This window comes from Erinaceus europaeus, chromosome 7, assembly GCF_950295315.1.
Source record: "Erinaceus europaeus chromosome 7, mEriEur2.1, whole genome shotgun sequence".
NCBI lineage: Eukaryota > Metazoa > Chordata > Mammalia > Eulipotyphla > Erinaceidae > Erinaceus > Erinaceus europaeus.
Window position 1 is genome coordinate 9,782,690 of NC_080168.1, and position 144,179 is coordinate 9,926,868.

Below are 144,179 nucleotides of genomic sequence, written 5' to 3' on the forward strand. Positions count from 1 at the left end.
AGGTTCCTGACAACCCAGGTTCACTCCCTTGCAATGGGGTGCTGGAGGCAGGGTCAAGGGCCACTGTCTCTGGGCTGGAGACAGTTTGGGGGCTTGGAGAAGAAATAAAGGAAGTGCGGTCTAAAGGCTATGTGTCCATGACTTCAGGTACATTAAAATATGGGGCGACAACAATGGTGGCATATTAACAATCTTTATATTTATTTTTAAGGGCTGTTTAATTATCTTCATGGTGAGAGGGAGAGAGAGAGAGAAAGAGAGAGGAGGGAGAGAGAGAGAGAGAAGCACTGCTCAGCTCTGGCATATATATGGTCGTGCAGGGGGATATAGTGTAGGGCTTCAGCCACGCACAGGTCCTGTGCTTTGATGCTCAGTGATCACTCCTGTCCCCAGAGTAATTGGTCTTAGTAGGTTAGCCTGTGGAATATACGAGTAAACAGAGAACACAGCAACGGTGCTATCCACCAAGTGATAGCAGGGCATATTAAATAGTGTGAGCTGAGGTAGCTTGGTAATAGAATATAGGACTTGTATGCCTGAGCATTCAGGCTTCACCTCCACCACTGCATATTCCAGAGCACAATATTCTGCTTTCCTCTCTCTCATGAAATAGGAGAGGCGAAGAGAAGAGAGGCAGGAGAGGAGAAAAGAGGACGGGGGAGAGAAAGGGGAGGGGAGGTGGGGGAGGAGAGTAAAAGAGAGAATGGGGGAGGAGAGGAGAAAAGGAAGGGGAGGGGAAAGAAGGGGAGCAGAGGGGAGGGGAAAGGAGAAAACAGGAAAGGAAAAAGAAAAGAAAGAGAAAAGAAAAAAAGTAATTCAGGGTGCTGTGCAGGTGGTGAAGATGGCCCAGGAATATGCATTAAGTATCCAGAAATGTCTTTCTTTATACAAAATATTCACTTTATGAGAAAGAGAAGGTCTGACAGAGAATGGCACACACAAATTCACACAGAGAGACCGGAGAACTGCTCTGTTCTGGCTTTTGGTGTTTCTGGGGATTAAACCTGGGACCTCTGGAGCCCAGGCACGAGAGTTCACTGCATTTCCACTGCACTATCTCCCATGCCCACAACTTCTTTCTATTCTCAGTGAATCTCTTTGACACCAAAGGCAACTCAGGATCATCTGTGTTCTTCATAAGTGGAGGACCCTCCCCGTCTCCTTCAGACACAGTTGCTTGCAAGGACACCACCATAAGTCACCCCATTTGTCGGTCCACCCTCTTCCTGCAAGGCGCCCCAGGAGATACAGCCTTTTGGGCCTCACCTCCAGGCATGGAGGGTGGGGTGGCCCAGGATGAGTCAGCAGCTCCAATGTGGCTCCCCAGGGCCTCTCCCAACACCCGGATTTGCTCAGGACATTTTCTCTGAGTCATTCCTAGTGATAAGAGGAGCCTAGCTGGCCTAGAGGCTCAGCCAGCTGGGGTTTGGATTTTGAGCCTTGGAGGTTGGATTGCAGAATCTGCAAGTTTGTTCAACAAACCCGTGTTGCTTTGAAAGCAGTGGAGTTATTCTGGGACCCCAGTGGTAAAGACAACAATAAGCAGAACACACACACACACACACACCATGCAACACCAAAGGCAGCTTTATTCTGGTTTCCTCATTGCTGCTTTATTTATTCATCAACCAATATCCATGGAGCCCCTTCATGGGTGGCAGACACCATGCTGGGTACTGGGGGTAGACTAATGGTGAGACCTGGTTCTTCCCAGCTGATCCCGGGTGTGGGGATGAACTGAGGGACTAAACATTTTTTAGTAGATCAATTTATTGGGGGAGAAATAGTGATTCACAGTTGTTGACACACTGATATAGTCTCTTAACTCCCTGGGACAATGTCTTCACACCACTTCCACCACCAGCCCAAGTCCTTTTTGACCACTGTGCACTAAATGTCTGTGCACTGTATTATATACACCCTCTCCCCATCTCTCCCTCGTCTAGCCTTGCTTTGTTGGAATGCATTGCACCCAGCTCAAGTTTCACCCTGCCTTTCCCCCTTTTTTTCCCTTGAGTCTCAACTGCCACCACAAACTAGATTACCTAGTATTTTTCCTTCCACTCCGACTTATCTCACTTAACATGATTCCTTCAAATTCCACTCAAGACACGGACAAGGAGAACTCGTCACTGCTCACAGCTGAGTAGTATTCCATTGTGATACTGACCACAACATTGCTAGCTACTCCTCCATCCCTGCACATCTGGGTTGCTTCTAGGTTTGGGTAGTTGCAAACTATGTTGCTATGAACCCAGTATCACACTTCCTGGCCTCAAATTGTAGTATAGGGCTACTACAATCAAAACCACTTTGGGGAGTTGGGTGGTAGCACAGTAGGTTAAGCGTACATGGCGTGAAGAGCAAGGACCGGCAGTCGCTACACAAGTGGTGAAGCAGGTCTGCAGGTGTCTGTCTTTCTCTCCTCTGTCTTCCCCTCCTCCATTTCTCTCTGTCCTATCCAACAATGACGACATCAATAACAACAACAATAATAACTACAACAATAAAACAACAAGGGCAACAAAAGGGAATAAATAAATATTAAAAAAGGAAACTTTATATATATATATATATATATATATATATATATATATATATATTTAAAGAAAAACCACTTTGTACTGCAATCAAAATAGATTGACTCAGAGAGTGGAACTGGGAGGCTAAAAATAAATCCCCACAGCCATGGACATCTAACTTTTGCCAAGGGGCCCCAAAACATTAGGTGGGGGAAAGGAAAGTGTTTTCAACAGATGGTGACAGGGGAAATTGGGTACGAATATGCAAAGAATCCAGTGGGACCACCATATTTCAACACACAAAAGAGTTTTGTTTGTTTTGTTTTGTTTTGTTATCACTGTGGCTTCATCGCTTTGGGTAGACTTTACAGACCTGGGTCACAAGCGCGACAAAGCAGGCATCCTCCCTGTGACCTCAGCAGCCTGAGTGGCCCCAAGTGGAAAATCACAAAGCAGCAGTGACCAGCCACAGCAAGAGCAGGACAGTCCAGGAGAGGCACGTGCTCCAGTCAGCACCTGTTACGGAGTCTGCCTTAGCTATTCAGGACAAGAAAGCATTTCAAAACCCAAATTTGGGGGATGAATTTAAGGCATGAGTAGAAGAAGAACAGAGGATAGACTGGCCTGGGAAGCAACACCAGAAAAGACATGGGAAGTTAATCTTAATATATATATATATATAGTTTGTGTTGTTATATGGCAAACTGGAAAATGTGATGCATGTACAGACTATTGTATTTACTGTCAAATGTAAAACATTAATTCCCCAATAAAGAAATTTATATATATATATATATATATATATATATATATATATATATATATATATATATATCCATCCCCCAGAGAAGGAAATAGAGCTGGGATGGTGACTGATTGAGATAACTGGTGTCAGGGAACTGGGGCACAGATGGGCAGGACCGGGGTGGGGGAAACCCAGAGTGTGGTGTAGAAACAAAACCATTTGCACGAGACTTCTGAGCTTCCTAGACTTACTCTGTTTATCCTCTTCTGAGTATGAAGGGTTGATTTCCTATCACGTTGCAATGGTGATGAGTATTTTTTCAGTGTGCCTATTAACTCAAGAATTTGAATATGCTGGATCAGCTTCACATTCTTGGCACTCATGTCATCCCGTGCTTGGCCCAGGGGGAGTCTCTTGAAGTTGACTCTTGAATCTTTTTTTGACAAGACCTTTGACCTAAATGGTTAAATGAGGTGCCGTTGCAGCAGGGCCCTGGAATGTTCCAGAGATGACATCCTATCCTGGACTCATCAAAACAAAGTTTACATACTCACCTCACTTGGGTCGAACATGTGATACCTCAATAGCTCCATAGTCATTGCTGACAAGTGCAGGATACGGTGGCCAAGGCTGACTTATTTATTTCCCTGTTTATGATGCTTACTTGTCATGGCTGTGTTCATCTTCCTGGGGTGCATCATCTGGTAAACTCCGGAATCAAATGTAGGACTGTAGCCCCTTGTACAGAGAGTTGAATAAGTGGCTGTGTTATTTATTTATTTATTTATTTATTTATCTGCCTCCAGTGTTATTGCTGGGGCTCAGTGCCTGCACTATGAATCCACTGCCCCTGGAGGCCCTTTCCCCCATTTTGTCCCCCTTGTTGTAATTGTTATTGTTGTTATAGTTGTTGTTTTTGGATAGGACAGAGAGAAATTGAGAGAGGAGGGGAAGACAGAGAGGAGAGAAAGATAGACACCTGCAGACCTGCTTCACTGCCTGCGAAGTGACCCCCCTGCAGTGGCTGTGTTATTATTGTGCTGTTGTTTAAAGAGGTAGAAGACATTTGCAGAGCTGGGGAGATAGTATAATTGTTATGCAAAGTTATTTTCAGAGGCCAGGTGATGGCGTACCTGGTTGAGCGCACGTTACAATGCACAAGGACCCAGGTTTGAGCCCCCAGTCCCCACCTGTAAAGGAAAGCTGTGCAAGTGGTGAAGCAATGCTGCAGATGTCTCTCTGTCTCTCTTCCTCTCTATCCCCCCCCTCATTCCTCTTGATTTCTTACTGTCTCTATCCAATAAATAAAAGTAATTTAAAAAAAGTCACTTTTGGGGAGTTAGGTGGTAGCGTAGCAGCTTTAGCGCAGGTGGAACAAAGCAAGGACCGGCTTAAGGATTCTGGTTTGAGCCCCCGGCTCCCCACCTGCAGGGGAGTCGCTTCACAAGCAGTGATTCAGGTCTGCAGGTGTCTATCTTTCTCTCCCCCTCTCTGTCTTCCCCATCTCTCTCCATTTCTCTCTGTTCTATCCAACAACAACGACATCAGTAATAACTACAACAATAAAACAACAAGGGCAACAAAAGGGAATAAATAAATAAATAAACAAATAAATATTTTTTTAAAAAGTCACTTTCATGCCTGAGGCACCATAGGTCCCAAGTTCAATCCCCTGCACCACCCCCATAAGCTAATGCTGAACAAAGTACTGGAAGAAATTTTTAAACAGACAGAAGGCATTTGCAATGTATCAATCTATAAGAAGGTGAAGTTCAGATACAGTCTCAAATGTCTTCTAGTGAAGCTGAAAATCCACACAACCTGCCAAATTTGGGCTCTTTTGAGTCATACGTAATGTCCGTGTATAATACCCAAGCATGGGATCATATACCAAAACAAATAGCTTTCTACTGGGAACAATCTCCAGGACAGCAGGTGGCATGTCCAGCTCAGCTGTTTACTTACTTTAACCTCCAAAGCCTCACAACAAGGCACGGGGAGCTATCATTATCCTATTTGATAGAAGAGGAAACTGAGGCCAGGGGAGGCTGACCTTGGCTGACACCACGCCGGAAGTGAAGCACAAAGCGGTTTCAACCTAGGTCTGGTGGCAAGGCTTCCACTTGCCGTAACTGAGGACGGAGCCTGCATTTACAGAGCGCACACACACAGTCTCCGTGAGACAGACACCAGCACTGCAGCCCGGGTGAGCTTCTAGAATGCAAATGTGTTTGGAGTGCCCTTGGGGATTTTTGTTTGTTTGTTTGTTTAACTGATTTATTGATGAAAAATAGAGAGCACAGTCCTTCTGTGCCAGGGATCCAACCCAGCATCTCATGCACACAAGTCCTGTCCTCGATTCCTCAACCATTCTCTCTGATGTCTGTCCTCCATGTTAGAACCTTCCCATGGTTTTGAACATTTATGAATAAAGGAAAGGAATCAAGCATTCATACTGTCATGCTGATATAAACTTCACTAAATAGTAGATGAGGATAAATTTCTTTTCTTTATAGGAATATTTCAGTCGATAGATGAAAGAGGAATGGCAAAAGACAGAACACCACCACTTTAAACGGAACAAAATACCTTTAGACCTTTAATAAATTGATGAATCTAGACATTAATTATCAGCGACTGCTCATGTCACAGAAAGACAAACTCTCAGCCCACCAAGATTATTTATCCCCTGATGGAAGAAGACAAAGTCTCTCCACCCCTATTGGACTGGCTATAAATGAACTATGAAATGCCGTACTGGTTTTCAAGAAATAGTATAGAGGAACAGTGCTGACACAGAACACAGGGAGTCGCGTGATAAAGGGCTCAGTTCCTAAAAGAAGTGAGGGAATTCCAAGGAGAAAAAAAAAAGAGAGAGAAGATAAATGTCCAGGGAGGTGTTTCCACAGTAGAGCACAGGCTTCCCATGAGTGAGGTCCAAGGTTTGATGCCCAGAACCACCAAGGACCAAGACATGGATTTCATGGATGGTTGAATAGGTCTTCGGTGTCTCTTTCTCACTTTCTTTCCTTGTCTCTCTTTATTTCATAAAGTTGAGCCAGGAAAGGTTCATTCCCTGACACCACATTAAAAAAAAAAAAAAAGCAAGATAGGGAATAAACCTAGAGACTAAAAGACTCTATGGGACAGGTACTTCGTTGCAGAGAATGGATTTAAACAGTGAAAATCTTCCTTCCTTCCCCCTTCCTTCCTTCCTTCCCCTCTTTCTCTCTTTATTATTATTGTTTTTAGGTGCTTATTATTTTTTTTTAGATTCATTAAGAGCTGAATTTATGGGGCCAGGTGGTGATACTTCTGGTTGAGCACACGTTACAATGCTCAAGGACCCAGGTTCAAGCCCCCAGTCCTCACCTGCAGGGGGAAAGCTTCCCAAGTGGTAAAGCAAGACTGTAGGTGTCTGTCCGTCTCTCTCCCTCTCAATCTCCCCCTCTCCCTCAATTTCTGGCTGTCTCTATCCAATACATAAATAAAGAGAATAAAAATATTTTTATATCGCACCAAAGTAAAAGACTTTGGGGTGGGGGTGGGGGTGGGGGTGGGGGTGGGTGGGTGGGGAGAATACAGGTCCAAGAAGGATGACAGAGGACCTAGTGGGGGTTGTATTGTTATATGGGAAACTGGGGAATGTTATGCATGTACAAACTATTATATTTACTGTTGAATGTAAAACATTAATTCCCCAATAAAGAAATAAAAAAAAGATGAAAAACATTTTTTAAAAGAGCTGAATTTATCCCATGTCAGTTGCAGTGTTTTCTCTCTCCTAGATCTGAAACTAATGTGTTGAAATGTACAGTAATATAGTGTTAAAAGCTGTCTTCCATGGCTGGGCTAGCCATGAGTCTTTTAAATTTCATTAGTTTAAAAAATTTCCACTGAAACAACAGAACTCACTTTACAAAAGTAAAAGCTGCTTAGCAGAGAAACAGCGAACACCTGTAACAGAACACTTCATTTTAGGACAGAGGTGTTTTGTTTATTTGTTTCCATTTTTTTACATATGCAAAACTTCCACAAATTTAATGTACAGCAATGTCCACACAGTTAATACATTTTTTTTTTTTTTTGGTAGAAGGGAAAGTAAAACCTTTCTTTTAAACACTGATCAGATAATTGAAACCTTGGAAACTGATACTGGATGTTAAGGGATCATTAGATTTTAATGTGCTAATGCCTCTTTGGCTCAATTTTTTTTTAAAAAAGAAGGATGTTGCAAAACATTTTAGCTAAACTACTCTGTTAAACTAAACTTTATGTAGATAAATGACAGGATGGTATCTAGGATTCATTTCAAAATAAAGGGAGTGGAGGGAACACTGACACGTCCCTGATCATCACTTGAGAATCGCAGAACGTAGACTCTTGTAAGATGTTTTCCACAACAAAAAAGTGAAAATAAAATTCATTGACCAACCTACTGCCAACCTTTTAATTTTAGTATTAAAATCACTAACTCCAGGGCTGGGGAGATAGCTCAGGAGGTAGGTTGTATGCGTTGGTCTGTGTGTGGGCCCCAATGAAAAAGTTGGCTGAGATTGCTAAAATTATGCATGGATTAGGTCCTGGTGCCCTCCTCCCACAAGCAAAACAAAACAAGACAAAACAAAACAAAGCAAACAAAACAAAGCAAAAACAAAACGGATGTTCCACACTGACCTATAACATAAGTCCCCTTGGCTCATTCATCCAGTTACTTCCATGAGTGAGCTGGAGGCTGGCCCTTGCAATTCGGGAGCTTGGATTCGAATCCTGCTGCCTCATCTTCTGGATGAGCAATGGGAAGTTCAGTTCTTGAGGTCTCTTTGCACCCCTTTAGGAAACCAGGGGCAGGGCTGACTTCTGTCATCCTGAGGGCTGGGCTCCTGGCAGTGATGAAGAACTTTGGGCCTTGCAGTCTGACTGTCTGGTGTGGAATCCTAGCCTTCCTGGATGTCTCCTTGGGCAAATACACTTAATCCCCCCAGAGCTTAAGCTTCTAGGTTTGGGAAGTGGAAATAACAGTAATGTTCAACACCAGGGGTTCTTGTGAAGATTAAATGGGATACACAGTAGATTTAATTCATGAAAAGGGAGCAGCTGGCCTCCAGCTAGGGACCTGGGGAGGGGGGAGGTGAGCAGAGGATGGAACACAGCACACAAAGACTAGGTTGCTTGGGGCCTAGAGGGAGAATCCAGGCAGCAGGCAGAAAACACTGAGGCAGGTTTCAAATAGCTAGAACAATCAAGAGAACACAGGGTAGTGATTTCATAGAGAATGTCTTGACTGGGGACAGTGGAGGAGGTCAGAGCAAACACCCCCTGCGCCCCCACCCCCACCCCCATGAAAGAGAAGTTGCCTGGCACCAGTGCATGAACAACATGGACTTCCAGCGGCAGTAGGTTAAGACCAAGAGCGCTGCTCACTGTAATGTAGAAGACAATCCCCCTAACAAAAGTTTATCCAGTGCAGGTTGTCAATGGTGGCAAGGCTGAAGCCCTGAGAGAACCAAGTTAGCAGGGGCCATACAGTGTTGCGGGAACAAACAGCATATCTGAATACGGCTGAACAAGTGGAGATTACAAGAAGGACGCAGGCTGGTGGTTTGACGAGGCATAGGGAGGGCTCTGGGGTTATTCCTCAACGCCATGGGCAGCCCTTCAAGAGGTTTATTTGAAAAGTGATGCATGCATTACTAAAGGAGGAGAGAGAGAGAGAGAGAGAGAGAGAGAGAGAGAGATTGATTGATTTCAGAGCACCGTTAAGTCAGAGCTAGATTTGAAATCTGGGGCTTTAGGTCTGCAAGTCCTGTGCTCTGCTGCTGTACCCACCTTTCAGGTTGCATTCGAGAACAACTATAGATGCATTTATTTTTTCCTATAGAGAGACACCAGAGCACCACTCATCTCCGGCTCAGGGCGGTGCTGGGGACCGAACCTGAGCTTCTAGGCTTGTCCGGTGCTCAAACGCCTTGCAGAAGTTTCAAGGCAGAAAGGAGAGCAATCCGTGCCCCGCACTTGGCGCGTCCACCGCGGCTCCCTGCGCCTGCCTCCTCGGTACTACCAGCCTCGCGGCGCGGCCGCGGTGACTCCTCCCGGCCAGCAGGGGGCGCCTGCCAGCACTTGGCCTGCGGCCGCCCGGGGCGAGCCTCCTCTTGCCGTCCCCCTAGCTCGTCTTTTCCCCTCGGGAGCAGTCGGGAAGGTGGCGGCGGCGGCAGCGGCGGTAGCGACGGCAGCGGCGGCAGCGGTTGTCCCGGTTGGTGTGGCCCGTCCGCCCGCGCCCCGCAGAGTCCGCGCCGCGCCCAGGCCCCCGGGGGATCCGCGTCGCGTCGCGGCGGCCAGGCGGCTCGGGGCGGGCGGCGCGCGCGGCCGGAGGGCGGCGGCCAGGGCGGCCCGTGGGGGCGCGGGCCCCGGCGCAGCGCCGCCCGGCTCCCGGCTCCCGGCTCCCGGCCCGGTGGGTCGGCGCCGCGGCCATGGCGGCCAGCGCCAAGCGCAAGCAGGAGGAGAAGCACCTCAAGATGCTGCGGGACATGACGGGCCTGCCGCACAACCGAAAGTGCTTCGACTGCGACCAGCGCGGCCCCACCTACGTGAACATGACGGTGGGCTCGTTCGTGTGCACCTCCTGCTCCGGCAGCCTGTGAGTGCGGCGGCCGGCCGGCGGCGGCGGTTGGGTGCGGGCGGGGCGCCGCCGCCGGGATGCGCTTTCGGTTTCGCGGCGGCCGGGCCCGCAGGGGCCCCGGGACTCGGGGTGGGCGGGGGGGGGGGGCTGCCCCGGGGCTGCGGCCTTTGTGCGCCCGGCTGTCGGCACCTGCCGGGCCGCGGGCTGCGCTGCGGGAGGGGGCGCCCAGGAGGGTCCCCGCCTGCTCCCAGTCGCTCCATCCCGGGTCTGGGGGGGCACTGGGGGGGCCGGGCTTTCACAGTCCCTCCAGTCCGGGGACCCAGGAGGGTCTCCACCTGCTTTCACACTCCCCCCATCCCGGGTTCTGGGGGGGGCAGGAGGGTCTCCATCTGCTTTCACACTCCCCCCATCCCGGGTTCTGGGGGGCGTAGGTGGGGGGGTGTAGGTGGGAGGGAGTGTCAGGGCTTTCACACTCTCTCCATCTCGAGGGCCAGGGAGGTTCCTTATCTGTTTTCAACTCACTCCATCCCGGTGCCAAGGGGCAGGGTGTGTAGTCAGGCTTTCACACTCCCCGCGTCCGGGGTTTGGGGGCCCAAGGAGGGTCTCCATCTGCTTTCACACTCCCTCCATCCCGGGTTCAGGGGGGCTGTGGGAGGGGTCTCCATCTGCTTTCACACTCCCCCCATCCCGGGTCCGAGGGGGAGGGAGGCGCCGCGCGGCGGTGGCCCGGACAGTCCCGGGGGGAGTTGCGCAGGGGAGGCGGGAAGCCGGCGGGGGGGGGGGTGGCGGCTTTTCTCGCCCCTTGGAGGAGTTTGGGGGGCGGTTTGTCGGGGAGATGCGGGCTGTACGGGAGCCCGGCATGGCCTCTGTGTGGGGCCAGCCTGGCAGATGCGGGGTGGTCGCGGTGCTGGCAGCTGGAACTGCTGATCGCATCATGGTTGCTCTTATGTTGTTCCCTTCGTTCAGCTTTATTTTGCTGAATTTTTTTTTTCGAGGGGGGGTTTGCTGTGAAATTCCCTTTGGGGAGCTCTCAGATGGTTGGGGAGCTGCTGTGGAGTAAAACAACTCAGCTGCTCTCTTGGGTTCAAAGTAGGGTATTAAGGGGGAGGTAGCTACTAAATACTCTTTTTTAGAATTTTATTTATTTACTTCAGTGAAGGAGAAAGAGACTAGAGTACCGCACTGCTCAGCTCCGGCTTATGGTGGTGCCAGGGACCGAACCCGGGACATTGAGGCCTCAGGCACACTAACACTGTGTGTGCACTGACACACTTAGCTGTTTCTCCTGTCGGGATCCTCAGTATTCTTCAAAGCTGTTGTGTCTGAACCTCGAAGTCATTGACCATTCCTTCAGATGTTTCATTGTACCCTCCCAGTCTGCCCCACCACTCCTTTGTTAATTCTGAGACCAGATATGCAATATGCAAAGATGCTTTGAAAGTGCAGGTGACACGCCCGCCAACACACGTCTCCCCTTTTAAGATCGGAGGTTGCACAAAGGGCATTATTGGTCTTCTGTGGTTACTGTTTCTTCAGCAAACCCTTCTTGGGTCCCCATTGGGTTTTGTGTCTGAATGTGTTGAGAAATTGAGCAAAATTCTCCTCCAAGTGGTTACAGAGATGGCAGTGCATAGGAAATTGAATGTGAATAATCTGATGTGAGAGACCCTACCAGCTGAGAAGGTGCATTCAGGCTGTGTGATGAGGGAAGCATTCTAGGAAGCTGACGACTTGTGAAATTGTTGAGTTAAAGTAGGATCACAGAAGCAGGCGGTCAGCTAGGGACTAGATAAGCTCGTGGTCATGGTCCCCAAATAATTTATTGTAATACCGGTGTCTGACTTTGATTATGTGCACAGTATATCCTGCTCTACTAAACCCAGGTCCACTGGCGCTTTTAAAGTGCACAGGAATGTATTTATTGCTCTGGATTTCTGACCTGTGTCGTCCTTTCAAAAGTGTAACATGGCAATGCTAGTTTTGTGTGACAAAGTGTGATGTAGGGTGTTTACACATTTACTCCTTAAGCCCCTCTCTGTATGAAAGAATAACTCAGTGTGATTGAATAAGAACCAATTACTTTCATGGGATTTGCTCTGTAATGGGAGTCGGTACCTCTGTTTAGTGGTGATCCCATGGCTATTGCTCAATTGATGGACAGCGTCTTCAGTGGGTGGCACTGTCCTTATTGCACCAGGTATGTGAACACAGTTACAATACTTCGGGGTACTTCTCTGGTCTGAAGGAACTCTCCCTGAGTTATGTAAACGAGAGCAGAAGCAGCACAGATGATCTGATGCCCCACCACTCCCGCAGGCAGCAGCTTGGAGTTGAGAGAACAAGCACCAGTGAGCTAGATGAGCTGCTTTTGCATCCTGACTCCACTTAGCTGTGTGGCCTTGAGAAGGCTGCTCAGCCTCCTTGAAATGGTGAGGCTGAGGCTGTAGATGTTGGATGTAGATTCACTTTCATTATCAGAACGAGTGAAAGTAAACACCTGGATAGAAATCTATCCATTTGAATCTTCCACATGTAAGTTTAAAACCTTCCTTCAGTTGACTTGAAGATAGGCAGAGAATAGATTCCATGGAAGCCTTTAGTTACCCAGTTGCTTAATGATAGGTTTATTGCCTAGAGCTCCCTCTCTTATAGCCCCAGTTCTGTGGCTGTACGTTGCCTTCATTTCTATTGTCTTCTCACTCTGAGCCAGCTGGGGTCAGTGGCTGCCTAATCAACGTCCTGATGGGTCACATGCTCTACTGTGACTTCCTTGGGACAAAGAATTCCCAACTCAGAAACCTGGGATTCTTTTAGGGAGGGAATGGATGTTAGCGTAAAAGTCTACACTAGACATATTGAAAGGACACTAGTTCTTAATAATTTGTTTCTTTCAAGTGCAATAATTCAGGAAAATATTAATATGACTTTTGACTTCAATATCAGTTTTGTTGGCTGTTTAAAGGACATGGTATACTTGAGAGAATATGAATTTTTGAAGTGAGACTTGGGCTTTGCCTGGCTTCATGATTGAGGGCAAGTTATTAAGTCAGTGCAGGATGGCCTGGCTCTATCCCTAAGCCTCAGTTTTCTGGAGGATGATAGTGTATAACTCAGGCTGTTAGGGTCACTTGGTAGCACTGAGTATTGGCATGTGGGTTGCATGTGAGGGTAGTCAGGCAGTGAGTGGACAGACAGATCCGGAGTAAGGTGTGCCAGCTGCCATCCCCAAACCTTGATGTGACTGGAAAATGCTGACAGACCATAAATCTTCACTACTTTCATGAATTCTGAATTCAAGGATTAATCACATGCCTGTTAGTATATACTTAGCAATGTCATTATTTACATATACTGGGTTGGTGGCGAAGTCATGGTATATTTTTGTGTAAATACACAAAATATACAGAGAGATATGTCAGTATGTTGAACAAAAAGCATCTCAGGGTTCATATCACTGGCTTCAGAGCTGACTAACTGCCTTATATGCTTGTGTGATGTTCACTTAGAGTCTGTAATTCAGTTCAGATGGTGAAACTTCAAAGTAGATTTTAGATTTAGGTACAGGTAAAGTATCCAGTGTTTGCTATTAAGGCAGATTGGGACAGCTCTTACATTCTTTTCTCTAGATCTGTGCAGTTGTTATTCAGACATTACTTATATCTATTCTGTGTTGGGCCCTCCACATCCCAGCCTCCTGATTATTGATTAATGGAAGGCCATTTTTTAAAAATCTTTGATTTTACTGAAGGATTGTTAATGCTTTACAGTACAGTCATTGGCACATGAGTAGTTTCATTATGCACCAGGACCCCAACGTTCTCTTCCTCCTCCTCTTCCTCCTTCCCAGAGTCCCATTCTTTGATGCAATGCACCCTGCCAAGTCCACATTACATTTTGTGTTCTCCCTCCCTGTCCGTATTTATCTCCCTTGGATACAAAGGAGATGACTTCACCATTCTTAGTATTCTACCACATTCATACCACCGTTTTTCTTTCTTTTTAAAAATTTTATTTATTCCCTTTTGTTGCTCTTTTTTTATTATTGTAGTTATTGTTGTTGCTATTGATGTTGTTGTTGTTGGATAGGACAGAGAAATGGACAGAGGAGGGGAAGACAGAGAAGAGTTGGGAAAGATAAAGATAGACACCTGCAGACCTGCTTCACCGCTTATGAAGCGACTCCCCTGTGGGTGGGGAGCCGGGGGCTCGAACTGGGATCCTTAAGCCGGTCCTTGCACTTTGCGCCACCTGCGCTTAACCCGCTGCGCTATCCTCTGACTCCCCATTTTTCTTTCTTTTAAAGCCACTTACCTATTGTTGGACATTAGGGTTGAGAAGACATTTTTGATAAGCACATGACTGAAAATGTCTGTTTGTTTATTTATTGCCAGAGCATTGCTCAGCTCTGGTTTATAGTGGTGCTGGTGATTGAACCAGAGAACTCAGAACTTCAGGCTTAAAAGTCACTTAAACCTGCTACTCTCATTTTTAAATTTCCACCACTTTCATAAGTGGCAAAAATGCTTTACAAACTTTGGGATTAAGATACTGCTTGGTTGTTTTCAGACCTTCAGAGCTGCATTGAGAAGTCTGATGCTAGTTGTGCCCTGTTTTCCCCTCTCTCTTGGAGCCTGTACTTGTTTTATCTCTGCTGCTCTAAACATTGTTCATATATTTGGTGTAAATCCCTTGTGTAGAATTCTGGACATGGTTTGGACTCAGACTTGAAAACTCATCCTTTAGTTTAATATAGAGATACTATATTCAATTTGGGGGGGAGTGATAAAATTTGGTTGCTCACTGTTGAGGATAGGGCCAAGTACATAGAATCAATGAGTCTCAGCCAGTTTTTAGTATAACATCTTGGATGGGAAGTTGACCCTCAACTTGTGCCTGCTTCCATGAATGGTTCTCTCAGAACTTACGTGGTAGAAATCAGTTTCTAGTTGACTTCTTTTCCTGGACAGGGGCTTCTGTTTAGATTTTCATGATTCTGCATAGGGAGTTCTAGCTGTTTTACACACTTTTTGCATTCTGACTTTTGTTACTATAGAACTGTGGTATGCTTTAGGACTCTTCTCTTTATTGACTTTGCTATCATGTCAGTAGTTTGAAAGGATAGTAAAGGCATCCTTGGGTTTTGCCCAGTGCCATAATGAAGTTTTGCTCTTATTTATTTATCATCACCAGGGCCCACTGCTCAAGTCAGACTTTTTCAGTTAGGGAAACAGGCAGAGGCAGGGAGAGTGCATAGCACTGAAGCTGCCTCAGCAGGTTGGAGGCTGGGCTTGAGCTTGACTTGCACATATGACAAAGTAGTTCCACCGTCCAATTTTGCTGACTCAGGTTTGAATTATTAATATGAATTTTTTTTTTTTAGATGCTTGCCTTAAGTGTTAAGTTACACGGGATTTATGGCTTCAATAAACACACAGAGACGACAGTTATGGTTGGCACTGTGGTGTATAGGTTTCAGTGTTTTAAAGTTGGGTTCTAGTTAGACTAGTATTTTGGATGTTCTAGTATATTTATCATCTTGACATCAACAGTTTGGCAGCTTCCATCCATTGTAGGGTTTATTTATTTGTTGGGGAGGGGGCTCTACTAAACTCTCTAAGCTGACTTTTTGTTTTTTTCAGAGATAGAGAGATAGAAAAATACCAAAATACTGAAGCTTCCTCCAATGTGGTGGGGTCAGACCCAAACTTGGGTCACATGCATGGAAAAACGGGTTCACTGTTCAGGTCTGCTATTTTGCTAACTCCTGTTAACAGGTTTTAAATGTATACATTTTCATTATATGAAGCATTATATATAATACTTTTACTAAATAACAAGATTGAGGTAGGACTAAATGGCAAGGTAACTTTATTACTTTCTGTCAACACGACTGGCAGCCATATAATTTTCCATAGCTTACTAAAATATTTTAGCCAGCTTCTCCAGCAGAAGAAAAACAATAAAAGTAAATAAGCTTTCTTACTTATTCATCCAGCACACACTGTGATTTGAGTCGAACAAACGGCTGCTTGCAGATTTGTTTGAGCAACATGCTGATGGACATATGGAATGCGTCACAGCGTATGGTTACAGTCATACCTGGGTGGTGGTCCTTAAAAGGGAAACTCCCGGGGATCTGCCTGTGACTTGATTAGACTGCAAAAAGCATAGTGGGCTCCACCAGTAGGTGATTTTGAACTCGTTGTAACCAATTAATGGGTAGACACACTTTCCAAATATCAGTACTGTTATTAAATGAGTCATCACTTAATTTTTTTGGAGGGGGATAAAACTGGAGACTTAAGGATCTGTATTTTATTAATGGGATCCAGTATTGGCAGCATACAGCGATGTGCTTTACTTTCCCAGCACTACTCAATAGTTATGACTAATATCATTACAGTAAAGTGTTTTTATAGACACTGAATTCTCATGTCAGAACAACTAGGCTTGACAAAAAAGATGGCACCAGCTTCCAGGAATACAGCCTTAAAAATAATTAGTTCAGTAATAACTGTTTTGATCAGTTAGGGACTCAGTAGGTGGAGAAGATGGCTGGCTTGCTAACGAGAAAAAAAGTAGTTAATTGCAGGGCTCAGCAGTAGTACATATATGCCTTGTGTCTATGAGGCCCTGGGTTCCACCACAGCACCATGTAAGCACAAGACAGGGACAAATAGCACATCATACTAGATGGTTGAGGCTAACACAGAGTTTACTGTAGCTAGCCTCACAGTCATCATCCTTCAGGACCCCTCGACGTCCTTGCCTTTCTGTAATCCTTGTCAGCTACCGACTATTTTCCCACATTATAGTACTTCTTCTGAGGATTTTATTAAACGAAACCAGACAGTGTATAACCTTTTCAGATTGCTTCATACTCAACATAGTGTGTTTAAGGTTAATCAAGGTTAGTTGTGTATTCAGTAGCTTGTTTATCCTCGTGATGGGAATCCATGATGTGTGTGTCTGTCTGCTTGCTGAAGGACAATTGTGGCATTTCTAGTTTTTGATGCATATGCATAAAGAGTCCAAAATACGTACAGGTTTTTGTATGAAGATACATTTTCGTCTTACTTGCATAAATACCATGAATGGTTTGATTTGTCAAGATGTTAAAATTTGTCATCCTCTCTAAAAACAGGACATTCATTATTTCAGTCAGGGTGTTTGCTTACATTTGCCCATGTTGCTTTGTTGAATATCTAATTTCTGTATTTATAGTTTTTCTTAATGTTCTGTTTTTAGATTTGCCTTGCTATTCTGATAATTACATGTTGTTGACTTTTTTTTTAAAAAAAGTTTTCTACATACTGTATTATTTTGTACTTCTGTGTGATGACGCTGATATCCACAGCCTTTGGGAAAGATGGTGCTAATGTGTTGTTTCTTCTGACTCAGGCTTGGTGATTTATTTTGTTGCGCAATGATGTTGTTGCAGCTTTATCTGACTTCATATTTACAAGTCCTCTTAAGGATTTGTGTATTTTTCTCTGGGGGTGGGGGGTTGGGCACACAAACCGAGACTGTAGTATTCCCTGGACCAGGGTCTTAAGTTCAGCAGGAATCTCACTGGCTCACCTCTCTCCTTGTCTCAGTTGTTGGTTTTTGCCTTGTAGGGGACTCTATGTATGTGTCTAACATGGGCTACTCTTATTTCAGCTGTGTTTTTCTTTTTTTGTTGTTGTTCCTTTTGGGGGGGAGACGAGGAAGCCTTTAGTGGTTTGTCTTTCTAGAAAAACTAATGCTAATTTTGACAATTAGTATTACTATTTTTTATTATTTATGGAATATATCATATTTAGCAGAAGACTATTTTCAGATTTTTCCAGCCTAGAAATTTAATTATGGAAAGTGCCAGTCTGGGTACTTTGAATTTTATTCTTCTTCTTTATATTTTATGTTGCATAAGTGTGTTTGATATCACATGACTCAGCCCCAGTTACTTTTTGTGGGCATTTTTCTTAATTTTTTTTCCAATGTAAATTTGAATATATTGTTTGTATGTTTATTACTTCATAGAAGCCATGCATATCTATTTTCTGTTAATTCTGAAACAGTAAAATCAGAAAAATTAAAAAGCACGTGGGTGTATTTGTATATAGGTGAAAGTATGTATGACATTTTATAGAAGATTGAGTAGAGGTAGGATTTGTGCCTCAGTAGAGAGCCAAAGGCATTTTGCTACTTGTGCTTAGTAGTTAACATTTTGGTATATTGAAAACAGTGGCTCTCAATTAGGATTCTGTTCCCCCTGTTGGGGTGGATTGGCATAAAACATTGATTGGCATAACTGCAAACATTGATTGATTCTACTGAATTGGGGATGCCATTAATGAGTGACCAGAGGCCAGGCATGCTGTTCTACTTGTACGCTACTCAGGACAGATCCACCCATCCTATACCATACAGAATTACCTATCCCAAAAGGTCAGTACTGCCAGCACTAGAAATTTCTGATTTATGGAAGTGAAGATAAGGTGTTGATACTGGTGAGTATATTTGGGAGGAAAGATTTTTAGAAAAACTGAAAGAAAAATCTTTTTAGGAAAGGAAAGTGTTCGTATTACATTCACATTCTCATAAAATCAAAACTATAAGTCCTTTTTTTTTTTACTAGTACTATTAGTCAGTTGGACTTTTTATTATTTCTTGTTATGTTTTTTTCTACTGCTGAATAATATATATTCACTGTGGAAAACCCAGGGAGAATAAAAATTATGAATAGAAAAACATTAATCCCATCAACTATATACAATGACTTCCAGTTAATACTATGAATTATCTGGTTTTTCTGCTTCCTTGTAGATATTTTTATGTAGTTCTGAGAGTCCTGTGTAATTTTTAACTTAAAATTAAAATATAGGCCCAAAGACTTTTTCTTATTGATTAAATTATGATCGACAGGTTCATTGGATAAGAAGGGCACAATGCCACACAGTTCCCACCACCAGATTTCCGCATCCCATCCATCCCCTCCATTGGAGGCTTCCCTATTCTTTCTCCTTCTGGGAGCATGGACCCAGGGTCATTGTGGGGTGCAGAAGGTGGAAAGTCTGGCTTCTGTAATTGCTTCCCTGCGGGACATGGGCGTTGACAGGTGGATCCATATCCCTAGCCTGTTTCTGTCTTTCCTTAGCAGAGGAGGGCTCTGAAGAGGTGGGGGTCCAGGGTACATGGTGAGGTCTTCTGCTCAGGGAAGTCATGTTGGCATCATGGTAGCATCTGCAACTTGGTGGGTGAAAAAACATTAAGATATAAAGCAGAACAAATTGTGTAATAATCAGGAGCCTTAAGGCAAGTGAAGATTTGGGGTCTCTATTATGGAAAAAGTGAGTAGGTCTATTTTAGGTATATTCCAAGGGACCCATGACTTTATTAATTTTTGCCTGAGCCTGACAGCTAACATGTAGGTGGGCCAAAGGTATTGTCTGGGGACATGGTGTCAGAGTTGGAAATTAGACTACAAAGCTGGATCAGGGAAGAGTGTAGCTCCCAAATGCAGGAAAAGTATATAAACCCCATCGATCTGACCTGGGACCCATATTAAGCACAGGAGCCTGTGTAACCTGCATCCCTGCAGGTCTGACCTCGCATCCCATGATTACTGCTAGAAGCATACTAGGCTGCTCTCATTTCAGGACCAGTCTTCCTCGAGTGGCAGAGCATGTTGACCCAAGCTCCCTTTGTAAAGTGGGGCAATCCCTACCACTGTTGATCCACATTGAGGGCAAGGTCCTGTAGAGGCTCACAAGAGGCTCCAATTAGCATTAAATGACATAAAATTTGGTGAGGTCTTGTATGATACAGCATGGACTTAAATATATTATTTGGTGTGAATCTTACCACTTTTGACATATCTGTTGTGGAGATTAAACTATATTAAATGTTTTTCATTCACAGACCAAAGACATTGTGTCAAGCTTATAATGTGTTATGCATAAATGTTTTCCTTTAATGTATAACTTTTTAATATAGGATATAATAGTGAATTTATAAAATTTTTATTTTATAGGCGAGGGCTAAATCCGCCACACAGGGTGAAATCTATCTCTATGACAACATTCACACAACAGGAAATTGAATTTCTGCAAAAGCATGGAAATGAAGTAAGTGTTTTTATAGCTTTAATTTTTTTGGCAGCCATTTTAGTAAAATATAATAAGGTGTTTAAAATGGTAGAGTTCACTGTCAACAAATAATTTTTGTATTCTAAAATTTTTAGAATGTGCATATTTAATAATGTATTTGGAATTAATGTCTATTACATACTTGTCTTAAAACTCATGTGAGACGGGTATTTAATGGAACAGGCATTTTTTTTTGCAGGTTATCTAGTATTGAAATAACCATCTTTTATGAGATACAAAGAAAAAAATGAGAGTTACTTTGTGGTACTAGAGTTGACTGACTTTAGGTTATAACTTGTGGTTCTCTTCTGTCTTTAAATCCATTTTATTATTATTCTAAGGTTTACTTAGGTATTTTTGGATAGAGACAAAAATGGAGAGGTAAGGGAGAGGGCGAGAGAAAGAGACACCCCTGCAGCACTGCTCCACCACTTGTGAAGCTTTCCCCCTGCAGGTGAGGGCCAGGCCCTGAGTTAGGTCCTTGCTCATGGCAGCGTGTATGCTCAGCCCGGGGTACTGCCAACCGCTCCCTCCTTCTGTCTGTTTAAATACACTTGAACTCTGGATCTACATGTGACGTTTGATGTTGATCAGGTGGGAGGAGCTTAGTAGTTAAGCGGGTAGGTAGCATAAGGTCTTGGAAAGCCTGATGTAGTAAACACTTGGAAGGAGAGCTTTTGTCCCTTGTACTCTGCTTTCATGGATTTCTAGTAGTTCCAGTCCAGCTGTTGGCTTGCTTAAAATTTATTTCCATGTTTTATTATTAGAATGATGATCTCATATATTAAAAAGACTACAAAATTAATAAGGAAAGGTAGACATGTTTTATAATCTTCGAATCAGATTAGGCAACCAACACTATAGGTTAATAATAGCCATTATTATTTCCTAGGAAAGTCTTCCTACTTCCTGAGGGAGAAAATACTACTTGAGCTGTACTCTCCTGGCTGCATACTTTTGGCTTAAGGGATAGAAACATTGTCAAGCTTTTATTATTTCAGTTTCCTCTCTCACTCTCAAAAGCATTTGTACTCTTAGCTTTGTTTCTCCTGATACTTTGGTAGTAATAGTTTTAGCATGCTTGTCTGTTTGTAATATACATGTGATTTTAGTTTAAAATAGTGAAGACTGGTAAATTCAGCATATAAAATATTTCCTTATACATGATTTAGCAGTTTGATTACATTTTAGTTTCCATACTTCACCGATAAAAGATATTTGGGTAATCAAGTTCCAGACTAATACGAGTACATTACAGGAAAATGTGAAGTTCAGTGAGAAACTGGTGAAATAACTTGATTGGATGGTGTACTGCTTCCCATGTGTATGACTCATGCTTGAGCACAGCCCCCACCACCTTGAAGCAAACTCCAGTGCTGTGTTCTCTTTGAGACCCCCTCCCTCTTTCTCTCTCTGCCTCTCTGACTATCTGGCAAAGCAAAAACTAAAGTTAGATGAAAGTGCAGAAGTTTTTTAGGACAGTAAGTATAGACCAATAGTTTTATGAGTTAATACACAGTTTAAATTATTTACCTAAAGTTTGGGAGTTAATCTGTCTGTACAGACTTTAAATTACTAGAATGTTGACTTAGTATGCAGAACTTTATACGTGTGAATGGAGTTATTAGGACAACATTTTTTAAAACAGTTTTTAAAGATTTATTTATTTTTATGGGAGAGAGACCAGAACACCATTCATTTCTTAGTTGTGCTAATGCTGAGTGTTGAGCTTGGAACCTCTGTGGCCTCAGGCATATAAATCCTGTGCATTTGTTTACCGTGTATTTGCATCTAGGGAAGATTTCCCTTTTTATTCAGAGATATAGTGAGATTTGCTCACTGTCTGGAGACACACAGACCAGTGGCACTGCTCATTGTTAAAATACTTAAAATACTTCTGTACTGGTCTGCATTGGTAGCTGTGGTAAGCAAATAATGTTAGTACTATTTGTTAATCTGTATCAAGGACAGATTAAATATTTGTATCAGTATATGTTTCTGCAATACTTTGATTTATAGATTACTTGAATATTTCTTTAGTATTTCTAGACTCTACATTGTGTTTGGTGGAGCAGATAAGTTTGTTCTTAGGTTGTAGGCCACAGTATGCCATGTGTTAGTAAAATCGTGTGCAGCAAAACATTTACCACTGCTGAAATGAATTTTGAGTTTTTTTCTTTACATAAGTAAAATATTTCAGTTATTTTTTATCTATTTATTTTGTATTGCTTTCTTTCCTTTTTAAAGATATTTTATTTACTATTGGGTAGAGACAGAGAAATTTAGAGGAGGAGAGATAGAAGAGACAGATACCTGCTGACCTGCTTCGCCACTCGTGAAGCTTTCCCCCTGCAGGTAGGCTCCAGGGGGTTGAACCCGGGTCTTTGTGCACTGTAATGTGTATGCTTAACCAGATGCACCACCTCCTGGCCTCTGCACTGCTTTCTTTTGTACCACAAAATTACTTTTTTTTTTTAAAAAAAAATCTTTAATGGTTTCTTCTGTCTCTCTTCTTGTGATAATACATGTAAATCATGGTGCTCTACTTAAAGGAATTTTAATTGTCTTGGGTTAACATTGATTATCAAAGTTAATGGGAGGAGTGCTGGTAAATAGAGCTATGCATAATTGAATAAGAAGAAAATGTACAAGTAGTTTTATTTGAAACATAGTCTTTCTTTCTTAATAGCAAATTAACCTTCTGCTTTAGGGCAGAGAGCAAAAGGGCTCCTACTTATACAATAAGTATAAGTTCCACAGCCATACAATATACAGTCTGTATGTGGACGTGAAGCACACATTTGGACAATATTTCACCATTTTATGATAAATTATAAACATAATCCCAAACCCATAAATTGTTGCTTTTTAAATCTAAAATACAGGCCCATAAGAGTAGGTGTACTATTCATACCCTGTTAGCAATTATGATTGGTTCATTCTTCAAGCAGGGATTTTAGTCATCTACTGTGTGTCAGAAATTGGTGTTGCTAGGATGCAGCGTTGAGAGTAAAAACAGACGTGACTCCTGCCCCCAAGTTAAGCTTACATTTTAGTTGGGGAGAGGGCAGTTAAGTATGATCCCCCCCATCCCATCCTGGTTTAAGAGTGAAAAATGATTTTAGCTTGGAGTTGCAGATACTTGGAAGTGTGGAGACATTATTTTTCAGAGAGTTTACTTTCAATTAGATTTTATTTATGAGATAGTTACTTAGGCCTCTTGGAAAGTTAAGCTGCATTTTTGTGAAAGGTTGTAATTCAGAAACAAATATTGCACAATCATATATATATATTTTTTGTCTCTGAAAAATGTAACATTTCAATGTAACAGGTTTTCTGGAATATCTAGGCATCTTCTTTTTAATATGTTATCCTCAGTCTATTTATGAAATTGAATAGGATGCTAGTGGTTGATTCTTAATGTTTTTTTAATTTTTTAAGTATTTATCTATATATATTTATTTTTGAGATAGGTACAGAGAGAAAAAGACAGAGAGAAACACCAGAGCACTGCTTAGCTCTGGTTTATGGTGGTGCCAGGGGATTGAACCTGGGACTTCAGAGCCTCAGGCATGAGAGTCTCTTTGCATAACCATTATGCTGTCTACCCCCGCTGGTTGATTCTTAATGTATCCTATCCTATCAACTATAATAAGTGATGGTCATTCTTAAAACAAAATAGCGAACCCTGCAAAGTGTTTGGCCAGCATGAGAAACTTGAGACATAAAGATACTGAAACTTTGAATCAGTAGATCCTCAATTGGCATGTGGAACCAACATGTAACTTCAGAGTATCTTTTAGACTTGATTAAAAATCAGACATTCTATATTCTATATTCTATATTCAGACTATATCGTTGTAAGGAAATTGCTAAAATTTCAGTTTAGTTTTTCACCTTTGTGTGAAGTACAGTGGTGTTGTGCAGCAAAGACAGCTATTTCTGGTCCTCTTGTTTCTGCAGCTGTACAGTTGGAGCAGTATCACTATGTAGGTTAACCAGGCCCACCACCACCCAGCCCTGTAATGCAGGGACCCTGCCACTCTTAAGTCCCTAGGAGAGAGGAGCTCCAGTGACTTCTAGACCTGCAGTGACAACTTGTAGCCCAAGTGCTTCACAGTGTACATCTGGCTTGCAGTCCTCCTTCCCCACTGCAGAACAGGAAGCCTGTTTGGTTGCTAGGACAGCCACTGGCAACAGAGGATAGCATCTGGCTGTGAGGTGCTTTATGAGCTGATGAGAGGAAGCCTGAAACAGCCTTTGGGCTCAGATTTTTGAGGAATTAGTCATGACATCTTTTCTGTTTCATGAAATTCAAGTCATATCGCACAGGCAAGATCACCTTTGGATAGGATTAGCCGAAGGTCATGTCCAGCAGGAACTTCTTGAAGATTGACATGTTCTTGTCACTTGTTTTCTTATTTTTGTTTGTTTTTGTTTTGTTTGACGTTCTGTGAGACTGAGTCCAGACACATACAAGGCATGCCATCTACCGCTGGCCCACTTCTCTTGCTTTTGACCCACCTCTCTTGCCCAGTTTGTTTGTTTGTTTGTTTTTACTTTACTACTTTCATATAGTAAAATTTTGCCTAAGTTAGTACTTTTTCTTATTTTAAGAAATGACTACATATTTTATTTTGGAAGTTTTGAAGACTAGCTTTCAAATTTGTGTCTGTTACCTATCTCAAATTAGTCCTGTGCATAATGTGATAAAAATCAAGGTTCACTTTTTTATTTATAAAATAAAAATATCGACAATACCATAAGATAAGAGGGTACAGTTCCCACCAGTAGAGTTCTGTATCCCATCACCTCCATTGAAAGTTTTTTTTTTTTAAATATTTTTTACTTTACTTTGTATAGAAACAGAAAGAAGAGGTGATAGAGAGAGACCTGCAGCATGGCTTTGTTGCTCACAAAGCTTCCTTCCTGCAGGTGGGGACCAGGGAACTGGGGTCCTTGTACATTATAACATGTGCCCTCTATTGGATGCACCCCCTCCCAGCCCCCAAGGTTCACATATTTCCCGTGGGTATATACACTTAGTCCAGCTCCACTTGTTAAAAAACACTTTCCTCTGTATTACTTCAGAGCCTTTGTCAAGAATGAATTTCCTTTATTAATACATGTATGTTACTAGACTTCCTATATTCAGTTTCATTTAGTTAAGCATGGCTATTTATTGGATAGAGGCAGAGAAATCTAGAGGAGAGAGGGAGGGAGACATAAGCTCCACTGCCTGTGAAGCTCTCCCTCCCCTGCTGTCCCCTGGAGACTGGCTTGAACCCAGGCCTGTGCATATTGTAACGTGTGTGCTCTGCAGGCTGTGTCCCCACCCAGCCCTCTGTTTTTAGCTTTTTAATTTTTTTTTAATTTCTTTATTGGGGAATTAATGTTTTTACATTCGACAGTAAATACAATAGTTTGTACATGCATAACATCCCCCAGTTTTCCATATAACAGTACAACCCCCACTAGATCCTCTGTCATCCTTCTTGGATCTGTATTCTCCTCAGCCACCCACCCCAGAGTCTTACTTTGGTGCAATACGCCAATGCCTGTAACACCGTCTTTCAGTCAGATAGTGTAGGCCCTTCAGTTTTCACTTTTTTAAGGATTGGTTTATAATTCTTAAGGTCAGGGGTTAGCAGACCATTAGTTGTGTTCTGTCTGTGTGTCTCCCCCCCCCCCCCCCAGCCAGATTTGGCCTGGTGCCTGTTTTTATATGGCCCTCTTGTGTCTTCTAATGTTGAGATGGACCAGGCCTTGCTGACCCCCTGTGCTCCCCTGTTGGCAGCTGCTGGCATCATGTGGTGGACTCTTGGGAGTTGAAGATACAGTCATCTTTGGCCAGCTGCCCAAATAGAGATTACTGACCTCTGCAGAGGGAGAGAAGTAGCGCTGGGATCTGAGTGTCACTGGGACAGAACATAAAAGTGACCGTAGGTGGTGATCACTCCGTTTCTTCTGAGTTTTGATGAGCTGTATTTTAGTAGTCTTATATATTGGTAGACTTGTTCATAATAGTATCTGCTCTTTAATGTGTGTAGGTGCTGTAATAATTCTGTCCATATTCTGTTTTATTTGGGTTACTTGTTAGCTTACAAGGAAACACTTAAGGTTATTGACGTGAGGATTTGCTGATACGAGTACAGCCAGAAGATGATTTTTTGCCTTTTTCCAGATAGAGGCTGAGAGGTTGGGGGGAGGGGCAGCAGACACTATAGCACCACTCCACTCGTGGGAAGCTGCACCCTTAGCATGGAGCTCCTAAGGGGTGACCAGGGACTTCCAGGGCCCTCACACATGGTAAAATGTGTACTGGGTATGTTATCCCTTGGTCCCAGCTTTACCATTGTTGGTCAGTTAATCTGTCAGCCAATGGTAGGACAGTTGGGCATTGGATTGTGAATTTGTGCATTTTTTTCTATAAATATGTCATTGTACTTGATGCCATTTGAAACTCTTGTCATTGGGTTGTCATTGTAATAGGCTAATTGTAGTAGGTTCTCTCTGTGAAATTGGAGTACAAATTTCTTGATACGAGATTAAGAAATATTAATTAAGAAATATTAATTAGAAGGGTGGAATAGGAGAACAGTGGCTGTCTGTCCCCTTGGTAAGAAGCAAGTAGACTCAAATCAGACTTTGAAATAGCTGAGTCCCTTTGACTCCTTTTCTCCCCGACTATCACATCAATGTAGGCCGATTACATGGGTGTAAAAATCTACTTGGGGGAAGGATACCTAGATTTTCTAGTTCCACAAACGAGTTGCAAAAGTATTTGCCACTTTATTTTGTGTTTGGAGAAAACAAGGTGTTTATGAGGTGGATCTTCCCTGTTCCCTGCTGCCTTTGGCTCTGTTATGGGCTGTCAGAGAGCTGAGCGGTGAAGGGCAGGAGGTAAGATTCCATATACAGGATTTTCTCTGTTGCTTGGAAAAAATGTCATGTGTCTGTGTATGTTGACTAACATACCCCTCCCAGGTTCTTCATCTGCTTAGGTGTCCTGTCTCACCAGTGCGTTCATTACTGTGCTGTGTCTTCTTGGTGGAGGTGTCATTTGACCAGTGTATGTGTTTTTTCTGTGCTTTAGTAATTTACCTTATCTGATATTTGTAGGGATAGGCCATTTGGAAGCTCTTCGTCATTGTTTTCCAGGGTTTTAACTGTGGTGTACCTATATGTGTTATGTGCGTTTACCCTTCTTGAGGTTTGCTTAGTTTCTTGAATCTCTAAAACTGTCAGCAAGTTGGAAAAATTTTAGCCACCTTTTTCTTCAAATAGTTCTTTTCTGCCTAATTTTCTCTTAACTCTTTGTGTAAGATTTCAGCTTTGTGTCTGCTGAGCATTTAGATAGTGTTCCACAAATACCTGGGCCTAGTGCTTTCAAGCTTTCTAGTCTTCAGATATCTGTTAATCTCGGTTCAATTTTACTACTTTTAAAGAATCTCTAATCTCTGGTTATCAGATTGAATAGTTTCTCTGTATCCCAGAAACTGACAGTTAACTCTGTTAACTCCACATTTTAAATTTTTTTATTGGAATTAGTTTGATACTGTCTTTTCTAGTTCTAAGGTTTATGTTCAGTTCTATAGTTTCTATTTCTCTGCTAATGTTTCAGTCATTATAAGCACATTTTCTTTCATGTTTCTAAGTGTATTTAGCTAGAGTAACTTCTTTAAATTGTTGTCTGATTAGTTCCAAATTGTTACTTAAATCTATCTCCACTGATTATCTTTTCTTTTAATTGTGTTTCATGTTTTCTTGTTTGTATATTCAGTGAATTTGTATTATATCCAGAACATTGGAAATCTAGACTGTATATAGCCTTTGAATTCTTAGTTGTTTGATTTACTCATTTTCACTTAATAAACTCTGCTCTTGGGTGCCAACTGCTATCTCTACTCACTTCTGGTCAAACTTAACTCCTTGGAATCAACTTGCATATGCATAGAACGGGGTAAACCAGAAATGGACAAGTTTTGTGACTCCTGCTTGACTTTTTCTCTTGGTTCTACACTCTAAATTGCCGTGTTTTTAGCTTGCGTTTAAGCTTGACCAGTTTCTCTTGAGTTTCAGCAACTGTGCTTGGCAGCTTGGCTGAGGCCCACCTTAAAGTGATGGATGATCTGTAACTGTATGATAAGTACCTAGTGCTCCTCCTCCTCCTCCTCCTTTTTTTTTTTTTTTTACCAAATCTACAATTTATTTATTTTTTATTTATCAAAAGAAAACATTGACAAAACCATAGGATAAGAGGAGTACAACTCACACAGTTCCCACCACCAGTGCTGTTTCTTCTAAGTGTTGACACTTTTCCAGTTTTTATTTGCTTGTGGTTGCTGTCTGGTGCCGCCTACTAGATTTTGCAGTGTGGTCAGACTGCTGAAGAGTTTGCTTTTAATGTGAGCTACTCTGGAAGTGGAATCTGCTTGTTTTTTGAGTGTTTTGCATCCTATAGGTTTGCCTGCCATTTTTCTGCTTCTCTCTCTTGCCTTCTTCTGTTTCCTTTCTCCCTTCCCTCTTTTCTCCACTTCCAGCCCAGTCATTTGTTTGGTAGTTTCCCACTGAGTCTGTCCATGTTACGTCATCGTTCTTTCGTCATTTAAATTATAAGTTGCTATAAGTACACATTTATTTGGAAAAAGGGGATACCCATCATTTCCTAGCTTAGATGGCAGACTCTTTAATTGAGAGACACATTTTGGGGTGCAGGTGGTTATATCTCTCTGCTAGTTCGAAATCCCTTCCAAATATAGTCTGAGAACCTGTAGGGATCCGTGAAACGTCCTCGGTGGTTTTGTAGGGCCGAGAAAGGCTTCCAAACAACTCTACAGCTTGGTTTTTCTAGTACAGTGGATTTTTCAAAAAAAAAAAAAAAAATCTATAATATCAAGATTCAGGAGAGCAGAAATAAGCTGTCTTCTCTGTAACAAAAAGTTAGGAAGGTAGTATGCAGACATACAAAAGAGTGCCGCTGTTTTCACCAGGATTTAATGTTGTTATTATTTTTTTAAAGTACACTAAAATGGGCCTGGGTAGTGGTGTACCTGGTTGAGCACACATGTTACAGTGCACAAGGACCTAGGTTCAAGCCCCCAGTCCCCACCTGCAGGGGAAAGCTTTGAGAGTGGTGAAACAGGGCTGCAGGTGTCTCTCTCCCTCTCTCCCACCCCCTTCCCTTTTGATTTCTGACTGTCTATCCAATAAATAAAGATAATAAAAAAAATTTAAAAAAATAAAGTACACTAAAACTTCATGAATATATCAACAGACTCAGATCACCTAAACAAAGCTATTTCTTGACCCCAGTGTTTTGTTTTCAGAATAACGTTTAGGTCCTTAGCATCTTGCAGCGACCCGTTAGCATGTTTTTTGTTTTTCACTTGATTATGACATGAAGTTATTTGATATATTGTAGCCATTTCAGTAATTCTGACTGATGATCAAATTGTCCCTTTTGGACCATGATATAATCTGTTTTGGAAACTTATTTTAAACCCAACCTTTTCTACAAATTTTAGTCTTGCCTAGAACTTTGCTTAGATATTTATTTTCCTTATTGTTATTTTCCTCAAAATTACTGTGAACCACCTGTGCATCTGCAGATGTTCAGAGAAAATTCAGCGTTTCTCCTCCTCACAGTTGCTTTATGTAGAGTTTGATACAGACGAGGCTTTTCTTTTGAGGCTTGTTTTGTATTTGGGCCAGCTAGTCACTTTTTGTGTTCCTTGGCCAAAGGCTGCATTCCTTACCTTAGCCAGCTGCCTGGTAAACACATGGCTTTAGTCACCAGGACAACCAGACAATAGTGTCAGCACAAATCAATCACTATCTCTGAGCATTGGATTGAACTAACAATGAACGGGTAGTGTTGAAGTTAGAGGTGGGGCTCTGGTTTTGATGCTGTTCCTAAACCGTGGGTCACCCACAAATGATTCTCCATCCATAACAAAACAAGTACATACTACTGTTTATACTCACTTGTAAAGGAAATGAGATCAGACCAGTCTGCACATTCTGCTCTCCTTTTTATCCTTTTTCTAGTTATAGTCTGAGGCATATAAAGTGCATAACACTTTATTACACTATATAGAGAGGAATATAAGTGACAGCTTATTTTTTTCTTTCTTATCAAACTTATCACATCATACTATTGATACCATTGAGAAAGCGTCTTTTGCTTTAAAATACTTCACAAATTGCATTTATAGCAATTGGCACCAAAGCATTGGTCGGGATTTTTCTTTTTCCACTTGAGAAAATGATCCTAAAGTTCATCCAAAAGAACAAAGATGTGAACAGGCCCAGGTGTTGTCTCACCTAGTGAATTACACACAGTTGCTGTGGGGAAGCTTCGAAATCGCCGGAGCAGGGCTGCAGGTGTTTCTCCTTTTCTGTGCCCTCCCCTTTCACTTCTATAAAAAAAGTAGATGGGGGAGTGGCCCTGGAAGTGGTAGTTGTGGTGCAGGTTTGAGCTTCAGTGATAATCTTGGTGGCTAAAAAAAGAAAGAAAAAATAAAGAAGTGAAATATACTGAGAAGAGTTTGTAAATCACACAGCAATTAGGATTGACTCTGGTAGATACTGAATGAGCCTCTATATCTATACACAATAATTTGCAACATAAATTTGGAGCTTTTACCTGGTAGACCCAAGATATACTGCAATCTTTATGCAGATTAAGTCTGTGTATGAACTGAATAATGATAATTAAGTCCCACAGTCCAGTCTGGAAGAAAATGACTGTTCAGTAAATGGACAGCCATCGACTATCGACTAACATTATATGCCAAGTATAATTTGTAAATCATAAAGTTAAAAAACAAATTTTAACTCCATAATTTAAATAAATAAATTTCAGTTAAATTTTAGAAGCTATAAAAGTTAGAAAATTGTTGGGAAATATTTCCCTACAAGATACTTTAACCCCAGTGGAGAAGTAATGACTTCACTATAGAAAAGTCTGCTGTTTGTCATTGTGACCAAGTGTCCAAAGCTGACATCATCAGGAATGGAGGCTTGACTTCGCTCACCCAGCAGACATGCCTTGCTGTGCACAGAGCCTGGTTTGAGCCCCAGCAACCCATGAGAACACTATGGACAGCACTGACAAAACTCCATGGATGGAGTGCTCATTCTCTCTCTCTCCCTCTAACTCTTTCTGAATAAAACTGGGGGGGGACGGTGAACGAGCCCAGAAGGCCTTTGAATGTGGCATGTAGTCATGATCCTGTGTTCATAGTACTGTATGAAAGAAAAGCATTGCCAGGATGAGACAGGAGTAGCGAGTGAGTGCCTCCTGGTACAGTGCAGTGGGAAGGAAACAGCATCACTGATTTGTTTACTGAAAACAGGTTGAAGCATGAGGAAGCCTACATTAAGGGATAGACTGCAACAACTGGCCTGCTCTTCAGCGACACCAACGTCATAAAAGACTGGGCCAACGGTGGTTATGGATTCGCTACCAGGAGAATTTCTTCCTTTGTTATAGAGGACATTACAATAGTTGGTTAGCCTGTGGATTAGATAATAGTGTAAAATAGTACTTTCCAGTTTCTTGATGTTAATAATTGTAATAGTTATGTCATGAATAAGCATATTTTCAGGACACACAAATTTGTAGGTGGCTCATGTCTCTCCCCTCGAACACTGCTCATCTCTGGTTTATGGTGGTACAGGGCATTGAACCTGGGACCTTGGCCTTATGAATGAAAGTCTGTTGCATAACCACTAAGTTATATCCCCACCCTTAAGTCTTTTTTCTTTCTTTTTTATAAGTGCATGATTTAAAAGTTTTGGAATTTTTTTCTTGCCCAGATGACTTTACTGGGAAATAATGATTTACTAAGTCAGTTGTTGTTTCATGAATACACTTCAGACAAATTTACTACTAGTTTTTTTTTTTTTTTTATGTGATAGGATAGAGAGAAACTGAGAGGGAAGGGGATGATAGAGGGAGAGAGATTCCTACAGAACTGCTTCACCACTTATGAAGCTTCCACCATGCCTTGAAGGTGGAGACAGAGGGCTTGAACCAAGAACCTTGTACATGGTAATGTGTATACTCTACCAGATGTGCCACTGCCTGGGCTGGCTTCTGTTTTTGAGTTAACTTTGGTTTACAAACCTGTAAGTGTTTCAGAAATACAACTTTGAGTGCAGTTTCATGTCTCCCAGCCATAGGTGTCTGCACACCAGTGCCAGCATCAGCTGTAGTCTTCCTCTGGGTCCGTATGTGCTATTACCTATCACCCTACCACCCTCCTGAGCCCTCCCCCCTTTAGAGTTCTTGGCTATTCTCCAGTAGGTCACACACAAGGTGACACTTAGAGTTAGTTGTGGGCAGTTTTTATGTCAGGAGAATGATAAAGCTAATGTTAAAAGTAGAGCCTGAGAATAAAAGTGAGTCTTCCTACTAGTTCTCTATAAAGCAAATCATTTCATAATAAAGAAGCAAACCTAAATTTTGGTGTTTAAAAAGTTTATACACTAAGAATAGACAATACAAATGTAATTATATTAGTAGAAAATATAACTGACTATATATTTAACATTTAAATTAATATGGACTCTAACAACAGTAAAGAAAGAAAGTAAAACTTTCAACTAACTGAATTTAAAAAGGTAAGTTTAATTAGACAAAATAGGGAAACGTATTCCAGACTGGCCTAAAGGGTAGAACGATTGTTGTGTTACCTATTCCAGATGATTTACATATGTTGTCCCAGGTTGAGAAAATAGGGCGACTGAGAATCTTTAAACTGTGTCCTTACTTGAATGGTTAACTTCGATTTATAAGGCACTTTGTCATGCACACAGTACATTCATGAATAAACATGTCTGGGGGGGGGTTCAGCTACTTACAAGTGCATATTTGTAATATGAAACAAGAAATAATGGGGGAAGCATCTCTGCTCAGGGAGAATCACAGTGCAGGAAGTGTGGCTAATTGCAACAGGAATGGACACTGGACCCCAGGGACCAGTGACTGATCAGATTCTCTCTCTCCCAACCCCCAAGAAACTGAATTAAGGTTCTCAGAGGTTGGATTGAGGTAACAGTAGCATATATGGAAAGGCAGTACATAGTTAAAATGTGCACCATAGCAAGTAAACAGAAAATACATTTTATTATGATAAACAGGAGCAGACATTAGACATAATATGTGAAGAAAAAGTGATCAGCTCTGTGTTTGGTGACATGGAGAAAGGAAGGGGACATAGGGAACAACCCTGAGTCTTTCTAGGCCTTAGACGGCTTCCTGTATACTGACTGCCGAGGGCCCCATTGTTTTGTTTTCCTACTGATAGCTGTAGACTTGTTGTACCTGAGTTAGTGTAACTGCTTTTGGTTCTGTGTAACTTGAGACATAATTGTCTCTGACAGAGCCATCAATTAAGACCTGGGAATGCACTGTTAGTCGTGTGTACAGCTTTTTGCTCGGTCTCCGCGCAGGTGTCACAATGAGAACCACTAGCTTTTTTCACAACTCACAGACAATTAATTGTCTAATGAGCCAGCACATTTAATTTCTCCCTAGTGTCCTCAATATTTGCTGCTGCTGCTTCTTTTTTAAAAAATTCTTTCTGTCTCTTCATTTATAGAAATCAAACATACTCTTTCCCTGAAACTTATTCTGGTACTTTTCCTCATTCTGAAATGAATGGAGAGGTATAATTGGTCCTCAGATAATCCTCACTCTTGATAAGTTTTTCCACTTGCTTCTCATTGTATGCTCAATCTTTCTGTTTTTCCTCATGCATATTATAACATCTGCCCCTGAAACAGAGCAGGACACATAGTCTGTTTAAAGGGATATTGTTCCTGAGGGCTCCTGTGTATCAGAGCCAGTACTTAGTTGCAGTTAAGTCAGAGTTGGCAAACTCTTTCTGTAAAGGATCAGATAGTAAATATTTGGCTTTGTGAACCATGCAATCTGTTGGCAACTACCCGACAAAACTCCCTTAGAGAATCGACAAACAGGTGGGTGTGGCTGTGTTCCCATTAAACATTAGCTACAAACTGGAGACCAGATTTAACCTATGAGACGTAATTTGCCAGCCTCTGGCCTACATATGATAGAATTGAGATCAGCGAATTTATTATTCCATGTGAATAAGTTAATAAGCTAAGTGATCTGGGTCAGCAGGAATGATGCTGTCAATTGGACAGGTATTTCAGGGCTATAAGAAGTTGCTTTCACTCATGCACAGCATATTTGTTTAAGGACTGATTGATTTAATGAGAGAGAAGCAGAGCATCGTTCCTGCATATGCAGTGCTGGGAATGAAGCCAGGGCCTCACTCATGCAAGTCCTGAGGTCTCCCACTGAGCTGCCAGCTGTCTGTTACAGGCTGGACATTCAGAATACAAATAGTGGAGAATCAGAGAGTAGCGGAGGCAGCTGCTTTATGCAACCCACATTAGGAATTGTGGGGTGAAGGGTGGGAAGGTAACGTGGCAATGTCTGTCTGACTTTGGTGTGTAGGGTCCCCTTTCAGCTTGGGTTGGGCAGGGAGGATGTTTAAGGAAAGGCCTTGTGTGATTGGAAAGAGTGAGTGATACAGGATGAGTTTGAAGGGCTAACCAGGGGTTAGGTTCTGTGGTGTTTTGTGGCGCCACAGAACCTAACCCCTGGTTAGCCCTTCAAACTCATCCTGTATCACTCACTCTTTCCAATCACACAAGGCTGTGATGCAGAATTTGATTTTTTAAAAAAATTTTTTACTTTCCCTTTTGTTGCCCTTTTTTTTATTGTTGTAGTTATTATTGCTGTTGTTGTCATCAATTTTGGATAGGACAGAGAGAAATGGAGAGAGACGGGGAAGACAGAGAGGGGGAGAGAAAGACAGACACCTACAGACCTGCTTCACCACTTGTGAAGCAGCTTCCCTGCAGGTGGGGATTTGGGGGCTTGAACCCAGGTACTTAGGCCAGTCTTTGCGGTTTACGCCATGTACGCTTAACCCACTGCGCTACTGCTTGACCCCCCAGATTTTGATTCTTATGGATCATTAGTTTGTGCCCAAATTAAAAAACAGCTGGTGTTAGCTTAATTGAATTTGATGTAAGTTTGATTTTCCCTCACTTCCTGCTCTTGCCTGGGTCACAGAGGCTTCCGTGTGTCAGTGGGCTGCACATGTCACTTGTATGTGCTTAATTTCCGTGACTCAGCTGCACATGTTCTGTCCCTTACTGCCGCATTTTATAAAGCCAGACTTGGAAATGGAATGTATCATACAGCCCTAAAAAGAATGTCTACAAATGCAGAGCTGTCTGTTTCTCTTGTGTATGGCAGATGGATAGTGTTTTGTTTCAGTGAGCACTGTTGATGAGGAAGGACCTTTTGGGTAAGTTGTTATTGAGAAGAGCCTGTCAGCCCATGGCCTGGATTAGCACGGGCTTGCTTTTAGTGCAGACGCTAAATGTAGGGAATGTTAGCAGTGTACTTTCCCCCCAATATTTTAACTTGAGTCATGGCCTGTGTCTGAGATATTTTTCTTATTATGGGTTTGTTGGGCAGAGTAGTTGAGGCAAAACTGGATTGTGTCCTCCTTTTAGGGCAGAGTAATATATTGATGAGATTTTTGTACAGATGTATGGTAGCTCTAGAGAGCTAGTGATATTTTCTGTTTATTACTTTTTCTTTTTGTTAATCTGTTCTTTCTTCCAAAAGGTAGCTGTTACCTGTTTGTGGGATTTTTAAAAAATATTTTATTTATTTATTTTCTCTTTTGTTGTCCTTGTTGTTTTTCGTTGTTGTAGTTATTATTGTTATTGATGTTGTTGTTGTTAAATAGGACAGAAATGGAGAGAGGAGGGGAAGACAGAGAGGGGCAGAGAAAGATAGACACCTGCAGACCTGCTTCACCGCTTGTGAAGCAACTCCCCTGCAGGTGGGGAGCCGGGGGCTCGAACCAGGATCCTTATGCCGACCTTGTGCTTTGCGCCACCTGCGTTTAACCCGCTGAGCTACAGCCCGACTCCTCCCTTTTTTTTTTTTTATGATCTAACTTTTCTGTTACTTGTTTCTATAGCTTGGTGGCAGTAAAATGCTATAATTTTACATACAGAAGGAAGGAGTAATCTTCCATCTCTCCATTAAGGGGTAAAGGGACAAAAATGAATCTGAAATCTAGTTGAAAATATATAGATTGGCCTAATAAATGAAGAAAGATACTATAATTCCAGAGCATCTTTCTTTCCTGTTTTTCCCCCAATGGCAAAAGCATTGTTTGTATTTTTTCAATAAAAATAAGGGTTTTTGGAATAGAGATGAATATCCACCAGGTTTCTGCTCAGTTCTGCTGTGTCTGAGAGCAGGTAACAAAGCCAGTGTGTCATCTCTGTTCTCGTCCACTTCCCTTCTCAAGCCTGTAATAACACTGTTTTCTTGCCCTTCTTTAAGTATCAGTAATTGAAATTTAGTTTGTATGTTCCCTATTTAGGGTGTTCATAACTGAATTCGTTAAATCACTTGCCCTGTTCATATTAGCATGATTGGTGTGGTGCTGGATAGCTTCCACCTGCCCTCCTAGCTCTAGTCTTTAACCTGCTCCAGCTCCAGCTCCAGCCAGCTGGTTTTGATACACAGAACTCCCCCCCACACACACACACACACACTTTAAAGTGGATTAGCACTGAAGTAAGGAAAAATTGTTCTGACAGTTTTATGAGTTTATTCTGTGGCTGGTGTGTGATTTGTTGGTGGTGTCCTAGCTGGGCCTTTGACTGTTCCGTACTGACTTTTTCAGGTAGATAGATACCAGCCAGGCAGCCACAGTACCAGTGCTTCCTTCAGCACATGGAAGCCTGAACTTGGGTCATGCACAGGACAAAGCGGGCGCATTATCCCAGTGAACTATTTTACTGGCCCACTGTGATTTTTATTTTTTTTTATTCTTTCGTAAGATCTAGTTTGAGTATTAGCCTAATTACTAAAATGTATATGGCACAGGGCATTGTTTACTCTGTGATTCTAAAATTAAGCAGTGTGTAGTAAGTTTCATGCATATCTCTTCTGAGTACAAAACAGAAGAGCTCACCTAACCCTTCAGACGTCCCTATGAAACAGTTTCTACTATCTGCAGAATGGGAGCTCAGACTCAGGCGATCTAGCCACTTAGTCCAGATTCAGAACTAACTACAGTGTTACAATGGAAGTGACCATAAGGTTTTTCCAAAGAGGTCATCTGAACTGACTCCATCTGGTTTGTAATCCTGTCAAATGATGAGTTACAGGTATCTTTTTCACAGCTTAGCACCTCTGGTTCTCCAGCCAAACACCTCATGGTGTTAAGTTTTATCACTTGTTATATCTTTTCTGTTGCAGTCTTAAGAGAAATCCCCCTTATTCATTTATGGATTTTTTAATAATTTATGTAATGTCGTTTTTGCTGTTAATCATTTTGCAAATCTCAACTTCAACAAAGGTAATCCACATGGCTATTACAGTATTAGGTAATTCAGCCTCACAAATTGTCCTAATTCAGACTTTTTCTTTACTGCTGACTGTCGCCTCTCATATTTCCAGTTCCGGCATTCTTGTCCCTAACAGACGTTTGTTTCACTCTCCCTAACTCATTCTGTCTGGTTTCTAACACCTTCAACTGAGGAGCAAGGTTATCAGGACATCCAGTTGATGCAAACCACACTTGTGCACAGTTTTCAGTCCCCCCCCCCCCCCCGTGTGTGTGTGTGTTCGTGTTCGTTCCACCATGTTTATTTAGGACTGGGTGCCTCCACCTCTCCTAGTGGCTATTAAGCTTTTTTTTTTTTTTTTCCTTTGATAGAGAGTGAAAGAGAGAGTGAGCAGGAGAAAGACAGAAGGAGTGAGTAGTAGGTGGAGGAAGCAGAGGACAAGGAGAGAGGGCAAGACACCTGCAGCACTACTCTATCACTTGTAAAGATTTTTCTCTGCTATTGGGGACCAGGGACTTGAGCCAGAATCTTTGCACATGGTAACATGTGCTATACTGGGCATGCTACCACCCAGCCACATCTTTTTTTCTTACTCCATTTTAGATTCATTCCATGGTCAGTTGTTATATTACACTCCACTAAACTCTTACTGGATGAAGTTGTAGTCAAATGGTCAGTTGTTCTGACTACTTTTACTTTTGACTGCTGGGATCAAAGCCCTTAGTGATGCTTAGCTGTGTGTTGATTTGCTTCCCTGTTTTCCTTCAATCTTGAAATGCCTTTCTTTTCAGTTGATAGTGATTTTGTTTTGTTTTTACTAAAAAAAAAAAAAAAAAAAGCAAACTCCAGGAAACAAGCAAACAGAAAAGAAGCCTGTGCTTTGATTATCAGCAGAATACAAACCTAAAAGACTACAGCGTTAGGAATAGCAGCAGTTTCAGAGATTAAAATGTGAGTGCTTCACAAGGAGCTAGGTGCTGTGCCATTTCCCAGTAGTGTCCCTGGAACACTGGCTCTGGTAAATGAGCCTTGCCTAGTAACAGGCTTTGTGACTAAGTAAATTTGACAGATGCTGAAACTATATATGGTAATGGTATATATGAAGTTTCTCTCTGCTGCTGGCCTAGATTTTACTAAAATGTTGGTTTTCAAACTTTGTCCTATTTCACAATCACCCAGAAGGCTTGCTAAAGCAGACTGCTGGTTACCACCCCCACAGGTCCTGATTTCATAGATCTTGAGTAGCTGGAAAATGTTTCATTTACAAGTTCTTGGAGGTTAACCTTTGCTGGTGGTTCAGGGAAATGGGGAATCAGCTTTTGAGCCATTTCACTGGAATAAGGATTTGACTAACAATTCTTCTTCTTCTAGCGTTTGCCCTTCTTCCGTAGCCAGTCAACAGCGTCAGGTTGAGCCTGATGTCTGCTTATTGCTGGCTTTGAAAGTGACTGGGATCCATGTGGATTCAGTCAGCTAGGAAGGATCTTCAGTTTCCCCAATAAATAGGTACTCACGGGATGCACCACGAGAAGGTCGATCCAATGCATCCCTGACTAACAATAATAACCAGGTATATTAGGACATTGAGCAATCTACAAAATAGCTTTGGATGGGGTTTAATCGTCAAGAAATAAGTTGACAACAAAACTAAGGAACTTTGGATAATGAGATAGCATGAATTTGTAGCAGACACAGGCAGCTAGTGATTTTCTAAGCTCAGCCTTTTGATGTGTTAGAGTGGGGGGTAAAACTAGCAGGTCTTAGCACAGAATGTGAGCTCAGATCTACAGGGATGCAGAGGTCACACAGGCTCGCTCCTAAGCTGAATATGGGCCCCAGATCACATCAAATCGATGGGGTTTACAATCAACAATATTTATACACCTTTCCCATATTTCCCATACACCTTTCTCTGCCCTGATCCAGGTTTCTGGTCTTTCTGCCAGCCATGGCATCATCTCCCCAGACAATAATTAGGATCCACCTGCATATCAGATTTCAGGCTCAGGCAAAACAAAACAAAGCAAAAAACCTAGTATAGCTACAGGCCCTTTGGAATATAATTAAAATATGCCTACTAGCTATCTACAAAACAGAGAGACACCACCCCCCCCCAACTCTTCATCTGCCCTATTCCAACCTTTAGGTCCATGATTGTTCAACAATTTGTTTGGCTTTGTATGTTAACTCTCTTTTCAACCACCAGGTTCCAGATGCTAGCAGGATGCCTACCAGACTTTACTGAACAGACAACCCCACCAATGTGCTGGAGCTCTGCTTCCCTCGATCCCTTCCCTGATAGGGAAAGAGAAAGGCAGGCTGGGAGTATGGATAGGCCTGTGAACGCCCATGTTCAGCAGGGAAGCAATTACAGAAGCCAGACCTTCCACCTTCTGCATCCCACAAGGACCTTGGGTCCGTACTCCCAGAGGGTTAAAGAATAGGAAAGCTATCAGGGGAGGGGATGGGATACAGAGTTCCGGTGATAGGAATTATGTGAAGTTGTATCCCTCTTATCCTATCGTTTAGTCAGTGTTTTCTTTTTATAAATAAAAAATTTAAAAGAAAAACAGACAAACAAAAAAAACTACCAGGTCTTAGTACAGAATTGCAAGTGACCCTACAGGCTGCTAATTGTAGGTGTGTGTGAGCCTGGCACCAGGCACTCTGTCTTTGCTTTGCTACTGTGAGGAGTGACATCATGACTGTTGGCGTTTTCAACCCATGCCATGCTTATTTGTCTTGATTATTTGTTAATTATGCTCACTAATTATTTTATTTAAAATGATTGTACATTATTATGCTAAAAGGAGCCTGGAATTACAGAGAAAAAGTGTCATAAAGTGCCCTGAACTAATTTTGTCAATTACAGTTAATAATTCTTTGATTTTGCGCAAACTGCTTCCTGTCTTATGTTTGGAAAAATTTAAATTAGGAATTTAAAAATTCCCCTCTCTCTAGGAATGTCATTGTAAAGCTATAGACTGTGTGTGTGTGTGTGTGTGTGTGTGTGCGCGCGCGCGCACACACACACACACACACACACACACATATATAATTGCCACCAGGGTTACCGTTGGGGGTTCAGTGTTGGCACTGTGAATCCACCACTCCCTGCAGACATTTTTTTCCTATTTTTCTATTTTTATTTGATAGGATAAAAAGAATTTGAGAGGGGAGGGAAAGATAGATAAGGCGAGAAAGATAGACACCTGCAGACCTGCTTCATGGCTCGGCAAGCTACCACCTGCAGGTGAGGAGTGCAGACTCTAGCCCTGTGCATGGTAAGCTGTGTGCCACCACACAGATTGGCTCCCAAGCCAGATTCTAATCTTTTACAATCACATTTTGACAGAATCAGTAGTTGGATTCCTACTTAAGGAGAGTCCTATATGTTTCTCTGTAGCTGTCTGTCTGTCTCTCCCCCTCTTTCTCTTCAAGATTTATTTATTTATTTAGAGAGGAGACAGATCAGAGCACTATCCTTTGGCCTGTGTCCTGTGGAGATTGAGCCTGGGGCCTCAAGCATGCACTTCCTGTGTTCAGCCCATTGAGTCACCTTCTTGGATGTTCATGTGGTTCCTTCTAATTAGCTAAGCATTTACTAGGAAGCTGGATCAGTGTAGAGAAATAGTGTAATTCTTTCTAAAACTAAATTGGCAGTGAGTTGCTCTGCCATTCCTGGGTGTCTACACTTGCTGTGCTTTTCTGCTGGAATATTTTTTTGATGAGATCGTGTAGGCAAGGCCTCTCATTTGTCAGCTGTTACTGCCTGAGTTTATAGTATCTGTACAGAGCCTAGAGTAGGAGGGGACCACAAGGGCTGCTGTTTTGACACGTGCTTGGCCTGAGTGGTAGAAGAGAGAGAATTCTTTCTCCTGCCTTCCTGACCTTCCTTTGACCCACTCTGATGTGAGGGTGAGATGTAGGATGCTGCTTTTCCTATTCTGGTTTCTTAAGTTGGTTTTAGACAGGTTGAAGCTAGTGTTGTGATTGTGCTTTAGCGTCATTTTGGAAATGGATAGACTTGTTTTATAGCTTTTCTGAGAAATCATTAACTTCAGTTTCTTTTGCATATTTAAACCATAATTTGAGCTTTGACATGTGCAATAAACATACAGTAACAAAATAATGACCAGTCTCACCCTCAGGAATTTTCTCTTAGTCCTTGTAAGGTACTCACAGATCTACTTTCCATGACTATAGATAAACTTATATTTCCTAGAATTTTAAATGATTAGAAGCATACAGTATGCATTGGGGGGGGTGTCTAGCAGTATAATTAGGTTTATACGTATAGGTGCTTATATAAATTCCTTTGTTTTTTATTACTGAGTAGTACTGCTACGTGGGCATTGGGCAGAGCATATCCACTGATGAACTTTTGGATTGTTTCCATTTGGAGTTACCACCAAAGCTTCTGTGAATATTTATGTATGTAAAACTAAGTGTTGGCATATGCTTTTATATTTCTTGGGTACATGCTTAAAAGCAGGATAACTGGGTCTCATGGTCGTGTTTAAACTTTTTAAGAAACTGCCATTCTCCCAAAGTTACTGTATCATTTTGTATTCTTGAGAGTTTCATTTGCTCTACATTCTCATCAACACATAATATCTTCAGTCTATTTTCAACCATTTCTGAGTAGCATCTATGGGTGTCTCTGCAGTGGGGTCTCTGGTGTTGAACTATTTATTTTCCATCTGCATAGCTGCTTTGGTAAAGTGTCTTCAGAATTCTCATCCCACTTTCTAATAATGGGTTTGTGCCTCAGGAGTACATATCTTTCATGAGTTTGATCCTCAAACAAAAGGTGGAATGGTCTCTGTTTTCTCATTAAAATATATGTGTGTGTGTGTGTGTGTGTGTGTGTGTATCATTACTTTGTGATTATTTTGTTTTGAAAATACTTAATTTTTTTCTTTTTTTGTAACTTTGTTTTATTTGATAGAATAGAGAGAGATTGAGAGGTGGGGAGACAGAGAGAGAGAGACATTTATAGTCCTGCTTCACCACTTATGAAGCATTCCCCCTGCAGGTAGGGATCGGGCTTGAACCTGGGTCCTTGTGCATGGTAACAACTGCACTTAATCAGGTGCACCACCATCTGGCCCTGTGAAAATACTTTTTATCTTGCCTCTTCATTGCATTTTTTGAAGAGCAGCTTTTAAATTTGATGAATCCACTCATCAATTTTTTTATTGCTTTCTTGATGTTTGTATTCTACTGTAGAATCTATTAATTTGATTTTTCTGAAAAGTTCAGAGTATCGGATTCTCACTTTTTAGTTAGAAAAACAAAGCATAGGAGGCAGCTTTAAAGCTAGTCTGCCTGATGCTTTTAGAACACATTTTTGATTATTCCAGTACTTTGTTATTTCTGGTTGACTTTTAACTGTTAGAATCTGAAATTGTTGCTCCACTAGCTTCTCTGTTTTATCAAACTAGTGTATTGAGGGCCATAATGTTTATATGACTTCACTCTTGGCTTACAGTTTATGAGCTTTCTAAAACCCAGAAATCCCAGGTACACTTTAATCTTATTTCAGTATTCATTTTCCTATGAGGTGCTATTTTTTTTAATGATAGTTGCTAAGATTCTACTGCATACTATAGCATTAAAATAAATTAGTTCCTTCATTTCTGATTGTGATAAATACCCTCATTAAAGAAGTATAATCAGCGTTAAGTAGATTAGCTTTCTAAAGAAATTATAATTTTTCCTTAAAATTTTATTACGTGAGGATGTTGAATTTAACACTTTTTTTTTAAAATTCTTTCCAAAGGTCTGTAAACAGATTTGGCTAGGATTATTTGATGATAGATCTTCAGCAATTCCAGACTTCAGGGATCCACAAAAAGTGAAAGAGTTCCTACAAGAAAAATATGAAAAGAAAAGATGGTGAGTGAATAGTTTATATTTAGAACTAAGATTCCCCTGAATTATATTAGTTGTGGATAAGATTAGTCTGATATAAGAAAGGGTAAAAGAATGAGAAGAAAGAAAAGAAATAGAAGACAGGTGGATAGGAAATGGGTAGGTAGATATTCATTAGGCTTGAATTTTACTTGGCTTGGCTTTCAAAACTTTTCTTCCTTGTCTTCACTCATCAGTATCCCTTAATTTCCAGACTCCAAACTCACTTTTTAAATTAGAGAATCTTCCTTCTACTCCTGACCCAATCCTGACAGTTTCTCTAGACTTTTTTTTTTTTTTGTCCTGTCAAGCTTTCTTTCTTAAAAATCTACATTCCTTCTATAAGGATTTATCTTCTGTATAATAGGCGTTATGTTGAACCTCTCATGTGGTGATCCTGGCACTGAATCCACTCAAAATGTCCCTCAAAATAGTACCATTAATTTCACGACTTGATTAAGCAGGGAGCACTTATACTCCCGTAACTAAATCCATCAGATGTTAATTTAAAAAATATATTAAAATAGGTTGGACATATGGCTTGTAAGCCCTTTAAAGCAGAGTAGGGAATATATCCTTAGCATTAGTTCAGCTGCTTGGAGCTCTTTAGTTTTAGCAACTGGAACACAGTTTTAGTCATTTAACTAAGACTCAGTAAGCAATGAGCTCTTGGTTGTTTCTTTTATTTTATTGTAGGCTAGGCCAGCTTTTTCCTTTTTTTTTTGTTTGTTTGTTTCAAACAGAGAAAGGGAGAGATAAACCAACAGCGCAGGAGGCAGGTACAGTGGGGGTGTTCTCCTGAATGGTGTGCCCTAGCCGGCAAGCTGTCTCCCAGCCTCTGCATGTTTCATTATCAAGTTAGTAGCATATGTTTCCTTTCTAAGAAGAGAGTTGCAAGGACAGGGAGTAGATAATGAGGAAGTAAATGGCCTCGTATTTCCCTGAGGAGCTGTATTTAAGCCGAGAATGGTATATTCCAGAGCCTGCTTTGACCCTCAGGGAATGCTTGCTGTGTTTTGTAGGGAGAAATCTCCACTCTCACTAGGCACATTAGAAAGAAGTAGCTGTGATTTGGTTACTTTGCAAACTTAGTATACATACAGTGCTCTAGAGGAAAAGATTTTAGCCAGAGCTAAATTTAAGGATAATAGATACTTGAGATATGAATACAGATAAAGATTTCCCAGTAAAGTTTTAGATTAAGAAAGGTGAAAACCCTAGAAGGTAGAATGGCAGTAAAAATATGGTGGCATAAATCATCCTTTTAAAAAGAAGTGTATAATTGTCCTGTATCATTTTAGTTGTAAAATTTCCTAGACTATGCTTGAGATCTTTCTCCTTGGATAGAGATAGCCTAAGTTTTGTTTTTTTCCCTTGATTCAGAAAGTTAGTTTGAATGGGACTTTCCTGGGATTTTAGTTAACACAGCTTTAACTAGCAGGAGAAAAGTGTATAAATAGGAGTTGATAGAATTAAAGCCATAGATAGTGTGCTCTGCCTTTATAGTAATTATTATTCTTAAATGAATAACCCAAATAACTGTAAACTTTAGATGGTTTTTAATATGCCAAGAAACAGGAAATTATTTTAATAATAAAAGTGGTGCATGCCTTAATTGGTAGGTGGGGAGAGGGAGGGACTAGCTTTCAGGAGACCTAGAACTGGGGTTTTGTTTCGGTTGGCTTTTTTCCTCTCTCATTTTTTGAAAGGATTAATGGTTTGTAGTAAATCGTCATTGATACATGTGTAGAATTTCTCAATTCTCTGCAAAACACTCTCACCCTAGCCTAGGACCTCTAAACTCATGCTCCTGCACATCTGTGACATGTAAATAAAAAACACTGCCGTGAATGTTTAGTATTGCATATGCATTATCTAAAAAATGCATTCTCATTGAGACAAACTATTCTTAGGAACCTGAGCTAAGGGGATTATGACAAATTTCAAAACTCACTCCCTGTGTTCTACAATTTCTTTACCGTCTTACTATTTATCAGTCATGGACTTTTGAACCAGGTGCTGTTACCTGGTTTTATCCTTTGATAATGTCATTAGTGACATGCCAGATTATAGGGAAGTTTAACTTCATGTAGTCATTTTTATAGTCCATCATCTCTCCCATTTACAGGGGTGGAGTGAGCTGGGGGCTGGGGCACAGCAAAGCAGCTTTACTGTTTGCAATTAGTATATCATTTAGTGGTAGTAAATACCTTACAGATGTTGCATCAGTCACACCTCATCACAAACATATCTTCATTTTAAACATGAAAAATTAGAGGTACAAGCTGTTGAAGTAGTTCATTCTAAGTTTCCTAGCTATTGTGAATAGTAGGGATTTTCAACTTTCTCTAGAGATAGATGCTGTTCATCACTGTTTTTCAATTCCTTTCGTCTGCTTGTTATGTTGGGCATGGTCAGGCATATAGGGTAGGACAAGACCCAGACGTACTGACACCTTCCCACTCAGTGCCGGACCTAGACAGAGCAGCACCGCCAGTAGTGGTGCGTCACATTCTAACTGCCTGCCTTGCCCTTGCTCCCCCCACCCCTCAGTGCTATCTTCTAATGACTGGGATCAAACCTGTGAAATCGTAGGGGCTTCTCTCCACGTGGAAAGGGTAGTTGTAGTAGTATACTGCACTACTTTAGCATCCTCTCTTGAAAATGTTTCTAGCAGTTGGTACTTGCCCAGTTGTCTGAAGTCATGAATGAAGAGTACAGTGGTAGTATGTTGAGTATGAGAATCTGTGTACACGTGTCCAGTTAGTTTCCAGGACAAGCTTCTCTAAAGATAGGTTTCAGAAGACACCAGGAAGTAGTAGTACTTTTATAGAGATTTACAAAATATGTGAAATAGCATTCATTCTACCCTAGTAAAATGCAAATGATGCTGCAATGAACATTTTTGCTATGTTGCAGATATTTTTATTTCTACATCTTCATTGGTAAATTACTTCTTTCCGTTTTAGAATGGAAATGTTCATGCTATTCTTTAAGTCTTATAATTTGTCTTTCTAGTTTAAACTGTTAACTGTAGTTAAATAAGTGTTTTTTCTTCCGCCATTTCTAAATGTTATTTAGAAAATTATGGTACTTTAGTTTTTTTAAAAATTAAGATATAATATGATTAGCTATATGTCCTCTGTCATTTAAAGACCAATTATAATTATTATCTTAGAAGAACTAATAAATAATTGAGAGAAGTTTTTGTGGTTAGTCTTATTTTGCCGTGAGTGTTTCAATTAAGTATCATTTTAAACTCTTGATTCATTTTGAAATTCTTGGTTCACGATTGAAATGGTTTTGGACAAAATTTGAACTAATCTTATCATTTCTGCATGTAGTATTTCCTGCATTTCTCGCAGTTAACTGTTTGTCTGACTTCTCATGTATCTTAGGTATGTCCCACCAGAACAAGCCAAAGTGGTCGCCTCAGTTCATGCATCTATTTCAGGGTCCTCTGCCAGTAGCACAAGTAGCACACCTGAGGTCAAACCACTGAAAGCTCTCTTAGGAGATTCAGCACCAGCATTGCACTTAAATAAAGGCACACCTAGTCAGGTGAGTAACCACTACATCTTTGTGGGAGGACTTTGTCTTGGAGTACCATGAATTTGAAACAGCTGCGTAACCTTGTTTGCCAAATAGCATTATGGCCTAGAGGTTTACAGTACATTAAGATTTCTGGTTAAGCGGTAGTGTGTATACTTTCGTTCTCTTGCTATTGCTGTTAGGAGTTTCTTTGAACTCCCCACAACTTTCAGAAGGTATACAGGGACAATTCTGTAGCTGTCTGTCATATCATAAACGGTTGGCAAGACATGAACCTATCTATGATGACCACAAGAATTAGAAAAATATAGCTTCTGTGATAAACTTCTATAGATAATGGCTTTTCAAGCAGTTGAACATACGTGGCTTTGCATTACATTTCTTTTCTGTTTGTTTTTTAAATGTTCTATTATTGTTTGAAGATTATTATAAGATTATAGTGGTGTAGTTTCACACCCCACCCACCGCCTAAGTTCCTAATGATGGCCACCGTAGTTCTTATTTCGTGTCTTATTCTGTAACACTTGACTAGAAGAGAGTCTTCATAGCTGGGCACCCAAAGTCTGTGCTTTGTGTGTATTCAGTTACAAAGGACCAGGCTTTGACAAATCTGTTACTGTATGTGACTACGACGTCTATCCTACCAAGATCTCTCTGACCCAAGAAAAGTTCTAAGGCATGCTGTTATATTGAATTATAATTCACCTATTTAAAAAAAAATCTTATTTCAGTAATGTATATCTGGATTTTGCTGATTTGTTTAAAAAATTGAAGAGAAGGGTTGTCAGTGTATTAAGTCTCCTATAAAGTTTTTTTTAAAGCACCATAAGTGGTAATCATTGCAGTCAAATTTCTTTGATTTTGAGTCTGTTTAAGGTGGATAGACCTTGGGGGGGGGGTATCTTGGTGAAAGTTTGTGCTATTCAAAAAGTATTAGAGTTCTCCAAAAAGTGACTATTAGACAATATCAGACATTTAAAAGATTGCTATGGTGGAAATAGTGTAATAAAAGCCTAACAGATGCGACTAAAATCTCTATAGTTAGAGTTAATATGTGGTTTAGTCCCCTGTTGTAGGTCGCTCTCAAGGACAACCGCAGGAAAAGAAGCAGTTTGACCTTTTAAGTGATCTTGGCTCGGACATCTTTGCCGCTCCAGCTCCTCAGTCTACAGCTACAGCCAATTTTGCTAACTTTGCACATTTCAATAGTCATGCAGGTGAGTGTTTTTTTCCCTCATTAGCAATGGCCAGAGATGTGTGTGATGCATCGAGATACACATCTCCCCTTTTAAAATACTTATTTGCTTGCTGCTCATCAACTCTAAAGGTAAGCACTTGTAAATGTGGTCTGTTGAGAGTCACTCCACTGCTGTTTTTTAATCACAGGAGAGGTTATGCTCACTGACATAACCATAAGGAAAGAACTTAAAAGACTTCATTTTCTTCCTCTTTTATTATGGAAAATTGCAGATATTAAAAAGTGACCAGATAGTATGAACTTGCGTACTTATTCGTCCCCCGTAGTTAATGTGGTTGAACTTATCATTTTACAAATCTCCTCGTTTCATATTATTTTGAAGCAAAACTTAGGGGTATTTTATCTTTAAGTATTGTATCTGTCTGTTATCAAAGGGATTTTCTTTGTTAATGACTACTGTAACAGTAATAATACTCTGTTCAGTAGAGGCCGTTGGTGGCACATCCAGTTCACCACACATGTTACCATGCTCAAGGGGCTAGGCTCAGGTCTGTGGTCCCCACCTGCAGGGGAATCTTCTCAAATGGTGAAGCCATGCTGCAGGTGTCTTTTTCTCTTCCTTTCTCCTTCCCCTCTCGATTTCTCTCCTATAAAAGAAAAGAACAGAAGGGGGAGGAGTCACTGCCAGGAGTGGTGGGCTAGTCAGTCCTGCAGGCACCAAGCTCCAGGGATAACCCTGCTGGCAATAAAATGAATGCATAAGTAAATAGATTTTCAACAAGTATTCAGATGTCTAGTCCATTTCAAATATAGTTTATCAAATCATGCTCCCCAAATAATCACAATTGTGAGATATATTTCTTAGTTTGTAACTCTTCAGTTACTCCTTTTTTTTTGGCCTCTTCTATGACTTACTACTTATTTAAAAAATGTTACTTGTCCTGGAGAACTTTCACCAATATTAATTTGTTCCTTCCTCACTGTATTTTCTGTCAATTGTTAGTTGGAAAAATTGATTAGTTGCTAGTATCTGTATCATCTTGTCCCTCTCTCCCTCTCTCCCTCCTTCCCTCCCTTCCTTTCTTCCTTCCTTCCTGTGATGATAGGAGCTGGCCCGTCACTTGGGGTTTAATAGGCATAATAGTAGAACTGGGGAGACAGCATAATGATTTTGAGAAAGACTTTTCGTTGCCTGAGGCTCTGAGGTCCTAGATTTGATCCCCAGCGCCACCATGACCCAGAGCAGAGTAGTGCTGTTTTCTCTGTCTGTATCTATCTTGCATTAAAATAAGTAAGTAAGTAAATAAATAAATAAATAAAATATATTTTAAAAAATAGTAACATGTAAAAAAACCAAAAAAGGACCATAATAGCAGTGCTTCTCTTTTTATAGTGTTAGCTATTGGTGGGTTCACCAAATGCTGGCACTTCATTGAAACTTTGATCAGCCCGTTGTGTAATTCATAGGGGAAAGTAGAATATAGAGATCAAACACCAGCAGATGAGTCCATTCTGTAGCAATTCCTAGCAGAGACTTGCTTTTTCTTGAGTGTCATAAACCCAGATTCAAACACCAAGCTATACCTCAGCTCTGTTAATTGCCACCGTCTTTATTGATGCTCACACTCTGCTGACATACACACACACACACGCACACACACACACACACACACCAAGTATGTGAAGCTTTTGTTTTCCCCATATGATTTAGATTCATTTTTTTCTTCTTCTTCATCTTTACAGTTATTTTTTCATATGTTTTAGAATGTGTGCTATATCAGTGTCTAAAAGCATACATTGTATGTAAAGTTTTTGCATGTATTTATGGAGCGTAGTCCAAAACTTTGTCAGTGATTTACATTATTCTTTTTTGTTTTTAATGAAAGCCTTAAAAAAAAAAACTTTCCTTTCTAAAACAAATGTATCACTATTTTATGAGCATAGCCAGTGCTTATAGGATCACTTGCTTGTATTTTGAATTTTGTGTTCTTCTACTCACCTGTGAAATATTGATACCATGTCTTTTGTCCTTTAAATTCGATGATCTTTCAACTGATCTGTGATGGTTTGTGTGGATGCATGTCAGGGGATCTTTACCAGGCTCAGGAACAGCAGTTATAGAAATATGCTTACAGCTGGAAAAAATGGAATTAGCCTGGTAACAAACATACTACACAACCTACAGACTATAAACGGTAGCGGATTTTTTTGTTTGGGGTCTGGTGACGGGCTGGCCAGCTATGCACACTTAGTCTAAGGCATCATCAGCAGGTTATTTAAAACTCTGACTTCATGTTAAATGCCTTATAGCGAAGGCAATTTTACCGTCAGTTAACTGACATACAATCACCATCATAACTCCAAACAAATGCAGTCAAATTACCCACATATACCGTTCATTCCCCCTAAGTCTTAAGTTACTGCTAGCCTGTGTTGTCCAGAAACTTTGCAGAGAAGAGAAAGTTGACTAACATGTTTTGTGAGATATATTATTGTATACTTTCTTTTTACAGTGCAGTAAGCCAGTAAGCTAGAGAAAAGGAAATTGTTTGGAGGAGAAAGTATTTTTAAAATGGTGCTGTTAGGATGACAACAGCTGTTTATCAAAATGTCTGTGTGTTAATGAATCTGCAGTTAAACCTGTGTTCAAGGGTTAGCTGTAAATTGCAATTAGGTTCTCACAGGAAACATCACTAGTGACTGGAAGGCAGCTCCCCTGGTAGATGCACATGGCCTGACTTCAGGCTTCAGCACCATGCGGGAGGGAGTGCCATTGGGGTACCAGGCTGAGCTCTGCTGCTACCCAGTGTCTCCCCCCCCACGCCTTTGCCTCTCTGAAGTAGAGTGGAAAAGTAAAACCATGCGTGTTCGACATCTTAGTGCCATCACCACCACCCCCAAAAGGCAAGAAAGCTATGTCGCCAACCTTCTAGATAGACTCAAAACTCTAATGTGAAATAATAATTTATTTTCCAGCTTCAGTGTTTGAGGCAGATTGGAGCATCTCCTGGTAACATAGAAAGGCAGGCGGGAGCTCACCAGGGCAGGCGGCCACTCCTTTGCAGGGAAGAGTGACACCCACTCAGATGTGGTTCAGTTCAGATACACTAATCAGTGTGCCAGTCTCACTGGATGTGAGAGGAAAATCTAGATACAGTTGGTGAGAAGACATGCAGACACTCCACATGCATGGTGCTCCTGGCTAGAGATTTATCTTTTTCCCTCAAGTTGTTACAATGAAATGCCATTGTTTATTATGCTAAGTGTCTCAAACTCAGTTGCCATGCCACTCAGTTAACACCAGTGAGTAAATGAACTGTAGATGTCATGTGGAGCAGAAGGGGTCACAGAGCAGATCTTACCTGCTGTTTCATGGAATATAGACTCAGAATTCCTAGACACGCTGGTTTTAAACACTACATCAAAAAACATACTTATTTGATGTGAAATTTGAATTGTTGACTAATGTTGACAAATTGTTGACTAATCATGAACCTAAATTTGAGAATTTCCTGTGCCACATTCCCTATCCACTTGTCTTGTAATTGTATTATCATCATAGTGCATATTTTGGTTTTAAATGTTTTTATTTATTTGTTTGTTTATTTATTTATTGCTTTTTAGTAAGATCTTTTTAGCTCAGTATTTTAGACATCCTAAAATATTTACTCTTAGTGTGTCTAGTAAGCTTACCATAGAATCAGAGACAGTGAGTGAGTACATAGAGTTCATCTAGTCCAGCCTCCCATTTTTGCTGCTGAGTAAACTGATAGAACCAGAACATTGGAAGGACTTGTCTAATGCTGCGTGGTTACTTAGAATGGAATTCTGACTCCTGTGTTCCCTTTCACTAAATTGTACTGGCCTATTAGTGTTCTCAGCAGTTTTAAATACATGCTTACTGTTTATAAACTTGTGTAGATATTTCCTCCAAAGTATTTTTCCAGAATTGTTTCCTTTATAATTTATTACTTTTCTCTAAGTCATAGATTAAAAGTATTCCTGCCATTATATGTGTTTTGGGAAAAGTGAGATTTCTGTTTATAAAAAAATGAAATTTTCATGTACAAATAGTGACAAAAGATTGCCGTGGGTATGGAAAGAATTTGTTGTTTGCACTGAGCCAACTTTTAATGTAGGTACTTCCTGTAGTGTTTGGGGATAGGGTATATGTATTGTTCAGAAGCTCCTATGAGAGTATGGATTGACCTTTCAACACCCATGTCCAGCGGGGAAGCAATTACAGAAGCCAGACCTTCCACGTTCTGCACCCCACAATGACTTTGGGTCCATACTCCCAGCAGGTTAAAGAATAGAAGGGGATGGGATGGGATGCGGAGTTCTGGTGGTGGGAATTGTGTGGAGTTGTACCCCTCTTATCCTATGGTTTTGTCAGTGTTTCCAAATAATCAAAAAATAAAAATTAAAAAAAATTTTTTTTTTTTTTTAAAAAAAGCTCCTACGTACACATTCTGAGCAGTGATATACAGGACAGCACTCTGTTTCAGAAGCGCTAGTGTAATAACTCAAGAAGGGAGGTGGGCGCTGAAGAGACAGCACGTGGGTAGGACAGACGCCTTGCCATGTGTGTCTCCCAGATTCACACCCAGACATCACGTGAGAGTGTCAGGACGGGGGGAAGCACTTCACTGTGATGTCTTTCCCTCTGTCTGAATGAAAATATTAGCCCAGGAACAGTAAGTGTGTATGAGGGGGCTTGGGTTCAGATGTCTGGTAATAGAGGCCTGCTTTAGTCACATGTCCCCCAACTGTCATACCCTTTCAGGTGTAAACCAGTAGTCACATAAAATGCTGTTAATTTCCTGACTTACTTTCTAGAATAACATTTAATGTTACTTTGTTGATAGGAAAATTAGTAGCTTTGGGGGGGTTGTTTATAAGCTTGAATATCATTACAAAATCCTCACAAAACGTGTTATACAAAGTTGATAGTAATGCCTGTGAGAAATCTTTCTACTACTTAAACATTGATTTTCCCTATTGTATAATACCATATTCAACTTATTCGATGTGTGAATGAAAATGTATCAGGAATGACTAACCTTTTTCTTGACATATTTTGTCATAAGCATTTTTTGTGTTGGACTAAAATGATATTTTTTTTGCCACCAGGGTTATTGCTTGTTGAGGCTACATGCCCCTACACGATACCTCTATTTCCAGTAGTCATTTTTTTTAATTATTATTTTCTATTTAATAGAAGGTGAGAGAGACAGACAGACAAAGGGAGCAGGAGAGGTGCCTGTGGCACTGCTGAAACCTGCCCCTACAGTTGGGTACCAGGGACTTGAACCCCATTTGTCAGCATGGGCTCTACTGCTGCACCACCACCTGGTCCCTGGCCTCTTGCTCTCTTTCCTGTGTCCTATTTCTTGCTTTCAACTTAAAATTGTTCTTTAGCTTATGTTAATTTTTAAATATTTATTTATTCCCTTTTGTTGCCCTTTTTTATTGTTGTAGTTGTTGTTGTTATTGATGTAGTTGTTGTTGGATAGGACAGAGAGAGGTGGAGAGAGGAGGGGAAGACAGAGGGGGAGAGAGAGAAAGATAGACACCTGCAGACCTACTTCACCGCTTGTGAAGCGACTCCCCTGCAGGTGGAGCCCAGGGCTCGAACTGGGATCCTTATGCGGTCCTTGCATTTTGCACCAACTGCGCTTAACCCGCTGCGCTACCGCCCGACTCCCTTATTTTAATTTTTTGGAAGACTTAGGATTTTGCTCTTAGGTTGATGCAAATGCCAGTTGGTCTTTTTCATTGAGTATGAGGTGCGGTTACATAATATTCTCACTGGCTCTCATTGATTGTTAAATCGTGTGGTATGCTTAGAATTGCAGGTTTCTAACAGAGTATCAGCACCTTCCATTGGTCTGGCTATCTTTGTTGTGCATTCAAGCTTTTTATGATTCATATGTTATGATGCTATAATGTGACATTTGCGAACATTTTAAAAAGCTGAAGAGATGCTTAATACAGTTAAACCATCTTATTATTTTGGATTCATATAGTTGATGAATCACTCATAGCCACTTAAAATTTGAATATTTCATTACTGTATTCATTTGATCTTCTGTTGTGTGCCCTTAATTGAGACACTTTTTCTTAAGAATGTCATTTTCTACAGTGTGATTCCTAGGGCTAGCCAGAGAGTATTGTGTATAAGGTTATCATGGCATGAAATATTTTTAGAAATTTCTTGATCCCTTTTATAAATTGCTAAAAATGGATTAAACCTTTTTGGATTTAAAATCTGATTTATAAATGAATTCTTCTATGAGTTGTAAAACAAATTTTCCATAAAGTTCATTTGTCATATTTTTGTTTCTGTCTTTCATACTCATTAACATATATTGTTCCTTACCATTTACAGCTCACAGTTCTGCAAATGCAGACTTTGCAAACTTTGATGCATTTGGACAGTCTAGTGGTTCGAGTAATTTTGGAGCTTTCCCCACAGCAAGTCATTCTCCTTTTCAGCCCCAAACTACAGGTAGAGCTTCTCCAGCATTGTGCTTAAGTGTTTACTTCCAGAAACCAAGTAAAATTCTCTAGATGTAGTTGTGAAAAACCACTCTAAACTTAACATTCTGTAGTGATCTGATTTTAAAATAGTTCTTACAAAGCTCTGGGGAAACCTGACATTTGTGTGTTTGTGTGTATGTGTGCGTGTGTGTGTGTGTGTGTATGTGTGTGTGTGTGTATATATATATATATATATATACACACATATATACATGCATATGTATTGTATGTATGTTCATTTCCTTTTCTCAATTCTCTGATAAGTTATTTAGTTCATAACATCCAGTCTCCTTTTCCTGCACATGAATTTTGCACAGTGGCGTTAAAATACTAGGAAATATTGATTTGGGATAGACATAAAGTAAGCTAATTGATTGTTTCCATTGAGCAGAAAGAAAAATTTCCATAGCAATATGCTGGAGAAAATTAATGCTGTAATTCAGAGTAGATGATTTAACAGGCACTGTAATCAAATTCAGAAGTAGTTTTCTGTGCAGGAATTGCTTTTGAAATTTCAAATACTCTCCTGTTAAACAGCATTGTTTCCACAAAGCTCTTTTAACCCTTGTTTAAATCTTTGATTACTTTTCTTTCAACTTTTAACTCTGTGTATTGTCTTAAAACCTTTCAATTTTGTTTCTTTAATTTTGTCATTTGTATAATTTCTGGCTGTGCAGCATTTAGAATGCTTTCATCTAGCTGCAGTTTTGGTGAATTTACTTCAGCCTTTCCTCTTCATGCTTCCAACAGTAAGTTCTGTTGTCAAGTAGGACTCTTGCTAGTTTGTATGTCTTATGTTATCTTCCATGGGTTTTTCCAGTTACAGTATGTTGTTAAAGACCTTGTAATAAGCCCTTAATAAAATCTCAGTTTTACTTTCTATACACTATTACTAAACTCAGTCCTACAAACATAAATAGTACAATACTGTAAGAGTTAGTTGATTTAACAGTTTGATTTTAGTAGCTAGAGATTTTTGTATGCAAATATTAAAGGATTTGTGTATACCTTTTCATCAGTTAGTTGCAATAGATCATAACCTTAAATAAACACATTTCTTAGATTTTTGTTAGCAGTAGTTTCATTCCTAAAGGTATTTTATTAGTGTACATTTGTTTTTAGGTCCAAAAACTCATAGAAAATGTATGCTTGTGTCTCTCATAGAGGTTTATACATTATTTTTAAAAGACACATACTTTACTGTCTCTTGAAGATACCATGTGTATATGCCATTTTATAACTAATATTTATGAGTAAAGAAACAACATCAAAAATGTAAGATCAGAAGTATAGAATGAAATATGTTGACATTAGTTTTTTGGTAGACATTAGTTTTTTGGTAGTACTTTAGTGAAATCAGTATGGAGGATGTGTCAGTAGTAACTGTACTCTTTACAGTAAAAAAAAACACTACTATAATACTTAAGTTATTTATAATTTGTGTATTACATATTATTGTCCTTGAAGTAGTATATAATGACATGATTTTACTGAAAACATGGTGTTGTATATAGTTCAGTTATTGTGTGTAATTAAATGATAGTTCTTCAAGTGAAAAAAAAAATTGAAGCTCTAAATACAACATTTAAGTGACTCTGTTTCAAAGCTGTACATGTAGTTTAGGAGAACTAATAAAGAGCATATAGCCAAGTAGTCTATAAAGTAGCCAGATCTTAAATCAGGCAGCATGGAGTCATGGTGTCACATAAAGCTATGTGAGTTATATTTGTCACTCCCAGTGAAAGCTTTATGTGTCATCCTACGTGGTACCCAGAATCATTATAAGTCTAATTTTGGAAATTGTATATATAAAAAAAATCATACATAGATGTTTAAAATTGATTGATTTACCAGTCATTTTTAAAATGCACAGTTGCTTGTAAAACACTGAATGTAGGAAGAGATGGTCATATAATCTACCAGAGGACATTAGGAAAAATCTAGAAATTTTAAGTGTTCTGTTTATTTCTGTTACAGGTGGAAATGCTGGATCAGTAAATGCTAATTTTGCTCATTTTGATAACTTCCCCAAATCCTCCAGTGCTGATTTTGGAACCTTCAGTACTTCCCAGAGTCATCAAACAGCATCAGCTGTTAGTAAAGTTTCAACAAATAAAGCTGGTCTACAGACTGCAGATAAATATGCGGCACTCGCTAATTTAGACAACATCTTCAGTGCTGGGCAAGGTACTAGCCTTTCAGTGTCATACTAAATGTATATATTAAAGAATCCTCTGATATTGATGGTATGCTTTTCTTAGTTGCTATGTAGGTATTTTACACTGCTGTTCATGATTATTTTGTACATTTTGAATTTGAAATATCAATTGCAACACTCAAGGCTTGAGAGTTAATTGGTAAACTAGTTTTAATGAAGAATGCTTGACAAAATAAATTTTGACTAGAAATCATTCTTAATGTTAGATATTACCAGGGATAAATCCTACTAATGGAGGCTGTTGGAAGGTTATTGGATAGTTTTTATAAGTGCTCATTTTAAACTGCCTTCTATTAATACTTTATTTTTTAAGTATGATTTTTGTAGTAATTTTCATACCCATTTTTTACCTTAAGGCAGATATTTTGCCTCTCAGAAATGTATAGTGCAGTGGAGAACAGCAAGCATCTGCTTTTAGCCTGATTCTGTGTCTTGATCTGTGGACCTTCTGTCTCATCTCCAAAATGATGGAAGTAGCAGCATTGAAGTGATAGTCCCATTTATATGTGTTTTTGCATATAAGGTATTTAGAACAGTGCCTCTTACATAGTAAATGCACGGTAAATATTTCTTCATAGTTGCATCTTTGACTTTTTTCATGGAAAATTCTGGAGAGAAATATTATTAATGGGCTGTTCATATTAGACCCAGTACTGTATGAATATATGTGTTCACTTGAATTAACCGTACCTTTCTTGGAGATGTTAATTTAGCATTTTGAGTTTCATTATTGTGTGTAATCTAAACATTGTCAGTACAATCTTTGATTAAGTTATGTGGGGTTTTTTTTGTTTTTTGTGGCAGATGTGACATGAAACTCTTTCTTATATGGTGCCAGGGAAGGAACAAACCCAGGGCCCCACACATGCCACTTATGCACTCTGCCACTGAGCTGCACCCCCACCTGGAAAGTCAAACTTAAAATTTGGTATAATTGGTTTTTGTTTGTTGGCAGGTGGTGATCAGGGGAGTGGCTTTGGGGCCACAGGTAAACCTCCTGTTGGTTCTGTGGTTTCAGTTCCCAGTCAGTCAAGTGCATCTTCAGACAAGTACGCAGCCCTGGCAGAACTAGACAGTGTTTTCAGCTCTGCAGCCACCTCTAGTAACGCATATACTTCCACGAGTAATGCCAGCAGGTAGGTATCTTGTCTCAGTTAGTGCTCCTACTGCATATTTTTCCAATCCTGTATATATATAGTAATGATGTTAATAATGAGTATCGGGGGATATGTTTTTAAGATTGGTATTTTTGTAAATTTGAGGAACTTGGGTTTTGTTTGTATGCACACTTCTTATTGTGTTACAGTTACACACAGATTTAATTGTACTCTACAGAGAAGCCATTTAGCAGCCAAATCGCATTATTTTAAATGAAAACTAAAATCTAACTTGTAGCATTATTTGTAGGTATTTTTAGAAATGATTGCACCAAAATCCAACACTATTATCCTGTCTCTGCAGTGTCATACTGCTGCTTATAAATAGACATCTGTTACTGTGTAACACACAAACCCACCCCTAGGATAAAGTAATATTTGGTAGCAGGAAGTGACGTATACATTAACATCAAATCTTTAAAACTTGTAGTTTTGGCATCTCTGCTTTAGATAGAAGTCTCCTGACCAAAAAGTACAGTTGACTTAACCTGTACGGTGCTTTCTCTGCTTTTTGGTCTCCATTCCTATGGATTTCCTCCTTGCTATTCTAGTAGCTTATTATTCCATCAGCATCTTCTCTAGATAGAAATAGAAAATAACTGATAAGTTTCACATTTTAAGCAAATGGTAGACTTTTGGAAAATTTAAGCCTGAACAGTTTGCCATTACTTTTTAAAAATTTCTTTATTAGGGAATTAATGTTTTACATTCAACAGTAAATACAATGGTTTGTTCATGCATAACATTCCCCAGTTTCCCATATAATAATACAACCCCCACTATGTCATCTATCATCCTTCATGGACCTGTATTCTCCCCACCCACCCACCCCAGAGTCTTTTACTTTGGTGCGATACGCCAATTCCATTTCAGATTCTACTTGTGTTTTCCTTTCTGATCTTGTTTTTCAACTTCTGCCTGAGAGTGAAATCATCCCATATTCATCCTTCTGTTTCTGACTTATTTCACTTAACATGAATTTTTCAAGGTCCATCCAAGATCGGCTGAAAACGGTGAAGTCACCATTTCTTACAGCTGAGTAGTATTCCACTGTGTATATAGACCACAACTTGCTCAGCCACTCATCTGTTGTTGGATACCTGGATTGCTTCCAGGTTTTGGCTATTACAAATTGTGGTGCCAAGAACATATGTGTACACAGATCTTTTTGGATGGGTGTGTTGGGTTCCTTAGGATATATCCCCAGGAGAGGAATTGCAGGGTCATAGGGTGGGTCCATTTCTAGCCTTCTTAGAGTTCTCCAGACTGGAGAACAAAATATTCTTTGATGCAATTTCAAAATCCTACATTGCAACTCACCTTTAGGAAGCTATTACTCTTGTTTTTTGGTATGATATAAAAAAAAAAATACCCACAAATCTGTAGAAAAACAAAAAAAAAAAATAAACCCTCTTAAAATACACCTGTTCTTTTACAAATGTTTGATCAGTTTTTCTTCATATACTTTAACCGTAGCAATATTAACACAATACCTTGATCTTCAGTACATATACCACAGCACATTAAGGCAGCCATTAAAGAGATTTGCAGGGGTTGGGCAGTAGCGCAGTGGGTTAAGCACAATGGCGTGAAGCACAAGGACCAGTGTAAGGATTCCGGTTTGAGCCCCTGGCTCCCCCCACCACCAACACCACCACAAGGGGGTTGTTTCACAAGCGGTGAAGCAGGTCTGCAGGTGTCTTGTCTTTCTCTCCCCCCTCTGTCTTCCCTTCCTCTCTCCATTTTTCTCTGTCCTACCTAACAACAATGACATCAATAACAACAACAGTAATAACCACAACAATGATAAAACAACAACAGCAACAAAAGGAAAAAAATAGTCTCCGGGAACAGTGGATTCATGGTGCAGGCACCCAGCCCCAGCAATAACCCTGGAGGAGAGAGAGAGAGAGAGAGAGAGAGAGAGACAGAGAGATATGCAGAATTCAAGTGCAAGTTTTCCCCTTAAGTTCCTCTTGTTTTGGAAAACCCAGTTATTTATCATGAAAATGATACTTAATGCTAGCATGTATTGGTTTTATTGTTTTTTAATGAATACTTGTTTTTCTAGCTAACATGTATTTTATTTAAAATCTTTAATGTGGTAATGTTGGTTTAGTATATTGCATGTTCTAGGAGTTAAGGTTCAAACTTCTTCTAATGTGTGTCATAACAGGCTCCCCTCCAGCACAATCTGCTGGGCCCATCCCACCTTGTGTCCTCCCTCCTCTTTGTCTTAAATAAAGAAGATTGCTAAAAATTCTCCTAAGTGTTAATAGCACAATAAAAGACTCTGGTATTCTCAAGAATTTATCTACCTTAATACATGATACATAAATGTTCCTACACTTCATCCTTTTTAAAGCAAGGAAATATATAACTTATTTCAATATTTGTTTTCAGCAGTGTGTTTGGAACAGTGCCTGTGGGCGCTTCTGCACCTACACAGCCTGCTTCTTCGAGTGTGCCTGCTCCATTTGGAGGTATGTGTTCCTGGCTTACATGCTGTTTTTGTTTATTTTTAAACTTCACAATTACATTACATAACACTTTCTTAGGAGTCACGGAAATCAATCAGAGCAATGATTTGTTATCTGAAGGCTCTAGTTTTTTATTTTTTAATATTTTTCTTCAATTGCTATTGATTAGAGACAGAAACTGAAGAGGACAGAGGAGGTAGAAAGAGGGAAGGAGACAGAGAAGATACCTGCCACTCTGCTTGACCCTCCTGCAGGTGGAGACCAGGGGCTTGAACCTGAGTCCTTGTACACTTTAATGTGTGCACTTAACCAGGTGCACCACAGCCTGGCCCCCTGAGGGTTCTCATTTTTTTTGTTTTAAAGTGCACGGGTCAGTGTTTTTAACATTATGTTAAATTACCCAAATGCAGTAGAATCATAATGTGCTTTGTAAATTTTTTTTTTAAGCTACGCCTTCCACAAATCCATTTGTTGCTGCTGGCCCTTCTGTGGCATCTTCTACAAATCCGTTTCAGACCCATGCCAGAGGAGCAACAGGTAAGAAAGAAGAATGGTGCTCTTGGGGTTAAGTAGTGATTACGAAGAGCACAATGGTGGTGAACACAGGAAAATATGGTTTCTTTCTTGCTGTGTGGGACATATATAGAAGTGTTTGTCCCAGCCAATGCTAGCTGAAAGTTGATAAAGTGAAGGATTTACTATTTGGGAGGACCTTTAGAAGGCCTTTAGTACCCACATTCCTCAGTCATAGACTTCATTTTTCATATGAAGAGTCTCAAGTAGAGAAATAACCAATTTTTGATAGAGATAGGACTTGAACATAGTAATTGTGACTTATTTGGGGGGGTCTGTAGTATTGCCGGCTCTGACAGGCTTCATAGAAAAGATTTTGTCTCTTAAGATTGCAAAGGATGGCTCAGCGGGTTAAGCGCAGGTGGCGCAAAGCACAAGGACCGGCATAAGGATCCCGGTTCGAGCCCCCGGCTCCCCACCTGCAGGGGAGTCACTTCACAGGCGGTGAAGCAGGTCTGCAGGTGTCTGTCTCTCTCTCCTCCTCTCTGTCTTCCCCTCCTCTCTCCATTTCTCTCTGTCCTATCCAACAATGACGACGACAACAACAATAATAACTACAACAATAAGACAACAAAGGCAACAAAAGGGAATAAATAAAATAAAATAAAAAAAATTAAAAAAAAAAAAAAAAAAAAGATTGCAAAGGATGAACAAGCTTTGTTACAGGAAGTCTAAAGAATTAGACCTTTTCCAGTGCATATCTCTTAGGGCTTTGATTATTTTTAAATTGAGGGAACCTGATTTAATTGGGGCTTAATAGCTGAATTCCTTTTCTTTTGTTAATTTTTTTTCCTTCTCTATACCCCTCCTAATTCTTTTTGGCCCATGCTACAAAACCAGTAGTCTTCATCTTTCCTTTCTTTCTTTTCTTTTCTTTCTTTCTTTCTTTCTTTCTTTCTTTCTTTCTTTCTTTCTTTCTTTTTTAAAAATTTCTTTATTGGGGGATTAATGTTTTACATCCTACAGTGAATACAATAGTTTGTACAACATCTTCCTTAGTATTGTGGGATGACTACATTTTTCTGATTTAATCCTTTGAACTCTCATCAGATAAATATTGTGATTCTTCTTGCAGCTAGAGGAACAGAGACTCAGAAAAATCAAGTGACTGTTTTGGGGTATAGCCAAATTTGTGTTCAAATTAGTACTTATTTTCAAGGTGATCCCAGGAAAATAGTCTATATAATTTTAATTCTCACGAGTGTAGTAAAATTAATAAGGAGATGTACTAACATTTGTTGTGTGCTTAAAATTATCTGGAAGATACAGTTGAGATGCTTACAGCTAATGATAATCCTGTTTAACAACTGGAGAATAGGAGCTCAAAATGACCTCAGCTGAAGTTGTATTGATATGACTTCCATTTTCTGTAGAGTGTGAAAAATATTCTTAGACTTAAAATTATTTGATCCTGGGACCTGTGGTGGTGCACCTTGCTGAGCACACAGATTACTATCTCAAGGACTCAGGTTCAAGCCCCAGGCCCTACCTGCAGGGGGGAACTTCCACAAGCAGTGAAGCAAGTCTGTAGATGCCTTTCTTTATCTTTCCCTCTCTGTCTCCTTCCTCCCCTTTCAGTTTCTGTTTCAAATAAATAAAATAATTAACTTATATTAATTCAATAATCACATTGTGTGATCTTTGCATTATCATACGTACTCATGAAATCTCTTCTATTTTCATAACTGTACTTCTGAGCTGTTTCTGTCATTATGGTCAAGATCTTCTTTGTTTCTCTTTTTGTTTGTTTTTGCATATTTAGAGTATGAGAGTTCTTAAGTTAAAGTTCTTACATTTAGGGGAATTTTTTTTTTTAAAGTCTACATAGCTACATGGACTATGTTTCTAGAAGATCTGGTTTACCTGCTTTCACACCCTGTTTATGCTTAATATTTGGAAAGTTTCCAAAATTAATACAAAAAACTGAGCCTTAAATTATCTGAGAGAATATTTACAAATTATTTATCCAATTTGGGGCTTATATCCAGTATAGATATAAAATTCTTACAACTTAACAGCAGCTCAGTTAAAACAATGAGCAAAGTCTTTGAGTAGAACTTATTCCACAGAAAGTATGTAGCTTATGAAGAAATGTTAAACATCTACTATCATTAGGGAAATGGAAATGAAGGCCACTGTGAGGTTATTAATTACTTCAGGCCCATTAGAGTGGCTGTCATCAAAAAAGGAAATAGTAACAAAGATTGAGATCACTTTGAAAACTGATGTGTTGCTGATAGAAATGTTAGTTTCTTTGAAAAAAAAATTTTTTTGGTAGTTCCTCAAAAATTTAATCACACAGCCACTATATGGCCTAACAGTTCCACTCATAGGAAATGAGAAAATACACTTTACCAGTCTCTGAATCTTTTGGTTTACCCAAATGGAGCTGGAGATATAGATAGGATTTTATAAAGCATGGGCATGGCATATAGCTTAGAAACTCTCACTCCAAATGATAAACACTAAAATATTCTAATGCTTAGCAACCTGAATTTGTTTCTGATAATTATATCTACTTAAATGTAATTTCTCTGACTTTAATCATGCCAGGTAAGATCTATTGAAGATACTTTTGCTTTTCACCGACTATATTTTAAGCTGAAAATGCTGTTCACTATACTGAGTCCTTCTTATAATGTCTAACAGTTCACAGGAGTTATCTTTATGTATTTCTAATTAATGAATGGAATTATAAGTAAGACACCCCAGAATTCAGGTGTTCATGTACATCCTGTAGGTGCTAGATGATTTTATGAAAAGCACTTTTGGGTATAATTCATAAGAACTCCAAACCTTTTATGATTACAGTGGTATTCTTCACATAAAAAAATGTTCATTTTAGTAATGGAATTTGTAAACATTTCTTCATTTGGTAATCTGGTATTTTGATATCATTTCAAACTATAGTATTATAACATCATGAATATCATAAAGAGGGTTCTTTATGGATGTGTTATATATATGCTTAAACTACCCACTTTGTGACAGCATGTTCTAATCTGAAGAGCCTTTTTATAAAAATGAAGTTACTTTTAATGCTGACGGTAGTTATCCATAAGTTAATTGACACTGGTCTCTTTATGGCTTTCCTTTCTGGAGCAATGCATTCTCAAGTGTTTCCTCATGCACATTTTGGTAGGTGGCCACAGCTACTAGCTAGATTTGTGTGGCAATTTGTCTACCTGCTTGTGGAAGCTTCTGCTAGTCTTCTGGATCTCCCTGCATGTGGAATTAAGTTTTTTCCATGTTTGAAACTGGAGTGGGCATGGATGTGTGGCATTGGAGTTAAATTGAAATTTAAAGTTAACCTAAAAATCTTCTGTTGTGATTTATGTCTTAATGCTGAAAAAGCATTATTGCTTACCTCCATGGTCACATTAGTAGCTTTTTAAAATTATTTTCTTGAATTTGAAAATTCATAGTACTTATGATAATACTTTTTGATACACCAAACCATTTACCGTGGATTTTGGCTTTGCTTAACTGTATCCACGTTTTGCTTTCTAGTGCTTTCTGGAAAAGTGATTGTGTCAAAAGCTATGTTGGTGCTTTGTTGTCTGTTATGAAACCCTCCTGTTACCCTTGTAGTATGCTGATTATTTTAATTCACTTGCTTCCCAGTGTCCTGGCTTCCCTTCTTTCCTTCCTTCCTTCCTTCTTAACAACAATAAAGTAATTTGAAACTTAACTTTGGGCACTATAACTTTTAATTTTTGAAATGAAAGACTAATTCTAGCAACTTTTTAGTAATAGTCCTTTCTATAAAGTGGACTACTTCACAAGTAATAATTCATAAATGAAGTAGTGGTGCCCACGTACCGCACAGGTAGCAATGTTTGCAGTACGTACACTCACAGTTCCCCAATATGAGAACGCTCAGTTTCACCAAGTTAGAGTAGCTAGACATGAAAGCCATGGAGGCACAGTCTTGAACACCGTGCTCACTTTCCCCACACTCTTCATTTCTTCTAAGAACCCTGACTTGTTTCCTTTGCAGTCTTTGTGCATTTTGCTATTTTACTGTGTTTTCTATTGCTCAGCAACTCTGATGTTTCTTATATCCTTTATTATGCAACTTCAAAAACTGGGAGTATGTATTTCTTTTAGAACATAACATGCCTTTTAAGCAAATTAATGTGTTTATTAGAACAGTGACCTACACTCCCTTTTTTGGCTTCAGTTACAAAGCTGCATAGGCGTTGAGTTATTAGCCTTCCTCTAACCCTGTTTCTCCTTTTTGCCTTACTACTTTTAGCGAGCTGTTGTGCAATAATTTAAAACTTGTTTCCAAGAATGCACATGTTATGTCATAGCAGACAATCCCTTATTAAATTTTGACTGTTTTACTATGTGTAGCAGAACAAAATGTAAAACTATTTACTCTAGTATACATGTGAACTGCATGGAAACTGGTCTTTAAAATTCTAAACCACTGTTTAGACTTAAACTTTATATGATTAATGACTGACTGAGTGAGTGAGTGAGTGAATGAGTGTGTGTGTGTGTGTGTGTGTGAGAGAGAGGGGGGGGGGGAGATCCAGTAGTAGCTTTATGAATTTTGCTTTGGTTATTAAGTTTCAGGAGAACAAAGTTCACAGACTGTGTTAAACTGTGTATAGCACTGAAGCTTACTACTCTCTCTGTTGGAGCTTGGGGGTTTAAATGGCTTCACTGTCCGCCTGACTGCGCTGCTCAGCACTGTGGTGTGAAAGCTACACAGCCCCCTTTGTGTGTAAGTAACCAGCCCTCCTCTTCTCCCGCCAGCGGCGACCTTTGGCACGGCATCCATGAGCATGCCTGCGGGCTTTGGCGCCCCTGCTCCCTATAGTCTTCCCACCAGCTTTAGTGGCAGCTTCCAGCAGCCTGCGTTCCCAGCCCAAGCAGCGTTCCCTCAACAGACAGCTTTTCCTCAGCAACCCAATGGTAAGATGTAACAACTGGCTAGCTGGGAGTCCACTTTAGTTGTCCTTTAAACTTTAAAAAAAAAAAAAAATTATTTATTTATTTATTTATTTATTTATTTATTTTGCCTCCAGGGTTATTACTGGGGCTTGGTGCCTGCACTACGAATCTACTGCTCCTGGAGGCCATTTTTCCCACTTTGTTGCCCTTGTTGTTGTCCTTGCTGTAGTTCCTATTATTATAGCTGTTGTTGTTGTTGGATAGGACAGAGAAATGGAGAGAGGAGGGGAAGACAGAGGAGGAGAGAAAGATAGACACCTGCAGACCTGCTTCACCGCCTGTGAAGCAGCTCCCCTGCAGGTGGGGAGCCGGGGCTTGAACCTGGATCCTTATGCCGGTTCTTGCACTTTGCACCATGTGTGCGTAACCCTTTGCGCTACCGCCCAGCCCCCTAGTTAACCTTTATAATACTAGGATGTGTGTTGAGATCGAAAAGGCCTCTTGTCTCAAGATCGTTGTAGCATTATCTGCTAAATGTTTACTCTGTACTCAGACACGTTATCCATTGCACTCACTACTGGCCCAGAGACACGTTTACTTTACAAATAGAAATGCTGCTGGTAATTTGGGCATCAGAAGGATGTGTACATGATTTAGTAAGTTTTTGTGACCAGTTTATAGATTTAGAGAAAATGATTCTCAACATATATGTATATGTATATGTATATGTATATGTATATGTATAAATAATATTTTTAAAGAATTACTGATGTTCATGTAGAGACTGTTGTGTTGGAAAACCCTCCTAACATGTTCAAAGTTCGTCTGTGAGTTAAATACTTTGACCGTCAAGAAATTATAGAGTGTATTAGCCATACTTGGGGAGCTGTACAAAAGATCTTTTTTATGACATGCCACAAAGGTCTTGTTCCTGCTATTTGAAGGAGCATGAAACCTAACAACTTATGACTGTTTTTTATTGTTACTGTGGTAGAAATTTTTATGAAGCTTTGTGAGCATCTGATTATCACTCTTAAAGGACAGATTATAATTGCTGGTTCTGTTTTAACAAGGTGCAGGTTTTGCAGCATTTGGACAAACAAAGCCAGTGGTCACAACCCCTTTTGGTCAAGTTGCAGCTGCTGGAGTGTCTAGTAATCCTTTTATGGTAAGTGAGATACAATTTTAAATAACTTCCAACTTCTTGATTTTTTTTTTTTTTTTTTTTGTATTTTCAACTGGAAGGGAAGGAAAGATTTGGTTCTAAATGCTGTCTGGCATACCACAGCTATGTGTAAGATTGTTTAAATTTGTGTAGGTATTTTGCAGCATTTTTTTTTTTTACTTGTTCAAAATGGATAGTTTGTAAATCTATTGACAGTAAATAAGCAAGCAAGCTCTTTTATAACATGAAGTGTCTGCTAGTTTGTCAAAATAACATTTTATGAGAGGCTGTAGATTTAGTTGGCAGTCATTGTAAAGGGGTTCTTGAAATCAGATTTGGTAAATACATAAATACATTGTATTTTACAGCCTACTCTAGTCTTTGGGACAAAAATGAGATGTGATAATGAATATAAGAAGTATAACAGAGCATGTCACCCTAGAATTTTAGAAGTACGTTGCTAATATAAGTAATGAATAACAGTGATTACCAGTAATGATGAAATGACTCTTACTGTAAATTCTGTTGAGATTGATTTGATGAAATGAAATGAAATGGAATATGTTTATATTTTCCACAGATGTCACACATTTTTGTTTGTTTTCTTGTCTCGTGTTTTTCTTCAGAGTGGTGCACCAACAGGACAATTTCCAACGGGAAGTTCATCCACCAACCCTTTCTTATAGCCTTATATAGACACTTGACTGGAACGAACTTTGACATGGTCATATTACATCTCTCCACCTCTTGCACTGTTGTCTTGTTTCACTGATCTTAGCTTTAAACACAAGAGAAGTCTTTAAAAGCCTGCATTGTGTATTAAACACCAGGTAATATGTGCAAAACAGAGGGCTCCAGTAACAACTTTTAACCAGTGAATTGGCAGAAAAAAGGTAGTGGTATCATGTATATTAAAGATTGGCTCATATTAAGTTATTGCAGATACCACATTCATTATGCTGCAGTACTGTACATATTTTCTTAGAAATTAGCTACTTGTGCATATCAGTATTTGTAACTTTAACACATTGTTATGTGAGAAATGTTACTGGGGAAATAGATCAGCCACTTTTAAGGTGCTGTCATATATCTTGAAATGAATGACCTAAAATCATTTTAACCATTGCTACTGGAAAGTTACAAAGTCAAAATTGGGAGGTTTTATTCATTCTTGAATTTTCCTTTCTAAAGAGCTCTTCTATTTATACAAGCCTAAAGTCTTTAAAAATGTAGAGGGGTACCTGTCTGCATAATAAAGCTGATCATGTTTTGCTACAGTTTGCAGGTGAAAAAAATAAATATTAGAAAATATGCTGTTGTTTTTGTGTTTTGCTGCAATGCCTTTACCAAAGTGGCCTTAAATGTAAGAAGTGAACTGAGAACATCTCGAATTCTTAAATTAGACTTTCAGGAGACTTCTAGTGACTAATGTCTAAAAGAGAAAATTTTATTAAAAGGCCATGTAGAAAAGTTACTAAAACTACTGTGACTGCTATATTCAGGAACATGTCAGTGGTAAAGCATTTAAATGTAGCGTGTCAGATTTACCGTAATCCTCCTAACTTCTTTGCAACTTCTTAATATTGTGAAAATTTGTATATATGAATTTGCATGTATGTGTATTTACAGATTTTTTAAGTATCTTGAATTCTCAGACTGCAAAAGGCCTATTTTAACTATTGATTTTTTTTTAATTGTCTTTGAATGTATCGGAAGCAGACATGCACTGACTGTGACAGAATCACACCTCACTTTTTCTTTTCCTTTTTCCTTTTTTTTTTCCCTGATAAACTGTTAATAGGACCATTGTTCATGTTCATTTCTGAACATAAAGAAGCCGGAACCCAGTTATATATTACTCTGCTTAAAAGGGCATCGGTATACTCACGTTTAATTATACCTTTTATTAATATTCAAATGAACTTTCTTCAATATTTATGTACAGTAATGCCTCACTCATCCAGAGATCTGATAGTCTCATCACAACGAAACACACCTGAGGACTTGGATTTTTTTTTTTTAATGCCTTGGTAGAAACCTATATAAGCCACAAGGTTTACATGTTTAAGAGCTCATATATTTGGGATTTTTTGGTGACATTTTTACAATTTCATCTCGGCTCTTCACATACTAGCAGTTCAGAAGTAATGGAGAGCTGTGGAGAAAGAAGATAGACTCTCAAAGACCATGCAGTGCACAGACGACTAACCCAGCCTACAGGAAATCACTAGAATCCATCATCTTCTAATAATTGTCAGTCACTGTGACTCTGTATCATCAGGAAGAGGTGAAGTTACATATGCAGATATATAATACACTCATCTTTGAAAAGTCTTATCTTACAGTGATTGAATTTTGAAAACTTTTGTTATTAAAAAGAGGTGAGCACAAGTTTCCTCAAACATTTCATTCATGTTGAGTATCTTTTCCAGTGATGGTTCCATGAGTTGCTGTCATACTGTGTTCATGTTGGACTTAGACAAATTTGCTGTCCATTGCCTATTGCTGAATATGGTTTCTCTGAACCATTGTTATAGCCAGAAGACTAGGAAGTGCCTGCCACTTTGCTGAGCAGTGCACCTCTTCTTTCAAAAGTAAATGAATGCTGCAAAGGTCCAGGCTGTGTTGGTGTATACTTGAAATGTGTCTGCATTTGACGACCCCTCCAGGCAATTGTTCATGGGGGGACTACTTAAAGAATTGTCTTTGAATTTCTGTTTTAGATTGTATTAGGTCCCAACCAATTCATATGTACAAAGTTATAGTATTTAATTGTAGGCCATCACCAAGTAATTTACCGGGCTTTTCATCTAAAAAATAAGTAAATTAAACAGTTGTTATTAAAATAGCTTTAAAGACTTTTTTTTTTCCCCTGGGTAAACTATTTAAAATGGGAGCTCTGATGATTTACATGGGGTGCATAGAAAGTGAAAATATTTGGTTTAAGAAGTGACCCAGGCTTGATGTGCATCTGTCAGACTTTTCACAGTGAATGCAGACTTGCTACTAGATTTACAAATTGTGTTGGGAGTGTTCAAGAGGACAACCTTGAAGGTGACAAGACTGAAGAATCTTCAAGCTTCCTGACTTACTGGGTGAATCAGACCTGCTCTCCTGTCCTGCCCAAGAAGGAACATTTTATTGCTCATCTAGCTCAGATGTTCCTTTTTTGTTCATTTGAAGAAGCATATCATGTCTCTACCTGTGAGCTGTACCACTGTTGATAGCAGTTTCTGTAAATTTGTAAAATGTTATCACTGGCTGCTCTCATACTTGATTATCAGCAGTTCTCAAGCTTTCTGGTCTCAGGGTAGTTAACTCTTAAAAATCACTGTTGACCCCCCCCCCCCCCCAGCCCCAGAGAGCTTCGGTTTATGTACCTTGTGTCTGTCAACACTTCCCATATTAGAACCTAATACTAAGACATTTAAAAGAACTGCTTATTTGTTTAAATATAGCAATAATAAACATTATATATTAATGTAAATACCATTTTTGATGAAAATAATTGTTTTCCAAGAAATTTAATTAATATGGGGAACATTGTTTTACATTTTGTCTATCATCTTAATACAGACACTGAAATTCTTCTTTTTTTAAAAAAAAGATTTTATTTATTTTAATGAGAAAGATAAGAGAGAAAAAGAACCAGACATCACTCTGGTGCATGTGCTGTGGGGGATTGAACTCAGGACCTCATACTTGAGAGTCCAGTGCTTTATCCACTGCACCACCTCCCAGACCACCAGATACTGAAATTCTCTTACTACTTTAACATTGCAATTCTTTATATATCACATGGTGTGTGGGCTGTGGGAAATGACACTGTACACTTTGGAAACCATGAGTGAAACAGGCATATAAGTAACACCGTAGTGTTGTTTTAGAAAATAGCTTTAAACACGGATTTGCGGCACCATCAGTCGTCCTCCCCATTGTTTGAGAGCCATTCACTCTATTCCTGGCACAGAAAGAAATGTGTAGCTGTATGATGAACATGGTGCTCTCTGCACTTCTAAGTTGTTCTATTTGCTTGGGAGAAAAATTGAAATTGTAAAAAATTTTACCAGTGTTTTCTGGACTTTACCCTTTTTTGATTTGAAAGTATTTCCGTGATGAACTTGTGAATATTTCTTTTTATCACTAATTCTCATTCTTTATTATTGATGTTTTTTCTTAATTATGTTGAGATTATGTAATTGTGGGAACTGTCAAAACTTATTGCTGCAAAGTTCAGAATGAACAGCTTCTTGTCTCATGCTTATAGGTAACAAGGATTTGTACACCCTGTTGAGCACACATGTCACCAAGCGCAAGGACCCAGGTTTGAGCCCCTGCTCTCCACCTGCAGGGGCAATGTGTTTGTTTTTGTTTTTAATTATAAAAAGGAAATGCTGACAAAACCATAGGATAAGAGGGGTACAACTCCACACACTTCCCACCACCAGAACTCTGTATCCCCTCCCCTCCCCTGATAGCTTTCCTATTCTTTGACCCTCTGGGAGTTTGGACCCAAAGTCATTGTGGGATGCAGAAGGTGGAAGGTCTGGCTTCTGTAATCACTTCCCTGCTGAACATGGGCATTGACAGGTCAATCCACACTCCCAGCCTGTCTCTTTCCCTAGTACTGTGGGGCTCTGGGGAAGCGGAGCTCCAGGACACATTGGTGGGGTTGTCTGCCCAGGGAAGTCTGGTTGGCATCATGCTAGCGTCTGGAACCTGATGGCTGAAAAGAGACAATAACTTGGGATCCACCTGCATATCAGATTTCAGGCTGGGGGGGGGTGGGGACTAAACTAGTATAGCCACAGGCCCTTTGGAATATAAAATATGCCTATTTAGCTATCTACAAAACGGGGACCCCCCCCACTCTTCATCTGCACTATTCCGGCCTTAGGTTCATGATTAGTCAACAATGTGTTTGGCTTTATATGTTGACTCTCTTTTCAGCCACCAGGTTCCAGATGCAGGGCTAATGTTTTTATGAGCATCGAGCAGGCCTGCATGTGTCTATTCCTCCTTCCTCTCTTCCAGTCCCCCCTCCCATTTCTCTTTCCGTCCTGTCAAATAAAATAGAGAAGGAAAAAAAAAAGTTTTGCTATGGTTTCCTCCCAATAAATTTTCATACTGCGCGCTGTTTCCTTGAAGTCACTTAAAAGGTATGTACACCCAAGGAGTGGAGACACGGAAAGGGTAGTCGTGGGATGTGGCGTGATGGGCATGCTCTCCCTCACCAGACAACAGGCCTTGGCCCTTGCCCCTTCTCTGTACCTGTTTGTCTCCTGAGTCAGCCACTCCCTTCACCTGTGGCCTCCAGTAGGCATCTCAGAGTTAACGTTTGTAAGGAGTCTAGTGAACAGTTACTAAGCTTTTTTAAAGTAAGGTAGCATTATGGGGTGTGGTTTAGTAAGCCCTTTGAATGTGTTAGAAATATGCTAACTACTTTTCCTACATTATATAGCAGACTCAGATTTAAATAGCAAAAACAGGCCATGGAGGGAGGTTCAGCTAGTCATGAAACTTGATTTGGGGCTGGGAGTAGATAGCACAATGTTTATGCAAGCAGGCTGTCATGCCTGAGGATCCAAAGTCCCAGGTTCAGTCCCCTGCAGCACCATTAAGCCAGAGTTGAACAGTGCTGTGGTAAAAAGAAAGAAAAAGAAACTTGCTTTGGGGAGTGTAGATTTTATTGTTGTGTTAAGATATTTGACATTGGGTGGACAGAATAGCTTTTGCCATGCATGTGACCCAGCTTCAAGCCCATCCTCTGTAGTGAAGCTTGTGGTGTCTTTTTCTCTCTGTCTCTGAATCTGGCAGTGATGCCACATTTATGAGTGAGTAGCTTTTTAATTTTATTTTACTTTATTAGATAGAGATAGCCAGAAATCTAGAAGGAAGGGGGTGATAGGGAGAGATAGACAGATAACATGCAGCACTGCTTTGCCACTCGCAAAGCTTTCCCCCTTCAAGTGGGGATTGAGGGCTTGAACACGGGATCTTGCACACTGTACCGTGAGCTCAACCAGGTGCACCACCACCTGGTCCTGCACCTGGCAAGTAGATTTAAAAAAAATATTTTGAGATTCTGAAAGCTGTTTTGATGTACATATTAAAAATCACTTCTCTTGCATTCCATAATTTGTGAGGTTAGTATAGCTTATTGTCTATGGATTTATTTAAAAGTAAATTATTCCAAATAGATAAATCATTGGGTTGGTTAATGATATACTTTGAATGAAAGGGACACCTGAAAATTTAGTGTGACTCCTATTTTGTGTGAAATACCCCAACTTAACTGATACTTTGGGTTGTCAGGAAAGTTATGGCACATTTTTGCATAGAAAAAAAAATACCCCATGACTTTCCCAATAACCCAGTCGTTTGTGCCCTAGGTAACTAGTTTTTGTTTTGTTTTTCATTCAAGTTTCTTTGTATTTCCACCAGGATTATTGCTGGGACTTGGTGCCTGCATGACTAGTCCACTGCTCCCTATGGCCTTTTTATCTTTTTTTTTTTTTTTTCTTTTGATGGAGGTTGAGAGAAGAAAGAAGGAGAAGTAGCTTCACTACTCATGAAGCTTCCCACTGGCGAGGACCAGGGAGGGCTTCAGTTTGGCCCTCACATCTAGTCATGAGCTCTACTGGGTCCTCTGCTACCCAGCCCCATTTCTGTGATTTTTTTTTTTTTTAAAGAAATAAAAGAGAATCAGAGCATCACTCTGGCATGTTCAATACCAGAGATCTAACTTGGGACCTTCACACTTGGAAGACCCTGCATTGTGTCACTGACCCAAACTGATTTTTTTTAAGATGCTGTTATTAAGACTCGTATTAAATTAACCTGCTGTGTTGAAGTCAGTCTCTTTAGCTAAATTTTTCTTTATACATTTTAAGACATTTGATTTGGTGCATTTAACTAATGGTGCTGTGTGACCAGGGTTTAATGTCACGCTGGTGAACTTTAACAACTTTTTCTTCAGTGGCAAAGTGCCCATTGCAGTATTTACATGGTATTTGTGGTGTAAGTTCTCCCAGCGTGGCTGGTGTCACCCACTGATGGATGTTAGAAAGCTGCAGTTGGAGAGAGACATCAGTGGCCTTCCCAGGCCTTGGTTCCAGCACAGTTTGACACTGAACACCTCATTCACTGTGTGAATCACTAGGGACTACATCCAATATTGGAGGGGGCTTTTTTTTTTAAGTTGAATAACGGAGAATGCAATCTCAAGGTAGCTACTAGCTTAACACTCCTGATCTTATTCTGAATCATTTTAATGTACTCCAGGATCTTCAGATTGGCATGTTATGAGTGGTCGTATGATGACTCAAGTTCCTAAGCCATGCAGGGTTTGAAATCAACATTTTTCCAGTGAAGACTTTAAGAATGCATTTCCTTAAAAAATGCATTTCCTTTCAAGCAATAACCTGTATGTTGCTTGTTTTATACTAATGAATAAAGAATTTAATGAATGAATGCTGTCCAGCTCCCAGGACTGAGATCAACAGAATACTGTAAATCAGGCCACTAGAAAATGTAAGGAAAGTCTTGGATAAACATTTTCATGGATTATTAACATGCTTCATAGTTTGACTTTTTAAAAATTCATTTTCACTTTCGTTGCCCTTATTTTATTGTTATATTTATTATTGTGGTTGTTACTGATATCGTCGTCATTGGATAGGACAGAGAAATGGAGAGAGGAGGGGAAGACGGGGAGAGAAAGACACCTGAAGACCTGATTCACTGCCTGGCTTGTGAAGCTACTCCCCTGCAGGTGGGGATCCTTGAAACCGGTCCTTGCGCTTTGCACCACGTGCACTTAACCTGCTGCACTACTGCCCGACTCCCCTACTTGAATTTTTAAAAATTTGTTTTATCCCCCTTTTGTTGCCCTTTATTGTTGTAGTTATTATTGTTGTTATTGATGTCATTGTTGGATAAGACAGGGAAATGGAGAGAGGTGGGAATTGTACCCCTCTTATCCTATGGTCTTGTCTATCATTAAACAATAAAAAAAGAAAAACCCACTGGAAGAGATCGAATTATGAAGGCACAACTCAGTAAATTTACAAAAGCAAAAAACAAGAATTAAAAAGGGTCAGGCAGTAGCGCAGCAGGTTAAGTGCACATGGCGCGAAGTGCAAGGACCAGCATAAGGATCCCGGTTTTAGAAATGAACAAACAAGACTGTACGTTTTCACCCAATACCTAAACAGCCACCTCCTTGAGAACTGTCTTCAGAAATGCTGGCACAGTTGGACCAAACACATGCTTTCAGATTTCGACAAGTGCTCTCAACTACTGTCTTCCTAGATTCAAGCTTGCTGGTGTCCTTTTTCTATAGGCAGTTAGGACTGGCACTAGCCCTCATAAGCACTGTTTCAGGATACCTCACCCGCCCCTTACTAACAGTTAAATATGGCTCAGAACTTCTCTGAACTCTTAATCTCATAAAGAATGTAAATCAGAACTTTGTTATTACCCAAGTTTTCTAATGCAAAGGGAGTATTTCTAAATGACCAAAACAAAGTTGTGCCAAAATCTTTTGCTACAGTACATGTGTATTTTTTTTAAATAGTAAAACCTAGCATAGTATAGGCAAAAAGCACCACCACCAGAGTTGAGTATCTCATTCCCTCTCTTTTTCTCTCTTTCTCTTTGTTTATCTCTCCCTCCCTCCCTTTTTTCCTTCCTTCCTTCTTGATGAGAATAAGGTATTTGCTTTACCTGGTAAGCCATTTCCTGACTCTGTTCATAGATTTCATTTACAGATGGCCCACTGGAATCTTGAACAGACGCTATCCAAGTTAAAATCTTAAGAAATGAGAGTAATCAGTGAAATCTAAAGTCCCAAACTTTTCTTTGGATCTTGAAGCACCAAGGAGTCTAATTTTAATTAAATAGTAGCTATCGGGGGCCAGGTGGTGGCACACCTGGTTGAGCACGAATGTGAAATAGTGACGACAGGCTAGCAAGGGCTTAGAAACTGGTGTATAGTCTACCACCAATATCTTGTAGATGCTTTGGGTAAAATCAGGGTTTTTTTTTTTTTAGACATCTTTTTAAAGTATGTTTTTAAAATTTTTCTTTAATCATGCAGTAAACACTAGTATATCCCCTTCCTGACATGACATTCCCAAACCCCCTAGAAAAATGGGTTTCTTGTATAGTCTTTCAGAAATCTTGTTTGTTTTCTATCATCTGAATAGAATCTTTGGTGTCCTCTTGTTATTTCAAATGTACAATTTATAACTTTATTTTGTTTAAATTGGCAATCCTTTCATATAACTGTCCAGCTTTCACTATGTTGAGTGCTGTAAGATTTCATTGTAAGAATGTCTCTTGGAGAACATTAGTAAGATTTTCTACATTGTTGTAATAATGATATGCTCGTGCACATATTGAAGGTTACTCTTGATTCTGCTTGGCTGGAAATGCAATAAAAATAGACACCATTCTATTTTGAAGCTTACCAGCTGTTTGAAATATGATCTTCTGTTTCTATTTAGGACATTTTCTTCCATTTAAAGTTTTTTTTAATCCTTGGAATTGACTATCTTAAGCTGTCTGAAAAACAAGCCTATGGTTTTAATTGAACAGTGAAGACATCTGCTCATTGAAAGATGACGCAAGGTTCATTTCGGTTTTGCATCATAATATTTCTGTTGTTCCTACTCTTGTTTGACTCTTTGAATCTCTTTAATCTTTACTTATTGGGTAGAGACAGAAATCAAGTGGAAAGGGGAGATAAGGGAGAGAGAGAAACATCTGCAGCCCTGCTTCACTACTCGCAAAGCTTTCCCCTTACAGGTGGGGACAAGAACCTTGAACCAGGGTCCTTGCACATAGCGTGCACTCAACCAGATGCACCACCACCCTCCCCCACTCTGAATCTCTAAACATGCTGTTTGAAACTTTTACTATTTATCGATGCTGTGCTTTTTGCCTATACTATGCTAGGTTTTACTATTTAAAAAAAATACACATGTACTGTAGCAAAAGATTTTGGCACAACTTTGTTTTGGTCATTTAGAAATACTCCCTTTGCATTAGAAAACTTGGGTAATAACAAAGTTCTGATTTACATTCTTTATGAGATTAAGAGTTCAGAGAAGTTCTGAGCCATATTTAACTGTTAGTAAGGGGCGGGTGAGGTATCCTGAAACAGTGCTTATGAGGGCTAGTGCCAGTCCTAACTGCCTATAGAAAAAGGACACCAGCAAGCTTGAATCTAGGAAGACAGTAGTTGAGAGCACTTGTCGAAATCTGAAAGCATGTGTTTGGTCCAACTGCCAGCATTTCTGAAGACAGTTCTCAAGGAGGTGGCTGTTTAGGTATTGGGTGAAAACGTACAGTCTTGTTTGTTCATTTCTAAAACCTTTTAATATGCCAAATACAGTCAGTTACCAAGTTCTTGTTCACTCAGAAAATTCATTGGAGAATAACTTTATTGATAGTTAACGTAACATGACATCTGAAATGAGTAATCTTTTCCTCTCAGTCATATGTATTTCTGTGAAGAAACTCATACATCTACTTCCAGCTTCATTTTTTTTTCCCTGATTTTATAACTTTTTTTCCCCCTGTCACCAGGGTTATTGCTGGGGCTCGGTGCTGGCACTATGAACCCACCACTGATGGTTGCCAGTAAACCCTTCATTTTATTTGCTAGGATAGAGAGAAATTGAGAGGGGAGGGGAAGATTAGGAGAGAGAAGGATGTGAAGACCTCCCTGCAGGTGGGGAGCAGGGGCTCAAACTGGGGTCATGCATGGTAATAAGTACACATTAATGCTTTTGTCAGTCTCACTTGATTTTTATATTATAAAAGGTATTTTCCAAAGCACCTGCTTATTATAGAGCTTCTGGTAATTGTTTCTTCCCCAGAAAGTGACTCAAGATGCATACTGATCTTTTAAGTCAGTATGTAATATCATTGGGTTTTCCTTACTATATACTCTGTAGAAGTTTAAAAGAATAAATTAGCCTCCACTGCAATTATTACTCCACACCATTAGTAGTAGTCACTATTAGTTCTATCCCCTAGTTATCACAGGATTCTTGTTTTAAAATTTTTATTAACACTGAAGCCCAGAAAGAAGTATACTTAAAATCTGTATTTCCACCACAGCCACTGCCCCTTTCCCTGCAGAGAAGCTGTTTGTTTTAGTCTCTGTTGTCTGTCTATTTATTTTTGCCTCTAGGATTGTCAGTGGGGCTTGGTGGTCCCTACACACAAAATTCCCGATTGCTTTCTCACCCACCCCCCCTTCTTCCCTCTTTCTCTTTCCTGATAGTAGAGGAAGACACCTGAGGTCAGCACTGCCTAACTGATGGTGAATCTTCCTTTTTCAGGTGGAGACTTAAACCAAGGTCTTCATGCATAGTTTTTTTCTTTAAATAGCATGCTAATGATTGTCGAACTTCAGGACTTAGGGTCCCCGAAAAGAACTAAATCAGAGACAGCCTCCCATGCTGTTAACTGGCATCACAACAGGTAAGACAGATGCTTCAAATTTGCCAAATGAGGTCTCGGGGCATCGGGCGGTAGCGCAGCAGGTTAAGCGCATGTGGCGCGAAACGCAAGGACTGCCATAAGGATCCTGGTTTGAGCCCCTGGCTCCCCACCTGCAGGAGAGTCGCTTCACAGGCGGTGAAGCAGGTCTGCAGGTGCCTCTCTCTCCCCCTCTCTGTCTTCCCCTCCTCTCTCCTATTTCTCTGTCCTATCCAACAATGAACGTCATCAACAACAACAACAATAACCACAACAAAGCTACAACAATGGGGGCAACAAAAGGGGGAAAAAATGGCCTCCAGGAGCAGTGGATTCATGGTGCAGGCACTGAGCCCCAGCAATAACCCTGGAAGAAAATTAAAATGAGGTTTCATCCAAGTGATGAAATGCGCTTCCCATCAACCATTTTTGGAATACATGTTTAAATTAGCTTTGGGAATTGGAATGAAACATTGTGGAATAATAGCTATTAAGTTGATCGTATAAAACTGATGTTTTTGTAAGTCGAAAATACCAGGTATTAAAGCAGAACTTGGACTGGAGTTGGTGTATTGCACCAAAGTAAAAGACTCTGGAAGGTGGGTAGGAGGGTTCACGTCCTGGAGCATGATGGCAGAGGAGGACTGGAATAACAGAAACGTTATGTACAAACTGCTGTATTTTGCCATTGACTGTAAGCCATTAATCCCCTCCAATAAAGAAAAAAATGAACCAGGTGTCAGTGCCATGAGGAAATACAGCAGTGTGGCCAATATTTGCAGCATCCATCTCACAGCTGGCCTCACTTAATAGCTGCACAGATGTGCTTCCAGGCCATCAGGAAAATTGGCATCTCGGTGTTTATTTAGCAAGTGAATAATGTGCTGCTTTACAGCCCAGTCCCCACCACACTGAAGGAGGCATCAGTGCTGTAGTTTTTCTATCTCTCCAATCTCCCCTCCTCCCCTCCCTCCCTCTCTGTCTGCCTCTAAAAGAAAAAGGAAAAAAGTTTCACAAAATTTTCTGAAGATCAAAACCACTTACAGCTTTCTGACCCTTGTGGTCCAAGTTTATTTTCTCAGCCATGTTTGCTTCAGGTCTCTGAAATTTTGCATTTGTGATCATTGCTAGGTGATTTTTAATGCGGCACTTTCCTCATTAAAAAGAACTTCTCTTAAACTGGAAATACATAATTTTTCTTATTGTGAAGACATCTGCTGATTGTAAAATTAAAAACAGGAAAAGAATTTAAATGACTCCTTCACAGAGACTGAAAGTACTATGTCCAGTTGTGAGTAAGTATGCAGGCTTTTTTTTTCCCCCCATTGGATAGGATGGAGAGAAATTGAGAGCAGAGAGGGAGAGAGAAAGACACCTGAAGACCTGCTTTACTGTTTGTGAAGAATCTCCACTATAGGTGGGGAGCGGGGATCAAACCTAGGCCCTTGCACACAGTACAATGTTCACTTAACTGGGTGAGCCATGACGTGGCCCCCTGGTCTGAAGACTTCTTACAGAGCCAGAGACGACCCGAACTGCCCCTGTGGCTACAGACAATGTCCCACATAGTCAACGACTGCCACCTCTCCAGATTCAAAGGAGGTCTCGAAACTTTACATCAGGCTCAACCTGACGCTGTTGACTGGCTACGGAAGAAGGGCAAACGCTAGAAGAAGAAGAGATTGTGCTGTGCCTGCTATTCTGTCAGCTTTTCACCAGTTTATCATGAGATTTTATTATTTTTTAAATTTTTTATTTCTTTATTGGAGAATTAATGTTTCACATTCGACAATAAATACAATAGTTTGTACATGCATAATATTTCTCAGTTTTCCACACAATATAAACCCCAGTAGGTCCTCTGTCATCCTTTTCCAGGACCTGTATTCTCCCCCACCACCACCCCAGAGTCTTTTACTTTGGTGCAATACACCAACTCCAATCCAGGTTCTGCTTAGTGTTTTCTTACCTTGTTTTTCAACTTCTGCTTGTGAGTGAGATCATCCCATATTCATCCTTCTGTTTCTGACTTATTTCACAGCATGATTTCTTTAAGCTTCATCCAAGATGGGCTGAAAATGGTGAAATCACCATTTTTTTAATTGCTGGGTAATATTCCTATATATATCACATCTTACTCAGCCACTCATCTGTTGTTGGACACCTGGGTTGCTTCCAGGTTTTGGCTATTACAAATTGTGCTGCTAAAACATGTATACACAGATCTTTTTGGATCGGTGTGTTGGGTTCCTTAGGATATATCCCCAGGAGAGGAATTGCAGGATCATAGGGTAGGTCCATTTCTAGCCTTCTGAGAGTTCTCCAGACTGTTCTCCACAGAGGTTGGACCAATTTACATTCCCACCAGCAGTGCAGGAGGGTTCCTTTTACCCCACAGCCTCTCCAGCATTTGCTGCTGTTACCTTTTCTGATGTATGACATTCTCACAGGAGTGAAATGGTATCTCATTGTTGTCTTTATTTGCATTTCTCTGACAAAGGCTTGGAGAATTTTTTCATGTGTTTCTCAGCCTTTTGGGTCTCTTCTGTGGTGAATATTTTGTCCATGTCCTCTCCCCATTTTTGGATAGGGTTATTTGTTTTCTTGTTGAGTTTGGCAAGCTCTTTATATATTTTGGTTATTAACTTCTTATCTGATGGATGGCATGTAAAGATATTCTCCCATTCTGTGAGGGTTCTCTTGGTTTGGGTAGTGGTTTCTTTTGCTGTACAGAAGCTTTTTAATTTGATGTAGTCCCATAGGTTTATGCTTGCCTTAGTCTTCTTGGTAATTGGATTGGTTACATTGAAGATGTCTTTAAAATTTATGCAGAAAAGAGTTCTGCCAATGTTTCCCTCTAAGTATCTGATAGTTTGTGGTCTAACATCCAAGTCCTTGATCCACTTGAAATTTACTTTTGTATTTGGTGAAATATAGTGGTTCAGTTCCATTCTTCTGCATGTTTCAACCCATTTTTTTCCAGCACCATTTGTTGAAGAGACTCTGCTTTCCCCATTTAGTAGTCTGGGCATCTTTGTCAAAGATTAGATGTCCATAGGTGTGGGCGTTTACTTCTGGGCTCTCAATTCTATTCCACTGGTCAGTGTGTCTATTCATGTTCCAGTACCAAGCAGTTTTGATGACGATGGCTCTATAATACAATTTGAGGTCTAAGACTGTGATGCCTCCAGTTCTGTTCTTTCTTCTCAAGATTGTTTTGGCAATTATAGGTCTTTTCTGGTCCAGGTAAACATTTGTAATATTTGTTCTGTTCTCCTAAAAAATGTGGTTGGGATCTTGATGGGGATAGTATTCAATTTGTATATGGCTCTGGGTAGTATATTTATTTTGATGATGTTAATTCTTCCAACCCATGAACATGGAATATCTTTCCACTTCTTTGTGTATTTTCCAATTTCCTTGAGTAGTGACTCATAATTTTCAATATACAAGTCTTTCACTTTGGTTAGGTTTATTGCTAGATATTTTATTTTTCTTGCTATAGTAAAAGGGATAAATTTCTGGATTTCAACTTCTTCTAACTTGTTATTTGCATAGAGGAATGCCACTGACTTTTGAATGTTAATTTTGTAGCCTGACACCTTAGTGTATTGCCTGATGATTTCCAAAAGCTTCTTGCTGGATTCCTTAGGTTTTTGTATGTATACTATCATGTCATCTGCAAACAGAGAGACTTCTCTTCCAATCTGTATCCCTTGAATTCCTTGCTCCTGCCTGATTGCTATGGCAAGAACTTCCAACAGTATGTTGAATAGTAATGGTGATAGTGGGCAGCCCTGTCTAGTACCTGATTTGAGGGGAAATACTTCCAGTTTTTCACCATTGAGTATGATATTGGCTGTAGGTTTGCTATATATAGGCTCCACTATCTTGAGGAATTTTCCATCTTTTCCCATTTTTTGTAGTGTTTCAATCATAAAGGGATGTTGTATTTTGTCAAAGGCTTTCTCTGCATCTATTGATATGACCATGTGGTTTTTGGTGTTGCTTTTATTGATGTGGTGGATCATGTTGATTGATTTATGTATATTAAACCAACCTTGCATGTCTGGGATAAACCCCATTTGGTCATGATGAACAATCTTTTTAATATACTGCTGTATCCAGTTGGTAAGAATTTTGTTCAATATTTTAGCATCTCTGTTCATCAGAGATAATGGTCTGTAGTTTTCTTTTTTGGTTGTGTCCCTGTCTGCTTTTGGTATCAGAATGGTGCTGGCTTCATAGAAGCTGGAAGGGAGTATTCCAGTGTCTTCAGTCTTCTGGAAGATTTTTAAAAGTAGAGGTATTGGTTCTTCTTTGAAGGTTTTGTAGAATTCATTTGTAAAACCATCTGGTCCAGGACTTTTATTTTTGGGAAGGTTTTTGATAACTGTTTCAATTTCATTAGCTGTGATTGGCCTGTTCATATTACTTAGTTCCTCTTTACTTAATTTTAGAAGCTCGTAGGTATCTAGGAACTCATCCATTTCTTCCAGGTTCTCTAGCTTGCTGGCATCTAGTTGTTTATAGAAGTCTTGAATGATATGCTGAATTTCTGCAGTGTCTGTTGTGATATCTCCTCTTTCATTTGTGATGCAATTTATTCGGATCTTCTCCCCTTTTTGTTTTGTGAGTCTGGCTAAAGGTTTGTCGATTTTGTTCACTTTGGTTTTTTGTTCATTTTGTTTCGAAGAGCCAGCATTTACTTTCGTTGACCTTTTGTCTGGTTTTCTTATTTTCAGTGTTATTGATTTCTGCCCTATGTTTAGTGATTTCTGTCCTTCTGGTTGCTTTAGGGTTCCTTTGTTCTTCTTCTAGGTCTTTAAGATGTGCAATCAGGCTGTTTATTTGTGCTTTTTCTTGTTTCCTAATGTGTGCTTGTATGGCTATGAACTTCCCTCTCAGTACTGCCTTAGCTGCATCCTAAATATTTTGATAGCTTGTGTCTTCATTTTCATTGAACTCTTGAAACATTTTGATTTCTTCCTTGATTTCCTCTTTGACCCAGAGGTTATTAAGGAGTGTACTGTTAAGCTTCCACATTTTGGGACTGTTACTAATCTTCTGTTGATTGTTAAGTGTTAATTTAATTCCACTGTGGTCTGAGAAGATGGTTGGGATGATTTTCAATGCTCTTGAATTTGCTGATGGTATCTTTGTTGCCTAACATATGGTCTATCCTTGAGAATGACCCATGTGGACTTGAATAGAATGTGTATTCCAGTTCTTGGGATGAATGACTCTGAAAATGTCCAATAGTTCTAGTTTATCTATCTCATCATTTAGCTCCCTCATGTCTTTATTGATTTTCTGCCTGGATGATCTGTCAAGTTGAGAGAGTGGGGTGTTGAAGTCCCCTACACAGTCATAACTGTGTTGCTGTTAATATATTGCTGTAGCTCTTTCTGTAGATGGTTGATGTATTCAGATGGCTTCTCATTGGTTGCATAGATGTTAATAATTAAGTCCACTTGATTGAATGATCCTCTGAGCATTAAGTAGTGTCCATCCCTATCTTTTTAAATTTTACTTATTTTAAAGTCTGTCGTGTCAGATATGAGAATAGCTGTTCCTGCCCTTTTTTGTGGGCCATTGGCTTGTACGATAATTTTCCATCCTTTCACTTTGAGTCTGTGTTTGTCTTGTTGAGTTAGGTGGGTTTCCTGCTGGCAGCATACTGTTGGGTTGTGCTTTCTGATCCATTCTTCCTACTCTGTGCCTTTTAATAAGTGAATTCGGGCCATTGACATTTATTGATATCAAAGATTGAAGATATTTTCATGCCATTCTTGTAGATTTTTAGAGTGTTCTGATATATGTCATATTTATGGTGGTCTGACTGTTTATAGGAGACCTTTCAGAACTTCTTTTAGGGCAGGCTTGGTGATAGTTGATTCTTTCAACTGTTGCTTGTCTGAGAAGGTTTTTATGCCTCCATCTAGTGAATGACAGTCTAGCAGGATACAGTAGTCTTGGTTGTAAGCCTTTCTCATTGAGCACTCAATAGATATCTTGCCATTTTCTTCTGGCCTGTAGTGTTTGTGTGGAGAAGTCTGCTGCTAATCTTAGGGGTTTTCCTCTGTAGGTGACTGTTTTTCTCTTGCAGACTTCAGGACCCTTTCTTTATCCTTATCCCTTTCCATTCTAAATATGATGTGTCTTGTTGTCTTTAAGTCTGGGTTAATTCTGTTTGGTACCCTCCAGGCTTCTTGAACATTTATGTCTTTTATGTTGTCTAGCCTAGAGAAGTTTTCAGCTATGATGTCCTGAAGAATGCTTTCTTCCCCTCCCTCTCTTTCTTCCTCTGGTAAACCAGTAATGCATATATTATTTCTTTTTAAGTCATCCCATAGGTCTCTGTTGTTGTTTTCGGTATCTCTTAATCTCTCTTTGAGATCTCTTACTTCTTTTTTAGTTATCTCTAATATGTCCTCCATCTTGCTAATTTTGTCTTCAGCCTCATTTATTCTATTCTCTCTCCCCTCTACTGTTTTCTGGAGTTCATCTATTTTGTTACCCTGTTCTGATACTGTTTTAGCTTGTTCAGCTAGTTGTGTTCTTAGCTCAGATATTTCAGCTTTCAGCTCTCTAATAACCTTGAGATAATTAGTGTTTTCTTCCAGAGTCTCATTGGTTGTTTCTGCATTTCTGATGACAGTTCTTTCAAACTCTTTGCTCACTCCAGTGATTATTTCCTTAACTAGTATTTGGATGTTGACTTCATTATTTTGTGCTTCAACCTTTGGGGCCTTTTAGCTGGACTCTTGTCCTGGTTCATTTCTCCAAAATTTCTTCTTGTTGGTTTAACCATTTTATATATTATGTTATGAGTTCCCTCTCTCAGTACTTTTCAAATTACTGATCATTCTTGCCTGGATTGACACCTGCAGACCTGCTTCACCGCCTGTGAAGCAACCTCCCCTATAGGTGGGGAACTGAGGACTCCAGCCGGGATTCCTATGCTGGTCCTTGAGCTTTGCGCCATGTGCGCTTAACCACTGCACTACAGTTGGGCCCCTCAACATTATTTTAATCCCTGAGTTGGAGCACAGTGGTTTAAAAGCCTCTTTTGTTCTTTTTCTTCCCTGTAGGCATGGGAGCCTGAGGGCTTTTAAACTATAAATAGGCTTCTTTAGCTTAATCACTGACTCCTGACCAAGAGATAAAGCAGGGTGGGCAGAGATAATCCAGTAGTTATGCACAGACTCTAACAGCCCCACGGCTAGACCACCGAGGTATAGATCTTCTGAGTTTCCTAGTTAGTTCTCTGTCTCCTGGTGTCAGCAAGGGCCAACCCCCTGCTGCTCCAGATTTTGAGGGCAGTAGAAATGGAGACTCACAGTTGCGGTGAGTCTCAGGGGAGTCCTCTCCTCCCTTCAGCCATCTTTTTGTTGGTGAAGCAGATTGGAGGTCCTGTCTCAACTGATAAACTGCTGGAGTGTTAGCAGCCACTTAATCGCTCCCTAGGTTCCGCTCTGTCAGGAGCCACAGGTGTTTGCACTCACCGGTGATTTGGTGGGTTCCTAAAGTCATTCAAGTCCTGTCTTGTTGCGGTCCCAGGTGGTCTCCTTTGGTATTCCTAGTTGACCAGGGAGAGAAGTGAAGAGATTTTATTTTTAATTTCAAGTACAGAGCTACATTCCCATCCAGCTGTTTATATTTTAGGAGTTTTTATCCCGATGATTGCAATGTCCTTGTCCAGTGGAAAAGCAATTACAGAAGCCAGAACTACTTCCTTCTGCACCCCCAAAAGAACTTTGGGCCAGGAGTCGGGCGGTAGCACAGACGGTTAAGCACAGGTGGCACAAAGTGCAAGGACCGGCATAAGGATCCAGGTTCGAGCCCCCCCGCTCCCCACCTGCAGGGAAGTCGCTTCACGGGCATCTTTCTCTCCCCCTCTCTGTCTTCCCCTCCTCTCTCCATTTCTCTCTGTTCTATCCAACAACAGCGACATCAATAATAACTACAACAATAAAACAACAAGGCAACAAAAGGGAATAAAAAAAAAAAAAAACTTTGGGCCATACTTCCAGGGGGTAAATGTTAGGGGGAAATGACCAGAGGGCTCTTGACCCCCATTTCATCAGGACCTGAATCCTCTGTCACCAGGAATACTCTGTATACATCACTGAACCGGAGGTGAAGCTGGAAAACAGTCAAGTACCATTTTGCTTGTCTGACAGAAGAGGAAAAACGGAAGGACACTCCAAAGGAATAATAGGTGTAGGTGTGATTTAGAATGAAGTAAAGGCAGGATCATGGGGGAAAATGGGCAAAAAATAGTCAACTCATATCTGTGACCATGAGAGAGAGAAAGGCAGAAGGACAGAAAGTGATGAATGCAAACTAGCATTTGTTTGGAATTCTCCATGGCATCTATTTTGTATCAGTTGCTACTCTGACCAAATAATTTGCCAAGCAAGTAGTATCTCTTCCCAGACTCTGCATTTTAACAAATTCCAGATGACTTCTTTTTTCTTTTTTATTTATTTATAAATATTTATTTCCATCCCTTTTGTTGCCCTTGTAGTTTTATTGTTGTAGTTATTTTTGTTGTTATTGATGTCACTGTTGTTGGATAGGACAGAGAGAAATGGAGAGAGGAAGGGAAGACAGAGAGAAAGAGAGACACCTGCAGACCTGCTTCACTGCCAGTGAAGCGACTCCCCTGCAGGTGGGTAGTCGGGGGCTTGAACAGGCCCTTGCGCTTTGTGCCATCTGTGCTTAATCTGCTGCACTACCGCCCGACTTCCTGACTTATTTTCTTATTCAAGATTAAGAGTATTGATTTACATCTTATGCTAGATAAAGCTTTTTTTATATATAGAAGATTGTGAATGTAACAGTTAATTTTGGCTAAAATGCATTGGAGACTGTTAACAGACCAACTAAGGAAAAACATCAAAAAATAAGCAACCGAGTGTTTGAATAAAGTTTCCTTTTAGAGTACATTTGTTTTAAAACTTGCTCCTGGGGACTGGAGGGTGTTTTATTTGTAAAAAAGGAATTAGATGGATGTGCCAGCATTGACTCATGAGGACTGGAAGGGATTTTGAAAGAGAGGAGACTCTCCCTTGGGGCGTTGGGTAGTAGGTGAGTCTGAGGAGCGCAGGCTCCTTGTCACCCAGTGGGTCTGACAGAGCAGAAGCACTGAAACACCAGTAATGTTCCTTGCTGACAGTACTTGGGGCATTGACCCAGCAGAGGAAACCTGGAGGATGCTGGGTTCTGTGGTCACACTCCCCCTGCCTCATAGATGGTTCCTATGCTTCCTTTTTGCTTGCTTGCTTGCTTCTGTTGAGAGAAATAGTGAACTTAGGGATATTGCTCTGAATTTTTGTTGCACTAAAATGTGTTCTCTGAAAGTTTTTTAAAGGGTTCCCCTCAACCTTCCTCCTTAGAAAAAAATAACCACAGTTCCCTGAGTCACAAATGCCAACATGCTGGCTAAATATGTAACAATATATGTTTGGCTCTAACTTTACACAGTTCCCCCCATTTATTCCTTTATTGGGGGATCAATAGTAAAAATACAGTAATCGGTACCTGTGTAACATTTCTCAGTTTTCCACATAAAACGCTACCCAACCCCCCCACCCACCCCGCCTAGGTCCTCCACCATCCTGTTCCAGAACCTGAACCCCCATCCCCTACCCCAGAGTCCTTTACTTTGGTGCAGTACACCAACTCCTGCCCAAGTTCTGCTTTGTGTTTCTATTTATTAACTTCTGTCTATGAGTGAGAGAGATCATCCCGTATTCATCCTTCTCTTTCTGACTGATCTCACTTCACATGATTCCTCCAAGCTTCATCCAAGATCAGGTGAAGAAGGTGAGTTCACCACTTTTAACAGCTGAGTGGCATTCCATTGTGTGTATACACAATTCATACAACTATTGCATCATTGAGTTTACATTTTGATATTTGATAGCACCTCTCTCCCCATCCCTAATGTACACATTTTCTTCACCTGTCGAGCCAGGAACACGTGTATGCAGTTTCACTGCTCCTGGGCTTTTTCGTTCAGGCATTAAGAGAACAGGAGGCACCACCGTCGTGGAGCTTTCCTGGGTGCCACAGTATCTCCAGTGTGGTGCCCGGGCACAAGTTCAGGCTACATGCATAGCAAGGCATGAGCCCTACCCAGTAAGCTGTGTCACTAACCCTGGAAACTTACTTTTGATGGTTATGAGAACTTTTCGGTCAGGCCATCTGCTGCTTTGGTAGTTCTGTATTTTCAGTTTCTATAATTCCTTTTGAAAATAGATTTTATCTTGGATAGAGACAAGTTGAGAGGCAGAGAAAGAGAGGGAAAAGCAGCTGCAGCACTGCTTCATTTATGAAGTTTCTTTCTGCACCCAGGTCCTTACACGCTGTAATGTTTGTGCTCAGCCAGAGACGCCACCATCGCCCGCCCCCCTATAAGCTTTTTTTTTTTAGAAGATTTATGAGAGAAATGAGCACCACTCAGTTCTGACAGCTGGGGGTGTTGGGTATTCAGTCTGAGGACTCAGGCATGCAAGTCCTGTTGTGCAATGCTGAGCTATGGTCCCAACCCTGTAGAGTTGTTTTTCAGGAGCTAGGGAGAAGCCAAACCATGATCCTGCCACTTGGGACATTTCTGCTTGTCTTGACTTTCTAGTTTGTATGTGCTGCCAGGGATTGAACCTGGGAACTAACATGGGCAAAGTGTGCACTCAACCACTCAGTCACCCTTCTGCTCCCTGTTGTGACGACGGACCACTCAAGCGGAAGAGCAGCAGGAAGGATCAGGGAACTCCGAAGGCGACCACCTGGTGGTCGCAGGGGAGAACAGAATACACCACACTCTGTTGGAGGGTGAATTTTTATTTTTATTCATTTTTATTCAGCCAGTGAGAACTTATATACCTTTCAGCCTTACATAAACAATATCTGAAACAGAAAGTAAAGCTCATTTCTTGATTAGATGGCCTTGCGGTTTTACATAGTAATGTACTTTATGGGGTGATGCATTTCTGAGTAATAGGCTTAGCAGATAGTATTTTACGTAGAGTTTTAACATATTTCATAAGAGGAAGTAAGTATTATTAAGAATTTTTCCTAAAACTTTATGTATTTGATGACCCATAACTTTGTCCACCTCATTTCTTGTTCATCTGTATCTAATCTGGAAACAGGGGCTGTTCATCCCTGATTACACAGCATCATTACCATGTACATAATAAAAACAATAATCAGAGTTTTCAATTTAGATCTACTCAGAATGCCAAGACCCGCTCCCAGAATTCTTCTTCCTTGAAGAGAGTTTTCTAGGGTGCTGACCCTGTCAGACCCATCATTCCGGAGTTGAGTGGGGCGTGGCACCCTGCACTTTTTCTTTTTTTTTAAATATTTATTTATTTATGAGAGGGATAAGAGGAGAGAGAAAGAACCAGATTATCACTCTGGTACATGTGCTGCCAGGGACTGAATTCAGGACTCTATGCTTGAGAGTCCAACACCTTATCCACTGTGCTGCCTCCCGGACCACTGTACTTTTTCTTTAAATGGCCAGATGTATACATTAGAGTTTGCAGGGGCTGTGGCCTTTGCCCTGACTACTGGACACTTTGGTGGTCGAGCAAAAGCAGCCCTAAGCAACACAGCAAGTGATGACTTTCCCTGAGAATTCTTTTTTTTCTTTTTTCCCAGAGCATGCTCAACTCTGGTTTATGGTGGTGGTGGGGACTGAACCTGGGACCTGGGAGCCTCAGGCATGAGAGCCTCTTCGCATAACCATTCTGCTATCTACCCCCCCAGGTCCACCCCCAGGAATCTTGATGTACAAAACCTGCCTCATAGGTTCAGATTTTCCAGACTGTTCCATTGAATCTTTGGGTTCTTTGAATTCTCTCTCTCTTTTTTAAATATTTATTTATTCCCTTTTGTTGCCCTTGCTGTTTTTATTTTTGTAGTTATTGTTGTCATCATTGTTGGATAGGACAGAGAGAAATGGAGAGAGAAGGGGAAGACAGAGGGAGAGAGAAAGACACCTGCAGACCTGCTAAACCGCCTGTGAAGCAACTCCCCTGCAGGTGGGGAGCCGGGGGGCTCGAAGCTGGATTCTTATGCCGATCCTTGTGCTTTGCGCCACATGCACTTAACCCGTTGCGCTACAGCCCAACTCCTAGTTCTTAGCATTCTCTCTAATCATGAACCCTATGGTTAGCATCTTTGACCCACTGTAATCCCCTATTTAATCTCTGGAAGTGGGTATTTGTGGGGCAATGGGCATGCAGAACTTTGTTATACATTTATGAAGTCACATTCTGGTTCTCCAGAAAGTTTTCTCGCCTTTATTCTCCCATAAGCTGCTGGGTGTTTATACCTCTTCATCATCGACAGTCTGGGTCATTTCTGAGAATGCCAGCCTGAGAACTCAAAGGGGTTCTCCAATATTCCACGTGTTTGTTTTGTTTCGTGTTGGGGAATATTAGTTGTCATCCTTTCATGTTTTGTGATCTACCATTTCATAGGTTATACTCTTCTGACCTGGTAGGCTCACCTCTTTAAAAAGTGAATTTCGGGAGTCGGGCTGTAGCACAGCAGGTTAAGCTCAGGTGGCGCTAAGCACAAGGACCCTCATAAGGATCCTGGTTCAAGCCCTGGCTCCCCACCTGCAGGGGTGTCGCTTCACAAGAGGTGAAACAGGTCTGCAGGTGTCTATCTTTCTCTCCCTCTCTCTGTCTTCCCCCTCCCCTCTCCATTTCTCTCTGTCCTATCCAACAACAATGACAACAATAATAACTACAACAATAAAACAACAAGGGCAACAAAAGGGAATAAATAAATAAAATAATAAATATATTTTTTAAAAAAAGTGAATTTCAAGTCTGGTACAGTATGCATCTGCATCCCATTTTGTACTTTTAACTGAGATAACTTTTAAATAGAACAAATAGCTACCCCCTCCCAAGTGAGCAAAGGATTTGAACATGCAGTTCTCTAAGGAAGATAGACAAATGCACAACAGATATGTGAAAAAATGTTCAGCACCCTCAGGAAACATGAGTCAAAACTACAGTGAGAGGCCGCTTCACATGCACTGGATGGTCACATACTCAGAAACAGAAACAGTAGCGAGTGATAGAAAGGAGATTAGGACCCTCAGACTTTGATGATAGGGGGTGTAAAATCTGTTATTTTAGAAAACAGTTTGACAGTTCCTCAAAATGTTTGATGTAGACATCCCATATGATTCCCCCCCCCAATAAGGTCAGTGTCAAGTGACAACTCTTTGTGGATTTGGGTTGCATTTCTCTAAGAAAAAAAAAAAACCCACATGTGGTCTGGGAGGTGGCGCAGTGGATAAAGCATCAGACTCTCAAACATGAGGTCCTGAGTTCAATCCCCGGCAGCACATGTACCAGTGTGATGCCTGGTTCTTTCTCTCTCCTCTTATGTTTCTCATTAGTAAATAAAGTATTTTTAAAAAAGGAAGTCCTTAAACAAACAAACCCATTTCATAATTCTTATGGCGTCTTGAGAAAAGACACTTTTACTGAATTTGACTCTTGGTATCCATGAAGAAGAAAAACATGTCTACTACCCAAACCTGTGCGTTGAAAAGTATTACTCATAATCACCCCAAAGTGGAAATAACCCAAATAAACATCAAGTGAAAGCTGGAAGAATGAAATGTAGAGTCAAACCATGGGGTATTTTTCAGCCCTAAGAAGGGATGAAGAACTGGCATTCAAACTGTGCCAAGAAAGAACATTAAAAATATTATGCTAAGTAAAAATTCAGACACAAAAGGTTACATATTTGTAATTCCATTTATATGAAAGAGTCTGAGTCCGGTATTTACAAGGGGAGAAATGGCTACTTAGAAAGATTTAGTCACGTGCTGACAGCTACCCAATGAAACGGGCAAGACCAGAGGACACTGTCCTCATCATGTTCAGTCAGTGCTGTTGCCGAGGCACCAGCTCCTAAGAGGTGAGGTGGTGAGGTACTTGTTCTTTAAGGTACACTTGGCATTCACCTGTTAGGCCCCTATTTGAATTCTCCAAAGTGCTTCTTCTACCTCATCTCCTATCCTCCTGACTCCTCTCAGGACACCAGCTTTAGGACACTGAGATTCCCTTCTCACCTCGAGGTCAAAAGTCATCCTCAAGCTGCCAGAGGGTAATTAGAGCCTCCCACACGCTTCTCCTACAGCTTGAAAGACTACTAATATCACAGAAAGACTACTAATATCACAGAAAGACTACTAATATCACAGAAAGACTACTAATATCACAGAAAGACTACTTCTTCTTCTAGCGTTTGCCAGAAAGACTACTAATATCACAGAAAGACTACTAATATCACAGAAAGATTACTAATATCACAGAAAGATTACTAATATCACAGAAAGACTACTAATACCACAACCACAGAGTTGGTTATGTCTTGGTAAGAACCCTTCGCTGTCCCGTCGAGACCACGATATGTTTAATGGGAGGTTTATCTTTGACCAGATCACTACTCAGCTCTGGCTGTTGGTGCCAGGAATCAAAGCAGGGACCTCTTGTCTGCATGTCCTGGGAGCTACTTCTGCTCTTTGTCCCCAGCCTGCTGGACATTTTGTTCCTCCCTTCTGCTCTTGGTGGGGGCGTACTATTTTCCCAGATATGTGCTTAAGTTTTCTAGCTGTTCACTTCTAACTCTTCATTCTGTTCAGAATCCCAGAAAAGACTATGGGGCCGGGTGGTGGCGCACCTGGTTGTGCGCACATGTTACAATGTGTAAGGGCCTGGGTTTAAGTCCCCGGTTCCCATCTGCAGGGGGAAAGCTTTGTGAGTGGTGAAACAATGCTGCAGGTGTCTCTCTGTCTCTATGCCTCTCTATCACCCCCTTCCCTCTCGATATCTGGCTGTTTTCTATCCAATTAATAAATAAAGATTATTTTTAAAAAGTTTTAAAAAAGAAAGACTACTAATATCCTCCTTGAAAAACGGTGACCTGAAGAGGAATAGGTATTCCTTTGTTTATGACTTGGTCCCACTGGTAAGAAATTTTGTTTATTTTTTACCCTGGGATTAAGATGGTGGTGATTGGATTGAACCAAAAAAAAAAAAAAAGAAGAAGAAGAAGATGCCCCTTGACTTTGCCACGCTTTTCTGTGGGGTGAAATAGGCCAGGCGCAATAGTTGGAGAAGACAAGACCTGGAGGTAGGGCTTTCAAACTGTTGCAAACTCCAGACACAGACTGGGGACACAGTGTAATGGTTATGCAAAGGACTTTCAAGCCTGAGGCTATGAGATCCCAGGTTCAATTCCCTGCACCACCTTAAACCAGAGCTTGCAGTGCTTTCATTTCTTCTCCGTATCTCTCATTAGCATACATTATATGTATATATGAAAAGGAAACTTGATTCTTGGATGGAGATACTTATGGAATACCTTTGCAGACACGACCTTTCTAGTGCCTCACCCCAAAGGTTTCCTTTGTGTCCCCCAATCTTTTGGCTCAGGGGAGGGGGCATAAGCTCAGCTTTGCTCACATCTAATTATACTTTTATGTAGCGAGCAATAAAAGCTGGGGGGAAGAAATATCAAGTTCAAAATTTTCTTAAAAGAGTGTCAGGTACTGTGATTTTTTTTTTCATATCATATAAATCTCTCACCTCTTACTAAGAGTCTGAATAGGATCTCAGAGTAGTGTGAATTACAAGGAATGTCTACTTTTTTTTTTTTTTTTGCCTCCAGGGTTATCACTGGGCTCAGTGTCAGCACTACAAATCTACTGCTCCTGGCAGGCATTAAATTTTTTTTTTTTTTATTGGCTAGTACAGACAAAAATTGAGAGAGGACCAGAGCCCTGCCCCACTAGGGAAAGATAGAAACAGACTGGGAGTATGGATAGATCTGCCAATGTCCATGCTCAGCAGAGATGTCATTACAGAAGCCAAACCTTCCACCTCCTGCATCCCATAATGATTGCTCCCAAAGAGATAAAGAATAGGGGAGCTTTCAAGGGAGGGGATGGGATACGGAACGCTGGTGGCGGGAACCATGTGGAATTGTACCTCTCTTATCCCATAATCTTGTCAATATTTTTTTATTTTATAAATAAATTTTTAAAAATTGAGAGAGGAGGGGGAGATAGGGAGAAAGAGAGACCTGCAGACCTGCCTCACTACTTCTGAAGCATCCCCACTGTAGATGGGGAACCAGGGGCTTGAACCCAAATCCTTGTGCTTGTGCCTACTTTCAAAGCAACTTTATCCTTTGAGTTCCTGTAACTTACTCTGGTGGCCTTCGAGTATCCTGGTAGGAGTCCTGACCCGGGCATTCCACATGAAAACCAGTGATTTGGGAAGTCGGGCTGTAGCGCAGCGGGTTAAGCGCAGGTGGCGCAAAGCACAAGGACCGGCATAAGGATCCCGGTTCGAACCCCGGCTCCCCACCTGCAGGGGAGTCGCTTCACAGGCGGTGAAGCAGGTCTGCAGGTGTCTATCTTTCTCTCCTCCTCTCTGTCTTCCCCTCCTCTCTCCATTTCTCTCTGTCCTATCCAACAACGACAACAACAATAATAACTACAACAATAAAACAACAAGGGCAACAAAAGGGAATAAATAAAATAAATATTAAAAAAAGAAAACCAGTGATTTGATTTGATTTATTTCTATATCATCATCAGTAGTAGTAGTATTTTTTCAAATTTTTTTGTATTTATTTATTCTGTTTTGTTGCCCTTGTTTCTTTTTATTGTAGTCAACATTGTTGTCGTCGTTGTTGGATAGGACAGAGAGAAATGGAGAGAAGAGGGGAAGACAGAGAGGGAAAGAGAAGGACACCTGCAGACCTGCTTCACCACCTGTGAAGCGACTCCCCTGCAGGTGGGGAACCGGGGGCTCGAACTGGGATTCTTCCACTGGTCCTTGAGCTTTGTGCCACCTGCGCTCAATCGGCTGCACTACTGCCCGTCTCCTCTAGTAATAGTATTTTTAAAAAAGATTTTATTCATTTACTAATGAGAAAGATAGAAGGACAGAGAGAAAGAACCAGACATCACTCTGGTACATGTGCTGCCAGGGATTGTACTCAGGACCTCCCACTTGAGAGTCCAATGCTTTATCCACTGCGCCACTTCCCAGACCACAGTTGTATTATTTTGCAAAGCCAGCAGCACTGTGCACATACATGATTCCTCCCCTCCAAGACAACTTTTCACCCACACAAAGAGACAGTGAGAAAGAGGGAGAGAAACCATAGCACTTGAGCTTGGCCCTAGGGCAGCAGTACTGCCATGTGGTGCCAGGACCACAACTGGGCCGTGCACGTGAAGAAACACTCGGAGAGTCGGGGGTAGCGCAGCGGGTTAAGTGCACATGGTGCAAAGTGTTAATGGACTGGTGTAAGGATCTCGGTTCGAACCCCTGGCTGGAGCCCCCACCTCCCCACCTGCAGGTGAGTCACTTCACAGGCGGTGAAGCAGGTCTGCAGGTGTCTGTCTTTCTCTCCCCATCTCTCTTCCCCTCCTCTCTCCATTTCTCTCTGTCCTGTCCAACAACGAAGACACCAATAACAACAATAACTCCAACAATAAAACAACAAGGGCAACAAAAGGGAATAAATAAATAAATAATATTTTTAAAAAAGAAAAGTTTTTAAAAAAAGACACGTGACTTGCCCTGTGGACTCTTTGGTCCCCAACTGAGGAATTTTATGAACAGTAACACTGTTATATGGTTATTATGGGACTTCCCTTTTCCTGTGTTTTAGACATTATGACTTTTTCACAAGCATTTAATTCAATATCCTTCTACAAAAAACTACGTGTAAGTCTGCCTTGCAGTTTGGCTTTGTTCTTTCATAAAGTTTCTGGGAAGCATGTCTTTGAGGAGGAGCTAATGACAGGGCTGAATCCAAGCTCATCAAGTATTTTGATGAGAAGTGAGGAGGTTCTGCCTCTAAGTTACTATTCAATGCACATCATCACCGTCAGCTGTCAGTAAATTGATTTTTAATGGGTTCCTGCGAACATGACCACCTGGTGTCATTCCCTGGCCAGAGGATGAAGTCATTCATCCATCAAATATTCATGGATGCCCGAGGCTGTGAAATAACCTGGGAATTCAAAAGCCTAGATGACGTGATTCATGCCTTCAAGAACTTCAAGTCCTGGCACACATGTGTGATTGTGTCAGTGTTCCAGTAAGATCACACAAAAGGCAGTGCTAGTGTAGGAAAAAGAGGAAATGAAGGAGGACGCTGGTCAGAGCAAGTCTCTCCAAGCTTCCGCTCACTTACTGAGTTGGGATCACTGAGCCTGCGCAGTTCACAGAAACATGCCTAAGCAGGTGAACAGGTGGAAGAGCTCCGACTCTCACGGAAGCAGACAAAAAAGCCTGAAGCCAGCTGACAAGTCGATATCAGGTGTGTGCAGACAGCACAACCCAAAGGCTGTTTCAGATAAAGTGTTCAGGAGGGTTAATGCCTGACCGGGAAGGTAAGCGGGAGGTGACTGCAAAGTCTGGGAGAAACTTGTGCAGACAGAGGAGACAGGGCAAAAGTGTCCAAGTCAGTTCAGGTGTTACTGGATGCTAAGGTCTGTGTTCACTGCTTATAAGCCAGTCAGTATTCAAGTTTGGTGAGAGGAAAATAGGTTTGAATTAGGAAGCTGGTAATCTCAACATTTCAATTGGGGCAAGGGCTTCTTTTTGTTTTTGTTTTGTTTTTTAGATTTTTTAAGATAGGATTTCTCTATATTTTTAATTATTGGATAGAGACAGAGAAACCTGGTAGGGGAAGGGGGGTAGAAATAGGGAAAGAACATGGTGGTGCGAAGCGCGAGGACTGGAGTAGGGATCCCCGTTCGAGCCCCCGGCTCCCCACCTGCAGGGGAGTCGCTTCACAAGCGGTGAAGCAGGTCTGCAGGTGTCTTTCTGTCCCTCTCTCTGTCTTCCCCTCCTCTCTCCATTTCTCTCTGTCCTATCCAACAACAACAACAACAACAATGACGATGATAAGTAACAGGGGCAACAGAAGGGAAAATAATATTAAAAAAAAAAAAAGAAAGAAAGAAATAGGGAGTGAGACGCCTGCAGCTCTGCTTCACCACTCATGAAGCTTTCCTCCTGCAGGTGGGGCCCAGGGGCCTACATGCTTGACGTCGCACACTGTCTGTGTGCGCTTAGCCAGGTGTGCCCACCCCACCGCCTGGCCCCCAGAATTGTTTTCTTTTTTAATTTTTTTACTTTTATTTTTTATTTATACAGCAACAGAGAAATTGAGAGGGAAGGGGGAGATGGAGAAGGAGAGAGACACCTGCAGCCCTGCTGCACTGCTGAAGCTTCCCCCCTGCTGAAGCTTCCCCCCTGCAGGTCAGCGTCAGGGGTTTGAATCAGAGTCCTTGCATATGGCAACACTGCACTTTTCTGGGTATGTCCAGGAGGGGCTTCTTATGAGTAAGAAGTGGGGAGTCTGGGGCTGGCCAAGAAGGGCTGCAGGTGGGGAGAAGCTAAGCACAGACTCTATGTGGTCTTGTTGGCCTGGTGGGTTTGATAGCAGAGCAGTATCTGGCCATTTGAGAAGCCTCTAAATGCTTAAGATATGGCACCATTCCAGGAGGGAACATGAGAGAGAGTTGTAGTTTAGCATGTGCTCAGTCTATCCCATGATTCTCTGGAGCCTGGTTTCTGATTTCTTAAATGAGCCAGATGATTCTTCTGCAAACCAAACATTATTTAAACAGCCATAAGTGCTACTCAGGAGATGGTACAGTGGAGAAAGCATTGGACTTTCAAACCTGAGGTCCCCAGTTCAATCCCTGGCATTGAATGTGCTCTGGTTTCTCTCTCTCTCAAATAAATCCTTTAAAAAACAACTTTAAAATACAACAAACTTGGATTAATAATTAAAGATGTGCAGCAAAAGGAGTCAGGTGGTAGCGCAGCAGGTTAAGCGCACGTGGCGCGAAGTGCAAGGACCAGCGTAAGGATCCCAGTTCGAGCCCCCGGCTCCCCACCTGCAGGAAAGTCGCTTCTCTCCCCCTCTTTGTCTTCCCCTCCTCGCTTCGTTTCTCTCTGTCCTATCCAACAACAATGGCATCAATAACAACAATAATAACTACAACAACAAGGGCAACAAAAGGGAAAATAAATAAAGAAAAAATTTTTTAAAAAGATGTGCAGCAAAATTGAAGTCCTTAGAACAAAGGAAATCCTTCCTGTTTGGCTCTGTGTTTAGGGAATGAAAGGCAGGCAAGTGTAGTTTGTGCTAGTGTGGTCTATACCGCAGCTGCTGTGCAGAAATGGGGGTTTAATTGGAATAGGAGAGAATCCCAGAGGCAACTAAAGCAGTTATGTGATTGTTTCAGAAGAAAGAAGTGACTGTTGGTGAGAGAGGGAAGGAATTCACCAAGAATACCAGGTGCAGGCCACCCAAAATAGACAGAGGATCACAGTCAAGTCTCCAGAGTCAAGACTGACTCATCAGCACAAGGAGTGGCCAGAGAAGGGAAGGGAAGGCTTTTTGAGTTCTTAACTTACAAGCTACAGTAATCTAGATGTGTTCCTTGCAGTTTGTATATTTATTTACTTGTGTTTGGGGATGGACTATAGCAACAATATAGTACTTCAGTTGAGAAAGTGACGTTGATGGAGCACACATAGATTTCACCAGCTTAGCATGCTTGTCTGCGTGTATCTGCTTCTGTGCAATTTCAGCAGTGTACAGACTCGTGTGCCCACCACCACAGTCAAGATAGAGGACAATTCTGTTACACGGAGCCCTCGTGACACCCTTTCAGACCCACACCCTCCTTGTCTTCCTTTCTAACCTCTAGTGATCATGAATTTCTCCTTTATCTCTGTGCGTTTGCCATTTTAAGAATCTTATGTAATCTCTAGATGTGAAACTAGATGCCTAAAATCTTTCCGTATTGCTTTAGTTATTCACTGCCAAGGCTATTACTTGGGTTTAATGCTTGCATGACAATGAAAGGCACTTTTGCTTTTTTTTTTTTTCTTTGCAAGACAAAGAGAGGGAGAAAGAGAGGGAGGGAAGGAGGGAGGGAGGGAGAGAAGGGGATGTCTACAATATGGCTCTGCCACTTGTGAGTCTTAATATTGGAACAAATGTTAAATAATAAAAAGAAACTGAAAACCATTGGGGTCAGAGAGTAAGAATGCCTTCAATCCTTTCAACATTGAGTCCTGCTTGATAGACTTTTTAAATTTAAAATATTCTTTTCTTTTATTTATTATTGGATAGAGACAGAGAGAAATTGAGAGGGGAGGGGAAGGTAGAGAGGGAGAAAGACAGAGAGACACCTGCAGCCCTGCTTCACCACTTGTGAAACTTTCCCCCTGGAGACCAGGGGCTTGAACCCAGGTCCTTGTGCATTGTAATGTGTGCACTTAACAAGGTATGTCACCACCTGGCCCCCTTTTTTCTTTTTTTTTTTAAATGTATTTATTTGTTTTATTTTAACAAGAAAGAGATACAGAAAAATACAGAGAAAAAAACCAGAGCACTGCTTCCTTCTGGCTTATGGTGGTATGTAGGTGGGGTATTAAGCCTGGGATATTGAAGCCTCAGACATGAAAGTCATTTTGCATAACAATTATGCTATCTCCTCCCCCCAATAGAAGATTTGTATATCCTTACTGATGTTTTGCCTAGTCGCATGATCAGTTGCTATTAGAATTATACTGAAAGTTTTCTACTCTAATTAAAAAAAAGTGTATTAAACACAATTATTCAGCTGTGTGTATATATGTTTTAAAGATTTTATTTATTGATTGATGAGAAAGATAGGAGGAGAGAGAGAGAAAGAAGCAGACATCACTCTGGTACATGTACTGCTGGGGATTGAACTTAGGACCTCATGCTTGAGAATCCAACACCTTATCTTCTGCACCACCTCCCAGAATGCTGTGTAGTTTGTCGTTTTTTTTTGTTTGCTTATGATATGGATGATTTTGTAACTCTTGGACCACTTTTTCATTCAGAGAGAGAAGCAGACAGACAGATGATGTCACCACCAGGGATGCCCTCACTGACATGGTACTTCCCTGCGGTGTTGGGACTTGAACCTGGACTATAGGCATAGCAAGACGGGTGCCCTACGCACTGGGGCATCTTTCCATCACAGTGAATACCCTTTTCAGAGAAGGTTTTGTCACATGGTATAATTCCACTGAAACCATCCAGGTTTTGTTGGTGACAGTTCTTTGTAACTGTAACTTTGTAACTGAATGTGGTGGCGGAAATACCAGTTTGTTGACGAGCTGGACAGCTCCTGAGTTGTTTCCAGTTTAAAGCTGCTATGAGTAGTGTCTATAAACATGGGCTATGGGTTTGGGGTGATCATAAGACTTTGTTTCTTTGGGATCCATGCCCAAGAATTACCATCCTGATCTGTATCATAGGCGCATGATTGGTTTTGCAAGGAGCTACTGCTTATTGTCCAGAATAGTCAGACCGTCTTACGTTCCCAGAACTAGGAAATAGCTCACCTAGTAGAGCACAATTTTTTTCTTTTTATCTCTTTATTGGGGGATTAATGTTTTACAGTCAACAGTAAATATAGTAGTTTGACATGCATAACATTCACATGTCTTAATGTTTGACATCCTTCCTTACGATTAATGAGCAATTTAGTTTGGCGGTATCAGTCTGTCTTGTTTCAGTTGTCCTGCTAGGCATGTGGTGACACCTCTTTGCTCCTTGTAGAAACTATTTACATTTTCATTTCCCCCAATGAAGCTAAACAGCCTCCCCTATGGTCATTCACCGAATGGAGGTGTTGGTGTACATGAATCCTGATAAATCTACCAAGCAAAGTCATTCATATAGATGCTTTCTGTCCGTGCTGAGATTGTATTCTCACAGTTACACATGAGGAGACTCTTCCTGCGACCTGCCAGCTGGATGTGCCCTGTATGTTCTCAGTGTGTCCGGGAATGTGCATAGTCCTCCGCCTGCATCATACATCCATGTCACCAGTCTGCACAGGAATGTGCACAGTCACTGAATTTGCAGATCCATTACCATTACACACACTAGCTGTGTGTGTGTTTTTTTTCTGGGAAGGAGGTGAATTGCTCTCAGAAAGTAACAAATCCCAAATTAAAATATTCTTACCATTTCTGAGAATGCTGCTGGGTGAGGACCTCACCTGGAGTCAGTGGTCTTGAAATGGCCTACGTGCTGTCAATCCACCTGCCTCTCCCCAACACGACAGACAAGCATACAATCCTACCTGACCTGACTGTGACCTGTTCTCCAGACCCCTTCTCTGTGATAAACATTATGTGTGAAAACCGGCTTCCTGTTGTGATTGAGAAAAGATGAGGTTAAGGGCAGAGTGGAAATGCACTGCGTCTGGAGAAGCTAGGATTGCCCCTTCCAGACCTGTGTTAGGCAGATGTGAGGATGAAGCACCTGTGTTTCTACTAGAATGATGACTCTGAAGGGGTTCGTGTTCCACCCACTCAGTGTGAGAAGTGGACGTTTTAGAACAGTAAAATTTGCAAAGACTTTGAAGAGACGAATGTCACTAAGAGACACAAAAATCCAACTGATATATGGAAGCTGGTCTCGCACCTGAGATTCTGAATATTTCTGCCCTAAGTGTTGGGCCCGAATTGTGTCTTGGCTCAACTGTGATAATAAAAGACATGAATCTGACAACAAAGCAAAGTCTTCCCCACAGGGGTTTCTTTATTTAAATTGCATGAAGTTACAGAGCAAAGAAGATCTTTACACTGCAAAACAAAACAAGGAAGAAGATGCATCTGTCGCCATCATAGGATGGTGCATTATTTTGTTTTTATTTAGGTGTTGAATACATCTTTTTAAAATTTTGGATAGAGACAGAGAGTGATTGAGAGAGGAGGGGGATAGAGAGAGGGAGAGAGAGACCTGCAGCACTGCTTCACCAGTTGTGAAGCTTCCAGCTTGTAGGTGGGAACTGGGGACTTGAAACCAGGTCCTTGTGCACGGTAATGCATGCACTCAACCAGGTGTGCCACCACCTTACACCAGGTACATAATTCTGTTAATACATATAATGTGCAACAGAGTAAAACCACAGGGCATTAGTGTGCTGTTGTATGCTTTACATTGGGTTCTAGTTCTCCCCCGCCAAGAGAATTGGATCATTCCTGTTAATTTCAGGGACCCGCTTGGCCCCGCCCCAAGGAACCCCGCCAGAGTTCCAGAGTTCCAGGGTTCCTGAGTTCGAGAGTTGCAGAGTAAGAGAGAGTGCTTGCGCCACCGCAAAGAGACAGCAGAGTTCTGTTTGGTGATTAGTTTGGTTTAGTTTATGAATCGTTGTTCCTGAATAAAGAAATACAGCTTCCCTGCCCAGCCGTTGTCTCCGCGTCTCTGTTACCCGCCCGTGAAGCTAGCCCGGCCGTCTAGAGCCAGTACAAATTTTAACAACAGTGTGCAGTAGAAAATGCATGTAGTACAGGAGTACTAGAACTGAGAAAGAATTCTGAGAAAACAAGCTTACAAATTCTGAGTCCATTTCCTGTTGACTCAATTAGTCGATTACCTCTGGCAAGTGGCAACCCAACAGTCTCCTATTTTTCTAGTCTGTATTGTTCACACTGGCAGCAGAGTTTTTGGAAGTGATATGACAGAAAATGTTATTAAAAAAAAATACCTTGCCTGCCCATGCGTGACTCCAAGTTCATAGTAAGAGAAATGGGGAAGGTTAGATGAAAAGACTTACCAAGAAAATGAGCATTATTCCAGCAAATTCTATCAGGGGAGACCCACCTAGCAGCAGCACTGCTTCTTACATTAGCACTTCTGCTGGCAGCACTTCTGCTGGCAGCAGCCCTTCCCGCAGCCACAGCTGCAGCAACAAGGCTTGTAGCAGCAGGTGCGGCGACAGCAGACCACGGGGGTACTGCAGCAGCAGCCACAGCAGCCACAGCAGCTGCCACAGCCACCACAGCCACCACAGCCGCCACAGCCGCCACAGCCACCACCGCCGCCACAGCCACCACAGCCGCCACAGCCACCACAGCCACCACAGCCGCCACAGCCACCACAGCCACCACAGCCGCCACAGCCACCACAGCCACCACAGCCGCCACAGCCACAACACCCCATTGTGTCAGTAGAGAGGATTCAGGAGAGGTGAGGAGGGAGACTCAGGAGGTGAGGACAGGTTGAGGCCCCTTCTGCTGGGGGCGGCCCTTATATACCTCCTCTGGGGCTGCACAGGGCATGTGGTCATTTCCTTGTTTTTGCCAGCTGTGGAGGATGCTTATTTCCTGTTTGTTGTTTCCACATGGCTGCACGCAACTTAATTGTGTTTTCAATTTCATATGAATTCACTTCTGTGAATTCAAAGTGGAATCAGAAACGGTGGGCTCTTGAACAGAAGGCTGAACATTCTCTCTGTGGGTAATCGAGATGGGAGCTCAGGAAGTCCAGTCTCTCCTTTTCTTTAAGGATTGTCTTTGGAAATGATAGCTTCCCAGAGGAAAGATACCTGACTCGAATCTTGTTCTGTCTAGTCATATATATTTATGAATTTTTTTTGTGTGTGCCTCATCAATTTTATCAGCAGGGCTTGGTGTATGCACAATGACTCCACCACTCTTGGTGATCACTGTCTTTTTCTTTCTTTCTTCCTGGCCTGATAGAGACAGAGAAATAAGAGAGGAAGAGAGAGAGAGAGAGAGAGACCTACAGCACTACTGGACTGCACATGAAGCTTCTCCCTTGTAGGCAAGGATCTGGGACTTGAACTTAGGAACCCCAGGCATGGTAATGCGTGTGTTCTACTGGGCTGCCACTACCCAGCCTAATGATGTCTTTTAAAAATTGATTTAATATTCAAAGAAGCTCAATAGTAAGTGTTAGATATTATGTTTTCATGTGGGACATTGACATTAAGATACTAGAGGTAGTAAGTACAAGAAGAAAAAATATCTTTAAAAAAAGTTTCAGCAAGAGGTTGTGGGGTCAAAGGAACCCTCCTGCACTGCTGGTGGGAATGTAAATTGGTCTAGCCCCTGTGGAGAGCAGTCCGGAGAACTCTCAGAAGGCTAGAAATGGACATACCCTATGATCTTGCAATTCCTCTCCTGGGCATATATCCTAAGGAACTCAACACACCCATCCAAAAATATCTGTGTACACATATGTTCTTAGCAGCACTATTTGTAATAGCCAAAACATGGAATCCAGGTGTCCAACAACAGATGAGTGGCTGAGTAAGATGTGGTATATATATAATGGAATATTACCCAGCTATTAAAAATGGTCATTTCATCATTTTCAGCCCATCTTGGATGAAGCTTAAAGAAATCATGCTGTGAAATAAGTCAGAAACAGAAGGATGAATATGGGATGAACTCACAAGCAGAAGTTGAAAAATAAGATGAGAAAACACTAAGCAGAACCTGGATTGGAGTTGTTGTATTGCACCAAAGTAAAAGACTCTGGGGTGGTGGTGGGGGAGAATACAGGTCCTGGAAAAGGATGACAGAGGACCTATTGGGGTTTGTATTGTGTGGAAAACTGAGAAATATTATGCATGTACAAACTATTGTATTTACTGTCAAATGTAAAACATTAATCCCCCAATAAAGGGAAAAATAAAATTAAAAAAATAAATAAAATTAAAAAATAAATAAGATTGCCAATAATTTATATAAAAAAGTTTCAGCAATGGAGACGTGCCTTACACATCATATTAAAAGAGGAATAAGGGGGGGTTTGGGCAGTATTTAAGCACAAGTGGCCCAAAGCGCAAGGACCAGTGTAAGGATCCCAGTTCGAGCCCCCGGCTCCCCACCTGTGTGGGATTATGGGAAAGCATGGTAGAGCTTAGAGGAACTCTCCCATCCTTGTGATGGAGGTCTGGAAGGACATCCCACTTGTCAGTCTCTCCCTTCCAGGGATGGAGCTAAGAGGGAAAGCTTCCATGACTCAGATTCCTCTTGTTGGTCTCTCAAAGCTTCACAAAGGCCTGCAGCCTCTCACAGTTAACTCATTCCCCTGCTAGCAGACCAAATGGCTGCCTGCTTGTAAGTTCACTAAGAGTTCACTACATTAACTATAAGTTCACCACCTTTTGATCACACACATAAGCATACTCCATCATAGGTCTACTAGTACCCTGGCAGTGAGACCCCCACACCTCACTTCTTTGTTTTTTGATATCTATGATTTACATCAAGCTCTACCCTTCTCTGCTTTATCTCACTCTGCTGGTTTAACCACTGTATTTTTCTTAATACCTTTAGATAATTAACATGTCTTGCATCATGGAAACTAATTGTTCTGACCTTTTGGTATCTCATCAGTTCTCGTCATTCCTACCCCTCCCCACCATAGGGGCATCTGACCTTAGAAACCCTGTGATTACTGACATATGTGAAAAATGTCCTTTGTTTTACTTGCTATAAAACCTTGTCCTTCTCTGAATAAAGTTGGAAGTTCATACCTGAATTTCTCCTGGTGCTTCTTTTCTGCTTCATATGGTTACTAGAACCAGTGACGGGAAGGCCAGTGACTTACCTCTGTTGCGAGCACCAGCACACCTGCAGGGGAGTCTCTTCACAGGCGGTGAAGCAGGTCTGCAGGTGTCTGTCTTTCTCTCCCCCTCCCTGCCTTCCCCATCTCTCTCCATTTCTTTCTGTCCTATCCAACAATGGTGACAACAATAACAACAACAATAACTACAAAAATAAAAACAATAAGGACAACAAAAGGGAATAAATAAATAAAAATAAATATTAAAAAAGTGGGGAAAAAAGAACAAGGGGTGTGGGGCGATAGTGCATCCGATGAAGTACATATGTTACCACGAGCAAGGGTCTGCAGGGGGGATATTTTTTTTCTTTTACAGTTTTATTTATAAAAAGGAAACATTGACAAAACCATAGGTTAAGAGAGGTACAACCCCACACAATTCCCACCACCAGAACTCCGTATCCCATCCCCTCCCCTGGTAGCTTTCCTATTATTTACCCCTCTGGGAGTATGGACCCAGGGTCATTGTGGGATGCAGAAGGTGGAAGGTCTGGCTTCTGTAATTGCTTCCTCGATGAACATGGGCGCTGACAGGTGGATCCATACTCCCAGCCTGCCTCTCTCTTTTGGGGGGGATATTTCATGAGCAGTGAAGCAGGTCTTCAGTTGTCTATATTTCTTTCTCCCTCTCTACACCCCTCCTCTCTCAATGTCTTCTTACTTTGTCCTATCACATAAGACAGTGAGAGAGAGAGAAAAAAAAAAAAGAGGAAAAGTCTGCCAGGAGTGGTGGATTTGTTGTGCTGACCATCAAGGTCCAGTGATAACCCTGGTGGAAATAATAATAATAATAATAAAATGAGTACTAAAAACCATTTAAAGTCACAACCAAACTTGTAAGAGGATACATTTAAGGGCTTTGAAGATCTTTGTGGCAACATTATTTGACTGTACTGAAGAATGTAACAGAATAAATAAACAAGAAAAGACATTCAAAGGCTTTTTTCTTTCTTTTTTGCCTCCAGGGTTATTGTTGGGGCTTGGTGCCTGCACTATGAATCCACTGCTCCTAGAGGCCTTTTTTTTTTTTTTTTCATTTTTTTATTGGATAAGACAGAGAGAAATTGAGAGAGATGGGAAACATATAGGGGGGAAGAAAGATAAACACCTGCAGGCTGCTTCACCACTTGTGAAGCGATCCCCCAGTCCCTGTAGGTGAGGAGCCGGGGCTTGAACTAGGATCTTGAGCAGGTCCTTGTGCTATGCACTATGTGTGCATAACACAGTGTGCTACCTCCTGGCCCTCACATTCAGAGATTCTTGAATACTTTTTGGTAGATGGCAGGAATATTATATATCAGGAGAAAACGCTGATGATTCAATCATTTATAATGAAGTAGAGGATTGGCCCTGTGGTATGTCAGGGATTGAACCCAGTGCATGCCTGGCATACACTCTCCCCCTCCCTGGCTCCATGCTTGCAGATAAAAATAACATGAGTGTCCTTCCTTCTTGGTGCTTCACATCAAAATTAGCTCCAGGTGGGAATTTCCTTGGTCATGGGTCGCGAAACACATGATCCCTTGGGAAAACACCAGAAGATGGACAGAGGGGACAGCACAATAGTTCTACAAAAGAACTATTTCACCCCTGAGGTTCTGAGGCTCCAAGGTGCTAGGTTTAGTCCCCTGCACCATCATAAGCCAGAGATGACCAGTGCTCTGCTTAAAATAATGTGTGGGGTGAGGGGGTGGGTAGTTCAGCGGTTAAGCACATACAGCACAAAGTACAAGGACTGGCATAAGGATCCCGGTTCGAGCCCCTAGCTCCCCACCTGCAGGGGGTCGCTTCACAAGTGGTGAAGCACGTCTGCAGGTATCTGTCTTCACCTTCTCTCTTGATTTTTCTCTGTCATATCCAACAACAACAACAACACCAAGGACAATAATAACAAGGGTAACAAAAATGGGAAAAATGACCTCCAGGAGCAATGGATTCGTAGTGCAGGCACAGAGTCCCCGTGATAACCCTGGAGGCAAAATAAATAAATAAAAATAAAAAATAATAAATAAGCACTTACTATACAGCATAATTATTCTGAAAATATATGTAACTTTCATGCTTAAGGCACTGAGGTCCCAGGTTCAATCTCTAACAACACCACAAGCCAAAGCTGAGCATTGTTCTGGTCTCTCTCTGTGTCTTTCATTAAAACAAGCTAGTAAAGAAAGAAAGAGAGGAATAAATAAATAAATAAATAAAAATAAATATACTCTTTTAAAAATCTTAGAAGGCAAGGGAGGTGGCCTTGAGCAGATGGGTCTTCAGTCTTATCAATCTCAATGTGGGATAGATCTGTGTGAGCGCTCCCACTAGGGGAAACAGAGGCAGACTCAGGTCAACTGAAAATGTGTGATTTGGTGACACTGAAGGAGTCTGTGAGGGAAATAGAGGGGAGCCTGAGGGTTTCCTCTAACAAGTCAGGTAATTGGCAACAGGAAGTGGTCATGTGCCTTTCCTGTGCAACTCCAGAGGAGGTATATAAGGGCCTCCTCCAACAGAAGGGCCTCAACCTGTCCTCACCTCCTGAATCTCCCTCCTCACCTCTCCTGAATCCTCTCTACTGACACCATGGGGTGTTGTGGCTGTGGTGGCTGTGGTGGCTGTGGCGGCTGTGGTGGCTGTGGTGGCTGTGGTGGCTGTGGTAGCTGTGGTGGCTGTGGTGGTGGCTGTGGTGGCTGTGGCGGCTGTGGCAGCTGTGGTGGCTGCAGCAGCTGCACCAGCTGCAGGTGCTACCGGGTAGGCTGCTGCTCTGGATGCTGCCCCTGTTGCCGAGGCTGCTGTGGGGGCTGCTGCAGTACCCCCATGGTCTGCTGCCGCCGCCGCACCTGCTGCTGCAGACCCTCTTGCTGCAGCTGTGGCTGTGGCTGTGGGAAGGGCTGCTGCCAGCAGAAGTGCAGCTGCCAGAAGCAGTGCTGCTGCTAGCTGGGCAGCCAAACCCCTGTCCCCTGAGCTGGAGATGCTGAAGACTGCTCCCCCCACCTCTGTCCTCCTGCCCTCCCTCCCACCCTGGCTCTAGCTACATCTGGGATTAGTCCTCGTGGTCTGTCACTTTGCTCTTGGCTGTGGGCCCCAGTCTTTTCTGCTTGAGCTGTTTCCAGGTTGCACATCTGAAAAGTTTCCAACAGAACCACAAACGGCTAAGACAAAACCCTGAGTACAGTCTAGCTCTCAAGAAGAGGCGATGTCTCAACTCATCTCAAAAGGACTGTGATTCTTAGATTTCTATGATGGTTGCTTCCTCACTTAAGTGCCTTTATTTCTGCTCCCTTTCTGTTTTATTTAATTGTCCACAATTGTTTTATAGCTGTCCTAATAAAGCTGGTCATCAAAACTTTCTCATTGTATTTGTTTTGTTTCACTTTACTTTGCCTCCTAAAATATGTTGATCTCTGTTAAAATATCTATTTGTTTATCTAATGAGACAGAATAAGAAAACAGGGTGAGAGCCAGGTATGTGTGGTACCTGGGATCAACATTGAGATACATATGGAAATCCTGTGCTCACGCACTAAGCTCAACACCTGACCTCATCCTGAGTTTCTTGATCCTTCTCTCTCCAATAATTTAAAAAATTTATTTATAAAATATAAAATAAAAAATATATCCATAAGACCATAGGATAAAAGGGGTAAAATTCCACACATTTCCCACCACCAGAGTTCTGTATTCCATCCCCTCCCTTGAAGACTTCCCTATTCTTCCTTTCTCTGGGAGCGTGGACGCAGGATCATGAGTGCAGAAGGTGGGAGGTCTGGCTTCTGTAATTGCTTCTCCACTGAACAGGGTGTTGGCTGTCTCTCACTTTCCCTAGTGGGGCAGGGCTCTGGAGAGGTGGGATTCCATGACACATTGTTGAAGTTGTCTGTCTGGAGAAGTCAAGTTGGCATCATGGTAGCATCTGCAACTTGGTGTCTGAAAAAACATTAAGATATAAAGAAGAACAAATTGTTAATAATCAGGAACCTAAAGGTAAGAATATAGCAGATGAGCTTTGGGGGGGTCTCTGTTTTGGAAAAAGCTAGTAGGTCTATTTTAGGTATATTCCAAGGGGCCCATGACTTACTAGTTTTTGCGTGAGCCTGACAGCTAACATGCAGGAGGACTAAAGGTATTGTCTGGGGAGATGGTGTCAGAGTTGGACTAGAAAGCTGAATGAGGGAAGAGAGTAGTTCCCAAATATAGGAAAAGTATATACATACCATTAACTGTAAACCCCATCAATTTGACCTGGGGCATATTCAATGCAGGAACCTATGTAACCTCGCATCTCTGTAGGTCTGAACTCACAATCTGTGGTCATAGATAGGAACATTTTAGGCTGCACCCATGGCCTTTTCATTCCTCCTAATAGTCATTTTTTTTTCTCTTTTTCTTTAGTAGAAGGGGAGTGAGACAGAAAGAGAGAATGGGAGAGAGATATTGAAGAGAGACATCTGCTGTACTGTTCCATCACTACTGAAGCTTCTCCTTTACAGATGGGGGACCAGGGACTTGAACCCAGGTCCTTGTGCATGGGAATGTGTGTGCTTTATACGCTGCACCATAATATGACTGCCGCTTAGTCTCTTATACTGGTCCTTGGTGAACAGTGTCTCAGAGGAGTCCTGTGCCAGACCTGCAAGTTTCTGCTCCTTGAAAACTAAAGCTTTGGATCACCTTGGAAAATGCCCCTGTGGACTCACTGCCATGCTGTGTCCCTTGTGCTCATGCGTCAGCTCAGAATAAGTCTTGTCTGAGGGCACGTTGGTCTCCTGGCTGTTTCTGTTGTCTGAAAAATCTGAGAATCTGAGTCAGGTAACTGGACTAGCACGAGGCCTGGCAAGTGCACAGTCAGGGACTGTCACTACTGACCCTGCTACAAGGTCCTTATCTTTTGTTTTATTTTGCAGACCTGGGGCCTTCCCTAGGCTGCCTTTTTTTATATGGGTAGGGGTGGAGATGGGGAGAAGAGAAAGTGACACCCAGTGAGAAAGCTGTGTAGATATAGATACAGAGACAGAGGTAGAGGTATTCTAAGGGAGTGGTATCTCAGAAACAGAGCTTCCTCCAGTGTGTTGGCATTCTCTCTCTCTATGCCGGAGTTTGGACCTGGACCAAGTTCATGGGAGGGAACATGCTCTACTGGTGAGCTGTTTTCTTTCTTCTTTTTAAATATTTATTTATTCCCTTTTGTTGCCCTTGTTGTTTTACTGTAGTAGCCCTACTTGGAAACTGCATTGTCACAATCAGGAAGTGGCCAGGGGTCACATGTCCTGGGTTACTTTCTTTTCCCAAGATGGTATATAAGGGCCTCCCCCAGCAGAAGGGGCCTCAATCTGTCCTCACCTCCCAAGTCTCCCTCCTCACCTCTCCTGAATCCTCTCTACTAACACCATGGGGTGTTGTGGCTGTGGTGGCTGTGGTGGCTGTGGCGGTTGTGGCAGCTGTGGCAACTGTGGTGGCTGTGGTGGCGGCTGTGGTGGCGGCTGTGGTGGCAGCTGTGGTGGCTGCAGCAGCTGCACCAGCTGCAGGTGCTACCGGGTGGGCTGCTGCTCTGGATGCTGTCCCTGCTGCCGAGGCTGCTGTGGGGGCTGCTGTAGAACCCCCATGGTCTGCTGCTGCCGCCGCACCTGCTGCTGCAGACCCTCTTGCTGCAGCTGTGGCTGTGGCTGCGGGAAGGGCTGCTGCCAGCAGAAGTGCTGCTGCCAGAAGCAGTGCTGCTGCTAGGTGCCTGGTGCTAGGTGTTGGGCTCTAGGTGCTGCTTGCTTTCATAGTTCAGGCTCCTTCAACCATCTGTCTGCTCCCCTCTCTTCCACTCTCCCACCTGAATTTCCTGGAAATGGTCTCTCTGGTTGAGTCTGGGAGCCTGTACCCATCTTGAGAGTGATGGCAGGAGCCCAAGGTCCCCAGTGCAGTGCAGAATGGGGAGACCATCTTCCTCATTCACCTCTGGCTTGGTGGCTCCCTGGCAGATGGTGACAGTTCATACCCTGGGGGAAGCTGGCCTCCCTGCCTGGGTGCAGTGTGAGGGGCCAGCTCCCTCAGTCTGTCCCTGCCTTCAGTCCCCTGCCCTGCTGCCCTGCTGTGTGACATTTGTCTCTTGGTCTCTGTGTCGACCTTGTTTTTATGCTCGTTTCTGTAAGCTTTGATGAGACCCCGGAGAGTGTCCAAAGCAACAGGAATACTTAGAGCAAAGGTGTGAGCACCTCCGAGCACCTGAACAAGAGTCCACAGCTGTGGTCTCTGACCAGCTGCTTGAGACCCTGGATATTTTATTCTGCAGCACGTGTTCCCTGCCTCTGTCTACTGATGCCTGCCTTTCCAGTCTCTGTCCAGCGGATTCCTGACAGCTCCATTGCTGGTTTGTATTTCTAATTTCTCATCAATATCTAATAAACTATTCTACACTTTAAAAAAAACACTGACTCATATGTTTCTTATTTGGTAGTTCTTTTTTTTTTTAGTATTCATTTATTTATTCCCTTTTTTTGCCCTTGTTTTATTGTTGTAGTTATTATTGTTGTTGGTGTTCTTGGATAGGACAGAGAGAAGTGGAGAGAGGAATGGAAGAGAAAGAGAGACACCTGCTGACCTGCTTCACCGCCTGTGAAGCGACCCCCCTGTAGGTGGGGAGCCGGGGGCTTGAACCGGGATCCTTACTCAGGTCCTTGCACTTTGTGTCACGTGCACTTAACCCGCTGCGCTACCACCTGACTCTCTATTTGGTAGTTCTTTGGGAGGGAGGAGAGGGCTGTGCTGAGGAGAAGCAAGGAAACCTGCCCAAACTGCAGACCTTGAATGTGAACATGTCTGCTGCTGTCCTGCAAGGTCTGAATTCATCAACAATGCATTTGAAGTGTCGTCTTTGTATCTAAATGTCTTTATTTTTTCCTTCCATATTCACCTGAATGATCAGTGCACTGTCATTGGACCTCACAAAAACCAGCTACATCTTCAGATCTTCAGAGTCCTCCCATATCGTGTGTGTGTGTGTGTGTGTGTTTGCGTGCACACATGTGTGTGTGTTTCTCTTTGGGAAGAGGCTGATAGACTTGGCCATCCTCTTTGGTCCAGGCATTGTCTTCAGTTCCAAGCTGGCCTTGAGGTAGTTGAGCATGAATCAGTTACAAACTGGTGAAGGCCATCATATTCCCATGTATCCAATATGCATCTATAACTGGCATTGTGTCTTTTAATGATGCTGAAAAGAATAGCCAAGTTCAAGGACAAAAATTGACAAAGTCTACCGTGGGCATCAATTTATGCTATTGTTATCCATGAACACTTCTTCCTAAATAAAAATGATTTCATCAGCATACAGATTTCCTATACAGTTGAAATTTGATTTGGAAATAGAATCTTTGTGACAAGAAAATTTCCCCAAGGCAATTTCAGATCTTAATTTCATCACATAAGATGATACTCCACTGACACTTACCTAACTGCAGCTTTACCTAAAACCTAACTATTCTCTGTATCAGAAAGGAATGTCACTTCTCACTTCAGAACTGTATTTTCACATGAAGCATAAACAAGTTCATTTCTGAAGCTTTAAGATGAACCTTGCAATTCCTTTTGCAAAAAATGTATTTTCCATTGAGAGTATCACCTACCACCCCCATTAGATCACAAGGAAGTTCACCCTTCAAAAATCTCTTGAACAGAATTACCCCAATTTCCACTGGAGATATATATACATATATATGTGTATATATACATATATATGTATATATATATCACAAGTCTTTTTATCCCTATCAAATAATATATAAATAAATAAAAATATAATTAAAATATTTTATTGCCATTGGGGTTATCACTGGGGCTTGGTGCCAACAAATCCTCAGCTCCAGGCAGACATTTTTTTCTTTCTGCTTTATTTTTATTTGACAGGACAGAGATAACTCGAGAGAAGAGGGGAGATAAAGAAGGAAAGAGAAAGAGAGACACCTGCAGACCTGCTTCACTGCTTGTGAAGCTTCCCCCCTGTAGGTGGGGTGCTGGGGCTGGACCTGGGATCCTTGCACATAGTGATATGTGTACTTTACTGAGTGTGCTACCGCTGATCCCTCAATTTTTTAAAAATTATTTTATTTAAGGTAGAGAATTGAATGGAGGGGAGGAGTCAAAGCAAGACTCTCATATGGGCACCACTGGAGCCAAACCAGGTGCCTCAGAGATACAGACTCCTGCTCTCGACTGGACTGAGCTAGTTCCCTACTCACTCAGCTTTATCTTCTTCCTTGTAGGTTTCCCAGTTCCTGCAGACCCTGCCCCAGAGAACTCTTAGGGAATTAAACATAAAACTGCCCTTCAGTCAGTTGAGGCCGGGCAGTGGTGCACCTGGTTGAGTGCACATGTTACAGTGCCCAAGGACCCGATCCCCACCTGTAGGGGGAAAGTTTTGCAAGTGGTGAAGCAGGGCTAAAGGTGTCTCTCTGTCTCTCTCCCTCTCTATCTCCCCCTTTCCTCTTTATTTCTGACTGTCACTATCTAATCAACAAAGATAACAAAATTTTTTTTTTGGCCTCCAAGGTTATTGCTGGTGCTAGGTGCCTGCACTACAAATCCACTGCTCCTGGAGGCTGGCTATTTTTTCCCTTTTATTGCCCTTGTTGTTATTATTATTGTTGTTGTTATTGCTGTCATTGTTGTTGAGTAGGACAGAGAAAAATCAAGAGAGGAGGGGAAGACAGAGAGGGGGAGAGAAAGATAGACACCTGCAGACCTGCTTCACTGCTTGTGAAGCGACTCCCCTGCAGGTGGAGAATCAGAGACTTGAACCAGGATCCTCAGTCCTTGGGCTTTGCTACATGTGTGCTTAACCCACTGCACTACTGCCCAGCTCCCGATAATAAACATTAAAAAAAATTGCTCTTCAGTATCTAAGGAATGACACTCAGATGACAGGTTTCCACAAACACACTTACCCCTGAATTTAACAGTGTAGGTTTATTATATATAATTTAAATTGACACAAGGTTAAAAAGGAGAAAACAAATATTGCTTCTGATAACTCCTTTTCCATCGTGTCATGTTTACTTTCATTATTTCCTTCTGTGTAGACTTTTTCTCAGTATTTTTGGAGGCATGAGAGTCTTTTTGCATAACCATTATACTATCTACCCCCAACTAAGTATTTTTGTTCGGAAAAATTGAAACCTTACAGGATAGTTTTGAGAAGATCACAGCCAGGTCCTGAGTACTGTTCACCTAAGTTCACCAGGAGGTTGTATTTTGTTGTATATTTTGTTTCAGTTCTGTCATCAGTGAGCAATTGGCAGTAATGATGCTTCTCTCACAAAACAGCAAATATCTCCCAGAGGAGAGAGATAGTCTCCTACAGAACAGCATTAAAGTGGTCACATTCTAGAATTTAATAGTGACACGTGCTGCTTTATAATATACTTTTCATTTGCAACTTCCCTAATGATTAAAAGAATGTTTTTAAAGGTTGGTTTACTTATTTATCAGAGAGAACTAGAAAGAGGGTGGAGACAGAGAAAAAGAACCAGAGTAATACTCAGTTCTGGCTTAAGTAGGTGCTGGGATTGAACTGATAGAATCTGGAGTCTTAGGTATGCAAAGGAATGCTCTAGCACTCTGAGCTATCTCCCAGCCCGTCATGAAGTTCTTAATATTTATATTAGCATCGTCGATAATTTTTCACCCTGGACCCCATCAGAGATATACTCTAAATTGTCTTTTATCTGGAATGCTCTCCCAACATAGAGGTCGAGGTTAATAGGAAATAGTTTAGGAAAATAATCCTGGAGATGTATTTGTCTGGGTGTGCCCCTTTTGTGATATTTTCCTTTAAAAATCTTTTAAACTGTATTTTATTTGACAGGACAGAGAGAAATTGAGAGGGGAGGATGATAAAGAAGTGGGTGTGGGGAGTCCAAGAGACACCTGTAGCACTACTTTTTCTCTTTTTTCCCCCGTTTTTTCTTTTATTAGATAGGACAGAGAGAAATTGAGAGCGTAGGGGAAAATAGGCACCTGAAGACAAGTTTTTACCACCTGTGACGTGTTCTCCTTGCAGGTAGGGAGCAGTGGCTCAAACCTAGGTCCTTGAACATTGTAAAGTGTGTTTTCAACCAGATGTGCCACCACCCAGCCCCTCCCTCTCCCTCTCCATATCCCCTCTCCTTTCAATTTCTTTCTTTCCTATCAAGTAAAATAGAAATTTAAAAAGGAAAGGAGAGCCCTGGATGAGTGCATTTGTAGTGATGGCACCAACCCCCAGCAATAACCCTCATGGCAAAAATCATAAGATAAAAAAATCCTAAGAAGCCTAGTATTATTGCCTGTACATTTATATGACAGAACTAAAATCATTCTAAATATATAGTCTCTCTCCTGACTCATAAAATAATAAATAATAATAGCAAACCTTAAATAGTTGGTGCTTAGGAGTTGGGCGGTAGTGCAGCTGGTTAAGCAAACATGGTGCAAATTGCAGGGACCGGCGTAAGGATCCCGGTTGGATCCCCAGCTCCCCACCTGCAGGGGAGTCACTTCACAGGTGGTGAAGCAAGTCTGCAGATGTCTATCTTTCTCTCCCCCTCTCTGTCTTCCCCTCCTCTCTCCATTTCTCTCTGTCCTATCCAACAATGACGACATCAGTAACAACAACAATAATAACTACAACAATAAAACAACAAGGGCAACAAAAGGAAATAAATAAATAAATATTAAAAAAATATTTGGTGCTCAAAAACTGTTTTGACCACACACAGCACAATTATTTATATAGTTTCTAAAATTATATCCTAGAATAATTAGACAAATTGAACATCTAGGTAGTGTTTTGGAAATAAAAAATTTGAATACCAACATAGAACTTAATGAAAAAACAAGACTGTGTAGTAGCCCATGCTGTCAAGCACCTATATTGCATTATACAAGGACCCAAGTTCAAGCCTTCTGCTCTTAACCTGCAGGTGGGAAGCCTCACAAGTAGTGAAGCAGTGCTGCAGGTTTCTCTCTCTCTCCCTTTCTCTCTCTCTCTCTCTCTCCTCACAATTGCTCTCTGTCTCTATATGTCCTTTCCCTGCAGTCACTCATGGGAACCCTCCTGGCCTCACTAGAAGCACCCTTGACTGGGCACTGGGTGGGGCCTTGTCCCTGACACCTGCTCCAGCATCTTAAGCAGGTGCTTTCATCAGCATCCTTAAGTCCCACTCTCTGTAAGCATGGGAGGGGGGAGAGGAGAAAGGACCTGCCTCCTGAGTCCCCAGAGCAGAAACCCAGGGCAATGCCTGATCCACTGATGTGTCTTCTGCCTCTTTCTCCAGTTCTCTTTTCCCATAGGGAGATGATTGAGGCAGAAAGTTCTAAGGGAAAGTTCATTAAAAGGTGTTACATTCAGAAACCAGGTGTACCAATACTGTGCCCTGTGTGCTGTGTTGTTTTCAAGAGGTATGAGATATTTTCTTTGAAAGCAATATTGAGATTTCTTTATTTTTTTATATTCTTCTAATGTACTACTAATGACAAAGGCTAACTAATTGGATAAAGTAATTTAGTGGTTCATATATCTTATCAATAGATTCATTACACGACCACACCAGTATTTTGTGACCATACCCTGCCAAATTAATAGTTAATCAGTATTCCTGATAGAAGAAACACTCTCGTTAAACCATGCTTGGACTTTTAGTTGTCTTTTTATAATTATTCTATTTATTTCTTAATAAGAGAGATACAGAGAGAAAGACAAGACAAGAGAAGAGGGGGGGGGGAGGGAGAGAGGGAGAGGGAGAGAGAGAGAGAGAGAGAGAGAGAGAGAGAGAGAAAGACTAGAGCACTGCTCAATTCTGGATTATAGTGGTGCTGAGGATTGAACCTGGAACCCCACAGCCCCGGGCATGAAATTTTTCTGCATAAACATTATGCTTTCTGTCTAAGCTCAGACTTTCTATTCTTGATAGTGTGAATCTAGCATTACCAATACTTTGAAACACATTGCTTTATGTGTCGAATTGCATCTGGCTGTGGATACTGACATAAAGAATCTTAGAAAAGTTGTATCTAGTAGTAGAGAGAAAGTGATGAAGTGGTTCCATTCACATAAATTTCTCCCATTTTTTAAAAGATATTTTATTTTTCTTTTATTTGTAGGATAGAGACAAATTAAGAAGGGAAGAGAGATAGAGAGGGATAGAGGAAGAGAGGCACTGGCAGCACTGTTTCACTGCTTGTGAAACCTCTCTCCTGTAGGCGGGGACCAGAAGCTTGAAGCTGCTCAACCAAGTGCACTACCTGGCTCTAACTCTCAGATTTTTATTGTTTTATAGACATACATTAGGGAGCAGTGGAAGTCATACAATTTTTACCATCTTGTGAAAATTTGTAAGGCACAAATTATCTATTAATCACTCACAACCAGCCACAAACACAGACCAGGCACTCACTCACTTTAATGAGTTTAATTGCATCACTGGGCTAGACAAATTCAAATATGAAAAAGAGAGGAGGTGACAACGCATCTACGTCACAATGGTAGGTGATTTATTGGGAACATAACTGTCAAAGAAACAGAAGGCGGTAGCAGAGATAATGAGAGATGAGGAGGAGAAACCTAGGAACAAAGAAAATGGGCAGAGCTGATCAGCAACATTTAAAGAAAAGCAGCATGAAAAGTATTGTCTTGTTGGACATTCACTTTGGTGGTGGATAAAGATATTTTGGGGGGAGGGGAAGAGGGGTGTTTCTCACCAGAGGCAGGGTCTCAGGGAGCAGGGCTTGTGGATTCCACTCTCAGCCTGAGAGCAGCTTCATGACCCCTGGTGACAGTCACATCAAGGGGGACAGACAGAGGGAGGGAAAATTTTACCAACAGGACAGTCACCCGCAGCTGCTTCCCAGAGGCCTGGTGCCCAGCTAGCAGCAGCACTGCTTCTGGCAGCTGCACTTCTGCTGGCAGCAGCCCTTCCCGCAGCCACAGCCACAGCTGCAGCAAGAGGGTCTGTGGCAGCAGGTGCGGCGGCAGCAGCAGACCATGGGGGTACTGCAGCAGCCCCCACAGCAGCCTCGGCAGCAGGGACAGCAGCCAGAGCAGCAGCCCACCCGGTAGCACCTGCAGCTGGTGCAGCTGCTGCAGCTGCCACAGCTGCCACAGCTGCCACAGCCACCACAGCCGCCACAGCCACCACCACAGCCACCACAGCTACCACAGCTGCCACAGCCTCCACAGCCACCACAGCCGCCACAGCCACCACAGCCGCCACAGCCACCACAGCCACAACACCCCATGGTGTCAGTAGAGAGGATTCAGGAGAGGTGAGGAGGGAGACTTGGGAGGTGAGGACAGGTTGAGGCCCCTTCTGCTGGGGGCGGCCCTTATATACCATCTTGGGAAAAGGAAGTGACCCAGGACATGTGACCCCTGGCCACTTCCTGATTGTGACAATGCAGTTTCCAAGTGGGGCTACAAGCTCATTCCCTGTTGACATTCCTGTGGGCACTACTCCACCCAGCAGGCTTGCTCATTTCAGGTTTTCCTTGAGAGACAATTCAGAAGCAAAACCACATGTGGGAGGACTTTTGATTCTCACAGAATCATAGCTGAACTTTGGAGACTGTGAATAAGAAGTATCTAGGCAGAGGAGATAACATAATGGTTATATAAAAGGAATCATGCTTGAGACCCTGAAAGTCCCAGGTTCAATCCCCCTACCACCACAAACCAAAGCTATGCAGTGTTCAGGTGACATAGGAAAAGAAAGAGGACGAAATGGAGGAAGAAAAGAAAAGGGAGGTGGTGGAGGGTGAGGAGAAAGAGGAGGAGGAGGTGAAGGCCTCTATCAATAGATGTAAGGAAGAGGAAGTAGAGAAGGTTCCATATGTTGCCAGCTCCTTTCTGTTCCTCCACTGGTTTTTTTTTTTCCTCTGAATTCAGCTGAAATCCCCTTGCATTAAAAGAACTTCATGAGATGTAAAGGAAGAGTATGAATGTTAGAAAAAGAACAGCACAGAGTCCAACAGGACTACTTGAGATTATGATCATTATGTTTTATTGTTTCCAGCTGTATTCCCTATGAGAAGGGAAGAGTTTTGAGGGAGCACCAGGAAATAGTAGGAAGAGATTTAAGAGCTCATGAGGAAGGATCATTCACTATGGGAGGGGTTTTAGAAAAGTAGCCACACCTGGAATACAGAAGTCCGATAGAAAATACAGGTGATTTCAATGGACCACTGGGAAATTGGTTCCAGGTGAGACTACATAAAAGAATTTAGGAAGAGGTCATACTCTCCATGGCCTTTGTATGGATGTACATTCTTCCCCTTAACATCTGTTTCTATACTACCTACTTCAGTTATTTTAATTCAAGTATGCACACCTAATCCAAGAAGTCTTTCGTGATAGTTCTGAAATGACATCTGTGAATGAACTGACAATTCCTGGGAGAGGGACAGACCCTTAATTCTTCCTCTGGAATCCAAGACTAAACCGTATACAACAACTATCCACATAGAATAAGTCATCTCAGGGCTGGGTGGTGGCGCACCTGGTTGAGTGCATGTTAATTTGTGCAAGGATGTAGGCTCAAGCTCCCAGTCTCCACCTGTAGGATGAGAGCTTTGAGAGTGGTGAAGCAGTGTTATAGGTGTCTCTCTGTCTCTCTCCCTCTCTGTCTCCCCCTTCTTTCTTGATTTATGGCTATCTCTATCCAACAAATAAAGATAAGAAAAAACTAGAGTAAGTCATTTCTTTTTTTCATTCTCCTCATAGCTTATTAAATCGACCATTTCTGTTCTCTTCGTATAGACATGTTCATGGCTGTATATCTAGCAGGATTCACACAGTAATTAAACTGAATAACTCATGTACCCTGAAAGTGCTCTTTTAAAAAATCTGCATTCAGTGTTCCCCCTCCCTTTTCCCTCTCTTGTAGAGCTCACTCATGTACCAGCACACCCCCAGTTCCGTGGCACCTGTGTGCACCTGACTTGCTTTTGCATTTTTCATCTTCTTCTGAGAATCGGCTGCAGGCAGATCTGAGTCTAGAAAGCCAACTCGGGGTTCCCTTCCTGGCCCACCTCTCCAATGTCACCTCTTACCTATACCATTCTCTTCACAACCCCCACAAACAAGCTAGTTTTCCTCAACAGTTCCTTCTCCGTCAAGCCAGCAATTCACTAGGTTGCTATCTAGAATCCTTCCTTTCTATCTGTGTCATATCTTCATCACATTCTCATGCTTCTACTTCCTTACTATCTCTCATGTCTCTGCCCACTGATCCCCTCATCTGATTCCATGTTGACCACTATAATATTCAAGGTGGCCTTCATGCCACAGAAATGGCTGGGCACCACTCACAATGCTACCATTCAGACCAAGGCACCCCACCCCTCCCATGAAGTCTCTTCACACTCCTGCAGAGCCAGGAAACCTGTCTGGGGGGAATAGATTCAAAGCAGCAAGCTTGTTACAGGAATGGGGGTGACTGTGTGTCCCCCAGCTTCCCCAGCAAGCTCCTCTGCTTTCTCATGAGAACAGGGGATGTTTCCCCATGAGGAGAATTCTGATCTCTTGCTTCTTCTATGTGTGCAGCTTCCTTCGGTCACTTTCCCCAGTCCCTCAGGGTGTATGGCCACCTGAGTCTCCACCTGAGTCTCCAGTTCCTTTTTCTTCTTCACGTCAGAGTGTCCTTCCCTCTCTGCATCTGCTTCTTGGGACTCCAGTTCTCTCTCCAGAGCACAGAGGACTCAGATCCTAGAAGCCTGACGACTCAGGTCAGGGCTGCAACCTCAGACATAAAATGAGATGAACTCAAAGACATAATTTTGTTTTCTCTTGTCTTCTACTCTCATCAACAAATTTGATGGGAACTTGACAGGGTCTACATCAAATCTGTCTATGTTTAGACAATGTTTTCCCCTCTGGAGTTTCCTCATTAGGATTATCTACTTCATGTGACTGGCAAGTTGGCGTTGGCTGTTGACTTCTCTCTACATGGGCCTCTCCATATTTATCTTTTCTTACTTTTTGTTTATAACCAGGTCACTGCTCAGTTGTGACTTACAATGTTGCCGAACGTTGAACCTACAGTCTCTGAATCTCAGGCCTAACAGTCGGTCATAGTACGGATGGTACTACCTTCCTTCATAATTTTTTTTTTTGTCTCCAGGGTTATTGCTGGGGCTCTGTGCCTACACTATGAATCCACTGCTTCTGGAGGCTATTTTTCCCCTTTTGTTGCCCCTGTTATTTATTATTGTTGTTCTTCTTCTTATTGTTGTCATTGTTGTTGGATAGGTCAGACAGAAATTGAGAGAGGAGGCAAAGACAAAGAAGGGGGGAGAGAAAGATGGACACCAGCAGACCTGCTTCACCACTTGTGAAGTGACCCCCCTCTGCAGGTGAGGAGCCAGGGGCTAGAACTGGGATCCATACGCCAGTCCTTGTGCTTTGTGCCATGTGCACTTAACCCACTGTGCTACTGCCTAGCCCCCCCTTCATAATTTTTTAACTTCCTCACAATAATTTAATTCAAAACCAAAGAGGTGAGAGCAGAGGGAAGAGGGAGCTATATTCTCCCTGTGACATAGCCTCAGAAGCCACATAACATCATTTCTACCATATCTTTTTTTTGTAGAAGTGAGTCCCTAAGATTAGCCCATATCTAATCAAAGAAGAATTAGATTTTACCTTTTAGAAGCATAATTTCAAAAAAATATGCAGACATATTTTTAAATATTTATTTTTTCTATTGATATAATAATGATTGACAAGATTGTAGGACAAAAGGGACATAATTCCATACAATTCCCACCACCAGAGTTCTGTATCTCATACCTTCCATTGGAAGCTTTCTTATTCTTTTTAAAAAAAATTGTGAAATTATATTTATTTATTTATTGGGTAGAGACAACCAGAAATTAAGAGTAAGTGGGGTGATAGGGAGAGAGACAGGAAGACACCTGTAATACTGCTACACCACTCGTAAAGCTTTCCCCCTGCAGGTGGGGACCAGGGACTTGACCCTGGGTCCTTGCTCATTATAACATGTATGCTCAACCAGGTGTGCCACCACCTAGCCCCAGATTTCCTATTCTTTATCCTACTGGGAGCATGGACCCAGGATCATTGTGTAGTGCAGAGGGTGGGAAGTCTGGCTTCTATAATTGCTTCTGTGTTGGACATGGGCATTGGAAGGTGGATCCATAACCCCAGCCTGTTCCTATCTTTCACTAGTGGGGCAGGGCTCTGCAGAGGGAAGTGCAGACATAATTTATGATCATTTGACCTACATGTTCTCCCTTTCTGAACTTACCAAAGTCTGTAATTTTATGTAACATGTAATTACATTCCAAAGATAGTATAGTATCTACCTCTGTGATTACCTGATTAATGCCTATCTTCCCACTCTAGAACACAAGCTAGTGAAATAAACTTGTGGAACAAGAAGCACATCTCCCTTATCTTCAATTTTTACTCCTAGTACCTAGCACATTCTCTGGCATGTGTGAGACGAACATGACTAACTTACTAGTTATGTGCAATACTTGAAGCAGCCCTTTTCTGTAGTTACCATTCTTTCCATTTGATGTGTGTAGAGCCAAAAAATGACTTAATAACTTGTTCAAGGACCAAAATTCAAATAGAGTTCCCTCTTTTTTTTTTTAATTAAGTGGTTAGTGGTTTTATAGTATTCTATTTTTTTTCTCACCATTCTCATCACATCACCAAAGGTTTGTGTCCCCATCCCCACCTCCACAGATAACCACTATAGTTCTCTTATAGTCTTAGATATAGGTTGACATTTTTTTTTACTTCTTTTAAAAAAAGTTTTATTTTTATATTACAGAATTACATGTCGACCCTTGCATCTCCAGAGCTCTGTTCCACTAGGGAAAGCTAGAAACAGGCTGGGGATCGATCTGTCAATACCCATGCTCAGCAGAGAAGCAGCTACAGAAGCCAGACCTCCTACCTTCTGCTCCCCATAAACAACCTTGATCCAGACTCCCAGCGGGGCAGAAGTGATAGGATGAAGATAAGAGGACTCTGCACTCCAGGTTGCTATTTTTTCCCCACATTCATACGCTTAATTCTCTATATTCCACATGAGTGAAACCATTCTATAGTTGTCCTTTACCTCCCTTCTTGCTTCACTAAATGTAATCTTCTCCAATTTTATCCACTTTATCCCAAAGGACACACTCTCATCTTTGTTTATTGCCACTGGGTACATGCCAAGGATATACTTTCTTCTTCACCGCAGAACCCACTACGAATTATGTCATCTGGATGTAGAGGGTTTATTCCCTGCAACTGGATGAGAAGACAAAATGCAAAGACAAATGAAGAAGTAAGATTTCAGCCCAAGCTGCCTCCACAGCCAACACACAGTGATGCTGTCTGGCCTTTCAGTGACATCTGTCTGTCTCTTTTCTAACAGCTTTGATTCCCAGTGTTACTTTCTTCTAGGAGTTCTCAGCAGTTGGGGCTGCGTTAAACCGTCGCTGCCTGATCCTGGAAAGCTGACACGTGGCCAGTCCAGAGTTTGCCCTTGCTGGTGTGGTCTTTGTCAGGTCCCAGCATCTACACAACTGTGCTGTTGAGCATGTGGGAGATAGAATTGCCCTTTCCTCTGATAACCTGGTCCCCAGAAATCTTCCTGCTGTTTTCCACCTTTTCCTTCATAAAAGAGTTTTTTTAAAAATTATCTTTCTTTATTGTATAAAGACAGCTATAAATTGAGAATATAGGAGGTGATAAAGAGGGAAAAAGAGAGATACCTGCAATACTGCTTCACCACTCACAAAGCTTTCCCTCTGCAATTGGGGGCTGGGGACTTGAACCCAGGTCCTTGAGCATTGTAATGTGTGCTCAACCACCACCTGTCCTCCTCTTTCTTCTCCTTTGATGCTTCCATCTCTTACTCCTCCAACTCTACCTTCTCCTCCTCCCCTCTTCCACTTTTTCTTATACTCTTCCTCCTCCTCCTTTCTGTCTTCTTTCTTCTTCCTCTTCTTTCCTTTTTACTCTCTTGGAATATGATTTTATTTCCAAAAACAAACAAAACTAAAAATGCAGTGAAGTCAAAGAGATCTAGAAGGAAGATGATCACAGAGGATGGAATTCTCCTGTGATAGCTGAGCCCAGGAGCAACAGGAAGTGGTCATGTGCCTTCCCTGTGCAGCCCCAGAGGAGGTATATAAGGGCCTCCCCCAGCAGAAGGGGCCTCAACCTGTCCTCACCTCCTGAGTCTCCCTCCTCACCTCTCCTGAATCCTCTCTACTGACACCATGGGGTGTTGTGGTTGTGGCGGCTGTGGTGGCTGTGGTGGCTGTGGCGGCTGTGGCGGCTGTGGTGGCTGTGGCGGCTGTGGCGGCTGTGGCGGCTGTGGTGGCTGTGGCGGCTGTGGCGGCTGTGGTGGCTGTGGTGGCTGTGGCAGCTGTGGCAACTGTGGTGGCTGTGGTGGCTGTGGCAGCTGTGGCGGCTGTGGTGGCTGTGGCAGCTGCTGTGGCTGCTGTGGCTGCTGCTGCAGTACCCCCGTGGTCTGCTGTCGCCGCACCTGCTGCTACAAGCCTTGTTGCTGCAGCTGTGGCTGCGGGAAGGGCTGCTGCCAGCAGAAGTGCTGCCAGCAGAAGTGCTGCTGTAAGAAGCAGTGCTGCCACTAGGTGGATAATCTTGGTCTCTGAAGCTCTTGTTTATGGGGAAGATTTTCTTCCTTGTCACTCTGTTCTTCTCTCATGGTATCACTCTAGACTCTTCTAGTTTTACTTTGGTTCCTTAAGCATTTCCATCTAAATATTATCAAGCTAATAGTGATCATCTAATGGAGAAGTCAGGGGGTACAGCTGCTGCCCAGTAACTTGCAAATCACTTAACTCATCTGGATGAAATCTCTATCGATCATGTTGGTTTGATGCATATGCTCATTGCCTTCTTTCTATTTTCATTCCACCTTTTACCATGCATAAATACTTCCTATTTTGCCTTCTTAACTATCAGCAATATTGTATGAATTCTATAATAAAATAAACACAAGATAACTGCAAAAACATGCGTCTTGTCTTTGTTATTCTTTTTATAAAATTTTTTAATATTTATTTCCCCTTTTGTTGCCCTTGTTTTTTATTGTTGTTGTAGTTATTATTGTTGTTGTTATAGATGTCATTGTTGGATAGGACAGAGAGAAATGGAGAGAGGGAAGACAGAGGAAGAGAGAAAGACAGACACCTGCACACCTGCTTCACCACCTGTGAAGCAACTTCCCTGCAGGTGGGGAGCCAGGGGCGTGAACTGGGATCCTTAAGCAAGTCCTTACGCTTGGTGCTATTTGCACTTAACCTGCTGTGCTACCACCCGACACCCGTCTTTGTTATTCTTAAGCACCTGTGACCTGGTTTGTCTGTCCTGAAATCTACAGGAATTTAATCTTTGATCAAAGACTTGAACACATTCAGGGTAGTAGCATCACAAACAAAGGTTATGTCAGAAGTGCTGGTCTGGTCTCCAGGAGATAGTCTGTTGAATGAAATGCTCATTGTCAAATTTTTCTCTGTTTAACCCCTCAGTGTTGTGTCCAGTAACTATGGAGTCTGTTATTAATGTGACAACACATTGTCTCAGTGGTCTTAATGGATTCTGAGCCTGAAAACATATATACAGAAGATGGGGGTGTGGAGACAGCTTCTGTTCTAAGGCCAGTGACAGCATGGGGTCCCATTGGTCCTGAAAAATACTTGCTGTTCTCAGCTTTTTGGGGTTGTGGCTTATCCATTGCTACCTATCAGGAAGAATACATAGGCAGCTCTGTGGATACAAACTGACTTAAATCATCTGTAGGCTCTGGATAATATATGATCTTCTAATTTGTGCTATGACATAGGGCTTAATGGGAGATGAAAAAAAATACCACTGTAAAAATCATACAAGTTAATGGATCACAAAGAAGGGCGGGAACAGTCATTTCATATCTGACACACAGAGTTTTAGATAAATAAAGTAATGAAAGATAGGTATGGACATTGCATAATGCTCAGAGGGTCAGTCAACCAAGATGACTTAAAAATTATCAGTATTTGGGTCTGGGTGGTGGCGCACCTGGTTGACAGCACATGTTACAGTGCGCAAGGACCCAGGTTCGAGTCCCCCCAGTCCCCACCTACAGGGGGAAAGCTTCATAAGTGGTGAAGCAGGGCTGCAGGTATCTCTTTGTCTCGCTCCCTGTCTATCACCTCCTTCCCTCTCAATTTCTGGCAGTGTCTATCCAATAAAGAAATAAATATAAAAATAATTTTTAATTATCAATATTTATGCACACAATGAGGGGCCATCTACGTACATCAAACCTCTAGTGAAAGAGCTATGAAAATACATCAACAGCAACACAGTAATAGTAGGAGACTTCACCACCTCACTCTTGCAAGTTGACACATTATCTAGGCAGAGAGTTAAAAAAGAAATGAAAGAATTAAATAAAGAGATAGATAGACTAAGACCTACTGGACATTTTCAGAGTCCTTCACCCCAAGACTGGAATCCAAATTCTTTCTGAGTCCACATGGGACATTCTCAAGGCTACACCATATTTTAGACCACAAAGACAGTGTCAACAAATTCAAGAGCACTGAAACCATCTCAAGCATCTTTTTAGGTCATGGTGGAATTAAACTAACACTTAACAACTAACAGAAGTTTATCAAAAGTCCTAAAATATGGAAACTCAACAGTATTCTACTTAACAACTATTGGGTCAAAGAGGAAATTAAGGAAGAAATTAAAATGTTCCTAAAATCAAATGTCAATGAAGACATGAGCTATCAAAATATTTGGGGCACAGCTAAGTACCAGGAGGGAAATTCATATCCATAAAGGCACAAATTAGGAGACTAGAAAAAGCTCAAATAAGCAATAGTTGACTATACAACTGAAGGACTCAGAAGAAGTGGAGTAAGTGAACTGTAAGGCAACCAGAATGACTGATATAACTAAAATTAGGGCAAAAATAAATAACATTGAAAATAAGAGAACCATACAAAAGATAAGTGAAGCTAAATGTTGATTGTTTCAAAGGATAAACAACATTGACAAACCCAGATTCACTTAGGAAAAGGAGGAAGACTCAAATAGATAGAATTTAAATGAAAGAGGCACAGACAACACAGAAACCCAAAGTATCATGCAAGTCTTCTATAAACAACTATATGTCACCAAGCTAGAGAACCTAGAAGAAATGGGCCAGCTCCTAGAAACATAGAACCTTCCAAAATTTAAACAAGGGGAACTAGAAAAAATTAACAGGCCATCACAACTAAAGAAACTGAATCAGTTATAAAGAACCTTTCCAAAAATAAAAGTCCAGGACCAAATGAATTCTACAAAACCTTCAAGAAAGTGTTAATACCTACATTTTTAAGCTTTTCCAAAATATTAAAGACATGGAATACTCTCTTCCACTTTCTATGAAGCCAACATCACCCTGATAACAAAAGCAGACAGGGACATAACAAACAAAAAATAAATAAACAAACAACAACAAAAACCCTACAGACCGATATCTCTGATAAACACCGAAGCTAAAATATTGAACAAAATTCTAGCCAACCAGATGCAACAGTATATTTAAAAGATTACACATCACAAGAAAGTGTGATTTATCCCAGGGATGTAAGGCTGGCTCAATACACATAAATCAATAAATGTGATCCCCTATATCAATAAGAGAAAAACCAAAAACCACATGGTGATCTCAATAGATGCAGAGAAAGCCTTTAACAAAATACAACACCCTGTCATGATCAAAAGCTACAAAATGGGAGTCGGTAGAAAATGCCTTAATTTAGTGGAGTCCATATACAGCAGACGTACAGCCAACATCATACTTGATATTGAGAAACTGAAAACATCTCCACTCAGATCAGGAACAAAACAGGGCTGCTCACTGTCACTGTTACTAGTCCACAAATTGCTGCAAGTTCTTTCCCTAGCAATCAGGCAAGAGAAAGAGATTAAAAGGATACAGATTGGAAGAGAATGAGTCAAAGTCTAGCTGTTTGCAAATGACATGATAGTATGCTTCAGAATCTTGCAGGAAGCTCCTGGAAATTATCATGCCATATAGTAAGGTGTCAGGCTACAAAACTAACATACAAAAGTTGGTGATATTCCTTTATGCAAACATTCAGTCAGAAGAAGAAATACAGAAATCAACCCCATTCACAATAGCAGCAAAAGCAATGAAATATCTAGGAATAAACCTAGTTCACTAGTTAAAGCTCATGCTTTGCTATACTCATGGCCCAAATTTGAGCCTAGATACCATTTGTGAGGTTTTATAGCACCAGGGAAAGTTTCAGTGGTGCCTTTCTCTCTCTCCTCTCATTGACTCTCTGTCTTTATCAAATGAAAAGAAAAAGTAAAAATAAAACCAGTCCAGAAGTGGTGAAACTACACATGCACAAGGCCTCAGATTCCACACCAAACAGAATAAAACAAAAACCCAGTAGAAGTGGAGATTAGGGAGTCAGGTGGTAGCGCACGTGGCGCAAAGCGCAAGGACTGGCTTAAGGGTCCCGGTTTGAGCCCCTGGCTCCCCACCTGCAGGGGAGTTGCTTCACAAGTGGTGAAGCAGGTCTGCAGGTATCTGTCTTTCTCTCCCCCCCTCTGTCTTCCTGTCCTCTCTCCATTTCTCTCTGTCCTATCCAACAACGATGAAATCAATAACAACAATAATAACTACTACAACAACAAAGAACAACAAAAGCAACAAAAGGGAAAATAAATAAATATAAAAAAAAATTACAAAAAAGAAGTGGAGATTAGAGTTCTGTTCCTGCAAGACAAGGAATATTAAGAATTGTCAGCAACCCCAGAAGCTAGGGGAGAGGCAAGAAAATATCCTCCACACGTGTTATGTTTTTACACAAATGTTACCTTTGTCAACACCTAAGTTTTAGATTGGTGGCTTCCAGAACCGTGGAAGAATAGGTTTATGCTGTTTTAGGTCATTGAGTTTGTAGTAATTTCCACTAAAAACGAATATGGTATTTGATCAGGAACATCAGCAATGATACTCTAGTCATATCACATGCTGACTACTTGTGTCCTCTTGTATTCATGGATCTACATGCAGCCAGATTGGGCAATCAGTTCCAGAAAACACAAAAATGGTTTATAAAAGGCAGCCTTAAGAGTCTATTCCTACAATCAACCACGACACCAAAAGCTGTGTCAGTTGGGTTCAGGCAGTAGGAGATAGAAAGCAAGAGATTTATTTCGAAGAATTGACTTATTTGTGGGCATGTGTGCAGAGAAGTCTGTAATACGTAAGGCAGAAGTCAGGATGGGAAGGCTAGAACTCTCAGACATGAGCTGAAAGTTCTATTAACAGATGGGTTTAAAACATTTTTTTTTCAATGACAAAGATACAAAGAAGACAGAAGGAAAGAGAGACCAGAGTACTGCTTAGTTCTGGTTTATGGTGGTGTAAGGAATTGCACCTGGGACCTCAGAATCTTAGGCATGAGAGTCTCTTTTTTTTTTAAATTTAAGAAAGGAGACATTAACAAAACCATAGGATAAGAGGGGTACAGTTCCACACAATTCCCACCACCCCATCTCCATATCCCATCCCCTCCCCTGATAGCTTTCCCATTCTCTATCTCTCTTGGAGTATGGACCCAGGGTCGTTGTGGGTTGCAGAAGGTGGAGGGTCTGGCTTCTGTAATTGCATCCCCGCTGAACATGGGCGTTGACTGGTCGATCCACACTCCCAGTCTGCCTCTCTCTTTCCCTAGTAGGGTGAGTCTCTGGGGAAGTGTTGCTCCAGTACACATTGGTGGGGTCGTCTGTCCAGGGAAGTCTGGTCGGCGTCGTGCTGGCATCCGGAACCTGGTGGCTGAAGAGAAAGTTAACATACAAAGCCAAATAAATTGTTGAGCAACCATGGACCTAAAGACTGGAATAGTGCAGATGAAGTGTTGGGGGGTATTCCCTGCAGGCTCTTGTGTACTTCAACTTTCAGGTATATATTTTTCCCTAGCTTATGGGTACGTGTGAACATATGCTTTATCTCAGGTGACCAGGACTATACCTAGGTTTGAGGACTTTGGGGAGTGGAACACCTGGAATGGAATTAGAGAATACTATGAAAGGAAAGGTCTCACCCAAGTGACGAAGCTGAAGGGTTGTCATTCCACACCTGAAGTCTCTGGACACAGTCTGAAGTGAAGCATGCTGGGGTGGCACTCGTTGCGTTGATTGGGTTGTGATCCGCGGATGCAATATTATTTCATTTGGATTGAGAGAAGCATGCAGGAAAGTGAGCCCCACCTCAAGGTTCCAGGACTGGGGGAAATATAGGCTCTATAGTGGAAATGTGAGGTTCCTGCTGTCTTAGGGTTCAAGAAGACAATGGATAGTTATTGTTATCGTCACATTATTTGGTGATAGGGTTAACTTTGGAAAGTCCCTTTGTTAGGGTTTGGGGTATAATACCCAGCGTCTTGTATATAGCTGTGCTACCAGTTGCTTCTGTTCTCCCTGGTCTAGGCTTTTGAGAGAGTCAACATATCAAAGACAGCCTATGTATTAAAAAGACTCAGTCTGTGTTTTAAGAAGTTCTAGACACATGATCAATTTTTCCCCTCTCATATTAATTAAATAGTGGTTTATATGTCTACAATTTAATAGGAGTGTACAAAAACATCATTCCCACCACCAAAAGACTGTGTCCCATCCCCACCACCCACCCCCGCCCCCCCACCCCTCCGCGCCGGGAAGCCCAAGGCCACCCTCCCCTTCACCACAGGGTTTTTACTTTGGTGCCCTGCTCTATATTTAATCAGATCCTGCTTTTAGTCTCTTTGCATAACCATTACACTATCTTCTCCTAATGGATTTCTTTCTTTTTTAAACAAAATTTATTTGTTATTATCTTCATTTGTTTATCGGATAGAGACAGCTAGACATTGAGAGGAGGAGAAAAGCTAGAAAGGGAGAGAGACAGAGAGACACCTGCAGACCTGCTTTACCACTCGCAAAGCTTTCCCCTGCAGGTGAGGACCGGGGGCTTGAACCCAGGTCCTTGTGCACTGTAGTATGTGCACTCAACCAGATGCACCACCATCCAGTACCATGGATTTCTTAGTGTTTGAGCTTTTCCCAGTCTTCCTACAAAGGTCTTTCACCTGATTGAACCAGGCCAACCTAGTTTATCTAGGGTAATCTCTCCTAATTAAATTCAACTGGTTATATACTTTAATCACAACTGCAAAATCTCACAGTGATACCTTGATCACAAAATTGATCATCACAAATTTCAGTGAACTTCTACATTGATTTGAGGAGAACTGAAACAACTACACTGTTCATGCAATCTTTCCATGGAGGGTCCTAGTAAAAATACGACTACTATTTGTCTGTTTTTGGTCCTGCCACAGCCAGTGGCAGAGTATAGGACTTGCATGCCTGAGACCCCTGGTTGTGTACCTCTTATAAAAATAAACACTATATTAAAACTTAGAATATTTTTCCTGAAATATTTTCCCCACTTTATGGGAATTAAATATCTCCTTCATTCTAACGTTTTATTGGTAGTATATAATAGTATTACAATAATAATACTCATTAACTCATATTGTTCACTTAATATGTATTAAGACTAACTTTTTTATGAACTAGAGAAATCACTTTTTTTATTTGCCTCCAGGATTTTGCTGGGGCACAGTGCCTGTACTACGAATCCTCTGCTCCTGGTGGTTTTTTTTTTTTTTCCATTTTTTTGTTGTTATTGTTGTAATTGTTGGATAGGACAGAGAGAAGTTGAGAGAGCAGGGGAAGATCGAGAGGCAGAGAGAAAGATAGACACCTGAAGACCTGCTTCACCACTTGTGAAGAATCCACCCTGAAGGTGGGGAGCCAGGGGCTCAAACCTGGATCCTCGTATGGGTCCCTGCTCTTTGTGCTATGTGTGCTTACCCCAGTGTGCTACTGTCTGGCCCCCAACAAATCACATTTTAAGGAGTCAAGCCACCATAGGCAGAGAGGTGTGTAGCAGAGAGGGTGCCAGAATTGCAAACATGAGACACTGAGTTCAAACTCTGGCAACTCATTTATCAGGATAATGCATTGGTCTTTCTCTTTCTTCCTTCCTTCCTTCCTTCCTTCCTTCCTTTCTTTCTTTCTTTCTTTCTTCTTCTCAGTAATAAATTAAATAAATTTTTGGAAAAAAAAATCTAGGTCACAAGAAGTTTAGCATTCATTCACTGTAGGATATTTCATGTTTCTGATCTTGGTTGGTTCCATTTGTCTGGGGCCAGCCCCAGCAGGTTATTAGGGTATCGTGATGGAGGAGGGGCATCGGCGAAGAATGAGGAAGAATGAGAGTGAATGAGTGAGTTGATGCTGAATCAAGCTCAAGCAGACATCTCTGTCATACTTAAGCAGAACTTTATTTTTATAGTCTGATAAGGCTTAGCTCATTAAAACAAAAATTACCAAGGCTTTGATTATTAATACAAAAATCACCAAGGCTTTGATTATTAAAACAAAAATCACCAAGTAAGAACAACACAGGTAGGGAACACCTCCTGCTTTGTGGAACATTCACATTCCAGGGGCACTTTTCTCCCTAGAGATCACAGTTTCTATGTCTTTTGTTATTCCTGTACCTGTGTGCTAGGCAGATGTCCTATTGATTAAGGTTAATATTCTACCTGTATATTTATGCCATTTTCTTGCCCCTATGCATCAGAAGCCAATGGTTCATAGAAAGTTCAAGCTTGTTATGTTTCTAGGGGCCTTAAACAAATTGAGCAGCCCATTTTTCATAAAATCGGTTCCACTGTTTGATCAAGGAGTTTTGTTTTGTTCCTTACTGAGAAGGCACCAAGGTGGTGCTAGTCAGCCTCTCCATAAAGTTAAGTTTTCTAACTGGAATCCATCTTCTGTGTATGCTCACTATGTGACCTAGGTTCTCATATACTATTCCTACATAAGGAAGTGGGATCATAGTTGTGGGTGGCAGATTAAAAGGTCCATTGTATCTAGGCAGGTACCATAACTTTCCATTAATTAATTATGCTATGTAAGGTGGCCCCTCCACTGTGGGAAGCACCAATCTTTTCCTGTATTTTAGTGGGAATACTAAAGGAAGTGGAAAGGGGAAAACATTTCTTCCTCTTGGAGTCTCCTAAAAATTCTGCATTTTTGGTATTATTTGTCCCATACCAATCTCACATTATCAGTCTTACAGAGTACAGTACAGGTTTTGTCATTACTTTTGTTATTGGTCAGGCTCTGAGCCTGGCCATATGTAAATATTATTAAGACCACACAGAGCTTAATCCCAAGCCCTATACATGGCAAAAGGCAAGATGGTGTCAGTTGGCCTGGAGAGTCCAGCCGTGCTGAACTTCCTGCAAAGCTGGTACCCTATCAAGCAGCTTGCATGGCGGCACCTGCGCCACATTTATCTGATGTTCATGTCTTTTGAGAGTTAGACTTATCTATGTCAATTACACTCAGTGTTAAGTCTGTGTTGAATTAATAGTCATGTGGAAACTTTGCTTGGTGAACTCCACTTTTTGGTGGTAATCCCTTCACTTGCCCAAAGCTGAGGCTCTGAACTGGCACTGACGAGGTTCATAATGATCCAGACTTTTGTGGCATCTCAGTCTAAGATAAAATACTATTTTGTCATGTAGTGTATCACCTTTCAGTATGATGTTGGCTGTGGTTTGTCACATATGGTCTTTACTATATTGAGGTATATGTCTTCTATCCTCATTCCATTGAATTTTTTTTTTTACCATAAGTGAATGTTTAATGTTATCATAACCTTCTCTGGTTTTATTTATATAATCATATGGCTATTATTTCTCCTTTTGTAGGTGTGGTGAATTACATCAATTTATTTGCCTATGCTGAACCATCTTTGAATCCCTGAAATAAATTCTATTTGTTCATGATTTCTAATACACCCCCTCTCCCCATTATGATAGAAATGGAAAGGATTGTGGAGAGAGAAGGGAGGAAAATAGAGAGAGAGAGAGAGAGAGAGAGAAAGAAATGAGAAACCTCTAATCCTACTTCACTGCTTGAAAAGCTTTGCCTTGCAGGTGGGTCCTCACGCAAGGCAACTTGTGAGCCACTGCTGGGCCCAATGTACACTACTTTACTGTAATGGTGAATTTAAATTTCTACGAATTTGTTGAAGATCTTGGTATCTATATTCATTATCGATATTGGTCTAGAGTTTTCTTCTTCTCCTTTTCCTCCTCCAATACCTCCTCCTCCTCTTCCACCTCCTCCTTTTCTTCCTTCTTCTTTTTCTTTATAATGTCTCTGTCAGCTTTTGCTATCAGGGCAATGCTGGCTTCATAAGAAGTGGAAGAATACCCTTATCCTCAATTTCTTGAAAGAATTTGAAAAAGACAAATAATAGGTCATCTCTGAAAGTTTGGTACGACTCATAAATCTTTCTGATACAGGACTTAGGTTTCTTGGGGAACTTTTGATTATTGATTCATTCTCCTGGTTTGTAATTGGTCTGTATTATTTCTTTTTGAGTCAGTATAGGGAGGATGTATGATTATCTCATAAATTTGCTCTGATTAAATTTGGTTAATCTTATTGGGCTAGCCCAACAACTTCTTTTTAATGAGTTTTGGGGTCTCTGCATTATTTAATCAATTTCTCTTTGATTATCAGAATTGAATTTTTTTTACTGGATTAGGATATGAAATTATCTTTAATAAATTCAGTGCACTAGATAAGATTGCCTCACTATTTCTTGATCTTTTTTTAAATTTCACTGAATTATGCCATCAGTTTATATCTTTAAATTTTTTTAATTATCTTCACTTATTGGATAGAGACAGCCAGAAATTGAGAGGGAAGGGGATGATAGAGAGGGAGAGAGACAAAGAGACACCTACAAACTGCTTCATCACTCGCAAAGCTTTCCCTCTGCAGGTGGGGTACAGGGGCTCGAACCTGGGCCCTTGCTCATCTTAATATGTGCGCTCAACCAGGTATGCCACCACCCGGCCCCTCATCAATTTATCTCCATTCAAATTCTGATCCTTTAATTGGATCATACCCTATTAATTTGCCTTTGATTAGATCTGAAGACTTGAGTTGATTAGTTCAGTAAGCGTTCTTGATTTGATCTGGAACTTTTGATTAGATGAGTCCAGCAACTTCTTGATTAAATTTGGGGCATTTCACTTTCCCGTATGCCTCTCCCAATCCATATCAAATAATATTGCATCTGCCGATCACAACCTAACCAACACAACGATTGCCACCTCAACATGCTTCACTTCAGACTGTGTCCAGAGACTTCACGTGTGGAGTGACAACCCTTCAGCTTCATTACTCGGGTGAGACTTTTCCTTTCATAGTATACTCTAATTCCATCTCAGGTGGTTCACTTTCTAACAAAGTCCCAAAACCTAGATATACACCAGTTTCTGTGAGAGAGAGCCTATGTTCATATGTATCCGTAAACTACTGCAAAATATATACCTGAAAGCAGAAGTACACTAGAGTTTGCAGTGAGTACCCCCCTAACACTTCCTCTCCACTATTCCAAGCTTTGGGTCCATGATTGCTCAACAATTTGTTTGGCTTTGTATGTTAACTCTCTTTTCAGCCACCAGGTTCCAGATGTCATCAGGATGCCGGCCAGGCTTCCCTGGATTGAAGACCCCACCAATGTGTCCTGGAGCTCTGCTTCCCCAGAGACCCACCCTACTAGGGAAAGAGAGAGGCAGACTGGGAGTATGGACTGACCAGTCAATGCCCATGTTCAGCGGGGAAGCAATGACAGAAGCCAGACCTTCCACCTTCTGCAACCCACAATGACCCTGGGTCCATACTCCCAGAGGGACAGAGAATGGGAAAGCTATCAGGGGAGGGGGTGGGATATGGAGATTGGGTGGTGGGAATTGTGTGGAATTGTACCCCTCCTACCCTATGGTTTTGTTAATTAATCCTTTCTTAAATAAAAAATAAAATAAAAATTGGGGGCATTTGATTGGATTTTTCAATCTTGAGATGCCTATGGCATTTTTTGTCTATGTGCTTATTTTGTCTGTTAAAGCAAATTGGGATTTCCTTGGGTACATTTATACAAGGTTGTTATACTTTCTAATTTTAAATAATTTGTTGAATTAAGTATACCTGAAATTTCCTTTGAAATTGAACATTTCCTTTAAAATTTTTATTCAGAGGACATGTAAGCACTATTTCTAAGGTACGTATGGACCCCGGTGTTCTTAGTTGCATCATTCACAATAGGCAAGGAGTAAAAGCAACATAAATGACCATCAATGGAAGATGGAATAAAGAAATTTTAGGGGAGGGGCAGGTGGTGGTGCAACTTATTGAGTATACATGTTACATATAAGGATCCAGGTTCAAACCCTATATCCCTACCTGCAGGGGAAAAGCTTTGCAAGACCCCAGTCCCCACCTGCAGGGATGAAGCAGTGCTGTAGGTATCTCTCTTTCTTTCTATCACAATCAAACCAGACCAAAGCAACAATAAACCCCAAGCATCTAAAAATCAAGATGAAGAAGGATTTTTTTTTTTTTTTTACAACATTGAGGACAAATCCACAGAGATAAGCAGGATCTTAGGAGGGGAAGCAGGACAAGCCAGGGGAAGTGGCCTTGGGATCTGGCAGGAAATGTTCCGCTCTGTGGTCATGGATTCCCAGGAGAAGTTGATAAGGAGGGGTGAGGTACATTCCATTTCATTGTGTGTGTGTGTGTGTGTGTGTGTGTGTGTGTGTGTGTGTGTGTGTGTGTGTGTTTGCTCAGGGTTGAGGTCAAGCAAGTTACCAGACCCTGTGAGAAAGAGATTATGCAGCCTGACTACAGTTTGGTCAAGATAAAATAGAGGAAGAACCAAGCAGCTGTGAAACTGGTGACTGACCGGATGAGATCTTCAACCACTGGGCTGCCTCTTTCTCCACCCTACCTCCTTGCCATCCTTCCGATGTTCAAGCAATAGGGGCCTGACTCTCTTTGTCTGTTGTGTCTCTGTTTCCCCCATCTTCTCTGTAACCTCCTTTACAACATTTTCCCAGGTATCCCAGCTGGTACTACAGTCCATGTCTTATCAAGTACAAAGGCCCTGACTTGAACCGGGTACCACATGGGAGCGCCACTGCATGGGAGGAAGCTCTCCAGACAGTGGAGAAGTGCTGTGGTGATTTTTCCTTTTCTTTCTGTCCTCAGCAACCCCAATCTGAAATAAAAAGAAAGAAGAAGTCAGTGCATGAGCATAAATAAAGCCATAATGAAAACGTCTTTTCTAATTTAACATTTATCTCTTTAGTGAGCTAGATCATTACTGCTGTGTATTCGGTACCAGGAAACAAACTTGGCACCTTGAGCACTGAAATCCTGTGTTCTAACACTGTGCTACTACCCCAGCTCCAATTTGATGTTTATTTATTGAATGAAAGAGAGAACGAGTTAAAACTGCATTATTTAAAAATATATGAGAGAGGGGAAGAGGGCTCAGAGCATGGCACAGCTCTAGTATATGTGATGGTAGGAATGGACCCCGGGGCTTCACAACCTTCTTCTCCAGAATTTCTCACAAGCTTCTTCTCCAGAACTCCCCTGCACACTCTTTTCTCCATTTATTTTCTTATTTCTTGCTTAATTTAGTCAGTCAACCACCAAGCACTTTTGAGTTTTTCTGTGGAAAAATGTAGGGAAAACAAAAATGTAGGGAAAACTTTGTGGGTTGTTTTCTTTTCTTCCCAGCACTATGAATCCACTGCTCCTGCTCCTAGAGGTCATTTTTTCCTTTTTCTTCCCCCTGCCCCATTTTATTGGATAAGACAGAGAAATTGAAAGGGGAGGAGAAGGCAGAGAGGGAGAGAGGAAGACACCTGCATACCTGCTTTACCACTTATAAAACTAGTCCTGTCATGTCGTGTTCGCCCTCTCCCCCACCTCTCCTGCTGTTGAGGAGCAAGGGGCTCGAACCTGGACCTTTGGATCCTTGGGAAGGTCCTTGTACTTAGTATTATGTGTACTTAACTAAGTACATCAGCTCCTGGCCTCCTAGTAGGAAACTCTGGATCTCTGCTCTTGAGAAGAATGCAGAAATGGAGCAAAACATGCCAGTTCAATATGGAGTAGTGAAGGTCATGGAAGTTCAAACCCTAGTGCAAATCTAACCTAACCCTACCCCAGGGAGCTTTTGTCCAGCCAGGGGACATCTGGCAACATCTGAAGACATTTCTGTTTGCTATGGCTCAGAAGGGGATGTCAAGTTGTTTATAAGTGCTGTGGGGTTAGAGGTTACGAGGAGAGCCTCCTAGGGCAATATGAGCCTGCCCAAATATCTGGAGTGTTAAGGATGTTGGGAGTATTGGTCCAGGGTAGAGGGATTGACTGCATAGTGTTGAGGACGAGAAATTCTTAACTAAACTCTGATCCAACTACCCAACTGCTTAAGAGCATATGTAACCAAGAGACACACCGCTGCTAGTCCATTTTATAGTCTGTATTAATACTCACCCCTGTAATGTGGTTTTATCTAGTAATCATTTTCCAGGTTCTTTTTTTTTTTTTTTTTTTTGCCTCCAGGGTTATTGCTGGGACTCGGTGCCTGCACTACAAATCCACTGCTCCTGGAGGCTATTTTTCCCATTTTGTTGCCCTTGTGATTGCCCTTGCTGTTGTTGTTATTGTTGCCATTGCTGTTGTGGTTGTTGGATAGGACAGAGAGAAATGGAGAGAGGAGGGGAAGACAGAGAGGAGGAGAGAAGATAGACACCTGCAGACCTGCTTCACCACTTATGAAATGACCCCCTCGCAAATGGGAAGCGGGGGGCTCAAACTGAGATCCTTAACACTGGTCCTTGCGCATTGTGCCATGTGCACTCAATCCACTGCGCTACTGCCAGGCCCCTAGATTTCTTTCTTTCTTCTTCTTCTTCTTCTTTTTTTTTTTTTTAAGGTTAATTTATTTGTTTTTACCTGAGACAGTGATGGAGAGGATGACTGGGGCAAAGCTTTGTTCTGGCAGATGGTGGTGCCAAGGATTAAACCTGGAATGACAGGCAAGCAGCATGTTGCTCTAATGCCAAGTTGTGCACTTGGCATTAGAGACGCTTCCTTTCCCTTTTTATTTTCAAGAGTTATTTTATTTGTTGAGATCAAGAGAACTGAATCGCCACTCTGGTACATGTTTTGCAGGGGATACAACCCAGGGCCTCACCCATGCAGATTCTGCCATCTACCTCTGTGCCACTTCTCAGGCTGTTCAACATAAGGCCACGACTGAACTGACGTGAGGCTTTAGGTCAGTACACCCATACTCCGCCACTTGGTTCTGTCTTACTATCACAAGAGAGTAAAGAATATACATATTTAAAGGGCTCTTGAATGACTCTTGTGACACTTTTACCTCCTATACACTTGCACTGAGTAAGACTTTTTGTTCTCTTGCTTCTCTCCAGGAACAAAGGAAATGAGTTGAAGGCAAACCAAACTCTAGAACATGCTTTTCAGAGCCAAACTGGAATTTTCACAGAGAGAAACAAGAAGACTATTAGCTCAACAATGGACTCTGAAATATTCAATAAATATGTGGGTGTGGAACATCCTAATTTCAAGAACAAACATCTTCAAAGTCTTATTTGATGTGAAAGCTTTTTATGTCAGGGAAATCCAACTGCACTGTTGGGATAACTTCAAAGAAGTTTGCGGACATCACCCCTTCCACTTGAGAGTGCAAACTCTTGCATTGTCCCTCTTCTCTCTTCTCCATGAATGTTATTACTTTCAGTAAAATCCTCCTAACTTCGAAAACTGTGTTGTGGACCAGAGTGGAGGTAGAGTACATAGGCAAGTATCTGCTCCCTCCCTCCCATACTGAAGGTGCTCAGTAAGCCAGGCAGAGGGGTTTGAACCAAGTAGGAAGCCCAGGAGCAACTGAAGGTGAATCTAACACCGGAAATTGGAAACCCTTAGTGTACAGAGCTCTTCTCTAGGTTTTTGGTTTGCTTGTTTGTTTTTACCAGAGCACTACTTAGCTCTATTTTATGGTGGTGCTGGGAACTGAAACTGGGACTTTGGAGCCTCAGGCAGGAGAGTCTCTTTGCATAACTATTAGCTACCCGCCCACCAGGTTTTTATTGGTCAACTAGGTCAACTTTTTTTTTTTTTTTACTGGATCAATTAAAACATTAGAAATCCATCCGTGGGGAGTCAGGTGTTAGTGCATCCGGTTAAGTGCATGTATGCAAGGACCGGCTTAAGAATCCCAGTTCGAGCCCCCGGCTCCCCACCTGCAGGGGAATCACTTCACAGGTGGTAGGTAGCAGGTCTGCAGGTGTCTATCTTTCTCTCCCCCTCACTCCATTTCTCTCTGTCCTATCTAACAATGACAACAATAATAACCACCACAACAATAAAAAAAAACAAGAAGACAACAAAAGGGAAAATAAATACATATTTAAAAATTATATATATAAGAAGAAATCCATCTATGAGGGAATTAATGACAAACACAAAGTGGGTCTTGGACTGGAGTTGGTGATTGCACCAAAGTAATAGACTCTGGGATGGGGGAGTCGGGGGAGAGTTCAGGTCCTGGAACATGATGACAGAGGAGGACCTGGGGGGTTAGATTGTTATGTGGAAAACCAAGAAATGTTACACATGTACCACCTACTATATTATGCTGTTGACTGTAAACCACTAATCCCCCAAGTAAAGAGAAAAAAGTTTGGATTCTGGGAGTCGGGCGGTAGCACAGCGGGTTAAGCGCACGTGGCGCAAAGAGCAAGGACCATTCTAAGGATCCCGGTTCGAGCCCGGCTCCCCACCTGCAGGGGCGTCCCTTCACAGGCGGTGAAGCAGGTCTACAAATGTCTCTCTTTCTCTCCCCTTCTCTGTCTTCCCCTCCTCTCTCCCCTTTCTCTCTGTCCTATCCAACAATGACGACAATAATAGCTACAATGAGGGTAACAAAAAGAGAAAATAAATATTTAAAAATATGTTTTAAAAAAGTTTGGGTTAAAAAAAAAAGTAACACTAGCCAACTCAAGGGACAGCAAACAGAATACCCACGTGCATACATGACTCTCTCTCTCTTTTTTTTTTTTCTCTACCAAAGCACTGCTCAGCTCTGGTTTGTGGTAGTACAGAGGATTAAACCTGGGGCTTCCGGCATGAGAGTCTGTCTGCATAACCATTATTCTATCTCTCCTGCCCCATACATAACCTCTTAAATGGTCTTTCTGTCTCATATGTCACACAGTAACCTCTGTCTTTTGCTGTTTTCTTCATAACCAAGCACTCTTTGTTGGGGACCCTGTGCCCCTTCCTCTCACAGATGATTCAGGAATAAAAGCATAATAGAAATGAAAAGAGAGAGAAAATTACACATGACAATACAATGACTAGGGAGGCTGTAGGGAGGGTAGAAGCAGGAAGGTTGAAGAATCAATCCAATGTGGATTAACTATGCAGGTATCTGGAGGTAGGAGGGAGTGGGTGTGGAAAATAATCCTTCCCAGAAGGCAACACACTTTGGCAAGTCCTTACATGTAGAGCTAAGGCAAGTATGTTACTTACATGGTCACAGTTGAAAGCCTTTGAAGTCGTAAAAACTCCTAGAGCAGTAGCTTTCACATTTCTCTGGTCAGAGAAGCATATTTTACAGATATCGTTACATACACATATACAACACACACACACACACACACACACACACACACACACACACACACACACACGGATTGTGAAAGAATATTGATGAAACAACTTATTCATTCTTTCTGGTCATCACTGGGGAAAAGGATACTTCCATATTCCAAAGATGCTGTGGGAACTGGGTGTCTACTTTGTCTTGTGTCTGGCACCTGACAAAGCAGACACACTAACCAGGTGAGCTAACTTGCTGGTCCCAGCATTTATTCTCAGAAACTGATCATCTGTTCTGCTCTGTTTTGCTTTGCTCTATTCCATTCTATCCTACCTTTTCCTTCCTTTCCCTTCCCTACCCTATCCTGTCTTACTATGTACTATATTTTTCACCTTATGTTAGTGTTTTTTCTTTACAAATTCAGCAGTCTACCAAACTGATTTCAGGTTCTATATTCTCTAATGGGTCAGATGGTAAATACTTAAGGTTTATGGAGTACATATCCTTCTGTTGTGTGCATATGATTCATTTGTCCTTCAAAGAAAAGCACAGGCTCAAAGTACAAGGTTTGTAAACAGTAATGCATTGAATGGAAGCCTGAAAGAGCACGGACATGGTGCTTAGAGCAGACAAAAGAGAACACAAGCCTAAAAAAAGACACAGTCATTATATAATGGTGAAACAATAATTTCATCAAGAGAACTTAATACCCACTAACATATGTACATTAATGAAGGTATATGCAGATATATAAAGCAAATATTAACTGACCTGAAAAGTCATTTGACAGAATGATGAATATACAAATAATAGTAAGGGACTTTGACATGTTACTCTAACCAAATAAATATATCTATCAGAGAGAAAATCAACAAGGCAACAATAGATTTAAATGAGGAGTTAGAGACCAGTTGGGCTTACTTGCCACAACAGCCTCTCCTAGCCCCTTGCTCCCCTCCTTCCAAATACATTCTACTCTAATTCCCCTGCAACATTCTCATGGCTAGAGAACATAAATACATATCAAGCATATTTTCTGGTCACAGTGAAATAAAACTAGAAGTCAGCCACTGAGAGAAAACTAGAAAACATTCAAATATACAGAGAATACAGTTTTCCCCTGAATAATTACTAGACTCAATAAGAAATTTTAAAATTTAACTTTCCCCCTGTATTTTTTTTAAAGATTCATTTGGTTAATGAAAGAGAGAGAGAGAGAGAGAGACTATGTGTGTGTGTGTGTGTGTGTTCAGAGCACTACTCCAGCTATGTGGTCCAGGGGATTGAACCAGGAGTCTCACACATGCCAGTTCTGTGCTCAACCCACCTGGCCACCTCCCTGGTGCCTCCTTTCCAATTCTTACACCACCCTTTAGGAC

At 41.2% G+C, this 144,179-nt stretch overlaps 2 protein-coding genes across 9 annotated transcripts; both read left to right on the forward strand.

The window, feature by feature from the left end:
* Window positions 1–9,437: 9,437 nt before the first annotated feature.
* AGFG1 (ArfGAP with FG repeats 1) lies at window positions 9,438–68,461 on the forward strand. Of its 8 annotated transcripts, none has more exons than XM_060193699.1 (14): window positions 9,438–9,904; window positions 19,902–19,995; window positions 43,229–43,344; window positions 46,758–46,920; window positions 47,975–48,128; window positions 54,501–54,620; window positions 56,630–56,839; window positions 57,826–58,006; window positions 60,431–60,510; window positions 60,955–61,044; window positions 64,183–64,218; window positions 65,848–66,006; window positions 67,065–67,153; window positions 67,777–68,461. In XM_060193699.1, exons 1-14 carry the CDS (start codon window positions 9,738–9,740, stop codon window positions 67,834–67,836), a joined length of 1,719 nt encoding a protein of 572 aa, XP_060049682.1. In that variant the 5' UTR covers window positions 9,438–9,737; the 3' UTR covers window positions 67,837–68,461. The 8 variants fall into 8 exon arrangements, with proteins under 8 accessions (XP_060049682.1, XP_060049686.1, XP_060049687.1 ...); XM_060193703.1 differs by having other exon boundaries at window positions 57,889–58,006; window positions 67,059–67,153; XM_060193698.1 differs by having other exon boundaries at window positions 9,439–9,904; window positions 67,059–67,153.
* Window positions 68,462–108,680: 40,219 nt separating this feature from the next.
* Window positions 108,681–112,569, forward strand: LOC132539250 (small cysteine and glycine repeat-containing protein 8-like). Its single transcript, XM_060193414.1, has 3 exons — window positions 108,681–109,062; window position 109,610; window positions 111,830–112,569. The coding sequence occupies exons 1-3, from the start codon at window positions 108,740–108,742 to the stop codon at window positions 111,875–111,877; spliced, it is 372 nt and encodes a 123-aa protein (XP_060049397.1). The 5' UTR covers window positions 108,681–108,739; the 3' UTR covers window positions 111,878–112,569.
* The last annotated feature ends 31,610 nt before the right edge of the window (window positions 112,570–144,179 follow it).

What these genes read in the sequence shown, in the direction of transcription:
- AGFG1 (XM_060193698.1), top strand. Translation starts at nt 9,738, where the DNA reads ATGGCGGCCAGCGCCAAGCGCAAGCAGGAGGAGAAGCACCTCAAGATG. An exon ending in TGCAAAAGCATGGAAATGAA is followed by an intron (nt 19,996 to 43,228) that starts GTAAGTGTTTTT and finishes TTCTTTCCAAAG; the next exon opens with GTCTGTAAACAGATTTGGCT. An exon ending in GTTTCCTCATGCACATTTTG is followed by an intron (nt 64,219 to 65,847) that starts GTAGGTGGCCAC and finishes TTCTCCCGCCAG; the next exon opens with CGGCGACCTTTGGCACGGCA.
- LOC132539250 (XM_060193414.1), top strand. Translation starts at nt 108,740, where the DNA reads ATGGGGTGTTGTGGCTGTGGTGGCTGTGGTGGCTGTGGCGGCTGTGGT.